The sequence below is a fragment of the Talpa occidentalis genome, unplaced genomic scaffold, assembly GCF_014898055.3.
Source record: "Talpa occidentalis isolate TD23 unplaced genomic scaffold, MPIMG_talOcc4v2.1 talOcc4.2, whole genome shotgun sequence".
In the NCBI taxonomy this organism is placed as follows: domain Eukaryota; kingdom Metazoa; phylum Chordata; class Mammalia; order Eulipotyphla; family Talpidae; genus Talpa; species Talpa occidentalis.
Window position 1 is genome coordinate 58,559,714 of NW_023602073.1, and position 129,382 is coordinate 58,689,095.

General features: G+C 44.4%; 3 protein-coding genes and 1 long non-coding RNA gene across 5 annotated transcripts; 1 reads left to right on the plus strand and 3 right to left on the minus strand.

Annotated features, from left to right (window-relative positions):
- Positions 1-4,139: 4,139 nt before the first annotated feature.
- Positions 4,140-32,679, minus strand: BNIP5 (BCL2 interacting protein 5). The gene is made up of 16 exons (XM_037518704.2): positions 32,564-32,679; positions 31,481-31,826; positions 17,381-17,919; positions 16,317-16,436; positions 14,683-14,747; positions 14,371-14,482; positions 13,902-14,033; positions 13,487-13,530; positions 13,044-13,281; positions 12,577-12,708; positions 11,836-11,900; positions 11,401-11,632; positions 10,445-10,585; positions 9,412-9,476; positions 7,753-8,019; positions 4,140-6,120 (listed from the first exon to the last, which is right to left on the minus strand). Exons 2-16 carry the CDS (start codon positions 31,528-31,530, stop codon positions 6,085-6,087), a joined length of 2,238 nt encoding a protein of 745 aa, XP_037374601.2. The 5' UTR covers positions 31,531-31,826; positions 32,564-32,679; the 3' UTR covers positions 4,140-6,084.
- Positions 24,247-33,381, plus strand: LOC129146453 (uncharacterized). The gene is made up of 3 exons (XR_008553204.1): positions 24,247-24,564; positions 31,201-31,428; positions 32,044-33,381. It is a non-coding gene; the product is annotated as an uncharacterized LOC129146453 (long non-coding RNA).
- A 32,861-nt stretch (positions 33,382-66,242) lies between these two features.
- On the minus strand, positions 66,243-89,595 carry ETV7 (ETS variant transcription factor 7). 2 transcript variants are annotated; one of them, XM_037519597.2, is made up of 8 exons: positions 89,352-89,595; positions 87,334-87,469; positions 73,313-73,477; positions 72,749-72,874; positions 70,756-70,986; positions 69,016-69,158; positions 67,357-67,457; positions 66,243-67,258 (listed from the first exon to the last, which is right to left on the minus strand). In XM_037519597.2, the coding sequence occupies exons 1-8, from the start codon at positions 89,355-89,357 to the stop codon at positions 67,141-67,143; spliced, it is 1,026 nt and encodes a 341-aa protein (XP_037375494.1). In that variant the 5' UTR covers positions 89,358-89,595; the 3' UTR covers positions 66,243-67,140. The 2 variants fall into 2 exon arrangements, with proteins under 2 accessions (XP_037375494.1, XP_037375495.1); XM_037519598.2 differs by lacking the exons at positions 73,313-73,477; positions 87,334-87,469; positions 89,352-89,595 and adding an exon at positions 73,214-73,302.
- Positions 89,596-91,552: 1,957 nt separating this feature from the next.
- PXT1 (peroxisomal testis enriched protein 1) lies at positions 91,553-116,584 on the minus strand. Its single transcript, XM_037520879.2, is given in 4 exon segments — positions 91,553-92,237; positions 99,895-100,025; positions 116,418-116,482; positions 116,484-116,584. Coding segments are annotated over 4 exon segments (402 nt in total). The 3' UTR covers positions 91,553-92,132.
- Positions 116,585-129,382: the final 12,798 nt, after the last annotated feature.

Here is a 129,382-nt window from a genome sequence, read left to right on the forward strand (position 1 = left end):
CTTATTTTGACCCCAATCCCTCCTTTCCCCACTCCCCACCCCCCACTGAGTGTCTCTGGTTCATAGTTGTTTGTTGATTTTGATATTCTCTTTCTTAAAGTTATTCTTTTTTCCTGGTCCCTTATTTAAGTGTTCTAGATTCCTGCTATGAGTGAGACCATCTGGTATTTTTTGCAAAGGTCTTGAAAGCTCCTCCCGCACTGAGTTGCGGTAGGCGCACCCTCACACGGTGCCCACTCTGTATTCCTCTTGGCACAAAATTCTCCTAACTAGTCAGGCCTGTGAACATCTGGAGAGCAGGGATTGTGACTTTTGTTTCTGTGTATTCCCCAGAGCTAGCACCAGACCTGGCACATAGTAAGTGCTCAGTAAATAAATACTGGTTGAAGTTTAACAATCTAGAGGAGATGGACAAATTCCTACAACTCTACAATCACCCAAAGCTAGATAAAGAAGAAATAGAACACCTAAACAGACCAATTACAAGCAGCGAAATTGAAATGGTAATCAAAAACCTCCCCAAAAACAAAAGCCCAGGACCTGATGGATTTACAAATGAATTCTACCAAAGATTCAGAGACGAATTAGTGCCTATGCTTCACAAACTCTTCCAAAAATTGAGAAGGAAGGGACAATACCAAACACGTTCTATGAAGCCAACATTACACTAATACCAAAACCGAACAAGGACAACACAAAAAAGGAAAACTACAGGCCAATCTCCCTAATGAACACTGATGCAAAAATCCTCAATAAAATTTTAGCTATCAGAATCCAACAATGTATCCATAAGATAATTCACCACGACCAAGTAGGATTCATTCCAGGGACACAAGGATGGTTTAACATCCGAAAATCAATCAACGTTATCCAACACATCAACAAAAAGATATATAAAAACCATATGATAATACCAATAGATGCTGAGAAAGCTTTCGACAAAGTGCAACACCCATTCATGATAAAAGCCCTTGAAATTCTTGGGATACAAGGAACATACCTCAACATCATAAAGGCCATCTATGACAAGCCAACAGCCAGTATCATTCTCAATGGTGAAAAGCTGAAAGCAATTCCATTAAGATCTGGAACAAGACAAGGATGTCCACTCTCACCACTGCTTTTCAATATAATACTGGAAGTCCTAGCCAGAGCAATAAGACAAGAGAAAGACATCCAAGGAATCCAAATAGGAAAAGAAGAAGTCAAACTATCACTATTTGCAGATGATATGATAATATACATAGAGAACCCCAAAAAGTCCACAGAAAAACTAATTCAACTCATCAATCAGTTCAGTAAAGTGGCAGGATACAAAATCAACACGCAAAAGTCAGTAGCCTTCCTATACACAAACAATAAATCTGAAGAAGAAGAAATCAAAAAAACCATCCCTTTTTTTATTGAAACAAAAAAAAATCAAATATTTGGGAATAAATCTAACAAAAGAGGTAAAGGACCTATACAAAGAAAACTATAAAACACTGTTAAAAGAAATAGAAGAAGACACAAAGAAATGGAAAGACATCCCCTGCTCATGGATTGGAAGAATAAACATTATTAAAATGGCCATCCTCCCAAAAGCAATATACAGATTCAATGCTATTCCAATCAAAATTTCAATGTCATTCTTCAAAGTAATAGAACAATTATTGATGAAATTCATATGGAATCACAAAAAACCCCGAACAGCCAAAGCTCTCCTGAAAAAAAAAGAAGGGAATGGAGGCATCACACTCCCAGACTTCAAAATCTACTACAAAGCCATAATCATCAAAACTGCATGGTATTGGAACAAGAACAGACATACAGACCAATGGAATCGAATAGAAAATCCAGAAATAAACCCACAGATTTATGGTCAACTAATCTTTGACAAAGGAGCAAAGACTATGCATTGGAGCAAAGAAAGTTTGTTCAATAAATGGTGCTGGGAAAACTGGGTCGCTACATGCAAAAGAATGAAGCTTGACCACTACCTCACACCATACACAAAAATCAACTCAAAATGGATTAAAGAACTAGACATAAGACCTGAAGCCATAAAATATATAGAAGGAAATATAGGCGAAACACTACGTGATTTGCACATCAAAGACATCTTTACAGACACATCACCCAAAGCAGTGATAGTGAAGGCAAAGATAAACAGCTGGGACTACATCAAATTAAAGAGCTTCTGCACAGCAAAAGAGACAATAACAAAAACAAAGAGAAACCCCACCAACTGGGAGAACATTTTTGCACCCAACACTAATGATAAAGGACTGATCACAAAATCTGCAAAGAGCTGACGAGACTCAACAACAACAAGAAAATAATCCAGTCAAAAAATGGGCAGAAGAGCTAAAAAGAAACTTCTCTGAAGAGGAAATGCAAATGGCCAACAGGCATATGAAAAAAATGTTCAGCATCACTTGTCATCAGGGAAATGCAAATCAAAACTACCATGAGATACCATCTTACACCAGTGAGGATGACACATATTAAAAAAACTAGCAACAACAAATGTTGGCGAGGGTGTGGAGAAAAGGAACTCTTCTGCACTGTTGGTGGGAGTGCAAACTGGTCCAACCACTGTGGAGAGTTGTGTGGAGATTTCTGGACCTACTAAATATAGAGCTTCCATATGATCCAGCAATTCCACTCCTAGGTATTTACCCAAAGGACACAGAAACATCAATTCCAAAGAACACCTGCACCCCTATGTTTATAGCAGCACTGTTTACAATAGCTAAGCTTTGGAAACAACCCAAATGCCCAAAAATAGATGACTGGATCAAGAAGATGTGGTACATATACACCATGGAATATTACTCAGCATTCAAAAAAGATAAACACATGCAATTTGCAGCAACATGGATGGCACTGGAAGGGATCATGCTCAGCGAAATAAGCCAAAAAGAAAAAGAAAAATACCGGATGGTCTCACTCATAGCAGGAATCTAGAAAACTTAAATAAGGGACCAGGAAAACGAATAACTATAAGAAAGTGAAAATCAAAATCAACAAAAAACTACGAACCAGAGACACTTTTAAGGGGGTGGGGGTGGGAGGGGAGAGATTGGGGTCAGAATGGGGGGGCTGCAATTGTATGGGGAATATAAAAATAAAATTTATTATTAAAAATAAATAAATAAATACTGGTTGAATAAATGAACTAGTGGATTAGTCATGGGAGTGTGGCCACTGAAGTAGGGGTTCTGCGAGTTGGGTCCTGGCCTGGTTCATCTCTAGTTGCAGGGAAGCATGGAAGCCCCATTGCTTCCCAGAGAGCAAATGGCCTCCTGCCTGATAGGTCTCAGAAGGAAGCCAGGCCTGCCCACAGGCCTTGGATGCATTTGTTTAATATCCTGGGATGTAAATCCCAGAAGACTGGGTGGAAGAAGAGTCTGAACTGGACTGGGGCCCCTTGGAGGGTGGGACTGTGGCAAGAAGCCTCCACTTAGCAGGACCACATCAGGGAGCACAAGTCCACATCAGCCCCCTTTAGGAGGTTCTGTCTAGAAGAATCTAAGTGTGTCTTGAGGGAGTGGGGAAGAAGCCCCGTGACCTTGAACAAGGCACCTCTGCCTCTGAGTCTAAGTTTCCTGTCTATGAGGTGAGGACAAGGCTGCTGCCCTCCTCTCAGGTGCTCAGTGCCTTAGGTGAGGGCTGGGGCACGGGCCATGTGGTTCACAAAGAAGGCAAGCTGTATAGACAAAAGGATCCCCTTACCCAAGAGGCTGCTGACAGAACTCACGAGTAATCCGAGAGAGGGAAAAGGAGATTTCCCTAGATATAAAATTAACCTGGTCAGAGTTAGAGAGTGCCCACTCTGGAAGAAAATTGTCTTATCTCCAAGGTCACTAGTCTGGGGGTAGCTGGACTAAACCCTGGTCTCCTAATGCCCAGCCCAGGGCATTTTTTGCTGACTCAGAAAGTTTGTGCCCCAAGGATGGAGAGCTTCTGATTCCCCCCTGCCCCACAGAGACAAGGAGACTCACCCTGAAGTCTTGCAGGTACCAGGCTACCCTGGGGCATGGCAGGTGGGTCCCCATCTTACCTCCATTGTGAATAATTCAAGTGAGACTTTTGTGCAAGTCAACTTCTTTATTTGTTAAATCACAATACAAAAATAAGACTCAGATGCCAGCATCGGGAACTTATACTAAATCCTCACATAACTTAAAGAATGCCACTGCAAAAAAGAAACTATGTACAGAAGCTTCCTGACCCTCTTTTCAAAACTGATTCTGATCCCTCCCATTTTGGGGCAGTGTTCCTGAACACTGCCTAGAATAAATCTATAAATAAATCACCTCTCCCCCACTTCTTAGAAGCTACAATAAAACAAAATGGCTTTTGAATATGTTTAGTTGGAGTTCCTAAAACTTGGCCTCAGAGTTGAGGTCAGTCCTCTCTCAATACCCAGGACCTCTCTCTGCCTTGGGCTTCTCCCCCTCTCTAAACTCACACCAAGGCTCTTGCCACTGAATCAATAGAGCAGTAAAAATGTCTACAGAGGATAACAAAACTGGTTTTCCATCCAGGTTTTAACACCCTCTCCCCTCTGGCCATGTGTTCCAGGCAATGTCCAAGGAGAGAGATGTCTGCTCATCACCCCATCAGGCACACAAGCTTTCAGGTTGGCCCTCTGAGCCAATCTGTTGAAACTTCAGCTTGTAGGAGGCAGAATGACAAGCAGGCCCTCATCTCACCTTTGTGCAAAAACAAAGTACCTTTCACAAGTTTACTTCCATCAGATGGAAAATTGTCGTCATAAGTCTGCAAATCCACATTGTCTTGGAAGTAAATAGCACTTCCTGGGGTGTGGCAACTTGAGCAGTGCATACCCATGCAAACAGCCATGGCCATCCAGCTTGAAGACCTCCCTTATTTTCAGAAATTTACTCAAATTACCACTATAATAATGACAACAGGCATACACATGGCACTATGTAATTTTCAGAAATCTCCACATCCATTTTCTCACTGACTCCTGGCAAATCCCCATAAGACAAGAGAGGTACAAGGCACCAATATCCTTTTGCTGGTTCCAGGATTATAGGACACAGGTTGAAAGGATTCTGAGAGACCAGGGACCCCCAATTTGTAGGTCATGCCCATCTGGGACCTCCAGATTTCCTGAGAGGCATTTACAAATCCATGTGAGCATTGAGCACTGTTGGTCAATTGAATAAATTATGTCTTACAGAGAGACGCCCATCTATTTAAATGCAGGTAGATGTTCCAATGAGATTAAATTAAACAAAAATTTATTTGAAAAGATGTCAGCAAGGCTTCTACATGATAGTAGGTATATTTTAGACCCTGTGGATCAAGAAAACACAGAATAATAAAAAATAAATATGATTGGGGATATAAAAACATTCAAGTCTCTTGAGGACACTCACCCAAGGGTACCAAAGTTGGCACTAAGGGTGACCTTACAACACAGAGACTCCAAGTTCAATGCTCTGGATCACTGCCTATAGAGGTAGCTCTCCCACTTCCTCCATAACCCCCTAACTTACAGATAGACCCACAGGGCACACAATTCCAGTTCAGGATCAAGCCTTCCTAGGAATGCCTGGCAGAACTGCCTGATCTCAGGCGTTCTCTTCATTCATGCCTTTGTTCATTCAGTAAATCTTCCAAGATTGCCTCCTGCCCAGTGGGATGTCTTTAGTCAGCGAGTGAAAGCCCTCACTACCTCCCTTTACAGAGAGCTCAGCACAACAGAACCAAACTGCTCTGATGACTCATTGATCCGGCTCATTATCCCAGGTCCAAGCAGAGAAGAGACACATAGAGGGCCTGTGGCCAGTTAGGGCAGGTCAGCAGATGGAGCCCTGGTCTCCTGACTCCCAGTCCAGCGCTTATTTCCCGCAATGAGCCTCTGCCTCCAGCTTTGTGGAAGAACGATTCTCAGTCTCAGAAGCCCACATGGGTCCCCGGACACAAGAGAGCAGTTTTCCACATGTGTCTCTGTCACGTCTGATTGCACAGCACAAAGCAACTTCAGGGTCTTCTGGCTAAAGCTCCCGATTGTGTGGCTAGTTCAGGAATTCGCCCAAAGCGTTTGAGTGAATGGCACAGTTTTCAATCTGGACTTTGGATCTCAGGACTAGTGATGTTCTAGAGGGAGAAAAACATAGAGTTTAGCCACAGTCCATTTCTTTGAGGTCCCCACTGTGATAACAGACTTCTTGTTAACCCATCAAAACACCATTCTGGCTCCCACCTCTGGGTCTTTGCCCACACAATACTTCCTGCCTATGTGTTTTCCTGGCCCTTTCGCCCCACCTGTAACTTTTCCATCCTCAATGGTCAAAACTAAATGTATGCCACCTCCAAGAAGGCTCCCAGAGCCAAATTGCTTCATGGACTTCCTGAACCATAAATTTGGCATTTAATTGATGTTCAATTTTGTCATGAGAGAATATGTTGTCTTTTCTACTAACATATGAAGTCTTTCAAGGCGAACCTTGCACAGGCCCTCACCACAACTAGACACTAGGGGAGCTTTTAATGTCCATTGGTTGAATGAATGAGTGAATAAATGAATGAGTGGTTAATAAAACCAAAATATGGAGTTAGAGCCACTGAGGATGTCAGGACAGATGTTTCTAAAATGTCTTTCACACACAGTCCAGATCATTCCACCAGCCATTATCTAACCCATCCTAGAGAGCAAATTATCTGTAACATTCCCCTTCTCCTGGAGGAGACAGGGAGCTTGAGAAAAGAGAGGTCAAGGTCACAAGGGGTGCCCACTGGGAAAACAAGGCAAGGTGGAACAGAGCATTCGGCAGACAAGGTACCAGGACCATGAAATAAGACCAGCATTCTGGAGACACTTGTCACAAGGCTTCTAGAGGAAATTCCACGAGAGGAAGAGAGTGTTTGAGTGATGGTGACATTGAGAGATCAAGGCCTGGCTTCCCAGGGGACCATTTGGATGCGTAAGTTCTGATCATGTTTGTCCAACACCAACAAACAGAAAATTCCATTCCTTCACTGTCACCTGCATTCAACGGCTTCTGGCCCATAGAGCTGTCAAAATGCTTTAAATGCAGGTGATCCTAAGTGAATTTGAAAAGGATGTGGAAAGCTGTTTATCCAGCTTCACCAGGAAACAGGAAAACTTAGATGTTCAAAAAACCAGTGATAAATTTGCTTTCTAAAGAGAACCTCTCAGAGACTTAAGGGGAGCAAACTGTTAGGAAAAGCATAAAACCAATCAGAAGAGAGAGTAATGGGAGGAGCGAGGCTGTTCTTAATCCATCAACTGAGACAAGGTCAGTGAATTATCGCCTCCTGGGAAATTTCCAGAACCAAAAAATCTGTGGCTCCTTCTCATTTACCTCAGCCATTCCTTAATTCGTACACAATCTTCCTTTGCTTTATTATTTAAATTTTATGACAGTCTAGAACTGGGACACCAAGCAGCAGAAGCCATGCAATGAGAAGAGGGCCAGCTGCAAGAGCAGCCAGTCCAACATTCCATACTGCTATCAGAAAGTATGAGAATGCACATATAATGAGAGAATAGAACTGAACAGAGAAGATGCTAATTATCAAGTCAGCGAGAGATTTGGAGAAGAAAAAGATCACTGTGGTGTAGGGTTATCTGAGAGGCTTTAGCAAGGAAGTAGGATGTGAGCTGGACCCCAGAGGCCCTGCCCTCAGCAGGGGAAGAGGGAGTACTGTGAGTAGATCTTTTTGTGCCCTGGGCTGCTGTCACTGGTTCACGCTGTCCCTTCTCACCTGCTGGGCCTCTCTGTAGGAAAACTGGCCACAACTGTGTCTTCGGCCGTAGTGCCCAGTGAAGTCCATGAGGCTGATGACATTGTGGCTATTGTTGTCAGCAAACTTGTTCGGCAAACCCAAGGACAACTGGTAGGGTCTCTCCACATGGCTTCTGTTCAGTTCTGTGGAGCAGGCCTCCTGGCTCTGCAGGCTGGTTACCAGCTTTTCCAGGGAGGCGTCTAAGATCTCTCGAAAATACTTCTTAAGGCCGGGGTTTCGCCTGATCTGAAGCAGAAATGAAGGTAGGTCATCAGTGGGCAGGGTAGTCCCCTCTTACCAGCTGCCTCCTCCCCCAGCTCTATGGGTGGGGGGGTGGCCCAGGGCTAGGCACCTCACTGTCCCTAGGATGAGCTCCCCTGGTTCGATTTCTCCACCACCCCCAGTCACTCTGAATCTGTTTCCCAGCTCCAAGCAGCAGGACAAAATGAAAAAAATGTATAGGTCTTTGGACTCAGATAACTGATGCTGGAGTCACATTTCCTAGCTGTGTGACACTTTGAAATCTCTTTCAGGTCATGCGCAAAATGGGTGTGATGTTCCCTCCACCCGTTGTTGTAGGGGAGAAGAGACTCAGTGAGACAGGTTATGCAAATGCTTCCTGCAGAGTAGATGCTGGATGAATTCTAGTTCCTACCCCAAGATGCCTCCTTTTAATGCCTAAATGTCTTTGGTTAGGATCCCCCTGTGGCCGACCCAGTGATGAGGACTGAGGGGAAGCTATTTGTGGGGTACGTGATCCTGAAAGCACTGATGGAGGAATGGAGTCCTGGGCCAAGGATGGGAAGGCAGCCCCCAAGGGAACTAACATGGCCATTCTCCTGAGGGCATGCAGGATGCTAGTGTAGAACACACTCCTCAGAGCGATCACCCCAAGAATGACGGGAGCTAGGGCCTGGACATACCAGCTGCCCTAGGCAACTGGTTGAGGGCTGCTTCCAGGGAAGTGGGGGGTGTTGACCCTGGCCTACTACATGGGTGGGAAATTGGCTCTGGGGACCACCCCACACGGGCACCCCTGAGTTGGACCAGTGTGCACCATGGTGTGCGCCAAAGCACCTACAGCATCTGATACACCGATTCCTCATCTCTCGCCAGCACCCACACTTGACACCCCTTTATATGCCACCTGTGTTTGTCTCTCCATGTAGACAGAGACTTTCAAGGTGAGGGAAACTTCTATTCCAGGCTATCTGGGAGGGGTGGAGAATCCAAGTGCTTGAAAGAATTGGAGACCATATAAACGCCATGGCCAAGACAGCAAGAAGGGCTCAGCCAGGCGGGCAGGTGGGGTGTGGGGAGCGAGGCTTCCAGGGAGGTGACACAAGAGCTGAACTTCAGAGGACTTGGATAGGGGGAGATCCTGGCTGGCAGGGTGGGGCACACGTGAGCTTTATATTATTTTAAACTAACATTTATCACATCTTGTATGTGTCTATGCTCAACTTTGTCAAAAAGGTATTTATCTCGCATGTTGTAGAAGAGGAAGCTGAGACTCAGAGAGGCCAAAAAACATGCCACAGGTGCCTAGATGCAGAGATGGGAATTTTACTCGGATCTCAATGTGGGGTGCAGAGGACCCCACCCCCATGGTCAGTTTTGAGGGGTGAGCAGTCTTACCTGATCCCTCAGCTGGTCACTCACTTCTTGGAGAATGGCCGCCAGCTTCTGGAAGATCTTCTCTTCTAAGGAAAATAAAGAAGGAACAGTTGACACCTTCTGCAATAACAAATCCACCAATCACACCCGTGGGTTAGTTATGACGAGCAAAGAAAATTCTTCCCCTAGTCAGGAGCGTGAGAGCTATTTGGTTTTGCTTAATAGAAAGAGAAGAATTTGGTCTGCCAAGTCTCAGCCGTCATTACTTTGTTCCATCTGACAGAGGGGGAAACTGAGACCTCCCAATGTCCCTTATCCTGGAATGGGACTCAGCTATTAAGCTATTCATCAGAATTCAGGGATAGCCAGGGTTGCTGAGACAGCAGCACATACACACCCAGGACCGGGGCGATAAACAAGGGCATGCAAGTGACTGCTTGACCAAGAATTAACTGTAAATAATTTGGAAACTTGTCATTACAAACTATTGGCAGCTTGACGTTCACCTTGATGGGGATATTTATAACATAGAAATCACAAATACTACAAATCGAATCAAGCATGTCTGCCAGCACACCAACGATTATGAGACCCAGGGCATGCTAGGAAATTGATTTGCGTGGGGCAAAATCACATCCCCCAGAATGGACAGGTGCTCTCTACCTGAAGAAGACTCTCCACCTGCAGCTCTGCCCCAACTGCCCCAGTTGAAGGACCAGCCCTGACTCCTCCCTGCCTTCTAGAGTCTCCTGGGTTATTGTCAGCTGACTTCCACTTCCCTACTCGGATTTCTTTTTATTTTTTTAAAGATTTATTGATTTATGCCTACAAGATCTGGGGTACAGGCCAGAGTTGCAGGGGGTGAGAGGATTCACTGAGACAGAACAGGGAGCAGAACAGAAGGATCTACTGAAATACACTGCTGAGGGGAGCAGCAGGCGAGACAGGAGAGGTCTACTGCACCACCAGGGAGGCGCCCCTTCTCGGATTTCATCTGTGAAGTCCATGCAAAGAGGCGCCCCAGGGCAGCTAGCTGAGAGTAGGGGGTACTCACTAAATTCACATGCTCCATTCTGCTGAGGGCCTGCTTCGGCCTTGTGGCTTCCGGCCTGTGGAGCTGCTTCTGAGGCTCCAATTCGCACCCCTTCTGCAGGCAAGGACTCCTGGAGCTCGACCTCTGGCTCTGGCTCTGGATCTGAGGGCAAAAGGGAGTGAAGCGTGAGTGGTTTGTGCCTGTCTCAAATGCACAGACTCACGCTGACTCTAGGTTCTGATAAGAACTGCCCAAAGGCGCTGGCACTGAGGGGTACTGGTCCCCAGGTGCCTCCCTGACTCTCCCAGAGCCCTGCTAGACTCGCCTCAGACCAGAGGATTTCATGGTGCCCTTCGCCCCCTCCAGATTTCTCATTCTTCTCTCTTCCACCAAATCCTCCTGCATCCTCACTGTCTGGGAGAATGAAGAGGCGACCAAGAGCCCACCAGTGAGCCCACTTTCCTTTAACTCTGTGAGGCCCTGCAGTCACTTCACCTGACCCAACATCACGTTCTCCACCTGTCAGCAGGGAGTCATCAACCTGACTTCCCAGGCCAGCAGGGAAGTAATGTGTATGGATGGCAGTGGCATGTGGGAGGCAATCCCAAAGTCAGGGAGATGAGTGCACCAGGAGTCCTCACAGAGTTAACCAGCAGAGGCCCAGGCCCTTTTCCCATCAAACCTCAGCCTTCCTGGATGTTCTGCTGCACTTATGTGATATGCAGATGTCTGCTCTCACACACATTTGTTCTTAAGTGGCCTCCCCTTAAGGGAAGGGCAAGTGATCAGCAGAGTAGCTGCTGCTGGGGAGCAGCCCCTCTCTTCTCCAGAGCCCTCCCACATCTCCTCACTCTCCTGAGAGCAGAGAGTAAAAGTCAGGACTGAACCTGACAACCAACAGTAGCCAATCCCACCCCCCATAGAACTTCCAGGCCAAAGGCAGCCTCTGTTACCATGGCAACACCTGTCCTGCTCACCAGATGTGCTGGAGGAGGTTCGCTGGCCCACACCACACAGAGGATGGAAGCTGGGCCTCTTGGGAGGCCGGGATTCCAAGCTGGCACCGCCTGCAGCCTCCACTTTTTTGGGCTCCTCAGATCCATATTTCTTATGAGAAAAGACTCTCTTGAAGCTTATCTTTTTCTCCTGGGATTTCTTCCTGGGGGGTGGTGCTGGGTTTTGTGGAACCACCTTTGGCTGAGGGAGTTCCTGTGGGGGAGAGGAGACACACTGAGCCAGGCCCTGATCTTGAGGAGACAGGAAAGCTCCCCAAAAGCAACAGAAGAACAACCAAGCACTTTAGGGTGACCCAGGGGAGGGCAGCCACAGAGGCCTGGAAGGACAGGTGAGGTTAGGCAGGGGCAGGGGTCAAGGCAGCCAGTCCCTGGGGATTTACGAAGTTTGCTCCTCACCTCTTTTTCATACTGGTCTCCTACTTTTTTGAGAAATTCCACTATCATCTGGATGATAGCATCCTCTAGAAGAGAGAAAATAGACCCAGTTAATCTTTCTAGATGCAGAGAATCCTTTCTAGATGCACAAAGACTCTTTGATTGTGAGACCAACCTGGCCTTGTGAATTAAATGAAGGTTCTCTGAAAACAGCTCCTTAGGCCAAGGAAAGGGGGAAAACCACCACCCTGGGTTGGTCCTTCTGAGAAGCTGGCCGACCCACCGGTGGGGAGGGGTGGGTACTAAGCCAAAACATGATATTTAAGAGAAAATATTTAAATACTCAATGTGAGCCCTATTCCCATTTAAATTTAAAGATGCAGGGCCTTCTTGGTTGCACAAGGGGTTAAGCACAGCACTGTGAAGCTATCCGCAGCCCCTGCAGCACAAGTTCTATCTCCTGTCGGCCAGGGAGCTGCCCACATGGTGCAGCAGACCTCTCCTGACTTGCCCGCTGCTCCCCTCAGCAGTGTATTTCAGTCGATCTGCCTGCTCTGTCTCCGGTGAATCCTCTCGCCCCCCACACCTCTGGCCTGTACCCCGGTTCTTGTATGCATAAATAAATAAATCTTAAAAAAACAAAAGATGCAACCATCTACTTTGGGTCTGGCAGGAAAGACACAGTCTCTCTTTGACTCAGTTTCCCTTCTGCAAGTGGATGGGTCTCCCAAGGGGGCTCTGAGAAAAGAAAGGGGTACTGACTAGATTCAGAAACTCTGTCCGGTGACAAGTCCTCTTCATGTTCCTGGCGTCCTGCTCCTGGGTGACCCTCCAAGGGGCTTAGATCCCCACCTTCTATGGTCAGAGCATCTTGGACTTTGGGTTCCTCTATGTCTGAGGAGGAAAATGAAATGGTAGGTGTGTTGCTCTGTTGCCAGGATGTTAACCCATGGACTGAAGTCAGCAGAAACACCAGTGTGCCCTCCTCAGCCACATGCTACAAAGGCCTTGCTGCTGGAGGTGAGTGCTGAGCAGACCCACCCCGGCCAAGCTTCTGTGTCTCTTTGCATTTCCATGCACCTGACTTTCCCCTTTTTTCTTTCCACATTGCTTATGGCAGTGAAACTCAGCACTTAAAATGGCCAATTCCAGTCCTGGGAAGGTTCTAGAGCTGAAATCAACTAAGTCAAACAAGTCAGTTGTGTGATGGCAACACCTGGCCTGCTCACCAGACGTGCTGACGGAGGGTCGATGGCCCTCAACACACCGAGTCAGGAAGCTGGTTCTCTTGTGGGGCCGGGATTCTGGGCTGGCAGCACCTGCAGCCCCCACTTTCCTGGGCTCCTCAGATACATATTTCTTATAAGAAAAGACTCTCTTGAGAGTTAACTTTTTCTCCTGGGATTTCTTCCTGGGGGCCGATGCTGAGTTTTGTGGAACCACCTCTGGCTGAGAGACTTGAAGTTCCTGTGGGAGAGAGGAGATGCACTGAGCCAGGCCCTGATCTTGAGGAGACAGGAAAGCTCCCCAGAAGCAACAGAAGATTAACCAAGCAGTTTAGGGTGAGCCAGGGGAGGGAGACCACAGAGGCCTGGAAGGACAGGTGAGGTTGGCTAGGGGGGCAGGGGTCAAGGCAGCAAGTCCCTGGGGATTCGTAGAGTTTGCGCCTCACCTCCTTTTTGAGAAATTCCACTATGATCTGGATGATAGTTTCCTCTGGAAGAGAGAAAATAGACCCAGTTAAGCTTTCTAGATGCACCAAAAACTCTTTCTAAAGACTGTCTTAGATTGTGAGACCAACCTGGACTCATGTATTAAATGAAGGTTCTCTGAAAACAGCTCCTTAGGCCAAGGAAAGGGGAAAACCACCACCCTAGGCTGGTCCTTCTGAGAAGCTGGCCGACCCACTGGGGGCGGGTACATGATATTTAAGAGAAAATCTGTAAGTACTCAACATGATTCCTATCCCCTTTGAACTTTTAAGATGCAAACATTTACTTCGGGTCTGGCAGGAAACTGACTCAGTTTTCCTTCTGCAAGTGGATGGGTCTCCCAAGGGAGGTCTGAGAAAAGAGAGGGGTACTGACTAGATTCAGAAACTTTGTCCAGTGGCAAGTCCTCTTCAGGTTCCTGGCATCCTGCTCCTGGGTAAGCCTCCAAGGGGCTTAGATCCCCACCTTCTGTGGTCAGAGCCACTTGGACTTTGGGTTTCTCCATGTCTGAGGAGGAAAATGAAATGGTAGGTGTATTGCTCTGTTTCCAAGATGTTAACCCATGGACTGAAGTCAGCAGAGACACCAGCGTGCCCTTCTCAAAGGCCTTGCTACCACAGATGAGGGCTGGGCAGACCCGCCCTGGCCAAGCTTCTGTGTCTCTTTGCATTTCCATGCACCTGAATTTCCGCTTTTTCCTCCCCAGGACTCCCCACACTAATCAGGGCAGAACAAAACCCAGCACTGGAATGGCAGCACTTAAAATGGCCAATTCCAGCCTTGGGGAAGTTTCCAGAGCTGAAGACAGATGCATTGTAGCTGTGACAACTGTGGGTCTGCTCACCAGAACTGCTGGAGATGGGATGCTTTTGGTTCCCATCATACGGAGGCAGGTGGCTGGGCCTCCTGGGGGGTTGGGATTCCAAATTGGAAGCATCTGCAGCTCCTGCTCCATTCTGTGGGGAGGTGAGAGAAACTGAGTCAAGGCCATGATATTGAGCAAAGAAAGCTCCCCAGAAGCAGATGAGTGAGAAAGAGCTTCAGGGTGGCTCAGGGGAGGGAGACCACAGAGGCCCCGAAGGACAGGTAAGGTAGATCAGGGAGAAGGGCAGAAGGCAGCAAGACCCTGGGATCCATGCGGACATTTGCTACTCACCTCTTTTTCACAATAATCTGCCACTTTCTTGATAAGTTCTACTATGGTCTGGATGATAGAATCCCCTAGAAGAAAGCAAATGTGCCTTGTTAATCTTCCTGAATGCAGAGAGAACTCTTTCTGATGACTGGCTTGGATTATGAGACCAACATGTATTTAATGAAAGTCCTCTAAAAACAGCTCTTTAGACAATGGAAGTGGGGAAATCACCACAAACTAGGTGTTGTTCTTTCCAAGATGTTTGGAGGATCCACATAGAAAGGGTAAGTCAAAGCATGAAATTTTATGCAAGAAATATCAGGTCAGTCCTTGCAATATTCAACTTGAGCCTCCTATTCTCTTGGGCCATTGCAGATTAAATAGCTGCTTTGGGTTTGGCAAGCTGTGTGAGCTTGGGTAAGTCTCTTACCCTTTCTGAGCCTTTGCCTCTCCCCCTGGGAAATGTGGATCAGCCTGTCCTGCTTGCCTCGGAAGGCTGTCAGGTCTTCAGATGAGAAATTGTGCTTGGAAATACTCTGCCAGATTAATGCTGACCCCAGTGGGGTCATAGAGATACCTGGCCTAATTAAGGGGAGAATGGTGGACTCCAGCAGGCATGAAGAGATAGTCTGCCACACTGACGCCTCAGCCTCATTACCCTCTTTACAGAGATGCCACAAACAACAGAAATGATTTCCTTGGGTCCTCCAGTGGACCTCTCCAAACACAGAGGCCCAAGTGGCCTCTGTGAGTTGCCAATTTATGAATTCATAGAAAAAGAGGAACAGACAAGATTCCTGCTCCCTCATTGGCTTCAGCTTTGCCTCTCACTCTCCTCCTCATTTCCCTGTCATGCATACATCCTAATTGGCGTCTATGCTTAGACTCCTTCCACTAACCCACTCCCTCTCACAGGAATAAACAATTAGCATGTAAAATAAACACCCTGAGAACTAATAAAATAAATGCCATTTACTTATGTGTTCACAGATGTGTAGCACTTCCTTTTCATATCTTTTAAATAGTTCCCATTCTTTGTAGGGAATTAGATGAATAGTACATTATTGATTTTATTCCGGGCAGCACAGTATTGGGGTGGTATATGAGACTATCCTTATTTCTTGGAGACACGTGCTTCAGTATTTAGGGAGGAAGCATGGTTTTACTTGAAAATGATTCAGCAATAAAATGACACACACAGACACAGACAGACATGCATGCAAAGTACATACGGCCAACTGTTAGCAGCTGTGAGTATATGAGTGTGCGTCTACTGTTTGATTTAAAAATATAAAAATTCTCTCTCTCTTTAGTCTATATTCCTCCTGTAAATTTAAAAGACTTTTAAAAGTCTCATTCTCATTAACACATAGGCAGGGACATTGCCAGTGACCTTTCTAATTTCTGAGACTCCTTCCTGAAACTCTAAGATAAATCAATGTGCCCAGAAGCACCAGAAGGGGCAGGACCCGGGCACATATTTTGAGAGCTACGTTCAAGGCCTAGTCTTCCATGGACAATCCATCCATTTGGTCTAGTCATTCCTGGCTAATTATTATCTATGAAAAAACTGAGGTTCAGAAGGGAAAGCTGCCAGTCCTGGGGGTGTGTGGCTAGCTGCAGGCACAGAGGACACCAAGTAGATTCTGACTCACTGTCAGACTTTCTGGGCGTCTCTTCTGACTGATGACCAGAGTCTTGGGGCGCAGCCGCCGAGACACCAGAGCCCTGACGCTTGATGAGCCCAGGATGGTAGAGATCAGAGTCTTCCCCGCCTGGAAGGAAGATAAAAGCAAGTGTGGGTGGGTGTGTCAGGGACATTTTTCTGGCTTTGTTCATCAACCCAAGAAAATGGCACAGAATTCCCAGTGGGACTGATACAGCTGTAGCCAGCTCCAGACTGTACCCCAAAAATCAGGAACCTGCCAAAGTTGCCATCTGAAAAGAGAAAAATCAGACACCTTCCCTCCCTCCCCAAACTTCCTGGATTTTCCTAGGGTCCCGCCACTCCATTAGAAACGTGGGGAGTTTGGAGTGTTACCAGCCCTGGGGGGGCATCAACTCCAGGACCCTAGAGTGGGAATAGGAAGGTGGCGTGGGGACCAGATCCCTTGTTTTATAAATGAGGGATCAAAGTTTACAGAGAAGGGCAGCAACTTGCTCAAGGTCATACAGCAAGTTTATTCCTAGAGCTAGTACCAGGTCTAGATAAGTCCAGAGCTAGCACCCCAGCGGCCAGCTCTTTCTCCTCCCAGCCACCCACCCCCAGTCAGATATAAGGGCGGGTGTGACTAGTGTGGGGGTGAGGCTTCCCTCCCCCTCCACCTTCCCATTTGTTCCCATTTGTCCCTGCTCCTTGTTCCTTGAACTAGAGCACTCAATAATAATAATAATGATTATTTATAAGACACTTTCCAGGTGCCACCCCACGAGACAGTAATAGTTATTATCTCCACTTTATCTATGAAAAAACCAAGGTTCAGAAGGGAAAGCTGCCAGTCCCGGGGCCCCAGCTTGTCAGTGGTGGAACTGGGGTCTGACCTCCGGGGCTTCAGTCACTGTGCCAGCCTGCCTCAAAGAAATTTCAGTGGTGTTGTCCCTGATGGTTGCCCCATCTTCCAGGGCCCCTCTGTTGAGAGGTTTGAGGAGCCACCATAGAGCACCCTAGCTTTTGGAGGTGGGGCAGGAGGAGTGCCATAGAAATGTTTGCTAGGCTCACCTCCGCCAGCTGGGTCCAGGTTGGCTTCCTTCTTCGAGCCCCAGGCAGCAGCCACCGTGGACAGGCCTGCCTCTTGGCCTTCAGCCTCCTGATCTTGGACCACCGTGATTTCCTCAACAATAGACTTCCTGTGACTGTGTTTCTTGCGGCTGGCCTTCTTGTCGTGGGATTTCTTCCTGACGACTGGCTGCACAGGGATTTCTGTGATCTGGGGGAGGCCTTCCTTCCCCTTTGTCCTATCGGCCTTTTCTTTGGGCTCCTCAGGACCTGACCTCAGGAAGAAGTTCAAGAAGCTCTTCACCCACCCCTGCTGGTGCCACTTCTGGGTTTTGTCCTTCTTGGCATCCGGGGGAGTACTTTGCTCGCTGGGGAGAAGCTCACTGGATGCCTCCACACTGGGAGCTGCGGCCATGCAGACCTGAGCCTCTGCAGGCTGCACAGGGCTCTCAGGACTTCTGGCCCTGCTGGCCCTGGAGGGGGTGTTATCCAGAGACCTGGCTTTCCCGGATGGAGCTGAGCCCTGGGGGTTTTCCAGCATGCTGCAACCAAAGAAAACAGTTCCCTTAGAGGCCTACCCGAAACTGGAGATGGGCTAATAATGCTCACCCCATGCCCAGCCACCCTCACCCCAACTCGGTGAGTATGAGTATAGCAACCTCTCAAAGCTGTTGTTTTTGGTTTAAATTCCCCAATAACCCTGAAAGGCAAGGGTGTCCTTGTCCTCATTTTCCAGATGACACCTTGAAGAGCCCATTGAGATTTAGTTTGGACTTCTGACCTCTAGAGCTGTAAGGCCATTAATTCGTGTTGTTCCAAAGTCACTGAGTTTGTGGTATGTTGTTACAGCAGCAACAGGGAACCAATACAGCCTGAGCCAGAAGCCACGTCCTGCCCCTGGACTTTGGGCAGTTAATGTACCTTTTCTGGCCCAGTGTCCTCATCCAAAACCTGCCTGAGACCTGCCTGTCTCGCGCAGAGCAGTTACGAATCTTTCACAGGACAGTTCAGTAAATGATAACTCTGTTCTTCCAAGAGCTGAGATTTAGGCTCAGGCCAAAAAGTTGAAACCCTCCCCGACTCCTTTCTTTCTCTTCCCACATCTGAGCCCTCGGCACCACCTGTTAGCTCCACCTCCAAAGCATCATTCTGAGAGCCTAGACCCATGCCTGGCACATCACCAGCTGTCAGGCATTAAACAAATGAGTAAATGCACAACACAAACGTCTAATAAACTGTACAATACATGAGCATCTTTGGTGTAGTTAACATCCCATGAACACACCTGAACCAAGCCTTTCGTTCTCCATCTGGAACAACAAGCTGCCCCTGGGAAAGATGGAAGAACTGCCCCATCCTGGACGGCATTTTAAGCAGGCCAGGCATGAGTAGTGCAGTCAGGGCATCTTTGATCTGAAACTCTGGGGACCATTTAATTCTTCCACAGTTGTTTAGAAACTCTTTGCACTTGGGGTAGAAGTTAAAAGGAAAACAAAATACGGTTTTTGAATTTCAAGCCTGTCCTCCCAGAGATTCCTGTGGTGTTTACATTCATGGACTTCCAATTCTCTCTCATTTGTAGTTCTAGCCTCATTGTACATTTATGGATTATTTGCGTATTATGTATTTTTGTAATATTGTTTGTGTTACGTATTTACGGCACATCTCCTGCATTACCAACTTACTCACTTACCAACTTACCCATTTACTCAGTACATGAGGGTTCCCCCACATGTACTCCATTGCTATATCCAGCTTAGAGGCCCCCCAAAAATAAAGAATCTATAACTTCAATTTCATAGGATGGGGGGCCCTGTGAATGTGAAGAAGATACATAAAGGGAGAGAAGAAAAGGTGTGAGGAAACAGATTTGAAGGTGACAGTTATATTCAGGGTGCCATTCCTTCTTCAAGCTGGGAGGGAGAACAGGGGAGGGTGGTCAGAGGCCACAGGTACCGCGGGCCCTGCTGGACATCTGCACGTGGACAATATTGGAGGAAATGAGAAAACAGACCTGGGAGGAAGCAGGCAGTTTAAAAGGCTTTATTTGTTGTTTAATGTTCCTTAAAATGAATGTCTGGGCTACGTGAAAACTTCTAGCAATACTCTTCTGCACCTTATATGGAAGAGGATTAGTGTTCTCGAAAGCCTCAGACCTACCTTACAGCTGAGCTTCCAAAATATGGTGGGAAGTAGGAATACAGACAAGCAATCATAGGAGAAAATATTTTTCTTCCTTCTTATTTATTCCTTTCAACAAACATTTACTAAGCACCTACTCTGTACCAGGAATTATGCTTGGGATATGATAGTGAACAAAATGGGGTGTGTACCCTCAAAGATTGCCTGGTCTTCCTCCAATGACCGGAATTGGGGTGAGAGTAGGTGGTGGCGCCAGGAATGATTGACTCCCTACTCGCTCTCTTCAGTCTTAAGATAAATTTAGGTTGAAGATCTAATTGATTTTAAGATCCAAGTTGAGCCAGAAATATTTCCTGAATGGTGTTGGGGTTCTCTCTGCCTTTTCTGTTTACTCCTGTGTTCAGGGGAAATTAGACGAGGCTGGCAGAGAAACTGCTCAATAACAAAACACCAAGCTAGCTGAACACACGCCTGTTCGACTCGACCCCCTTGGCTCCGGGGGTCCATTGCACAGAGGGCCAGAGTATCCTCACCCAGCTACTGGGAGAAGAAGCACAGTCATCTCTTAAACAGCTGCCGTTGCTATAGAAACAGTTTTCACCTTTGCTGATGGTCACCGCGACCTCATAACTGATTCCAAGATCATACCACTGCTTATCTAATCAGTGTCAATACAATTCCACCGAGCAATGGTTTGCCTTCTCGATGTCATTTCAGTGGGCGATATGCAGCCTCTGTGACCAGGAGCGCTTGCCCACTGAGGAGACTCCAGTCTCCCCAAGGCCTCCTAATTCCAAATCCAGGGGCCTCTTCCTGTTCCTCATCCTCCCTAAAGGAGCTGCAGTGTTTGACACCATGTCCATTTCTTTCTTCTTGTGATTCCGTCCTCTCTGGGCGGCTGTGATGGAGCTCAGCCCAGCTCTCCTAGCTCTGCCTACTCCTCCTCTATGTTCCAAAGATTCTGCCTTCCAATGCTAGGCCGGGAGTGAGAGATGTGGCCAAGCCACCCACCTCCAAGTTAACCCCATGGAAGAGCCTCTCTGTGGTCAATGTGTGCTCAGATTTTTAAAGTCTCTGAGTCCTGAGAAGATTGTGTTTTAATGTTATACCCCACACACCCCCACCAAATTCTACATGTGCTAAAAGATCATCTTTTCTGATTGTAAATGTCTGCTTTCCCAGAATTCATCACAGCAAGCCTTTCTTTTTTCCTTCCCCCTTTTTTTTAAGTCCCCTGCTTTGCTTGAGGGTTCCCCCACGTTGGGCCTGACAATTGGGATCCGCACTCTAGCCAGGATGAGCTTCCAGGTGGGGATCCCCTAGACAGCAGCAGACCCTCAGCCTGGAAACCCAGCTGCTCTTGTCAACTTGTTTATTGACTTGGCAGAAAGTGGCTTTCGGAGCAAAGTCCAAGTCTGCCCAGAAATACCCAAGTGATCTGCAAATCACAGGGCTTCTGATAAGACATGACATGCTCCAGTGACGTGTTCAAAAACAAGAAGAAAGTACCAAAGAAAGCAGCACGCAGAGCTGACCTTGAGTTACTGTGGACAAGAAAGCATGCCGATTTTTCCCAAGCATGCTGCTGTTTGGGTTAATTTTCTAAATTACACGCTGACCTCATCGAGATATCATTGTCTCGTTTATTCACCCAGCTGCGTACTCTGTAGCTGCCCTGGTGCCATTACATGAAGATATTTTGCTGCTCCCTCACTCCACCCTGCCCTTCACACAACAGACGCCTAACAGTCGGCCAGCCGCATGCCCATGCCAGCCCCTCCGAGGGACAGCGTGAGTAGAACTCGCTTGTGGGCCAGAGTGGACGCCCGCAGCTGCTCATCGCTACGGAATGAATGCTTATGTCCCCCAAATTCATATGTTGAATTCTAATGCCCAGTGTGATGGGGTTAGGAGGTGGGACTTTGGAGGGTGGTTGGGTCATAAGAGCACAGTCCTCGTGTAAGGGGTGACTGCCCGTGTAAAGGCGGCCTCAAGGAGCACCCTCATCCCTACCGCCAGGTGAGGATGCAGAAAAAAAGAGTCGACGAACCAGGCAGACCTCCCAAAACACTCAATCTAAGGCACCTCCATCTTAGGGCTCCAACCTCTAGAACTGTGAAAGACAAATTTCTGTTGTTTATAAGTCACCCAGACTAGGATGATACCAGCCACGACAGGCGGAGACACTCCTGTCACGGAAACACACTCACGGTAAAGCTACATGATTCACAACACGTATGTTTTCCCCACTCCAAGTGCAAGAGAATGACTGCAGGGATCTGTTTGCCATCTGCCCCCCCCATCTAATTCCGAGTCCCATAGGGAGGACCATGCCTGGCGATTCCTGTCATGCCCACGCTGCCTGGGGGCTCTCTGTGTGTGAGAGCAGATACGGAATGCCCAGAAATGCAGACATGGGTATGCTGGCACCGGCTTCCAGGACACCCTTTCCTGCTGCCCTGCCCCTGGGAACCAGACGAGCTGGCAGTGGGGAATGAGACCCTGAGCAGTGAAGGGACTTGTCCAAGGTCTCACAGGAATCAGAGAGCACTGGGGTGTGAGTCCACTCCTCTGGTTTCTAATTCCTTTCTTCTCGCTCCTCTACCAAGTGGCCTCCCATAAATATAGATACAGACTCACACACAGACACACACACACTTAGAAGTGAGGGAATCTACTATCTCACACCAACAGAGATAACCATATCCCACAAACACCAGCTGTGACCCGTACACACAGAATCACACATCCACACGTGCCCAAGTATAGACACCCATGCCCCAAATCCAAGCCTGTCAACATGGGGAGAGGAGGTGGTCACAGGCTGCTGGGCAGGAAGCCAAGGGTGGGTCAGAGGGTCAAGGGCTGCACCCTGAGCTCAACTTTATTTCTTATCAGCTCAGGGGACCCCATGGACACTCCGAACCCTCTGGGTGAGCTCTGTGGCCATTTGAGCTCAAAGCCTAGTGTGGCAGCCATCCGCGGCTCACATGCAGTGGAGCCAGGGGCCTCCTGGGACACCCTCACTTCTACCACAGGACTCGAGCAGAGCACAAGGCAGTCCTCTCTTCCCTCCACACTGGATCCACCCAGCTGTAAAGTAGTAACAACCCAAGGGGTACCTTCTCCTTTGAGGACCCCCTCATCTAAGTTCCTAGAGTTGGCAGAGATCTGACATGCATCACACCCAGCTCCTGGAGCAGAGGACCCTTCTGTGCCACATTCCTGGTGGGAGGACTTCACCCTCTGTGGGAACACTCCCCACAGTGGAAACTCACCACAATTCAAGGCAGAACATTCCACTCTTGTACAGCTGGATTTTAAAGAAGTCCTCCTTAGACTGAGTAGTCATCCCTCACTCCCCTAATGAGAGGCCACTTAACCCCCTCAGTGTGCTCTCTTTACTCTATCACCCCCGAATTCTCAGGCCTCCTGGTTGTTCTTCCAGTCACCCTGCTTCTAGGCTAGTCCCCGACATAGGCACCCTTCCCCAGATATTGCCCAGTTAGTCCTTGCCACTAAAAGCATGTGGCCAGAGCCTGGATGGAGGGCTCCAGGCAGGGATGGACCATGGCCTTGTTGAGTGGCCCCATGATACTCTTGGGATGTCAGCTCTCCCTGGGCCAGCCTGCATCTTTCTGTCATCATCACCACCAAACACAGTCATCACCCAGTACCTATTTTCCAGAAGAGCAGGGATTTTCATCCTTGGGTGCTCTTTCAAAACACAAAAGAATAGATTCCCTAATGGTGAGACTTCAGCATAGTGGGGCACACCTGGGTGGGGGCGGCGGGCATGGCATCCACAAAGCCAGAGAACTCCAAAATCGGTCACCCCATCTCCCCGCCTAATGCTAGAGTCTGTGCTCTGGAAATGCCCCCACTCAACCCCACTTCCCTCTGTCCCAACCGCAGGCAATGCAATGTTAGAATTCCCCATCAAATCCCCGGTAGAACAGCAGGCCCCCTGAATTCTTTTCATAAGATCGCCTAGTTCTGGGACAAACTTCCAAGGGCCTTAAAATCATAGAACTCTGATGCACCCATAGGTGGTGGTATTCCCAGTCAATGCTGTTTCCTTTTACTGGGTATAGTAGTACCCCCTTATCCAGGGGAGACATTCCAAGGTTCCCAGGGGATGCCTGAAACCACAGATAACACCTGACCCAGTATTTACTACGTTTTTTTCTATACGTTCATACCTATGATGTAAAGTTTATTTATAAATTAGACTCAGTAAGAGATAAGCAACGATAATAAATAGAATGGCCATAACAATGAGACAGGGCAAGCTAGGGTTATTAGGCAGTTTTAGGGACAGTGCAGGAGGGGACCTCTGAAGAATTTAGGGAGGCTTCAGAGATAAGGACAACCAAAGAAATATAACCAATTCCATTAGGAAAAACAAACATCTCAGGACCAAGGACAACATTGTTAATGCTGGTCCTGGTTTCCTTCAGGTGGTAAAGGGAGGCGGAGATTGGAGAAATGGAGAGTGGTTTAATTTATGGACACATTAGAAGGGCAGCTGTTTAACTTCAATGCAGGGATGCCCATCCAGAAGACTGGGCCATAAATTAAAGATGCAACAAATGGGGAAAGACAAAGCTGTTAGATAAGGAATGTGAAGATCCCGCACTCAGTAGCAAATTAAGTGAGACAGCCGAGAACTAACCAATCACAAAGAGACTGGTGAAGTTTTAGAATAATGAGGGAAAGAAGTTACATATTCCCTGAGACACGACTCCACTTTGGCTTCCTTGCCCCTCCCAGGCCTGGTTCCCTGGCCTGGGAGTCCCACTTATTTCTGTTCCTTTTCTTCTCAATAAACTTTTTCTTTCTCTAAACAAACTGCCTCTTCTCGCTTGCTTGCCTGAGCGTCTGCGAAGTTCCTGCTGCGGCTTCGTGAGACACCAACCCGTGGGGGTCTAGCGGCTGGGGCTCAGCGCTGCCCTGCAGCCTGGGATCCATTCCTGGCTGGGAGACTAGGCCTGACAATTCCGGTATCATTTTGGGGGCTCGTCCGGGATCTCACAAGATTTTGGGTAAGTCAGCCGAGAGGCACAAATTGTTTCTATCTTCAGCTTGCTAAACATTTTCTTTCTCTCGGAGCCATCAAAGAGGCCATAAAAAGGACACAGCACAGTCAGTAAATGCCAAAGGGCGACTGCCTTAAAGATTCCTGTGAAAGGATAAACTGGTGACCAGACCAGGTAAGGGGATTAGCCCATCTGCCAGTAAAGAATAAAAGTCTGGTGTCGTCGTATGAGGGACTCCGGTCTCCGAAGAGCTAGGCACATACGTCATGTAGAGGCCGTCCGGGAGCTGCACATAAGGGGCTGATCTCCCAGCAGCTCGGGCCATCCTCCCTTGCCTTCAGCAGAGGGGGAGTTGCCGAGACACAGTGGAGGATGAATGGTCCCAATGTGACAATTGGGAAAGTCATTCCTCACTAAGCACCACACAGGATCCGACACAGAACCCTACCCTGGCCTCAGATCCCTGTTAGGATTGTTAGAATGGCTCCTCTTATCTTTCCTTGCTCTCTCTCTCCCTTTCCATTCTTCCTTCTCTTGCAATGCAACTGATTTGCTTCTCTGTTACCTGTGGGCTTCAGACAGGCAGTAGATATTTCACAAACTTTTTCTCTGTCCTATATTTGATTGCAAAAAAATTAATGGGCACCCGTCGGCCCGGTAAAAGCGACTAGCGTGAGGCCGCCATTCTTAAAGTCTCGGGTGACAGGTTTCTCAGCTGGCAAGACTTCCTGATCCCCCACTTGCTGAGTGGGAATGTCGGGACTCTCTTGTCACTGATTCCTACTTTCCTCTATCATCCGTGGACTCCGAGGGTGCTCAGAACGACCAAGCTGTGACCCTTGGAACCCTGGACACCCAGGAGATCCGATGGCTCAGACAAGGCATTCTGCTAGGTCGGCACCTAGGCGAGAGTCACGGAGGCCAAACAAAAAAAAAAAGGGGGACTTTCACCTTCTTGATCCCTCCCCTATAGAATGGACTTCTTTCAGCTTCTATCAAGGCAACTTATAAACATAAGTTACAAAATGGTCTTATAAAAATCTTGGGGCACCTCTGGGAGCCTTTTCCCTGGTGTCGGTTTTAATCCTGCTGGTTGGCACAGGCAGGAGAGGCTGAGTTTCATATTATGACAGGAATGTATGTACAGTTTTGCCTCAAATCCTAGGTCCAGCTAATTAATTATACTTTTGGTATTATAAATTTGTTTCATGGCAGTTTTTCAAAAGGGAGTTTAAGACGAGTAAATATCAGGTTCTGGGCTACTGCCACTTTAAGGGCTATGGCTTAAGAAAAAAGGAATCAGTTTTGTTGTCTGACAAATGGACATCATTAAAAGTTAAGTCGTAGGACTTGGTCTGTGGCTTGTGTTAAGTCTCTACTGTTCAGGTGTTTTCAGGGTCTCTCTCATCAGATGAGGAGAATGGCTTAAACTCTCTAGAAGCTTGGAATAGGTGCCCTTTGTACAAGGACTGGATTGGGGACGCCGGTAGGATCCCACAAAGTCTGGTACCCCACGCCTGTCTGTTCGGTGGGAGACAGTGCCAAGATCAAATTGGTCACGCTGGTAAGGGAGTGATTAAGTCCAGTAGACCCTATGCGAGGAAACTGTTGATCACTCACAGTTAGAGCTCCAGATTTAAATGGAGGGACGCCTCCGGTAATTTAACCTGTCTATAGGTTTTCTCCTATAGATAGAAGGGGAAAGAAGCAGATGTTGGATTCCTGCTTTCATTCCTTTTTGCAGATGGGAGCCTCCTCCTCAGCCTTGCAAAGGAGACACGTGTCTCTCCTGCATCTTAGAATTGAGACCAATTTTCAGGAGTAATTGTCTCCTATCTCACCTGTTGCTTCTCTTAGTAAGTTACTTAGACCCAAGTCTCGACAACTCTCCTGGCCTCCTAGAGTTGAGAGCCAGTCGAGAGACCATGATATATGGTCCTGGTCGAATGGGACGACCTCTGACTTAACTGCAGGAATGTCCCTGCTTTGTCTCTGTGCTGCCATTGCGGGTACCTTTCTTTTATTGCTACAGAGACCATAAAATGCTCTATCTCAATTCCATGGGACATGCCCGTAAGCCACATTCTTAAAAACTAGCCCAATTTGGCCATAAATGACATCTTCTCCAGCTAACCCTCCTTGGTCACAGTCAAGACAAAAAGACAAAATGCTGGGGACTAATAATTAAAGGGGTCCACTACAGCTGGCTGGTAAAAAAGACTGCCTTTGCTCTCAATAAGCAGCTGCCTGGATTATTTTTTTCCAGTGTTGAGATTATTGGTGTGTCTCTGCTGCCTTCCAGTTGTGGGGGAACTACACTCTCCCTTTGTCCACCTTAAAAAAAAAAAAAAACTGTTTTGGTTCATGCTAGGGAAAAAGTTCTATGTCCCTGTGTTTTTCTGATTTTAAAGTCTAAAATATTAAAGGTAAAAACTGCTGAGTTACTTTGGACTTGCTAACGAGCCATAAAAGGTGATTTTTGGTTAAGTGACAATTTCTAAACTGCTTATTGGACCTGTAAAAGTTTAGTTTCTTATTAAGACTAATTAATTTCTGATAAGAGTTTAAAAAAAAAAAAAAACAGGCAAACTGTACAGGAAAAAATCTTATTCTTCCTCTTCTCCTGTCCTCTCCATACATGGTTCTAAAAAGAAAAATGTCTTTTGTCTTAAAAATGTGCTTGGTCTCAGTGTGACAAAACTAAAACAATGTAAAGCCAATTAATAATACTTAAAAATACAAACTTAAAAATGTTTTTCTTGTCTAAGAAAGTTAGTACAAACTGCTTAACTTTGAAATTGTTGTGGTTTTGGTTGGACCCTCGGTTTTAAGTAAGGGTTAAAATTGGGTACTTGTTCTATGTAAGAATTCTAACTTCTATGTCATTTAAAACCTGCTTAATATAAGAAGGATATTAAAAACTTGGTTAAATAAATGTGTCAAAAAAATTGTTACTAAAAAAAAAATTTACTAAATCGTAGTTTCTCAGTGTCTTTACAAATATTGGTAAAAATAACTGTTTCTTGAAATAAGTGCACATGGAAAAAAATTTTTAAATGGAAATCAAGAGATCTCTTTGTTCTTGCTGTTTGCCTCCGGAGGATTAATTTTAAATGGCGCCTATTAAAAAAAAAAAAATCCTAAATTTTGAGATCGCGATCTAAAATTGTGGTAAAAAAAAAAATCTAATTCAAAATGTAATGGTTTAAAAAGCATACATGCCTTAAGGTTTTAATGTTGGGTATTAATACTTTACGTTGTTTAAATGTGTTTACTCATGCTCTACAAAAGGAATAATAATTAACCTGGCCTATGCAAACAAACAAAACTTACTCCTAGGCTTCTATCTCTTGATAATATCTTGTTCCAGGAAGACTAATTTACTTGTCTTTTCCCCTTGGAAAAACAATATATTCTCCCAGTAAATGACTATATTTCTTTACAGAATTCAAGATAACATCTAAAACCATATGGACAAGTTACTAAAAAATGTTTATGGTATTAAGTGTCTAATTTTTTTCTTGCTTTTGTCAATCTATCTAGTGCTTGCCTAAAAAACTTGGTATATAAAATTGTTACAGTGGCAACTCTGCAGTTGACTTAAAATTCCAGTTCTAAAAAAAAACCTAAAGCTAAACTAAGGTTTTTGCTAAATTGAGTAATAAAATTTGTTAACCAATCTCTGAAATTTCAGGTTTACATTTTGCTCCTTATTGTAAGGAAACTAAAGTTTAATGTCATCTCAACAACAACAACAACAAAAAAAAAAATTGAAAAATGTGTCTGTAAGTTGTGTAGTCTGAAGAGATAATAGTGTAACGGCTATTGTGGTGTCTTGCAATGCAGAAATTGAAAACTAAGGTGTGATAATTCTGGATACAAGTAAAGTACGGTGTGCTTGTGTTTTAAAAGAAAGAAAAAAAAAGACAAAAAAAAAGTGTTAAAGGTCTGAGTGAGGAATTTTTGACAGAAAACTTTTGTGTTCTCAAGTGACTTGCCATGAAATATTTTGGTTAACTTAAGTGTCAGTTGTGCACCTGTGTGGCACCAGGCTTTAGTTATTTTGATATATAAAATTGTTTCTTGTTGTGAAAACAAACTGAGTCAATTTGGGTATATTGATACCTCATAGACAGTATTCTCATAAAATTGTTTCACCTTTTCAACATAAATGTACACAAATAAAATTATTCTGAAATACATAAGACTTCTTAAAAACCTAATAAGCCAGTCATTTCAGGCTAAATTTACTGAGGCTATAAAAAGGTATACTAATCTAGACCCAAAAAAAGACAAACAATTTAAGGGTCTCAGTCTCCTTCATTAGTCAGCCTTCCTCTAACATCAGGTGTAAACTTCAGAGACTAAGTCAAGGGTTTAAAATCCTTTTAACACTTTTAAACACGGCCTTCAAGGCCCATAGTAATATGAAAGGGACTAACTAGACTAAAAAGAAAGGGAGAAAGGCAAGAGAAGGGCCAGTAAATGGCACTTGCCATTGTTAGTACCCTGCTACCTCAGACTCACCCAAGGCCCCATGCACCCTAGGGCATTTGGGACCTCAACCTCTTAATGGGCTGCCAGCTTGCTTCCACTGCCTGCAACCAGGACACCTCAGCTGCAAGAAGCTGTCCCCAGGGCCTTGCCTTCATTGCCATCACACAGGGCACGAAAAAAAGGGACTGTCCCACTCTCCAGAGAGGGAGAGGCCAGCCCTAACCACGGGCCAGGATGGGAGGACAGACTTGACCGTCAGCTGCCTCTGACTATGAAGAACCTGGTGCAGGTGAAGATCTTCTCTGAAGAAGCCCAGAGGTGAGAGAGACTCCCCTGTTTACTGTTTATATGGACAAGCCTCGGGTGACTCTAAGGGTGGCAGACATAAAAATCACCTTTTTGGTAATTAAGGGGCCACTTACTCTGTCCTACTCCAATTCTTTAGACTGACCTACTGGTCAATTGTCCCCCTCACTAGTACAGATGGCCAGCCTGAGCCAGGATACTTTACAACACTCCTACCTTGCTGGCTACAGGGCTACTTGTTTATACATTTTTAGTTTTGTTTTCCTAACTATTAAGATGGAAAAAATTGTAACTAAATTCCAAACTAGCAGCCTCCACAGCCACTATTGGCTCTCCTAGCTGCTGCTACTAAATACAAAATGGTACTAAAGTCCTAGGTCTCACTAATTCTGTCATTTTGGCTACAACACCTCCAGGTGTTTGGGGCACTAGCCCAACATTACTCCTTAAAATCCCTAGTCTTAGTGGTAATATAAAATCACAGAACCCTAGACCTGCCGATGGCTAAAGTTAAAGGAGTTTGTGCCCTCTTAAATAAAACATGTTACTTTTAAATAAATACTTCTCATGAGGTAAAAAAAAAAAATTTTAAAAATACTAAAAAAAATATACAAATTGTAAATAATGTCAAAAAACAGACAGGGCAAGGGCTTAGCTGAACACAAGCAATCTTTGCTTCTATAAAAGGACAACTTCTGTCCTGGCTACTGCCTTTTCTCCTTCCCTTACTAAATAATTCTCTTTATTGTTCTTTTGTTTGGGCCCTGCATCCTTAATACTCTCCTCGGAATCATCTCCGCTCGCCTGGAGGCCATCAAGCTCCAAATGGTCCTGCAAATGAAACCCAAAAAGACGTCTCCACGGTCCATCTTCCGGGGTCCCTTAAATCGTCATCCTACTGTGGAACCCTAACTGTATCCCCACGTCGCCCACTCTCAGCAGGAAGCAGTCATTGATCAGACCTACGTCCCTTTTCCCTAACTGCAGTTAGGGCTCCATTTGTAAAAGGGGGGAATGAGACAGGGCAAGCTAGGGTTATAGGCAGTTTTAGGGACAGTGCAGGAGGGGACCTCTGAAGAATTTAGGGAGGCTTCAGAGATAAGGACAACCAAAGAAATATAACCAATTCCATTAGGAAAAACAAACATGCCAGGACCAAGGACAACATTGTTAATGCTGGTCCTGGTTTCCTTCAGGTGGTAAAGGGAGGCGGAGATTGGAGAAATGGAGAGTGGTTTAATTTATGGTCACATTAGAAGGGCAGCTGTTTAACTTCAATGCAGGGATGTCCATCCAGAGGACTGGGCCAAAATTTAAAGATGCAACAAATGGGGAAAGACAAAGCTGTTAGATAAGGAATGTGAAGATCCCGCACTCAGTAGCAAATTAAGTGAGACAGCCGAGAACTAACCAATCACAAAGAGACTGGTGAAGTTTTAGAATAATGAGGGAAAAAAGGTATATATTCCCTGAAACACAATTCCACTTTGGCTTCCTTGCCCCTCCCAGGCCTGGTTCCCTGGCCTGGGAGTCCCACTTTATTTCTGTTCCTTTTCTTCTCAATAAACTTTTTCTTTCTCTAAACAAACCTGCCTCTTCTCGCTTGCTTGCCTGAGCGTCTGCGAAGTTCCTGCTGCGGCTTCGTGAGACACCAACCCGTGGGGGTCTAGCGGCTGGGACTCAGCGCTGCCCTGCAGCCTGGAATCCGTTCCTGGCTGGGAGACTAGGCCTGACAATTCCGGTATCAACAATATGCTATGATAAAGGTTATGTGAACATGATTTCACTCTCTCTTTCTCTCTCTCTCTCAAAATATCTCATTGTACATAATGTTTTCAGGCCACAGTTGATCCTGAGTAACTGAAACAGCAGAAAGCAAACTCTTGGCTACAGGATGTCTACAATACCTTCACATGACGTCTACAACTTGACCTCTACAAAGCTATGGGGAAATGAGCAGGAGAGGTAGTAAACCTGCCGCCATTCTAGAGGAGGGAACAGCTAGAAGCAGAACCAGGACTAGACCCAGCAGCTGATGCAGGTCTGGCCTCCACTCAGAGGCCCAAGGTACCCACCCGCTGCTCCACCCACCCTATAGAAAGAGTATCTTTCCACCAACCTCAGACCATGAAGGTCGCTCCTGTCCCGGGACACGCTCTGCAGAGACATCCTCACGAGGGGGCTGGACGTGCCGCAGCTGGGCTCCGCTCCTCAGTGGCAGGAAGTTGTGTCTGATAAGGGGTAGCAGGTCCAAATGCACTGGCGCGGGGAGATGCTACTGGTGCTGCTCCCAAATGCTAGTATTTCAGAAGTGCTGGGTATAGTCAGATAGAAGGATATATATATACATACACACATCTCCCGGGAGCTGAGCTCACAGGACCTCAATTCAGGGACCGCCCTCAGTCCTATCCCAGTGATCAGCTTCCCGCTCCTCTGGTGATAGGAGGCTTAGGTCAGCTATACTGGGGAAAAAAAAAAAAACAGTTTCACTTGACAACTTCCTTATTACACCCAAACCCCAACAAGAAACTAACGTTTAGACAACAACCTTAGGCCTGGCTGGAAGGCGGCCAGACTGTGAAATAGAAAACAAGTCTTTATAGGAAATGCAGGTGGGGGGAGAAGGGGAGAAGGAGATAGTTTTATCACCTCCACACCCTGCCTCCATTTTCTCTACAGAACTCCAAGAGGGAAAGATCCAGAAAGAAAGGTGAATGCCGCACAGATACCCCTGGACCTCGACACAAAATATGGAGGAAGATTTGATAAGAGACATATTTTCCAAATTGTGTGTCTGGGTGGCTCCAAAGCATGAGCTTTTGTTATAGGACAGGGAGAGGGGCAGCCCAAACCCCGCAAACCTGCCTATTCTAAATGGGTTCTGCCATCCGCCGCATCAACATAAAACACTTGAGACTTTAATGGGAAGGAACTTTAATAAAACTAGGAAACAATACAGGTAAGGCAAAGAGTCTAGTTTCTAAATGAAGCACCCAAAGTTACCCGTCCCCTCGGGGGTAAAACTCCATCCATATGGGATCAGCCCAGAACAAGGCCCCGAAGCCTGCTACAAGTCTACAGCATCTTCCAGTGGGGACCCACAGAAAAGGGTCACAAACAACCGGACAAGCCCGGAAGGAAAAGAGCAAAATCAACATCAAGATAAAAGCTGCCATTGTCACCTCCCCACGGGTCTCACCCACATCTGTGTCACCCAGTCCACGACCAAAAGACAAGCACAGTTTCTTTACGTGTCTCTAGGCTCCATGCGCCTCCTCCAGGTCTCCTTCTGGCTCCATCCTGCTCCTTCCTCAGTCTCTTCTTCAGCTTCCCCTCTTCCTGCTCAGCTCCACCCTCCCTTGGGTGGGGCAGGGAACCTCCCCCTTTCCTGGGGACCACCCTGTTACACTTTCAGTAGTTGCTTTTTTAAAATTAATCTTTTTCTTAATTTAATTTAAAAATTTTCCCATATATCCCCTTTGCTGCACCTCCCCCTGCAGTGACCTTTAGGGCTAACCGTCTCTAGGTCCAGCTGGGCAACCAGCGCGCAGGGGGAGAACAGCAAAACCCTACATACCTGCTGCACCTCCCCCCGCAGTGATCTTTAGGAATGGCTTTCGCCAGGGTCCCTAGATCCGGCTGGGCAACCAGCGCACGGGGGGAGAACAGCCTGAAGCAGAGGAAGTTCAGCGGAAGTTCCCTGAAAAGGCAGAAGCTTATCAAAAGACAACGACCACCAAGAACCACTACAAGAATGCTAAAAATCTTATCCCTTCTTTCTAGAACTACAAACTTTAATCCCTTATTTGTCTTTCTAAACTTCCTTCTTTCTTCTATAATGGTCATTGCTTGTTATGTAGATCACCTCCCTGATGGTCATAGACTGAGCCCATGAGCAAGCTGATTTCATTGATATTCATTGTCCCTGTGTTTTTGGAAAACATATATATATACTGGTCACAAACTTAAAGAAAATTACACTCAGATTTTCACTCTTGAAGTGTGTCTGTTTGTCATTTCTTTCACCGACGCCCTGACCACCCTGCACGCTTCTCTCAACCCTGAGGTGGCCTCATCGTCTACTGCTGTGCTGGTCCGCGGCACCCTTGTCCCTCTCCCTCCCACCTTCTTCTTCTTTTTTTTTTTTTTTTTTTTTTATTTTTTATTTATTTACTTATACAAGAATCACGGTACAGGCCAGATGCACGGGAGGGTGAGAGAATTCACCAGAGTCAGAGCAGGGAACAGAACAGGCAGATTGATGAAGTACACTAAGGAAAAAAGCAAAATTAACATTAAAATAAAAATTGTCATTGTCACCTCCCCATGGGTCTTACCCACATTTGTGTCACCCCATCCACTACCAAAAGACAAGCACAGCTTCTTTACGTGTTTTTAGGCTTCATGTGCCTTCTCCAGGTCTCCTTCTGGCTCCTTATTCTTTTTCCTTCCTCTGTCTCTTCTGCCTCTCCTCTTCCTGCTCAGCTCCACCCTCCCTTGGGTGGGGCAGGGAACCTCCCCCTTTCCTGGGGACCACCCTGTTACAAGGGGAGCAGCGGGCACGACAGGAGAGGTCTGCTGCGCCATGTGGGATTCTCGCCGGCTGGCGGGTATCGAACACACACTGCAAAGGCTGCGGACAAGCAGCTTCACAGTGCAGTGCTCCACCACCTGCACCACCACGGAGGCTCCTTCCCACCTTCTTCTTAACCTCAGAGCCCTCACAATGTTTATTGTTGTCCCCTGGTCTTTGAAAGTGTTTCACACCATCACATTGTCTGCTACATAAATATCCAGCATTTTTATCACTCTGACTCACTTTGCTACACATAATTCTCTCAAATTCCCTCCATTGTGTTGAACATGACTACATTTCATCCTTTCTCATGACTGTATAATACTCTATGATATGTATATAGCCACCTTTTCTTGATTCAATCGTCTAGTCTGTCCGTGGGCATTTGAGCTGCTTCCATGATGTAGTTATTGTGAAAATGCTGATGTCAACAATGTGGAAGATTTGGGCTTTTGTGTTGATGATATCATATTCTGTGGACAGATGCCCAAGACTGGGATGGCTGGATCATATAGTATCTCCATTTTTAGTTTTTGAGATAAATCCAAATTGCTTTCCATAATGGTTGCCCCAGTTTACGCGTACCATGTAGCAGAGTTCATCTTTCTCCACATCCTCTCCAGCACTTGTTGAAAGTCTTTTAATATGTGCCATTCTCACCAGTGTGAGGTGGTATCTCCTTGTGGTTTTAACCTGCATCTCTTTTATTAGAAGCAACAATGAGGGCCTCCCCGGTGGCGCAGCGGTTGAGCGCTGGGTTGCGAAGCTGCCTGCAGCCTCTGCGGTGCCGGTTCGATCCCCATCTGCTCCCCGGCCTCCGGAGGAGGGTCCCACATGGCGCGCAGACCTCTCCTGCTGCCCGCTGCTCCCCTCAGCAGTGTACTTCGGTCCTTCTGCCTGCTCTGCTCCCCGCTCTGGCTCTGGTGAATTCTCTCACCCTCCCGTGCTTCTGACTGTACCCAGTGCATGTATAAACAAACAAACAAATAAATAAAATGTCCCAAGTCTAGTGTCTCTTTAAAAAAAAAAAAAAAAGAAGTAACAATGAGCCTTTTTTCATATGCCTTTGGCCTTTTGGTGAGTTGCCTGTTCACAATGGCTGCCCATTTATTAATTGGGTTGCTTGGGTTTTTTTTTTTTAATTGTTGAATTGTATGAGTTTTTATATATCTTGGATACTAATATATTTTATACATCATTTTGTATTTTCTTCCAATGTATAGAAGCTTTTTTACTTAAGTTAACCCCAATTGTTTATTTTTGTTTTTAATTCCCTTGCCATACGGGTCAAGTCACTAAAAGTATCTTTATTATTTATATCATAAAACCCAAAAAAGCCAATGTTTTCTTATCTGTATTGTATTGTTGCAGTTTGTGTATCTAACTCTTTAATCCATTTGGAGTTTATTTTTGTGTGTGGAGTTAGTGAGTGACCCACCTTCATTCTTTTATGTATAGATTCCAATTTTCCCAGCACAATTTATTAAAGAGACTGTCCTTTGCCCATTGTCCTTTGCCCACTGTCTTATCATAGCTGCTTTATCATATGTTGGGCATTTACATGGATTTATCTCTGGGCTTTCAATTATATTCCATTGATCCATGTATTTATTTTTGTGGCAATACCATATTGTTTTTTTTTTTTTAATCAACATTTTTTTTTAAAGATTTATTTATTTATTTATACAAGCACTGGGTACAGTCAGAAGCGCGGGAGGGTGAGAGAATTCACCAGAGCCAGAGCAGGGAGCAGAGCAGGCAGAAGGACCAAAGTACACTGCTGAGGGGAGCAGCAGGCGGCAGGAGAGGTCTGTGAGCCATGTGGGACCCTCCTCTGGTGGCCAGGGAGCAGCCGGGGATCGAACCGGCGCTGCAGAGGCTGTGAGCAGCTTCGCAACCCAGCGCTCAACCGCTGCGCCACCGGGGAGGCCCCATATTGTTTTTGATATTGTTGCTTTGTAGTAAAGTTTGAACTCGGGTAACATGATACCTTCATTTCTCTCCTTTTTTTCTCAGGGTTGCTTTCACTACTTCAGGTCTTTTGTAGTCCCATGTAAATTTCAGTATTCTTTGTTCAATTTATTTGAAAAATATTGCTGGTATTTTGATGGAGGTTGTATTAAATGTATTATTATTTTTTTAAAGATTTATTTATTTATGCATACAAGAGCTGGGGTACAGGCCAGAGGTGTGGGGGTTGAGAGGATTCACCAGAGACAGAGCGGGGAGCAGAACAGGCAGATCGACTGAAATACACTGCTGAGGAGAGCAACAGGCGAGTCAGGAGAAGTCTGCTGCCCCATGTGGGTAGCTCCCTGGCCGGAGATCAAACTCATGCTGCAGTGGCTGCGGACAGCTTCATAGGTTGCATCTTAACCCCTTGCACCACTAGGGAGGCCCCTTGTATTAAATGTATTATATCATTTTAGGCAGGATAGTCATTTTGATTATACTGATTCTCCCCATCCATGAACATGGGACATACTTCCATCTCCTTATGTGGCTATCTAAGCCCTGTAATAACATCTTGCAGTTCTCATTGTACAGATCCTTAGTTCAGTTGATCCTGAGATGGGATTCTTTTTTTTTTTTTTAAGATTGATTGATTGATTGATTTATACAAGAACTGGAGTATAGGCCAGAGGCATGGGAGGGTGAGAGGATTCACCAGAGACAGAGTGAGGAACAGAACAAGCAGACTGACAAAATACACTGCTGAGGGGAGCAGCGGGCACGACAGGAGAGGTCTGCTACACCATGTGGGACCCTCGCTGGCAGCTAGGATTGAGCCTGTGCTGCAGAGGTTGCGCTTCACAGAGCTGTGCTCAACCCCCTGCACCACCAGGGGAGGTCCCTGAGGTATGGGATTCTTTTGGAAGCAATTATAAATGGAGTTATTTTCTTAATCTCTTTTGCTTCTCAGTTGTTGCTTATATGTAAAAAGACTATGAATTTTTGTGTGTTGATTTGTAACCTGCCACTTTGCTGTATTCACTTACTGTTTCTAATAATTCTTTGATGGAGTTTTTAGATTTTTCCATATATATTATTATATCATTTGTGAATAGTTTCACTTTTATGCCAACTTGAATACCCTTTTTTCCCATGTCTATCTCATAGTTTTGGCCAAAACCTCTACTACTAAGTTAAACAGAAGTGTTAACAATGGGCATCCTTGTCTTGTTGCTGATCTTAATGGGAAAGCTTTCAGTTTTTCACCACTAAGTATTATATCAGCTGTTGGTTTGTGACATATATTGTTTATTATACTGAGGTAGGTTCCCTCTGTTCCTATTTTTTTGTAGTTTTTATCTTAAATGGGTGCTGAATCTTATCAAATGCTTTCTCTGCATCTATTTATATTACCATGATTTTTATCTTTACTTTTGTTAATGGGATATATTACATTGATTGATTTACATGTATAAGCCATCCTTGCATCCCTGGAATAAATTCCATTTGCCATAGTATACGACTCTTTTAATACGTTGAATTCAGTTTGCTAGTATTTTGTTGAGAATTTTTGCATCAATGTTCATCAGGGATATCAGTCTATAATTTCCTTTCTTTGTACTGTCTTTGTCTGGTTTCAGTAATAAGGTAATGTCAACATTGTAAAATATATGAGGGAACATTCCTTTTTGTTGTATTTTTAAAAACAATTTGAGGAAGATGGGCAGGCTAGATTGATTAGAAATTTTATTGAGTTTATTGGCAGATAGTTGTTCATAGTTGTCTCTTGAGATCTTTTGTATTTCTGTGCTGTAGTGATTTGTTCTTTCACTTGTGATCCTGTTTATTAATATTTTCTCTCTTTTTATCTTTTGCTAGTCTAGCCTTTTATCTTTTGCTAGCCTATCTATTTTGTTTATCTTCTCAAAGAACCAACTCTTAGTTTTATTGATTTTGTGTGCGTGTGTGTGTACGTGTGTGTGTGAAGCCTTTTTGACCTCTGTTTCATTTATTTCCACTCTTATATTTGTTATTTCCTTCCTTATACTACCTTTGGGTCTTATTTGTCCTTTTTCAAGTTACTTCAGATGTGATATTAGATTGTTTGAGATTTTTCCTCCTTCTTAATGTGAGTCTGTATTGCAATTACCTCCCCCCTTAAGACTACTTTTGCTGCATCTTATAGCTTGTATCATCATTTTAATCTCAAGGTATTTTTTAATATCTGCTTTAATTTACTCTTTTGTCCAACAGCTATTAGGCAACATATTGTTTAGTCTCCATGTAATCATAGTTTTCCAGGTTTTTCTTATAATCACTTCTAATGTTATGGCATTTGGTCAGAAAGAATACAGGTATAGTTTTGATCTCTGTAGTTTTATTGACAATTTGTCTCCCCAAGTATGGTCTATTCTCGAAAATGTTCCATGTGTGCTTGGGGAAAAATGTACATGCATTGGTTTTTGGGTGAAGTGTTCTATAGCTATCTGTTAGAACTGTTTGATCTAGCTCCCAATTTAAGACTATTGTTTTTCTTATTTATGCTTTATCTGTCCATTGTTGTAAGTGGTGTGTTAAAGTCCCCTCGTATTATTGTGCTGTTACCAATATCTCTCTTAAGTTCTGTTATTGCCTTCTGCATTTCAGTTTTCCATTATTCAATGCATATACAAGTGTTATTTCTCCTTATTGTATTAGGCCCCTAATGATAATATAGTGGCTGTCTCTTACTACTTTTCTTAATTGGAAGTCTATTTTATCAGATACAAGAATAGCTTCTCCTGATCATTTGTTTGTTTTCTTTGAATGTCATTTGTCTTTGAGCATCTGACTCTAAGACTATGCTTGTCTTTCTTGGTAAAATGAGTTCCTTATAAACACTAGGAGATTGAGCATTTCTTTGAAATCCATTTAACCACTCTACTTTTGACTGGTGAATTCAGTAGGTTTACACTTAAGGTGATTATTGAGACACAAGTGCTCATTGTCTTTCTGTTGTGTTTTCGTTTTTTGTTTTGGAGTGTTTTGTTTGTATTGTCTTTTTACTTTTTGAGAGTTTCCTGCTATGTTTTTTTTAAAGATTTATTTATTTATTTATGCATATAAGAGCTGGGGTACAGACCAGAGATGCAGGGGATGAGAGGATTCACCAGAGACAGAGTGGGGAACAGTACAGGCAGACTGATTGAAATACACTGCTGCGGGGAGCAGCAGGTGAAACAGAAGGGGTCTGCCTCGCCATGTGGGTTGCTCCTTGGCCGGCCGGGGATCGAACTCGTGCTGCAGAGGCTGCGGATTGCTTCATAGTGCAGTGCTTAACCCCTTGTGCCACCAGGGAGGCCCTCCTGTTACCTTTTGTTTAAATTCCATTTCCATTTTCTTATGTGTTACTTCTACTTTTTCTTTGACAGTTCTACTGAGGTTAGTATATGAGTTCTTTGTGTGACCTGTTTGATCGTCACTGATTCGTTCTGATTGGCCACTTTTCTCTACCTCCTTCATGTAAGTGATTTGGGCATCTGTTGCATTGATATTCATTGTTCAGTTACTTTATAATAATTCTTCTAGAATTTCTTTCATGTGCAGCTTGGTGTTGATAAATTCTTTTAGTTTTTGCTTTTCAGTGAAGCTCCTTACTCATCCTTCTGTCTTGAATGTTAATCTTTCTGGGTAAAGGATTTGAGGCTGGAAGTCTTTTTCTTTTAGTGCTTAAAATATCTTCTTCCCTTTGTGCTTGTAATGTTTCTACTGAAAAGTCTACTGACATTCTGATTCTCATGTTACCCCTTTTTCTCTTGATGCTTTTAACATTCTGTCCTTGTCATTGTTTTTCAACACCTTTATTATAGTGTGTGTTGGTGTGTGTCTGTCTGGTTTATTTTGTTGGGGTCTCTTGCATCACAGTGTCTGAGTCATTTCCCAGATTGAGATGATTTTCAGTAATCATTTCTTTGAATAAATTTCCTATGTCTTTTTCTCTCTCTTTTCTTCCCAGGATTCCCATACTGTGGATGTTGTTTCTTTACACTAATTTTCATTTTTTAAATTCTTTTTTCTCTATGTTGTTCTATTTGAGTGCTCTCTAACATTAGGTTTTCAAGCTCATAATTTTCTTCATTGCTTCTGCTTGTTTACTGTTGAGGAACTCAACTGTATTTTTTTAAAAACAGTTATAGTGTTTCTTAGCTGTGTTATTTCTATTATTGTAGCAACCTCCATAGAAATTATTCAAATTCCTCTTCAGTCTCTTTCTGTGATTCTTTTGGGTTAGGACTACTCTTAGGGTTTTTTGGTTCTACTTTGTGGTGTGTCCTTCTCTTTTCTCACTTTTAATTTTTTATGAATTATAAAAGAATAGATTTCCATTTTGCTGTCTTTGTACCTGTTGAAGTAATCTAAGGACTGGTACTGGCATGTGATAGTAGGTAGGACTAGGGTAGTAGGCACCAAAGGATAACTTCCAGTAAACTTAGTGATTCAGACTTTCTGCTGTGTTATGGGTATCATAATTGTGTGGTGGGGGTCCACAGTGACCTCCTTCTCTAGGTCAGCTCCTGGGTCTTAATGTCTCATGTACACTTGTGTCCATGTCCACTCTAGGATATATTTAAATGCCAAATGCTGTGTTGAATATGGATTATGGTTAATATGGGGTCACAGGCTGGGAGTTTTTATCTTTTCTTTTGTAACATAGAGCCCATTTATTCCTAATATTCACAGATCCTGGAACTCTAGTTTGTGCAAGCCTTTGTTTTGTTTTTAACTGTGAGGTGGGGAATATCAAGTGTTTTGAATAGGTCAGTCGGGTTTTAAATAGTAGACTCTTCTATGAGTAGACCCAGGTGTTCCACCTGCTTCCCCCTGCTAATTCTTTTCCAACTATTCCATTTTGAGAGCTTCAGGCTTAAGCTAGTAATCAGTAATCTGCACCCCACCCCTGCACCTCTTTAGCAGTGCACCCTCCATTCTGTGTGACAACTCATGCATCCCTTATCCAGCACAGTGCTGAGTCTCAGAAGCCCCCAATGTTGGCCTGTTCCTGAATCAGCAGCTGTAAGGGACTGAGTACAGTGGCCACCCCTTCTTCTTGTGAGTTAGACAGCCCCATTATCACTATAAAGAATATTCACTTAAATGTTTTCTTACAGCTTTCCATTGTCTTCAATTTTTCACTCAGGGGGAACAAGGTTTGGTTTTGCAATTTAGTTGTGAGTATCGGGAGTAGGCAAGCCCAGAGTCTTCACTCTGCTGTCATCTTGCCAGACTCTCATATTTACTTTTGATATATCTTCTAAATGAATGAATGGATGGATAGGTAAATATATATTTATACTCCAAAAGTTGTAATTTGTAATGCCACCCTGTGTTAATGAACCAAAATAGGATTTGTAAGTTTTGCTTTTGCTGCCCTGCTTGACTGCCTTTGAATGGGATTGTGTGCTGGCATAGTGGGATCAGTGGCAGCCATCTTGTGATCAGAAGGCCATGAGTGTCAGGACAAAACCGGTCCTGGTAGACATCACTGAGCTGCTGCATCAAACCTAGAATTGCCGACCTTTAGATACTCCTACTTGGATGAAATCATTACATGTCAGTATTTCAGAAGTTAGTGGTTCTCAGCTAGGGGTGATTTTGCCTGCCAGGCGACATTGAGCAATATATGGCAACATTTTGGTTTTTACTACTGGAAGGTAGGTATTAATGGCATCTCATGAGTAGAGGCCAGGGATGCTGTTTACCATCCTATAGTACACAGGATAACCCACACAACAGGCTGCTCCAAAATGTCAGTAGAGTCAAGATTGAGAAACTTGACTTGAGCCATTCATGAACAAGAGCTTTCCTTACTGTTACAAAAAGCATGAGAATCTGGCCAGAGCCACAGGTAGGTGAGAGGACCAATGCTTACCTTAGGGCACACGAAAGAGGAGTGCAGAGAATTTTCCCAGCTGGCTTCATTTGTGCAACACTCTTAAGATCAAAGTAAGTTCTGTGGGAGTGGTGGTCCCCAGACCCTCATTGCTAACTTCTCCAGACCTAAGGCTGTCACAGTCCAAGGGTGTATTATATTCTAGGTACAAATATGGGTCACCTCCTGGAAGTTTCCCAACAATCTTGCGAAGTTGCCATCATTTATTCCCATCATTCAGCTAAGAGAACTGAAGTTGAGAAGAACAATAGAGGACCATGGTTAATGACGTTATTCTGATACAGACTGACAAGTTTTAATCTGCTATTACTACCAGGGTTTTAGAACATTTTATTTTATCCTTTTGACCCTAATGTTCCAGATCTGAAAAATAACAGTATCATTGGGGTAAAAATAAATAGTGCAAGTCAGAGCTCACCACTGACACAGTGGTAAGCATTTCACAGATGCAGTTGTTGTTAGAGGTTTGAGCGCAGCCGTCATGCAGTGGAGACCTGGGAACAACAGAGGGAGGTTGCTAGGGGCCAGGGAGGGCCGGGAAAAGTTGTTGAGGCAGGTGAGTATGGGAAGGACCTGAGATTCATTGAGCGCTTTAGGCACAAGACCTAAATTCACAGCAATCAAAAGAATGTGCTGAGATTATCTTCTGGCCAATGAATTCTAGCCCTGGGTCCTTACCTGGCCTGTTGTGGAGAGGCTGGGGTCCCAATCTTTCAGGGGTCTCTCACTAAGGCGAGGGAAGACATATCTCTCCAGGTAACTTGGTCAAGGGGATGCCCAAACCCAGGATAAAAGCTGGACCTTGAGTAGATGGATTCCAGGCAAAGGGTGTGACCCTGGAAAGGAGGGTGTGTTCATGGATTGCTCTTTGCTCCTGGGAGTCACCAAAGGCACATGATCATTTCTATAATGCAAATACTACTACCATGAGGAAGACGATTTCTGGGAATTAGAGCTGTTGTTGGAGGTTTGAATGCAGTCATCATGCAGTGGAGACCTAGGAAAAACAGAGAGAGGCTGGTTTGACGCAGACAGGTTTGAATGACCCTTATGAATATTCTTCTCACAAATATGTCCCTCAGAAGCACTCCACCCCTGGCTCTGATACCAGGGCACAATCTTCTACCCACCCCCCCTTAATCTGATACCTTCATGTTCACTCATAACCAAGCCTATTTTCTGTGTTCCTGTGTGGCTTGCCCAGGCCACACAAGAGAGTAAATAGTCTTCTCTCTCTCTCTCTCTCTCTCTCTCTCTCTCTCTCTCTATCTCTCTCTCTCTTTCACTTTGCAAAGTTTAGTCTTGCTTGTTGGATGGAGGGTGGTATGAACAGAGATGGGGGAGGTTTCCGGGTGGGACTCATGCCCTACTTTTCTCTTGGCCACACAAGAAGACCCACACTGGTGCTGGTGGTCAAGGAGACCAACAAGTCTACAGCCCAATGACATTAAGTCCATTCACATTGTGGTTCAAACCTCCATCTCTAGAACATTTTCGTCCCAAAGTGATATTCCATATCCTTGAAAAAATAATACCCATTCCCTTCTACCCGCTTTTACGATACCCTATGTGTGTCTCTCCTCCGGACTACCTGTGCTGTCTATCAGAACCAGGCCTTGTGTATCTGCCTCGGAATAAGGAGTGTGCATGTCAGGCCTCTACACTATGAAGCAATCCACAGCCTCTGCAGCACAAGTTGGATCCCCGGCCAGCCAGGGAGCTACCCACATGATGTAGCAGACCTTTCCTGTCTCACCCTCTGCTCCTCTCAGCAGTGTATTTCAGTCAGTCTGCCTGTTCCGCTCCCCACTCTGTTTCTGGGTGAATCTTCTCACCCCCTGTACCCCAGTTCTTATATGCATAAATAAATAAATCTTTAAAAAAACAAAAAACAAAAACAAGTGCACATGTATTCCCCTAAAAGAAAAGTTGGGCATGTGATTGAAACTTTGAAGGCTGGATCAGCTATTTTGTTAATCAGTTCTCTGAACTCAGCACTGAGACATGTCCACCACATACACCATGTTTGTTGACAGAATGGGTGAAGCATTAATAACTGTGCCACCAATAATAACACAGTGGCCCTTTATTGCCTGGCACTCCATACACAGACAAGACATAGAAAAGTGTCTGGCCCTCCACCCATGCTCCTCTTTTCTTTGTAGGCATGACATTTTGGCTACACTCACCCTCTGAGGTGACCACTCATTTTCTGAGTAGGAAAAAAGCCCAGAGACATTTTGTGTCCTGTTGGAGGTCATACAGCTGGCAGGATGGTTCCAGGCTGGGTGACTCCAAAGTCTTCACTTTCAGTTTTTACTTTTATATAGCTTATGAATGAATAAATAAATATTTATACATTGGAAGTTGTCATTTATAATGCCTCCCCATGTCAGTGAAGCAAAACAGGATTTTTGACAGCCTTGCTTTTGCTGAAATCAGACTAGCTTGGGCCTCCCTGGTGGCACAGCGTGTTGAGCACAGCACTGTGAAGCTGTCCATAGCCTCTACAGCACAGGTTCAGTTCCCGACCGGCCAGAGAGATTCCCACATGGCACGCCTGCTGTCGCGCCCGCTGCTCCCCTCAGCAGTGTGTTTCGTCAGTCTGCCTTTTCTGTTCCACACTCTGTCTCTGGTGAATCCTCTCACCCTCCTGTGCTTCTGGCCTGTGCCCCAGCTCTTGTATAAAAATAAATCTTCAAAAAAAAAAAAATCAGACTAGTTTTTCTTTTCTGATTAGATTATAAACATCCATGCACTCTCTCTGAGGAAAAAAGAGAAATTCAGGCACTACAGAAAGTGAAAATGTGAGTTTTTAAGAGTTTTTTTTTGTTCTGTCAAGAATCATGGCGACCGTACCCAGGCTAGCAAGATTTGGAGAACGTGCTCCTTACCAAATCTTCCTCTGAGTTTTGTGTTTGTGATTTGTCTTTAATTTGCTGAGACGCTACTCAACAGTTCTCTCCTACATCTTATTGGTTAGTACTGACTGGTTATGTGTTCACCTTTAACTGCTAGGGAGGCTGAGAAAATTACTGGGTGGAAGGGAGAAGGGGGTTGCATTGCATGGGCAGCTCCCATTCCTGTAGCAATTGTTTTCTGATCTGACTTCCCTGCCTGAAGGCACCTTCAGGCAGAAGCTCGTTCCTTTTTTCCACTATACTCTCAAAACTTAGCCCAGTATCCACCACTAAGAAGATGATCATTCAGTATTCATTGGATGAATGAATGAGTGAATCAATCAATCGACTTGACCTTCCCCCTTCCTTATTCATATCACTAAGAGTTCTATAGTTATTCATACACTAGTAAATTTGGTTTTACAAATAAGCCAAAAATGCAAATTATAATGCAAACATGTCCCTGTTCCTCTAACAAGTCAGGATCCCTCTGACCGCTAGACATACTATTCTCTTTGTCCACAATGTTCTTCCTGATACCTCCGACCTGTCCTTCCCCACCCATCTTTATGTGGTCAGTTCCTTTTCAATCTTTAGGTATCAGCTTGGATGTCACTACCTCTGGAAAGCCTCATCTGATCTCCCAGTGTGGCTGAGAGGCCTCTGCTATGTCTCCCTGAGCCCCCCAGTGCTGCTCTGTCTTGACATTTGTCACCCTGGGTTGTGACTGTCTTCTTAGCAGGACAGTAAACGTCCATGAGGAGCAAGATAGCACATCTTCCACCAGCAGGCCCTACATAAAAGTCTGTTGAATCAATCTTTTGTACCAGGAAGTGGCAAAGCTTGAATGTGAAGAGACAGATGGAAAGTATTTTCAGCTCTGGGCCATATGACCTCTGTTACAACTGCTCTACTCTATGGAGTTAGAAATCTACCATAGAAAATTCATGAACAAACGAGTGAGTTCAGGTATTTTTTTAAGAATTCTTTTATATTTTCTTTTTTTTAAATGAATTTTTTAAAAAGATGCCTTTTTATTTATTTATGCATACAAGAACTGGAGTATAGGCTAGAGATGTGGGGGTGAGAGGATTCACCAGAGACAGAGTGGGGAGCAGAACAGGCATATCAACTCAAACACACTGCTGAGGGGAACAGCAGGTGAGACAGGAGAGGTCTGCTGCACCAATTGGGTCAGCTCCCTGGTTGGGGATCATACTCATGTTGCAGTGGCTGAAGACAGCTTGATAGTGCTGAGACTTAACCCCTTGGGCTGCCAAGGAAGCCCAATTAATTTATTTTTTTAACGGAGATCACATTAGGATCCCCCATCAGGTCTGGTAAAATTTTATTTATGGGCACAGAAAGTTGAGTTTCATATATCATGAAATATTACTCTTTAAGTATACTTTTTCCAACCATTTAAAAATGTAAGAATCTCAAAAACTCCCAGGTCACACAAAAACAGGTGACAAGCCATGGCTTGTTGCCCCTTATTAATACTGACAGCCACATGCTGTGAATTGGCAGGTCACTCTTGGAGATGCAGCAGGATCACTCAGAGATGTGATCCAACAGTATTTCTTAATATCAAGCAGTAAACTACACTTGGAAGCACATTAAAAGGCTTAGTCATTAATCATGCCCAGGAGATGTTATTTTAGGAAATCAAAGGTGATTTAGGATTAGGGAGCTTTACTATCAAGTCAGTAGGGTTAAACAAAACTGACAATTCCTACATGCAATCCTGATGGAATTTTTTAAGTAGGCATAGGGATCTTTCATGACAAAAATGATTTATCTTAAACAATATCCAAAATATTGTTTAGCTTATTGTAAGTAGCCACTGGGAAAAAACTAGAGGCAGACATTAGCTGAGACCAGTTGCCTCCTTGGGAGTGGAAGTCGAGGGGGGCGGGAGGGGATCCACAGTGCCAGGACTGTTGTTTGTAACCTAGTTTCATGTATCACTATATTGTCTTAATGTTAGCAAGGCTGTGGGGATATAGGACTTCCCATGTTTTTCAGGGGATGGAGGGAGCACACTGAATAACAAGCAGATTAGTCGAATCCATGCCCAGCTTCCAGGACCTAGCAAATCCACTCCTAGGAACTCTCACACAGGGGTCCATGCAGCCCAATGTGAGGTATCTGGGAGTTGAAAGATCCTGGGAGGACAGATCAAAAGCAGTAGATCCTAGGGAATAATTTACACATTGGAGGCATCTGATTAGATGAATTCATAGGAATGTGGAAGCACCCTAAAAAGGTAGTGTTTATTGAAAAAGACGAAATGTACAAAATAAAAATTTCAATTGAGTAAATTGAAAATACAAACATGCAAAACAACAATGCTAGTTTTGCAGGCCCACACACAAAAAGATACACAATCAACACAAAAGCAGAGTCACTCTGAGGAATAAACACTCACTAACACAGACTGGAGGCAGCTTGCACACGTCAGTGATGTACTATGCACTGTACCCAGTTCTGAAAAGCCCCAAAACAAACAAACAAAAAGAGAACAAATCTCTTAAACTTGCAAGTATCAAACACAACAGATATTCCTATCTGAACACGGAGTAAAAGTTCATGTTGTTCTCAGAATTTCTGACTGCAATAGATAAAAATAAAACCTTAAAAATAAAATAAGTAGATGCGTAGAAAGATATAGATGTAGATAGAGACAGAGCTTTAGTGATGTAGATATAAGCATACAGGTATAGTGTAAGTAGACAACCTATTATCACTTGTAAAAATATAATTACACAGCCAGAAAACCAGCATCAACTGAAAGCCTTTAGAATTAATACCACAGAAGAACCATGTGCAAAATAAAGACCTGTGGAAAGGTCAAGTTTTTCAGCTTACTATTATTTATTATATATTGTATTTACTTATTTCTATAAAACCAAGTAGAAGGTGTGATGGCAGACACACCTTCAAATTGATAGCAGAAAACATTCCAAACTAAATAGCTATTTAAACTATACTGGTTACCACTAAGAAGAAATGTATGAAACCCAAAACTGATATAAAAGATGTTGATTAATATCAAGACATCCATATTCTTTTTTTCCATTTTTTAAATTTATTTATATATATTTTACATAATTTTTTTTTTTTACAATGTTTGCTTTCTTTTCTCAGGAGTGGTCCCCCTAGAATGTCCATCACAGATTCACCAATGCACCATCACCATAGTCCCTTGTGCTCGTCCCTCCCGCTACCCTGCAGAATGCCTCTGATCTGTAGTTGTCTGTTTATTTTGTTATGTTCTTTGTTGTTATTATTTTTTCCCTAATTCCTTATTTGGTTCCCCTATATTCCTCCTATAAGTGAAACCATCTGATATTTTTCCTTTTCCTTCTGACTTATTTCACTGACCATGATCCTTTCCAGCTTCATCCATGTTGCTCCAAATGGCATGAGTTTATCTTTTTTGATAGCTGAATAGTTTTCCATTGTGTATATATACCACATCTTGATCCAGTCATCTATTTTTGGGCATTTGGGTTGTTTCCAAGTCTTACCTATTATAAATAGTGCTGCAATCAACATAGGGGTACAGGTATTCTTTTGAATTAGTGTTTTTGTGTCCTTTGGGTAGATCCCTAGGAGTGGAATTGCTGGGTCATATGGTACTATGACCATATGGTATTATGGTCATATGGTACTATTTTTTTTTAAAGATTTATTTATTTGTTTATACAAGCACTGGGTACAGTCAGAAGCGCAGGAGGGTGAAAGAATTCACCAGAGACAGAGCGGGGAAGAGAACAGGCAGACTGACGAAGAAATACGCTGCTGAAGGGAGCAGTGGGAGGCAGGAGAGGTCTGCGTGCCATGTGGGACCCTCTCCCTGTGGCCGGGGATCGAACCGGTGCTGCAGAGGCTGCAGGCAGCTTCGCAGCCCAGCACTCAACTGCTGTGCCACCAGGGGAGGCCCCATATGGTACTATTGCTGGGTCATATGGTACTACTCCATTTTTAGTAGCCTGAGAAACCTCCACACCACTTTCTATTGTAGTTGGACCAGTTTGCACTCCCACCAGCAATGCAGGAGAGTTCCTTTTTTTCCACATCCTCGCCAACATTTGTTGTTGCTAGTTTTTAAATATGTGCCATTCTTACTGGTGTGCGGTGGTATCTCATTGTGATTTTGATTTGCATTTCCCTGATTATGAGGGATGTTGAACATTTTTTCATACGCCTGTTGGCCATTTGAGTACATCCATATTCTTGAATAGAAAGCTCATGAACATTTTTCAATTCTCCGTTGGTTAATTTATGGTTCACCACACTTTCAGTTAAAACTAAAGATTTTGACACAATTAGAAGTTGACAAAAATTTCTCTAACTATAGTTCACCTGGAAAATTAACATGTAAGATTATTATAAAGTTTTTGGAAAAGAAAACTAATTGGAATGAGGAAGGGATATTTTCATTGCCAGATATTAAATATATTACAAAGCTAAAGAAATAAAACAAGATTATATCAACAGGAATTAGTGGGCAAATTAATGGAGAAAAAAATAGTTTGAAACTATTTCAAATAACATATGAATTTCAGGCATGAGAAGGGAAGCTCACAACCCAACAATGACAGGTGGAATATGCAGCAAATTGTACTGGAAAAGTTGGCTAGAAGGTGGGGGAAGTTTAGACCAACACTTTATACTAAAACCAAAATAGTTTCCAGGTAGATTAAAATGTTGCATGTGAAAATAACACCACTGGGCTTCCCCGGTGGCGCAGCAGTTGAGCGCTGGGTTGCGAGGCTGCCCGCAGCCTCTGCAGTACCGGTTCGATCCGTGGCTGCTCCCCGGCCACCAGATGGGGTTCCCACATGGCGTGAAGACCTCTCCTGCCGCCCGCTGCTCCCCTCAGCAGTGTACTTCGGTCCTTCTGCCTGCTCTGCTCCCTGCTCTGGCTCTGGTGGGTTCTCTCACCCTCCCGCACTTCTGACTGTACCCAGTGCTTGTATAAATAAATAAATAAATAAATAAATCTTTAAAAAAAAAAACTATTAAAAAAACTGTAAAATTAGGTAGATAATTATATTTTAAAGGACTTTGAAGGAATAAAAATAATAATGAGAGAAGTCACATAAGGAAAACTTACAGACTTGACTAAGAAGAAAGGACACACTTTTGCTTTGAAACTTAGAGTTTCAAAGACAGACTAAGAAAAAATTCTTTGCAACAAATAATACAGGCAAAGATTTATTCTTGTTTTATAAAGAATTAAAACATAAATTCAAATTTAAAAATAATTAGGAAACATAATAATGTATAACTTCCTTGCAAATGTAGGCCCATGGGCCTCCCTGGTGGTGCAAGGTGTTAAGCACAGCACTATGAAGCTATCCACAGCCTCTGCAGCACAGGTTTGATCCTGGCCAACCAGGGAATTAATCCACATGGCACAGCAGACCTCTCCTGTCTTGTCTGCTGCTCCCCTCAGCAGTGTATTTTAGTCAGTCTTCCTTTTCTGTTCCCCACTCTGTCTCTGGTGAATTCTCTCACCCCCCACACCTCTGGCCTGTACCCCAGTTCTTGTATGCATAAATAAATAAATCTTTATAAAAATGTAGGCCCATCCCTCACAAATACAGTTTACTTCCCTGTCTGTCAGCTATGACACATTAAGTAGAAAAGTCAGGACATAAAACCATATATGCAGAATAATCCAAATGCTATTATAACATACAAGTGACTTTAAAAATGGAAATATAATTGCCTAGATATTTTAAATGACTTTCCATTTGGAATTGAATTATAGGTAACTTTTTTATTTTATTCTAGGCCAAATGTTTTAAATTTTCCATAGTAAATATGTATTATTTATATATTCAGTTTTTGAAAATTAGTAAACAGCATTTCCCAGGCTTGGTCCCCAACCAGGGGAGTTATAGAAATGGTGAGCCCCATTTTGGCAAAGAGGGTTTGAAGGGGGATTCCTGGAGTATGTTCCCCAATGGCAGCTTCCAGGTACTGTACCCCATGGAAAGCTTCCTTCCTGTCCACATGGGGGTGGGGATGGGGGTGGAGGGCTGAAGCTCATCAACTTGGGTCTCTCAGCTTCACAGAGACAACTGCTGCTCCTTGCAGGGAAAAACCCCATTTCTTCTGCAAATGGCCCCCAGATGCCCATCTTACAGCCAGGCCTGAACTGAAGGATTGCAATTCAGGCTTCAGGAACATGACTCTTTCACAGATATGAGGTCATGCAGATTATTAGGTAAACAGACTTGCATTGCTGCACATGTGACCAGTAGCTATAGCTTGAAGGACAATGAGAACTGTATTTGGTCTCCGTCTTGTGGGGCCCTAGATACTAGATTGAATAATGACCCCCAAAAGGTAATATCCAAGTCCTAATCCCCCAAAACCTATGAACATGACCTTATTTGGATAAAGTCTTTGCAGATGTAATTATACAAAGGATCTCAAGATGAAATCATCCTGGATTTAGAGTGAACCCCAAATCCAAGGGCAGATGTCCTTATAAGCAAAAAGCAGAGGGAGATTTTAGACTCACAGAAACTCACACAAGGAGGGAAGACAACCTCTGAGGAGGCAGAGTGGAGTGATGCAGCTACCACCCAGGGAAAGCCAAGGATTGCCGGCAAGCCCTGGAATCTACAAGAAAGGCGCCAAATAGATTATCCCCTGAGCCTCCAGAGGACCCAGCCCTGCTGAATTGTTGATTACGGACCCTTGTGGTTGAGTTAAGTCCCCACATTTGTGGTAAAGTGTTTCTCTAGCTACTGGAAGAGGATCCACTCTTTCACAGCCAGCTCTCAACAGTCTGGGCCTCTAGGACCTGGTGCCCCACCCAGGCATGTTAACCCAGGTTCAAGGTTCACCTGCCCTTCCCTTAGGAGTCAGGGGAATGCTGGAATACTCCCCTCCCTGCTGGAGGAAGCACTCAGAAAGCAGGGTGCGTGCCAGGCATCATGTCACTGGAAGTATTCCCTCTGTGGCCTAATAAATAAGCAAATAAAATGAAATAACAGAGGAAATCATTAGTCTTGAGATAACAAAATCTAAACCAATGTCGAGGAAACTGAAGTCAAGGTTGTTCCCAAAATTGTTCCTTACAGTTCTTTCTGTCTTTCAAAGCTTTCATTTCTAACCAGACCTTCCCTTAAAGACCAGGGCTGGCCAGGTTTTCATCAGCAGAGGTTGCCCACAGGTGACACTTGAGGGGCAGGCTCTGGTGACAAGGTGGGCTCTGGGCCACTAGCCCCAACCTGGAAGGAGGCAAGTTGCAGGGAAGAGATGGCCTGGGCTGTAGCAGGCCACTGTCATCCCAGCTGATAAACAAAAATCACTCCATTCCCACCAGGGAGCCAGAAAACGAGCCCTCCAGGGACAGACTTGAAGGTGTTATCAAAACAAGAGCCTGTTGAGGGCAGGTAAGCCTGTAGGGTAAACTTTGCCAGGAGCATAGTCTGTGTGTGACTTAAACCCCCAGAGACCCCAAACACCCCTTCCTGCAGGAGAGGCCTACTATATTGAATACTCTCAGGGGTCTTTTAGAATGAAAACAGCATAACTTCCTCTATTATTGCTGTTTTTGTTGTTATTATTATGATGGTTTGCAAAGCTGGAAACACTCAATTATTCTGTCTCACAAAGGCTCTCTTGTTTGGCTCCACTATAAACACTGTCTTGAGGTTTCCTGACTACAGAGCAGCAAGGCTCCCTTCTCCCCTGCTTTGTTTTTACCTTAGTGAGCAAAAAGGGTCAGACTCCAAAAACAGCAATACCCTTCCTTGTGTTTCACACACAAGGTGACACTGAGAAATAACTGCATTTTATGCACTGAATTCTCAGGCTTGTGCTGATGACTTCCTCCTTGAAACTTTTAAAAGTTGGAGTGGAACATGGGGCCTGAGTCTCCACCCCAATTTAAACAAGCAGGGACAGGACAGGGGACCAGGTGAGCCAAAATCAGCTTGTCCATAACCAGGAACTGCCGCCCTCCCAAGTGACACTGCTGCCTGTATTAAAACCAAGGGGTTGACAATTCAAAATCAACTTCACTCAGACTTCATGATTGAAGGGAAGACTCGAAGACAAGAGAAGAGCCCCTATTATTAGTCTACTTCCTTGATGGAATTTACGTAATTTATCTCATAGGTCAAAATCAACCTAAGCCTTACGGTCCCATGTTCTCTGCATCATGATTTTACCAGCTTCACATGTTCACAGACAAGGGTGGCATCACCATTTGGCACAGGCCAACAGACCCCCACCTTGAGCTTTTGGAGGTGGCCACTTATGCACTGCTGGGTGTCACTTACAGATATGTTCCTTGACCTTTGCTGCATAGTATTCCACTGTGCTTATTTATCCAAATTGCATTGCCAGTCATTTGGATTTTCCCCAAGGTTTTGTAGCTATGACTCAGAGTTTCAAAGCAAACTCCAAAGCTCTGTGTGTGTGTGTGTGTGTGTGTGTGTGTGTGTGTGTGAAAACATTTTTGAAAGGTATAGTCTCAGAAATAGAATTGTTGGGTCACCAGAGAGTCACATTGACATATTTGGTAGGTACTGCCAAATTCCCCTCCAAAACAGTGCACCTTTTTACACTCCAGCTGTGGCCCCTGAGCATGGCTCCTTGCTGGAGCTCTTACCCACCATGGATACTTCTGAACCTGCTGATTGTTGTTTTAATTCACCTTTATTACATTAGTCATGAAGTTAAGCATTTTTTTCAAACTCGTCTGTATCTCTGAGTTTATTCTTGAGCAGCTGGTTCTTTATTAGAAAAAAATATTCAAGTTATCACATTATATTGTTTCCTTCAGGAAGTGCTTGTTAGGCTCAAGAGAATACATGGAAGTCCTTGCTTCCTATAATGCACAGAGTTTCTTGCTTCCTGCAGAGAAAGCGATTATTCACATCAACATCAGCCAAACACAAGCGCTCAAAGTGGAATAGGAGAATTCCTCAAAGGAAACCACTTCTGGTTTTGAGAGCTTCAGAGGTAAACTTACAAACATCACAGCTGAGAAAAAAGTCTTTTCACACTCAAACCCAAATTTTAAACAGAAAAACAAACAAACATGAGTTTAGTTCAAATAAGTATTGAGTCAACTGAAATGCTAATTTATTTAAATTTTATTAAATATTAAATTCTTGATGGTCCTGCTGGATTGACCCCATGTACATCTATCTCCACTGCCTCCAAGGTTCTTTTCTCAACCCACTGGCTGGAAGGTGAAAAGTGCATTTCCCAGACTCGTTTGCACTGAGTTTCAGGTGTGGATTAGAATCTGACAATTGGAGGCCCTAACCCAAGACTAGGCTGGAGCAAGAATGATGGGGGTCTCTTCTTGTGGATTCATCTGCTGCTGGAACAAACCAGGTCAAGAGAAGGGTGTGGCACCTCCTTCATGGAGCCAGGGTAGCCCCTCCCATCTGAATCACAAATGAAGGGGTGTCCCAGGTCATTCCTAGAGGTACCACTTAAAATGCACCCAAAGACTTTGTAAGCCCTGATTCTTTTCTGCTAAAATGAACTAATGCAATTTCTGTTTCTACCCTCGAGACACTGACTAATAGAGCTCACAAATACTTATCTCTATGGAGCTACGTGAGATACGAGAAAGAAAAGCAGAGAGGGCAACGCGGTCATTAATCACGCTTATTAAGTTGGCCTAATAGCCCTTGAGTCAGATACCTGATCCCTGTAGAAGAATTGCAAAGTATGAAAAAAGCACAAAGAATGAAACAAAAATCATCTGTTATTCTGCAAGAATCAAATATTAAGAAGAAAACAGCCCCACTGAGATTTTGGTCCTAACCTACCAGCTGCTGCTGTTCATTTGAATGCAGTTACTGGCTCAGTCCAGGGGAGTCTGAGTTGATTTGGATGCTCACACATAATATAATGTGAGGCTGCAGGATAGCCCCAGGCCCTTCCCAAAAGTAAGGAGAAAAGTTGTGGCAACAGAACAGAAAATTCCTTATTTGTCTTCTGGTTCTAACCCACACACCTGGTCATACCATGGGGAGGTTGAATACATGTACTCTTTCTCCAGTCACCCTCCCTAACCCACCTTGACACCTCCTATACCCGAGAGGGTCCCCCAAGTCCCTCTAACCCAAGCCAGAACCTAAAATGTATTTGTCTACTCATTTAAGCTGGGCTGTTCTTTCCACCTGTTGTCCAAATCCAAAGTTTCCTTCCAGAGACCTCTTTCCTCTATGTCCAAGAGAAAATAATAATAATAATCGCTATCATTTATTGACTACTCTAAGCTACCAAGCATTTCATCTTCATACAAACCCTACAAAGTAGGAATTATTCTAATTTTACAGATGGGAGGCTCAGGAGGTTGAGTCAATTTCCTAGTAGTCCACAACTCTTAAGAATTGGAAGCAGGATTCAAACCCACAACCATCAGGATTCAAAGTGGGTTTTAACCCTGAGGCCGCATCCCATTTGTCCAGTCCTAGGAAGGTGCTCTTGGCCAACTGCCCTCTTTGGGGAAACTGCCACCCTACCCAGAACTATTTGTTCATAAACTCTTTTTTCCTTAATAACGCCTTGTAGAAATTTAAGTCACATGTCATAAGGTTTACCCTTTTGAACAGACAATTCAATGATTTTGAGTATACTCACAGAGATGTGTCCTAGTCACCACTAATTCCAGAGCATTTTTATCCCTCTGAAAAGTAACCCCCTTCTCATTCACAGTCATTCCCATTCCCTCCCTCCAGCCCCTTAGCAACCATAATTCTACTGTCTATTTCTACGGATGGAATTATACAATATGTGGCTTTTTGTGTTTGACTTCTTCACTTAGCATTTTTTTTGCATGGAAGAACTGGGGTGTAAGCCAGAGGTGCAGTCAGTGAGAGGATTCACCAGAGATAGAGTGGGGAGCAGAACAGGTGGAATTACAGAAATACACTGCTAAGGGTAGTGGAGGGAAAGACAGGAGAGTTCTGATGTTCCATATGTGGGTTAGCTCCCTTCCAGGGATTGGTGATAGTGTTGAGACTCAACCCCCAAGCCATCAGGGAGGTCCCACTTAGCATATTTTTAAGGTTCACCCATTAATAGAATGTGTCAGAGCTTTATTCCTTTTTATGGTCAAATAATATTCCATTGTATGGACATACCACATTTTGTTTCTCCATTCATCAGTTGATGGACATTCAGATTATTTTCATTTTTTGCTATTATGAATAATGCTGCTATGAACATTTGTGTACAAACTTTTTGTGACATTTATCTTCAAATATCTTGGGAATGTACTTAGGTATGGGATTTCTGAAGCCTATGGTAAATCTTTCCTATCATTGCTAAACAATTTCTCCATAACTACTACATCATTTTACAGTTGTACCAGAATGTATGAGTTCCAATTTCCTTTTATTCTCTGCAACACTTGTTATTATCCATCTTTTTTTATTACAGCCATCCTAGTAGTTATGTGGTTTGATCTGCATTTCCCTAATGATGAATGATGTTGAGTATCTTCCTGTGCATTCTGGGCATCTGTATATCTTTTGGGGGAAAATGTCTATTCAAGCATTTTGCTATTTTTAATTAGGTTGATTTTTCATTATTGAATTGAAAGAGTTCTTTATATATGCTAGATACAAGACCACAAGACCCTTGCCAGACATGACTTGGAGAGATTTTCTCCCCATTTTTTGTATTTTATATTTCATTTTCTTGATGATGGTGTTATCCTTCAAAAATCAAAAGTTTTTAACTTTTTTTTAAAAGATTTATTTATTTATACAAGAACTGGGATACAGGCCAGAAGCGTGGGAGGGTGAGAGGATTCATCAGAGAAAGAGCAGGGAACAGAACAGGCAGACTGATGAAGTACACTGCTGAGGGGAGCAGCAGGCGAGACAGGAGAGGTCTGCTGTGCCATGTGGGATTCTCGTAGGCTGGCCGGGATCAAACCCATACTGCAGAGACTGTGGACAGCTTCACAGTATGGCGCTCAACCGCTTGCGCCACCAGGGAGGCCCAAAATTTTTAACTTTGATGAAGTCTAACTTACCTAGTTTTTCTTTTGTTGCTTGTGCTTTTGATATCAGATTTAAGAAACTATTGCCCAATTCAAGGTTATGAATATTTACTCCTATATTTTCTTCTAAGTGTTTCATAGTTTCAGGTCTTACATTGATGTTCTTTACACATTTTAATTTTTGCAAGTGGTATAAAGCAAGGCTATAACGTATTCTTTCACCTGTGGATACCCACTTGTGTCAACATCATTTGCTGAAGAGACTATTCTTTCCCCATTGAAACATCTTGGAACTTTCACTGGAAATCAGTTATAGATGTGTGGGTTTATTTCAGGACTCTCAATTCTATTCCACTGATCTGTGTGTCTGTTTCTATGCAAATACCATATTGTTTTGATTATTATCACCTCAGGAAGTTAGGAAGATTTTTATTTTCATTTTACTTCTCTTTCTTTTCCCTCAGATTTGCTTTGGCTATTTGGAACCTTTTGTTATTTCATATAAATTTTAGTATTGTTTGTCATATTTCCTTAAAAAAAATACCCTTGGAATTTTAATAGCAATTGCATTGAATCTGTATATTGTTTTGGATAAGACAGCTATTTTAACAATGTTAATTCTTCTAATACATGGGCACAGAACATCCTTCCACTTATTCTTGTCTTTTTCTTTTAACAGTGTTTTATAGTTTTCAGTGTACCGGTCTTTCCCCTCCTTTGTTAAGTTTATTCCTAGGTGCGTAATTCCTTTTTTTTTTTTTTTAATAGAGGCATGTTTTATTTATTTGTTTGTTTGTTTGGTTTGTTTTTTTGTTTATACATGCACTGGGTACAGTCAGAAGCGGGGGAGGGTGAGAGAATTCACCAGAGCCAGAGCAGGGAGCAGAGCAGGCAGAAGGACCGAAGTACACTGCTGAGGGGAGCAGCAGGCGGCAGGAGAGGTCTGCGAGCCATGTGGGACCCTCCTCCGGTGGCTGGAGAGCAGCCGGGGATTGAACCGGCGCCGCAGAGGCCGCGGGCAGCTTCCCAACCCAGCGCTCAACTGCTGCGCCACTGGGGAGGCCCCGTAATTCTTTTTTGATGCAATTATAAATAGGATTGTTTTCTTGATTTCCTTTTCTTCTAGTTTCCATTTGCATAGAGAAAAGCAACAGTTTTTATAAATTTTGTAGCTCTTGCCTACTGTGCTGATTTATTGTTTCTAACAGTTTTTTAGTGGATTTTGGGGGTTTTCTATGTATATATATTATCACGTCATCTACAAATAGTAACAGTCTTATCAGTACTTATTTTCCAATTTGAATTCATGTTATTTCTTTTTCTTGCACTGGTTAGGACAATACTATGTTGAACAATAGAGGTAAGAGTAGACAGCATCGTCTTTTTCCTGATTTTGGAGGAAGTGTTCAGCTCTTCACTGGTGAGTATACTGTTAGCAATGGGTTTGTCATAGGCCTTTATTATGTTGTAGTATGTTCTTTCTATCCTGACTTTGTTGGAATTTTTATCATAAATAAATGTTGACTCTTTCTCATGCTTTCTCTATATCTATTAACATGATTATGTGATTTTTATTCTTTCTTTTGTTGATGTGGCATATTACATTAATTGATTTGCATATGTTGATCATTCTTGCATCCCTGCAAAAATTCCACTTGGTCATGATGTATGATTCACTTAATGGATTGATGAATTTGATCTGCAAAAATTTTGTTGAGTATTTTTGCATTGATGTTCATCAGAGATACTGATTTGTGATGCCGGTGTCTACATTTGGTATCAGAGTAATGTTCACCTCATAAAATGTGTTTGGAAACATTCCCTGGTCTTTTTAGAAGAGTTTGAGCTGTGACAGGAACTGTGGACTTAGTCAAAGGACGTAGCCAACTGATGGGAATGGCAAGGAAGGACTGGGTGAAATACATACCTTGGCCACGCTCTCCCTCTGTCTCCTGTCAGTGACTTCTTTGACAAGCCAAGCCAGAGGCAGAAGACCACAAAGCCCACAAGTGCATTCATATGTGCCAGTCTCCTGGCCACAGAGCAGGAAGAAAGGTGAAGCATCATCCACAAGGAGTAAGGGAAATGTGGTAAGCCACGTGCCTGAGTTCTGCTCACATTCCATTCATATGGTTGGGGTGGCTGGACATGGTGTGCAAATCTCCAGGGAGATTCTGAAGCACCTGACAAAGGTGATTTCCTCCCCACCAGCTTTCACAAGCATTGTGATCAATGGAATGTGAGCAGAAATGATGGATGCCTCCCGCCTTGGTCTAGCCCATGAGAACACCCTCCCTAGAAGTTGGAACTGTCTTCTTTTTCTCTCCCTGCACCTGCTGACTAGAGGTCAAACCCCATGTAGAAACCACATGAAGAAGATTGTACATCCTCCCTAGGTCTGTGTCCCAAATGACTTCATGGAGACAAGCCCCTCCCTGCTCCTCCAAATGATTTTTGCATGACCAAGAAACAAGTCATGTTAAGTTACTGAGATCTGAGTGTGTATCTCCAGCTAATGTCACCTTAACTAATACAAAGGACACAGAAGAGTTGCAACCAGTCCCCTTGGAAGAGGAAGTGGATTTAGTTTGATCTAAGCATGTCTACCTCACAGTACAGTCAAATGAATGCATTTGCATAATGCATTCATCTTTCTCAAATTAAGGATGTGGCTAAGCTGCCAGGTTTCTGTTATTTCTTTGAGGACCTTCTACTGTTGCCATCAGTACAGATCTCCTGCTTCGTCATGGACTCTTTTCTCTGTGGCCAATGAAGACCCAAGTTGGTGAATTACTCACTGTCCAGCCAGGAAAACATAATAGTCTCCACTGCAAATCACGTTTGTGCTTGTAGAGGGCTAGAGTTGGCTTGGACGGTTCCAAAGTGTGCAAGCATCTTTGGAAGAAAGCAGGAGTCCCAGGCCCTCTGGCTCCCCTTGACACCTCAATCTTGTTTTCCCATCTCCCAAAACTGGGTCAGATCACAATGCTCATGAAATCTGGTGGGGAGAAAATCACCTTTGTCAGGTGCTTCAGAAGCTCCCTGGAGATTTGCACACCATGTCCAGCCACCCCCAACCATCTGTTCCCTAAAACTCTGATATGCATCCCCATTCCATGCCACAGGCTGGGAACCTGTGTGTGTCACAGCCTGGAGTGTGTGATCATATTAGCAAGGAGAAATCCCTTCCTGCTCAGAATTGCTGGGATTTCAAGAGCCATATCTTAAATTCTGGGACTTTCCAGCCAGAATACTTTCAACAGTACACAGCACTTCCTTGAGCTGGGAACTTTAGATGGACCCGACCTAAAGAGTTGTTGGTTCAGCTAACTTTATGATCTCATTGGTTGTAGCCTGTGTCTCCCCAACAGCCAAAGAAGGGAGATAGAGAGGGATAGCTCTGGGCCAAGCTGGTTTTCTCCCAGACTTTCTGCCTACATTATTCACAGCTATAGGGTTGCATTTGATGGCACATGACAGAAACTCCCAGCAGGGTCTGTCTCAGACATGACCTCATGGCAGGAACCACAGACCAAACAGAAGGGGGACAGACAGTTGGCTTTTTTTTTTTCCAGCCACTGGTTTATCAGCATTGAACAATGTTATAAAGCAATGTCTCCTCAATGAATAAACATTTTAAAAAATTGTTTCTTGGTTACATTGACTCAGGGTTTATTGATGAGGTCATCTCTATTGATATTGAAGGGGTTACCAAAAAGAAGTTTTTCTATACACTTGAGAGAAGTTCCCTGGCAAAGGAAATGTTTAGGACAGACTGCATATAGTAAAAATAGGTATTTATCATAATTCTTTTTAAATATTTTTTTCTTACTAATTAATTAATTTACTTTTAATCGAGGCAATATTAGGATACCCCCATCAGGCATTGCCACTATAGTGCACCCAGCAGCAAATCACTCATATTCCACCATTATAGACCATTTTGCTTCCTTCTTTCTTTGTTCTTACGCCTCCCACTTCCTGCACCCTCTGGATGCCTCAGTTCTATAGTCAGCTTTCAAGGGTAAGTTTTTTTGTTTTTTTTTTAAAGATTTATTTATTTTTATACAAGAGCTGTGGTACAGGCCAGAGGCGCAGAAGGTGAGAGGATTCACCAGACACAGAGCAGGGAGCAGAACAGGCAAATGACAGAAATACACTGCTGAGGGGAGCAGCAGGCGAGACAGGAGAGGTCTGCTGCGCCATGTGGGATTCTCGCTGGCCAGCTGGGATTGAACGCACACTGCTGAGGCTGCAGACAGCTTCACAGCATGGCACTCAACCCGCTGCGCCCCCGGGGAGGCCCTCAAGGGTTAGTTTTTAAGCCTGTCTTTGGTTTCTCTATATTCCACATATTAGTGATACCATCTGGTGTTTATCTTTCTCCTTCTGATTTATTTCACTTAGCACAATTCCTTGCAGCTCTATCCATGTTGCTGTAAATGATATGACTTTGTCTTTTTTGATTACTGAGTAGTATTCCATTGTGTATATATACCACATCTTCTTGATTCACTCATCTGTTTTTGGGCACTTAGGTTGTTTCCATAACTTGGCTATTATAAACAGCACTCCATAAACATGGGAGTGCAAGTTTCCTTTAAAATTAGTGGTTTTTTATTTTGGGGGAGTAGATACCTATGAGTGCAATTATTGGGCCAAATGGCAGATCCATATTTAATGTTTTGAGACACCTCTGTGCTGCTTTCCATAAGGGCTGGGCCAGTTTGCATTCCCACCAGCAGAAGGAATGTTCCCTTTTCTCCACATCGTCACCAGCACTTGCTGCTTCTGGTCCTTTCTATACAGGCCACCTCATAGGTGTGAGATGGTATTTCATTGTCATCTTGACTTGCATTTCCTGTGATAAGTGATGACAGTTGAGGGGGGAGAAATGGATGTGGGTGAATGGACTTGTTTCACATCTCTGGCAGTTCAATTTAAAATTAGCCCTGGGCCTCCCTGGTGGCGCAAGGGTTAAGACACAACCTATGAAGCCATTACCAGCCACTGCAGCACGAGTTCCATCCCCAGCCAGGGAGCTACCCACATGGTGCAGCAGACATCTCTTGGCTCACACGCTGCTCCCCTCAGCAGTGTATTTCAATCAGTCTGCCTGTTCTGTTCCCCACTCTGTCTCTGGTGAACCCTCTCACCTTCTACACCTCTGGCCTGCACCCCTGCTCTTGTATGCATAAATAAATAAATCTTTTTTAAAAAATTAAAATAAAATCAGCCCTGTCACTTGACTCTCATTTTCCTTCGTGGCACTTATCACCACTGACATCATACGCTGTATTTATTGTTCATTTATCTGTATTCCCTTGTTCTAGAACAGTGCCTAGCATATGTGAAATGCTCAACAAGCTGTTAAGTAAATGACTTCATTATTTCAAATGAAGTTTCTCAACAATTTAATGGGGCAAGAAGGGCAAAAGACTCTGTTATTCATTTCACAGATGTAGAAACTGAGGCCCAGAAAGTTGATTTCAGGAAAGCCCTGAGGGAACTAAGAGAGCCTGCCTTTTTTATTCTTAATCAGGGGCTCTGTGGGGATGGGGGGGAGTCCGAGGGGGGCCAGGGGAGAACCTTTAGACATGCCCAGGCCTGTGTTCCAGTAAAAGGACTCAACTGGACTTCTGTTCAGAAATTTGATGAACTACTTAGAGATAAGGTGATAAGAAAAAGAAAGAACTTATTACCAACAAATAACTGGGAAAACAGAAATTTCCCAATTTACCAGTAGCCTCTGGGTTGGGAGAGAAAGAAGTAGCTTTCGATAACCCTGACACCCGCCCCCCAACCACACACACCTCCCCACACCTGCTACTGTCCCCTGCCGTGATGAGCGCCACCTCACTGAAATGCTCAAGCAGAGCCGCCAAGGCTACTTCTGGAACATGCCTGAGCTGGACAGCTGTGCTCACACTCTAGTAGGAGGAGGCAGACCTGCTGCATTAGAGAGAAGGGAGCATTAGAGAGAAAGTGGGGAGGGGAGGGAGCGACACCATCAACACAGAAGAGGCTTTTGCGCCACCTGGTGGACAGAGCTTCAAACTGCAGTCTTTCCCGGGCGAGATGGCTTCACGACCCCAGAAGAGAAGTCAGAACAGAGGCTCCAGCAATTTTTCAAGGACGTGCACCCGTTTCAGACAGCTTAGCAGGACCCCTGCACTGGGCTAAGCACCAGCAGGATTCAGAGAGATCATTATTACAGGGAGGATTTGTTCATAGGATTCAGGGAGTGCTGAGGCATGTCCTAGGGCTGGAGTAGACACATCCCCCCCAAACTTTATTCCAGATTCCTGGGATAAACTGTGAAGCTGCCATGGGAGGGCAGGAGGAGACTCATTTATTTAGTCTTTGTATTTGGAAGTCAGCCTGAATTTTTGTGTTCACCCAGAGATAACTGAGTTTCCAACTAAGCTCAATTCTGCATGGACCTCCATGAAACCACCAAAAACCAAACAAAAAAACCCAACACTCCCCGCCCAACCCTTTGTGTTTATCCCATGGACATCATATTCTGAAAGATGTGTCTAACAGGGGCATATTTGCATTATATTTTATATCTTTGGTGTATGTTAATCTTATTACATCATTATTCTCATCAAAGGCCTTTGCAAGTGCCAGTTAGAAGCCTTGCTGAGTTTCACCTGTTAGCCCAGCCACACAGAGTCCATTTCATTCAAGCAAAAATGAAGGTACTGGAAAGTTCAGGTCCCACCAGGTAAATGCTGGGCTTCGCTCAGCCCTCCTAAAATACCAAAATAAACTCTGATCCCAGCCCAGACTTTCTGCTCTGGGAGGTGAAACCAGGGTTTAGCAGCCCCCAGGGAACCACACGTGGGCGCTCGCTGAGCCCTGTCCCAGGCAGCAGCTCTTCTGGCCTTTTCCCCTTCCCGTTTCACTTCATTTCTGAGAAAAGGACATGGTCTGAACCCACAGTTCATCTCACGCCTAGCCTTGGGTGCCAGAGGTCAACCAGGCTCCTGTGAAGAGAACCCACGAGCCTGGTTTGGTCGTGCTGCTTGGTCAAGTGTGTGGGGTGCATAGCTCATGGGCTAACTTCAAGTGCTTTTTTCCTTCCTCACAGCATCCCGTTAGTGCAGTTGGTGTTGTTGACCCTGCTACTCCTCATGGGTCAGACGCACGACAGACCCTCTCCCGGTAGGCGCCCTCCTCACCTTCCTGAGGGTCTGTCTGGATCTATCTACTTTCCTGACCATAGTGAGCCAGGCAGACCAGAGCGTGAGCATCGGTACTGCTTTGTCCTCCCTCTGCAGTCAGGCCTGCTCTGTATGCCCTGTCCTCTGCTTCTCCCTGACCCCTGGGATCAAAGGCGCACAGCCCCCATCCCTCCAGATCTCACGTCTCCACAAGGAGCGGAGAAAAACAGAGCAGAAGCCCTTACATCCTCCTTAGGGACACTCTCTGGTGCCTCCCAAAGGGGGATTCTTAGTGCCACTGGCCCCCCACCACTGTCCCCAATAGGCACTCCTCTCTCTGCAAGCAGGGAGGGTGGGGTGGGAGAGAGGTGAGGAGGGATTGTGACCACAGCCCAGGGCCCTGAGGACCAGCCCATGATGTGGCAGGGCCTCCAGGATTACAGAAGGTGCCAGATGTTGTAACCCTTAAACTATAGTAATGTTAGATGTCAATCATTTCTCGATACATCTGCGGGCAAAGGATGCTAAATTGGGACTTACCGTGAGAGAGGATGACTCGCCCAGCTGAGTCCATATAATGAAGAAGATGGGGAATAGCGGACCCTGCTCTCCCGGGCTAATACTGTGAATGGTGGCTGGCTGGAGACGGTGACTTGTACCCCTTATTTCATGAGTGACCTTATCGATACAATCACTTTCTTAAAAATAAGCTCTGTATTTATTGTTGACATTAATGTAATCGGAGGAAGGGCACAAATGCCTATTTTCTCAAACGATGACCATGTATTTCCTCCTTGTAAAAGTATTATTTGTGAGGAAGTCCATTTTGACATAGTTTTTAGCAACCCACCACTTTTCAGGAATAACTGTCGAGTATGGCTATAAACTCAGATCCTCACCTGGCGCCAAGGACTTGATTAATGCTTGTGGAAGGGCTGAGTGAACCCCTTTACTCCTGGCACCACAGTGCCCATCCCAACCAGGTCTGAATGTGCCCAAGGAGATGGGAATGGGTGGGGTTCACTCCAGGGCTGAGTGGAGACCCTTGACCTCGATGATCCCAGTGAGAGGCATTGACCTGGGTGAAGACACAGTCCTGAGACACCTGGCCACTGACCATCACTAACACCCCACCAGGCAAACACCAAGGTCACACCTGGAAGGAGTGATTTATGACTACACCCTCTTGTTAAAATCTCTGCATCTTGGATCCATGAACAAAGTATGAGACAAGAAAAAAAACAGACAACATTAAAGGTCAGCAGGCTGAGTTGGGCCGTGTGACCTTGGGCAAGTCACTTCCCCTATCTGGTCTCAGATTCCTTATGTATAAAAGGAAAGGCTTGACAAGTTGATTTCCTCCTTCCCAGTCCAGTTTTGTAGTTCTGGGTTGGATGAGAAACAGCTATGTAGCATGGGGCCATCGTGGAGCAAAGCCAAAGAGATGGAAAAGTCTCCACGGAGATAGAAGGAGTCAAGGATTATTCTACTGAGCCTTTTTTTCCAAGGCCACATTCCTGGCCCCTTCTGGTGTGGGATCATCAAGGGCCCTGGATGAGACTAAGCCGGAGTTTCCCTGCTCATGAGCGGTCACATTTGTGTCCCAAAGTCCAAGAACCTTTATCAGCTTCTGATAGAAAGTGACTCAAGGCCAGCTGGTTTCAGCCAAGAGGGGGTTTCCTGACCTGCTAGAGGCAAAAGGCAAAGGTGGTTTCCTCCCAAGAAAGAAGATGCGAATCCAAGAAGTTCTATTTTCAATGAAGTGAAAACACTCCCTTCCCTTTCACCCCTAACCTTACCTGGGGATTGCAAGGTCAGCAAGGGGACAGGTTCTCACTCCTCGGGAGTACTTGGGAAGCAGGCAGGAGATGCCTCTTGAGAGCAGCTTCTGGTTTGCAGGGTTTTCTTGGGTAACATGAGTTCAGTGCTCCTTACTGACCACTTTACAAACATGGACTTACAGGAGCTTCTGGCAGCCCCGTGAGGTCAGTTCAGGAGTAGCATCCCCATTCTACAGGGGAGAAGCCTGAGGCCCCCGAGAGGTGGAGCGTGTGCCTGGGCCCCAGCAGATACTGGAGAGGCGCTCAGGGGGCTGGGAGCAGCTAGGTGATCTACACGGGGTCAGTCACAGGACCACAGGATGGAGACTGAGGACAAGGCCATGGGACTAAATAAAATCAATCGTCCAGGAGGGACAGAGAGGACAGCAAGGTAGGGCCAGGGCCTCTGCTTGAGAAGTGCCCCATCCCGTTGACCCTTGAACAAGAGAGTCTGAACAGCAGAAGTCCACCTATACACAGATTTTCTGGTACGCAGCGACATAAAAGCACAGTGTGGTAAATACAGTGTGGTGTATTTTCTCTTCCTCAGCATTTTCTTAGTAATATTTTCTTTTCTGTAGCCTACTTTATTGTAAGAATACAGTACACAGTACCTAGAATATACAACCTATGCATAAATCCACTGCTCATGTGGTGGGTCAGGTGTCCACTCAACAGCAGGTTATTAGTAGTTAAGTTTGGGAGAGTCAAGTTAGGCACAGATTTCTGACTCCACAGGAGGTCAGCCCCCTCGACTCCCAAGTTGTTCAAGGGTCAACTGTACATTTCATCAAAGAAAACAGGAAACAGCACAGGGTTGTGGAGAGGCATCCGGCTCAGCAAACCTCGGTTTCCCCTTCTTTAAACCTCAGGCTCGGTGTGGGAGTTAAAGGAGATAAAATACAGGTAGGACCTTAGCACAGGCCTAGCACACAGTAAGCACCTCAGTATCAGTTAGTAGTTCTCCTTTTTTCCATTTCCTGCAGCAGCCCCCCAACTGTGAGTTTTCCTGAGTACGCCCCTTGAGGAAAGCTGAGGCTCAGTGAGGGGTCTCTGCTTCCATCTTCTGTAAGTTGAAGAGATTGGGCTGGGTGGTCTCTTAGAGTCCATGTGGGTAGATAAGGCAGGTAGGACAGGGAGAGGTGCACACTCTGTGCCCCACATAGCCTCAGGGGTGCCCAACCCAAAGCACAAGGCCCCCTACCCAGCAATATGACGTAAGGCCACCTGCTCGCAGCTCTACCCAGCCCTGGGCAGCTGTGAGGCCTGAGACAACAGCCGTGTTCCTGAGTGCAAATCCCTGCTGGCCTGGGAGGAGAAAGGAGTGCCGCGGACCAGGAGGCCACCACCCAGCTAGCTGCCTTCATGGGAGACAGTCACTGCCTCTTCGATGCCAGGAGTCCAGAGTCCACCTGCTTCTCACGGGGAGACTTCCAGCATCTCCTCCTTGAAGTCCACCCTGCCTTGCCCCTGGCTCTCCAGCTGCTCCAGGCGGCTGCCCTTGTCCTGGTTGATCTTCCCAGGGGTCTTCAGAAATCTGCAATTGAGGCCCCAGCTGCAAATCAGCCTCACCAAAGGGGCCTCCAGCTCCCCCAACCCTGCTTCCCCTTTCACCTTGACCCATAGGCTACTCACCTAAACAGGAGTTTCTGCCCAGGTTCCTTCTTAATGATGTTCAGCTTATAGTAGTGGCGCAGAGCACGTGACATCTTTTCATAAGTCATGTTCACCCGGTTCTGCAAGGCAAAGCAGCCCCATGTCACCCCCACCTGGCCTCAGTTTCCACACCTGGAAAGGAGCAAGCTGGACTGGATGGTTTCTTAAACCCCTCAGCCCAGGATTCTGTGAGGGTTTAAAGAACATTCTCTTGATTTTGGAAGTAGAAAGGCAGGGAAGGGTGGGGTATAGGGGGTTGTAAATAATGGGATGGTTCTCTCACCTCCCTGGCTGAGAACCAGGGGGCCGAGGCAATCACATGTTGCTTTTAAATAGCGAGTGTCACAAGTGGTAACAAATAAATATATATTGGGGCCTCCCCTGGTGGCAAAGGTAGTTGAGTGCCGTTCTGTGAAGCTGTCCACAGCCTCAGCAGCTCAGGTTTAATCCCCGCCAGCCGGCAAGAGTCCCAAATGGCGCTGTAGACCTCTCCTGTCGTGCCCGCTGCTCCCCTCAGCAGTGTATTTCATCAGTCTGCCTGTTCTGTTCCCCGCTCTGTCTCTGGTGAATCCTCTCACCCTCCTGCGCATCTGGCCTGTACCCCGGTTCTTGTATAAATAAATAATTAAATCTTTTAAAAAAAACATATATATATATATATATATTCGGTCTAAAACCCAACCCCAGAGATAGCTTATGGGGGTAGAGGAGGGGTGAAGGCCTTGCCACCAAATATGGGACTTTATTTCTCTGTCTGGGAGGATGGGCAGTGTAGAGTAGGGAAAAAGAGACTGGGCTTTGGTGTCCATTTAAGTCCCAGGTCCACCATTTGGCAGCTGTGTGACCTTGAATTAGTTTCTTTACCTCTCAGAACCAGTTTCCCCAGCTATATAAACATGGATAAAACACGCATCTCACAGGTTCATTGTGAGGACTAAATTAGCTAATCCTGGAGAGCTCTTAGCAAGGGTTTGGCATGCAGTATGTGCTCATTAAATGGAGTTACTGAACTGTACAGGAACTGGACCAGAACAACACTCCCAAACTAGTCACCAGCGCTACTGAAAGGCAACAAAAATAATAGAATTACAAGGTCTGGGGTCTAGATCCTGACCTGCTACCTACTGGCTTCAAATTCTTGGACAAGCTGATAAGCCATCCTTTGCATCAGTTTCCCCATCTGATAATACCTACCTCACAAGGCATTTGATAGGATAAGTGAGTGGACACAGGCAAATCCCTCAGAGTGGGGCCAGGCAACGAAATGTCCTACCACTTTAGGAAATGCTGTATATTGCAGATGATCATTATTGCTAATAGTTTTCTAATATAGACAAATTTTTGGAAGGACACTTGCTGAATATCACCATGGTAAATCATGAGATTGATAGGACAGTTACATTTTTCATCTTAATTCTTACTAAAAACAAATACTTAATTTTTAAAATTTGGAGCCAACCACCTAAGTCCCCTGGCAGACCCCCATTTAGGAAACTGCCTATCCTTGAGGATCTCCAAAATAAAACCATCCTGAGATTCTCCATCAGCAGAGGGGCTTCACCCTAGTGCTAAGGCTTCACTCTGCCCACCCGCCCCTGTCTCCTCTGCAAATGCTCCCGCCTGTTGGCTGAGCCTCACCTTGTGGTTTCCCCAGAGTCTGGCGAGCCCATTTGGGTCCACAACTCGGAAGATCTTGGCATTCTTGTCTTCCCATCTGATGTAGGGCTCGTACCGGGCATCAGAGAGCAGCTGGTACACATAATCCCACAGCAGCCTGCAGTCTGCAAGTGAGCAGAGGGGGTGCGGACGGGCGCTTTCCTGGAGCTGTGAGGACAGGAACGCAGCTCTGGGGCCCTCGAAGCCAAGCCCAGATCAGGAAGGGGAAGAGGATCCTGGTATTAAGTAAACAGCCACTCCCTGGGGTCCTCACCATTGTCTCATTTGATCATCCTAATCCTGGAGGTGGCTGAGAAATCTATCTTTATCTCCAGGAAGAGATGAGGGCTGGCTTCAAAGAAGTACACACTAGGACATAGCCCAACTTGTCCAGCTCCTAAGTGACAGGCAGCTCTGCCCAACACTGAAGCCAAACAGCGCGCTCCGCTCAGGGGCAGGCATTGGGGCAGAGGGCAGTGGCCGGAGATCCTGCCTCCAGATCCTTCTCTGGCCCTGCCCAGTCATTCAGCCCCCCTGGAGCCGTTCAGTCAGGGCTGTGACATCCATCCTCTGGAGCCAAGCAGCAGAGGAGAGCCTGGGAGCAAGTCCTTAATTCTCCTGACCTGAGTTGCTCGGCTGTTGGTTCTGGTCAGGCCACTCAGTCTCTCTCAAGCCAGTTTCCTCACACTGGGTGACATGAGGATTAAGTAGCAGAAAAGACAAAAATACCTGAGCACAGTGTCTGGTACTGACTAAACATTCAAGGATGTTAAGTATCAATATTAAAAAGATCAAATAGTTGTGTTTTATTGATTCCCAGTAGATTCTAACCCAGAAGCCAGGCTTCTGCATCCCCTGTATTGTCTTTGAATAAATTCAGTGGCCCTGTCACCGCTAGAAAACACCTTTTGGAAAGGAAGGGAGTTTATCAGCCTGTCTATCTGGTTGTCTGTCTAATAGTCAATCCTTTAACAGTGAATGCAGAGTACAAGGGGGTTCAGTGTTCAGGCCCTGAAGTCAGATTCACATCTCAACTCCACCACTTACTGCTGTGTGATCTTGCTGTGTGATTAACCTCTCTGTGCCTCATTTTCCTCATCTGTAAAATGGGAATGATCATATGCCAACCTCAGAGGGTGGCTATGGGATTAACACCTTCAAAGCAGGCTTGCTTGCACATAATAAGCATTTGACTGTGTACAAAGAGGTTTAAAGGGGCCTCCCTGGTGGCGCAGCAGTTGAGCACTGGGCTGCGAAGCTGCCCGCAGCCTCTGCAGCGCCGGTTCCATCCCCAGCCACAGGGAGAGGGTCCCACATGGCGCGCAGACCTTTCCCGCTGCCCGCTGCTCCCTTCAGCAGTGTCCTCTGTCTGTCTGCCTGCTCTGCTCCCCGCTCTGGCTCTGGTGAATTCTCTCACCCTCCTGCGCTTCTGACTGTACCCAGTGCTTATATAAATAAATAAATAAATCTTTAAAAAAAAAAAAAAGAGGTTTAAAGGAGGGGAGCTGTACAGCCATCTGACCATCTCCCTCTGTCCTCTGGAGAGGGGCTGGGTGTGGCGATCCCTTGCAGCGCTGCCCCTTGTGGCCCACACAGGTCAGTCTCCCCGGCACCTTCTCATTCTCTAGATCAAAATCACCCTCATCTTCATCACCCATGACTCCTCCAGGACCTGGCCTTAGCACACCTCCCTCCAGGGGGGCAACACAACTCCCTACTCACCTGCGATCCTGCCATCGATGGGGCTCTGTGGCACCGTAGGGAAGGAGCAGGCTCCCTCAGTCCTGCTGCCCAGCTCTGCACAGTGAGATAAGGTGAGGGAGTCCTCCTTGGCGAGGGGCCACCGGGCCAGGCCAGGGGCATCCAGGTGGCTCAAGTTGCTGGCAAGTCCCAGGTCTGGCGGCTGCTGCAGGAGGCCCCTTTGGGAGGCCACTTGAGAGGGCCCAGTCCCCTCTGCAAGCAGATGTTGATTCTGTGGACCCAGAGTCTCTGCCCACCCAGAGCCCCTCAATGACATGCCTGGGAGCCCAGGAGGGGCGGGAGCAGCGCTTCTCTAATACTCTCCCTCCATCCAGCCCCTGGTTAGAAGGTCAGGGAGGGCAGAGGGTGAGGGCCAGCAGTCCAGGTGCTAACCCCAGCTCCCAGAGAAGAAACTCAGCCTCTCAAACCTGCTCCCTCATCTATAAAATTGTTCCCAAAGCCAGGGGATGACAAAGCAGGTCCAGAAACCCAATTGCCCTGATTCTCAGTCCAACCTCCTCACCATCCACCCAATAGTTATTCACTGAGAACCTTCTATGAGCCTCATGGGGACATTTCACCGACCCTACAAAGGGTCCTGTTCTCATGGAACTTATATTCTAGTTGGGGGCAGAAAGTGAGGAAGGGAGATAGATGGCTAAAATAAACGGGGAAATAGGAGCAGCATGCAGGGGGGCAGGGAGGCTGAAGCACCATAAGTTAGACAGGGAGCACAAGGGTTGCATTTTAGGCATGCCTCACTGACGTGTTCATATCTGAACAGACACCGCAGGAAGTAGACAAGTGAGCTGTGAGGTCAGGCAGAGGGAACAGCAGGTGCAAAGGCCCTGAGACAGGAAAGTCTCTGCTTGTTCAATGAAGAAGGAAGCCATGGGGTTGGAGGGTGCAGGGCCGGGATGTCCCTGTGAGGATGGTAGTTTTGAATAAGGTGGGAGCTACTAGAAGATTTTGAGCAGAGAAGTGACATGATTTGACTTAGGAATCTCTCTTGCTGCCCTGCCGAGAAGAGATCTTAGGAGGTTACGGACAGGGCAATGAGAGTAGTGAGGAGTTTCTCCAGAAGTGATGGGGGTGGGTCCTGGGAAGCAGTGGAGGTGTGTGAAATGGTGGGATTCTGGGTGATCTGGAAGGTGGCACCAACAGGATGTGTGCAGGTGGGATGAGGGTGGGAGAGAAAGCAATCACAGAGGACCCCCAGCATTTTGGCCTGAACATTTGGAAGGATGGGGCAGCAGTTTGAGAGACAGCAAACTGGAGAGGAGCGGGGTTGGGAGAGAGGGATGGGATGGATATCAGGCAGCTGCTAATAGGGTGAAGCTAATAGGGTGAAGATGCCCATCAGTCATCTTGGTGGAGGCACGTCTGGATCCAAGAGGCCCAGGTACGTACAGGAGTTATCAGCACTAGATGGTATTTAACACCCAAGACTAGATGAAATCACTCAGGGTCTAAGTGCAGAGAAGAGGTCCCTGAGTTCTGGGTGGCCCCAACATTTAGAAGTAGGGGAGAAAAGGAGAAACTAGGAGACTGAGGAGTGATTTGGGGGGTGTTCTGGAAGCCAAGGGAAGAAGGGATTTGAGGGAGGTGATGCCCTGGCTTGAGGTCTGCAAGAGTGATGGTGAGTAAGAGGTGACCGTGGGTGTGGACACCTCTATGCTCTGGTCCCTGGAGACCCTGACAAATGCAGCAGTAGGGGAGACGGCAGGGCAGGGGGAGAGGCAACGTGACACCTGCCAGACAACTCTTTGCAGCAAGGGAGAGCAGAGCAAAGGGAGATGAGACACCTGCAGACCCAAGGCTGCCAGGAGTGTCCCAGAGGGCACAAGGTGAGGGTGAAGAGGCAGGCAGGAGTTGGGGAGCCCATACACACCTCTGCCTCCCCCATTACTTTGCCTGAGGAGACCCCGCCGAGGAAGTAGATTTGGGGGACAGTCTCTGATGCCAGCCTCCTTACCTTCCAGGGTGCAGGGGAAGTGCCCCATGGGCACCCTCTGTCTGAAGGCCCCTCCAAAAAAAGGTCCACACACCAGGGCTCGCCGCTGGGTCTTGATGTACTGGAGCAGCTCATACAGGACATCACCTAGGGGTGGAGGCAGAGGGCCGGCTGCTGAGGAGAGGTGGGGGACAAGGGGACTGGCACAGAGGTCCCCCACCTTCAGCTGTCCCCCAGGTGAGAGCAGGCATGGCCTGTCACAGCAGAGCGCGGATGGAGTGGCAATGGGTAGGGGAGACACGGGCCACCGGAGGCCAAGGCAAGCCAGAGAGGGCAGCAGGCCCGCAGCTCCAAAGCCTTGCAGACAAGCTGACCCCCTTCACTGCAGGTGGCCTGAGCTAAGAATCACCAGAGCACCCTCTATAGAGGGAGGGGTGTCGGCAGTGCCTGTGGGTGAGCACGATCCCCCCCCAAAGAGGGGCTCACCTCCATCTCCCTGAGCCTCCATCTCCCTCCCTGAGCCTCTGAGTTTCCATCCAACGTTCCATTCCAGTGTTTCAGACAAAGCCAATGAGTTTCCCAGACCTGAACTCGGGGCGCGGAGCCGGAAGTCATCCTTGGTGAGGATGCAGAGGGCGCGGCCATTCATCTCGAACCCGTGCTCCCCGGTAGGCTGCAGAGAGTACTCCTGCTCCGCCCAGCGCAGCCAGTGCACCACGTCCTCCCTGCTCCAGAGCGCCGGCTGGATGCCTGCAACACCCGGGCACCAGCTGGAGGAGGACACAGGGAGGGGACCACCCACCTCACCCTCCCCACCCACCACGTTCCCCAGGCCCGTCAATCTCTCACCCTCATACTTCAGGTCCTCGCTTCAATGTCACCTCCTCACAGAAGCCCACCCTCAACACTCCATCTCCCTACCCCCCTCCTCACCCTCCACCCCCGGTCATTTTCTCTGTCAAGGTGTCCTGTTCTTTTCCTTCCCAGCACCTTCCTTCTTTGTAATTATACCTTTTTTACATTTGATATATTTATGTTCATCATTTTCTGTGAATTACATATGAATTCACTTATTTATTTTGACACCCTCTTCACCCCCTCCCCTGCTGGCCTGTTTTCCAAATAGTCATCCAACAAATGTTTAATAAGCACCTGCTATGAGCCAGCCAGTGGGACGGACGTGCTGGAGCGCACTACTGTGTGAATTCAGCAGATGCTCCATAAACATGTGCTGAATGACCGCTCGAGTGACCAAAGAGCCCAGTGAAGGTGTGAGTGTTAGTTTTCCAAATGAGGAAATCGAGGCTCCCACAGATTGACAAGTCCAAGGTCACTGAGGTAGCATGAAGTACAGCCAGGTCTGGAACTCAGATCTCTCTGGCAGCTGTCGTTTTCCACTCTGTGGGGCCAACTCAGAACCTGATTTGCTCAGTGGGCCTGAGCAATGGAGGGAAAGGGAATCTCCCAAGCCCATCTTCATTCACGTGTCCTTATCTCTGCCAACATCCGGACAAGTGGCTGCTTTCTTTTCTTCCTCCTACACTTCTAGCCTGCCTGGGCTTGTCATGCTCCTAGGACCAATTACACTTCACTAATCCATGGTCACAGGCACATTTAGATTTTCACGGGCCTTTGCCAGTCTTGCCTTCATGGGCCCTTCCTCCACTAAAAAGATGCTTATGATTAGATTTTATGATTGCATTTGTATAAAGATGAGTGTATTGTTAGATATAAAGACATTTCTTTTTTTTAAGATTTATTTATTTATGCATACAAGAACTGGGGTATAGGCCAGAGACAGAGTGGGAAACAGAACAGGCAGACTGATTGAAACACACTGCTGAGGGGAGCAGCGGGCGCGAGAGGAGCGGTCAGGTGCGCCATGTGGGTAGCTCCCTGGCCGGCAGGAGATTGAACTCGTGCTGCAGAGACTGCGAATAGCTTCACAGTGCTGTGCTTAACCCCTTGCGCCACCAGGGAGGCCCCTAAAGACATTTCTTTCTACCTAAATGTTCTTTTTTCCTCCTGAGAAAGGAAAGTAGAAGATTTTCTTGAATCCTTAAAATTATCAGGGTCCCCAGCACTATGTCCACTGGATGGATGAACTTGCCTGGTATTCTGAACTGTGTGGTGCCTTCCCCCCCAAGAACTCCTCATCCCTCTCAGAATCCCAGCCACATGAGAGAAGGAGGTCGGGGATCCCTGGGTCTTTTGGGTAAAAAGGGTAAAAAAACTGAGGCAAAGGAGAGATGCAATTGTCCAAGGCCACACATTGGCCATGACAAAGACTATGTCAACCTCTGACCACCTTGTTCCAAAACAACACAAGAGCCAAAACTAGTTTTCATTTTTAAAAATTCTGCATTACTCATTAGCCAATAACTAATGAACCCTGACTGGCTACACACCAGGCACCATGTCCCTGCTGGGGACACAGAACAGCCCAGGCTGGCAGTGATGGGGGGGGACCCCACCAATGGCCACATAACATCCCTCATTACCATACGGGGCGAAAGTGCTACAGAGACAGAAAGCAGGGCAGTGTGGCCCAAATGAGAAGAAGGGAGAGTCCCGTGTTTTATTTTGGGACCTAAGAATGAATAAAAAGAAGAAATGTCAGAAATTGAGCCCAAAAGTTACTTAAAGAGAAAAAAATAATAAAAGTGACAAATGGCCTTTGTGGTCTACAAACCAGAAAGCAGGGGAATCAGATCTGATGGTATTAAGATGGACACGTATCACTGGGGAAAAGGAAGATTCCCAGAGTGGGGTGTGTGTGTGTGTGTGCACAAATTAATACACGACAGAGGTGGGGTTTTATTCAGCAGTAAAGGATAGTAAATTTAAAATAAAGTGAAAACCCAACTGACTTGCCACATGAAAAAAGATGTATTGGATCCTTACCTCACACCATTCATAAAAATTAATTCCAGATGGATTAAAAGTCTAATGGATAGAACAATAAAAACCTCAACAGACGCAGAAATAGAAATTCATGTGCACTAAACTGTCGACCATAACAGGAAATTCAGAGACTTTAATAAAAAGGAAACACACATTTGACCTAATTAATTTTTGCATATGTGGCAAAAATAAACCATACAAAAGGATAGATTTGGAGGGAAATATTTGCAATGCAGATAAGAGATAAAGAGCTAATATCAATTATAATTCAAGAACATCTCTAAAATAATTTTCTTTTAAAGACAAATAATCTTCCAATAATTCACAGTGCAGAGGGTCTCCCAGCTTCAGTGCTATTGATGCTTTGGGCCTGATATTATCTTGCTGTGAGGGCCTTGCCGAGCTTTGCGGGATGCTGACCCGCTTCCCTGACCTCCACCCCCGCCCACCCAAGCTCATGGTTGTGACAAGCAAAAATTTCTGCAGACGTGGCCACATGTCCCAGGGGGAGGGGAGCAGAATTGCTACCAGTGGAGAGCCTCTGCAGTGGGGCGAATCCACAAGTGGTGAAACAAGTGGCAAGACATGTGACCTCAGTGGTCAGAGATAGCCAGAGAAGAATGAGCAATCATTTACAGATAACACCTACACCTGGCAGGCACGCGCGGGGAGGGCTGCACTGCTGGACACAGGAATGTGGAGCCTCCATGGGAGATCAGTCTGCTAAACAGAGATGAGACGCCAAGCACCAAATGGTGTAAAATTCGGAGACCACGATGGTAAGATTCAGGTGTTGGGGCAAGTCTACACAAACCAGCCAGATTTGCTGGGTTCCGGGAGTCCACGCCAACTGAATTTTTTATGAGGTTCCCTCTTTCATGACATTTGAGGGTATACTCCTACAAATTCAAAACTATGATTCCTGAGTGAGAGGGGTATGTCTTCTGTGTGTGGCCAGAAGGATGGCTTCTGCAGTCATCTGGCTGTTATACATCCACAAAAACACTTAAACTACACCAACAGGGGAAAACCGTGAACTTGCAGACACTACCAACCACAGATGTGCTCCTGCTCCCAAGGAGACTTCCAACCTGCCTCTGAGGGACCCTGAGGTCCCACAGAGCCCACTTGAAACTTGAAACCTGCCATCTTCCCGGAGTATAATTTGGCCTTTCTTTCATGACCTCAAATTCACTTTTACCCTCCACCTTTTCTCCCACTGCTGCCAGCACTTCCAGTCCAGTAGAACTTAAGCCCCAGGGAAGGACCAAATTTCACACACAGGGTCAGTCACCAAGGTCTTAATCAAACCCACCAAGATTAAGACCCACCAAGGTCTTAATCAAACCGAGGGTCAAAGCCCCTCACACCAGTGAAATCACCACTCACTAAATGGGTCACCCAGCTCAGGGCCAAAGCCCTAGGTTCCAACTCAGCACCTGTTAGCCAAGTGTAGGGTAAGGTAAAAATGATATTAGGCTTTTCTGCCCTCCCGCCATTAGGACTGATGATGGATCCTTGTGGTCCTGAATGCATGCCTGATGGCGGGCACCTGTAGTGGGGTGTGGGCATGTGGAGATGGGATTCACCTGAGCTAAGACTAGGCTTATAAGGACAGCATCACGGGGACACCAGGAGAAGCAGAACCATGAGAGAAGAGAGCAGAGAAGCAGAGAAAAAGAGACCGAAAGAGAAGCAGAGACCACCAGAGAACGCTGGAGAGCCCAGACAGAGCGTAAACTTGCTGGGGGCTGGGAGGCCTGGCAGGGGATGTTCAGCACCCGTACCTGCCATGTACCTGATAAATCCCAATAAGAGCCTGAAAAGCCACTGAGGGCTCCAGGTCTTCTCCTTACCCCATCTGCTCGGATCATAGAGATTCTGCCCTGTGTCATTCCTGCCATTACACCAAGTCATCTCAGATAAGCCACTCAACACCTCTCAGCCTTTTTCCCCTTCTGTGAAATGGGATAATAGTGCTACCTCTCTGGCCTGCTGTGCCGTTTGAGCGGCAGTGTGGTACAGAGGGTAGAGTCCAGACTGGATGCTATACCACCCAGCATTTCACTCCTAAGTAAAGACCCAAGAGACATGGTGAATGGTGAACATAGGCCCTGAAAGACACATGTGTGGCCGTCCACAGTGGCTCTGTTCACAACAGAAAAGAACCAGGAACATCCCAAATATTCATCTGCCAGAGAAAGTGAAACCAGAGCCCCACAGCTTGACCAGCTTTGCCATGGCCCACCGCCTAGGCAGCAGCACCTGATGCTGAAGGCAGGGGCAGCAACAGTGTTGGTTTCCTACCCAGCTCCACCACACTCCCCACTTTCTACATCATTACACCCAGCCCCAGTGAAGGGCTACTGGGTGCAGAGTGCCTCCCTGCACTGCGGCTGGCTCTGGCAGTAGCACCTTATAGCCCACCAGCCCATGATACTGCCCTGACATCACAGCAGGTTAGGTCTGTGCAAGCAGACCTTTATACTTGGTGCCTGCATCACAGAATGGGCCATCAGGTGTGATAAATGAGCTGATTGGTATTAAATGGTCCAATCAAAGCATAGGATTGAAAAGGTCCAATCAGGCTTATAAGGTGAGGAAGCCTGAAAGAGGATACAAGGCAGAAGTGAGCTTAAGGAATTCTGTTCCTGGTTTCCAAAGAAAGAGAAAGGATCAGCAGCCAACCTCCATAAAAGAAGCCCAAAACCTTCCCAGAAACCAGGCCACTGAACCTGTCTCTGCCCCTGCTTCTGACATCACCTGAACGGAGCACCAAAGGTCCAGGCCTGGTGTCTCAAAGAGACACCAGAGTTGTTAGCGTAGGCCAACAACTCACAGAGAGCTGATAACATCTGGTGTCTCTGACACTGCCTCCTGGTGATGGGGGTGGGGTGGTGACTAGCACTACTGTCCAGTGCTGTTGACTGGTGACCAGCACTTGGCTTACTTCTGAACACTGTGGTAGAAGCCAGCGACTTGTGGCCTTAGAAGTTCTGTTTCCCCTCTTTGTAAAATATGCCCCATTGTCATTGTTCCCTGAACCTGAGAGTTCTTACAATTGTACACACGGTTGAGAACCCATACACAATGACCTGTCCAATACCTTGGTGTTGTCTTTTGTCACGCTGTCGTTGCAGCCCCTGAGATGGCTGCTTTTAGCTCTGTTTCAAAAGGACAAGGTGGGATGTTTTCATGCAATGGCCTCAAACAGAAAGTACAAAACACTACTACACACAACACATGGATAAAGCTCAATTACATTACATTAGGGGAAAGAAGGCAGACATAAAACTGCAATAAAATCTAGACCATGGTGGGGCCTCCCTTGTGGCACAGGGGTTAAAGACAGTGCTATCAAGCTATCGCCAGTCATGTAGCACAAGTTCCATCCCTGGCCAGGGAGCTACCCACATGGTACAGCAGACCTCTCCTGTCTCACCCGCCGCTCCCCTCAGCAGTGTATTTCAGTCAATCTGCCTGTTCTGTTCCCCACTCTCTCTGGTGAATCCTCTCATCCACTGCACCTCTGGCCTGTACCCCAGTTCTTGTATATATAATAAATAAATCTTTTTTTAAAAATTAGACCATGGTAATCTAGGGTGAGAAATCAGAATAATGGTCACTCAACTGGGGAGAGGCACAAGAGAGCATTCTGGCACAAGAGACCATCAAGATGGTCCAGCTCTTGATCTAGATGGTGGCTACATGTGGACACACATACATAAAAGTTTGAGGAGCTGGGCAGTTGATATTTTACACATGACTGTATGTAAATATACCTCAAAGAAAAGTGAAAATAATAAACACACTACAACAAAAACCAAAAGAACCAATGACAGTGCCAGGCCAGTTGTAAATGATATGAAATAGACGATGACATCTCAGTTTTCTCATCTATAAAACAAAACAATGACAAGAATAGCACTGGCCACGCAGAGCTGGTGTCTCAAGAATTCTATGAGATAATCAATTTAAAGACCAGTGTCTGACAGGAGGTAGGTGCTGAAATTGATGTTCAATGAGGTCACACATGTAAAATGTTTGGTGTAGAGCCCAGAACACCTAGAGCTCAACAAATGCCTGTAAGTGTTATCTAAGGCATCCAATCTCCCTAGAAATCCCCCTGCTCTGGTTACCAGGATAAGCGTCATGGGATCTCCCCTTACCAATCCACCCAAACCTCTGGGGCTTCACCTGTAGCCCAGCCCACAGCATCGCCCTTTCTCGGCCATGAGCCACAGTATTTTCAGTTCCTTCACACCAACCATCTCCAGACTACAGCCTGCTATCACCTTCCTCTCCCTGCCTGGAGGACTTGCTCACCGGGGATTTCCAGCTTAGCTGCTCCTAGGCTCTAGGACAAATATGGATAGTCTCCCCTCCCCCAGTGGAGGCAGCCAGAAGAATAGTCTGTCCAGGACACAGTGGGAAGTCTTGGGTGTCTCCCTGAAGACTCAACACTCCATTTCTACCCAAGACCAGGCTCCCCTCATCCTGTCCTCATCGCAGGGCCTGGTGCTTCCTTATGCAGTCACTGCATCTCCCACTAGAAGGCCAGCTCCCTGAGGCACAGACTTTGCTGCCTCTTCAGCAATTAGAGTAATGCTGAGCACATAGTCATTGCTTAATAAACTAAAAAACCCAATTGAGTGAGCTGAGTAATGTGGGGCCTGAAAGGCCTCTAGGTGTCCTGACCAACCCCCTTTCCAGCCCCACCTGGACCAAGAAACTAACATGAAATTGAAAACAGAACTATCCCAAGACCCAGCAATTCCACTTCTGGAATTTATCCAAAGAATACAAAAACAGGTTGCACAAGGGGTTAAGCACCACACTATGAAGCAATCTGCAGCCTCTGCAGCACGAGTTCGATCCCCGGCTGGCCAGGGAGCAACCCACATGGCGAAGCAGACCTCTCCTGTCTCGCCCGCTGCTTTCCTCAGCAGTGTACTTCGGTCAAGGTCAATCTGCCTGTTCTTTTTCCCGCTCTGTCTCTTGTGGATCCTCTTACCCTCCTGCATCTCTGGCCTATACCCAGCTCTTGTACGCATAAATAAATAAAATTTTTTTAAAAAGAATACAAAAACACCAATCCAAAATGATATCTGCACCCCTATGTTCACTGCAGCATTAATCACAATAGCCAAGATATACAAACAACCAAAGTACCCATCGACAGGTGAATGGAAGATGTAGACACACACACACACATACACACACACAATGGGAAAAAGATGAAATCTTGTCATTTGCAACAACATGGGCAGACCTTGAGGAGACTCTGCTAAGTGAAATAAGTCAGACAGAGAAGGACAATTAATTATCATTTCACTCAAATGTGGAAGATACTCGAAGCAAGTAAACAAAACAAAACAAAACAGAAACAAACTTAGATTCTGACAACAGAATGGTGGTTACAAGAAGGGGAGGGGTTGGGGGGGTAGATGGAGTAAACAGGGGATCAACTGGATGGCAGTAAATGGTAACTATACCTTTGGTGGGGCTGGGGGTGGGATGTGCAGATGTGAAAGTGTGAAACTGTATTCCTGAAACACACACTATTATAAACCAAAAAAGAAAGAAAGAAATGAACATAGCTCCCCCAATTATTAACCCATCAAGTCAAAACCTCTCTGCCCTGGTTTCAAGAACCCCTTGAGCTGGCTTCCCCCACTGATCAAACTGGTTCCCAAAACTCCTCACCAAGTGTGCAGTTCACCAGGTCAAGTGACCAAGAGGAGCAACCGAGCAGGCCCAACCCTTAGCAACCAAATCAGAACTAACAGTTGACTTCTACCTGCCCCAGGAAGAGCACCAGAGACAGTGTAAAGTGCCTGGCCAATTCCTTAAAAAGGGGAACAGTCAACCCCTGGAGCTAGAGGCTGTGACTGAGTGAGTGACAGCTGCGGCATCTGAGGGAGGCAGGTTCGAGCCTCAACTCCATTTGGGTTGACCCACTCCAGTGGGTGACTATGGACAAGATAATTCGCCTCATTCTAAGGCCAGCTTTCACATCTTTAAGATATATATAATGAAAGAACCAGCTTCCTTCCTAGGCTTACTGAGGGTCTCTAATCAGACAGTGTACACAGTATACCCAGCACGATGCCCAGTCAAGCGAACGCCCTTTGTTACAGTTATCAGTGTCCTTTGGTGGAGCCTGCCTGAAAACAGAGACACTGCTTGCTTCTCTGCCCTGAAGGCTGGTTTATCAGTTACTATTGTCCTTACTTTATTGCATGTCACTGTCCAGAGTCCCCTCAAACCCGTCACTCTGTAGCTTGTCCTGGGATCTGGGCTGCTTTCCTTGATAAACACACTTAATCTATGTCATCACCAGGCGGAGAGGGTGGGGCTACTGGGCCGTTGTATTGAGTCCTGCACAAAGGCCATGTGAAGAAAGGACTGGGAGAGAGGGGTGAAGCAGTCAGGCCTTGGCTTGGCTTCGTCCCAAACGAGGGGTCTTTCCATGCACAAGAAGATGTGTGCAGTCCAGACCCTGAGTTATTGTTAGATTTTGGATTTTCCCTTCTGTGTATTATTTACAATGTTCCCTTTCATTGTCAGGAGGTGGTATCACTGTCAATACAGTTTCCAGAATATTCACTTCTAACCTTCATCCTTGCCTCTCCACCCCCCCTTCTGTTTTACACCTGCACCCACCTAATTAACTGCTTCTAATAGGCCACCAGCTAGACAGCGCTTCTCAAAGCCATCCTCACCACCAGTCAATGAAAACCTGCATTTTTATATCACCACCCACACTCACATGAATACAGAAATAGCCAGAACAAAGCTATTCATGAAATCACAGCTACTTTTACTATTTATGATGGACTCTGGTAGATTCTAGGGATTTTTTTTAAATACTTATCTTGACCCACTAACTGGATTTCACCCCCTTCATGAATCCTGACCGGTCACTTTGAAAATCAGTGTTGGAATTTCGCTGCATAAAATCAGGTCCTCAAATGCATTCCCACCAGCAGCAGCAGCCCCCAGGAGTTCATGAGCCATGCAAAATTGAAGGCTCTACTCCAGGCTAGGAATGAGAGTCTGCCTTTCTGCAAGGTTCCCGAGTGATTGGTGTGCAAGTAAAAATTTAAGAAGCGCTTGTTAGCTCCTAGGATGCCAAGAGGCCACCTTTGTTTGAAATGGATCTATTCAATGGGCCTCCCTGGTGGTGCAGGCAGTTGAGCACAGCACTGTGAAGCTGTCCACAGCCTCTGCAGTGCAGGTTCAATCCCGGCTGGCGGCGAGAATCCCACATGGCGAAGCAGACCTCTCCTGTCTCACCCGCTGCTCCCCTCAGCAGTGTATTTCCTCAGTCTGCCTGCTCTGTTCCCCACTCTGTCTCCGGTGAATCCTCTCACCCTCCCGCACATCTGGCCTATACCCCGGTTCTTGTATAAAAATAAATAAAGCTTTTTTAAAAAGAAAAGAAAAGAAATGGATCTATTCAAATAAGTCCCCTGGAGATTTTCCTGTAAGTGAAGGATATGAACTTGAGCAGGAGCCCAAAAAATTCTGCTGGAGTGCCCCCTTATCTTACACAGCCAAGAGGTTGCAGACAGGTATCATCCATCAGCCCAAGATACCTGAAAACTAGAGGTGGCTCTGTATGTCTTCCCCTGTGGCTTAGTTGCAACTTAGGAGCTTTGAAAAGCAATTTTGAAACGCAACATTATCTCAATTCCCCTGCACCCAACAGAGGCAAGTTCACAGAGTCTCTTTCTAGAGAAGAAGATATGTTGTGCACACATTTCTAGGGAATAAGCTCCTGGAAGATGAAGCGCCTCAGGACCAAGCACTAGGACCTGGGCTTGAGGCCCATCTGGTCAGCAGCTTTGTAGATGACTCTTGCCTCACTGGACTTGTTTCTCTGCCATTGAATGAGACCATGAAGGTGGCTCCCTCTAAACTGCCATCTCTCAGAATCCTGAGTCGTTCCTTGAGGTGACATCACCTCTGCCCACACTCACTCCCCTGTGGTCCCAGGGCCTGCACTGCCCTGAAAGCTCCTGGCACTCCCGTCCCCCAACCTCGGCAGATCCTCGTGGAGTTGAGGGGTGGGGAAAGAGGACTATGAGTCCTCTTTCATCTACTTCATCTACTTCCACAGAGGGAAGCATAGTGGGAAGATCCTCTCATGGATGAGAGCCAGGTGCCCCCACTACCGCCCCAGTTGCTGGACATGGCAGGCACCCGAAGGGCGGACTTTCCCCTGCTCTGCTACATGTCTTTGTCAGACAAATAAACACAGAAAGGTGAGCTGTACAGGGAAATGGCTCCTGTGCTCCACTCAGTGCCAAATCACAAAGCTAGGCAAGGTTTGTGTTGTTTGTCCACCAGTCTGCTGAGGCAAGCCAGCCCTGAGGATTAGACTGAAGCTGAAGGTGGAGGGGGCATGACTGGGAATAAATGTCAGAGAGAAGCCAAGCAAGAGAAACCCAATTTCCAAAAATGTCAGCAATGGGGATGACCTCACCCCAGCCATCTGGAAGGTAAGGCCCTCACTGGTGTCAGAAGTTTTGCTTATTTGGGACACTGTTGACAGGAAAATGAATCACAGAGCATGCCTTATCTTTCAACACTCAGATATTTACTGCAGGCCAGAACTGTGTTATCTGAATATTTTCAGAAGTTTCTTTATATGCGAGACATGGGGATCTGAGATGAAACATATGGACGTGTAGAAGATACTGTGCTGCCTGCCTGTGGCCCTCGGCTCTCACCTCTGCACTCTGAAGGCCTCCCAAGGCCAGTGCCTGACTCGGCCAGTGTACAGGGCAACTTGGAGGCAGCCCTCTCCCCACGTGGATAAAGACCCAACTTCCTTCTCCTGGTTTGGGGTTACTCAGAGTGTGCTCTCACTCTCCCTCCTCCCACCCACCCCCCATATCCCAAGGCTCTTCAGTTGCCCAGAGCACTAGCCGGCCTGATGGAACAATCTTTTGGATTTCCTTCTCTCCTCTCTCTCCCCCCTACTCAACAGTAGGGAGGTATTTCGGGGTCTGCTTCTGGGGAAACCTAATAGGACTAGTACCTCAGGAACTCTAACTAGGTCACAATGATCCTGCACCCTAAGCTGAGTAACCAGGAAACAGGCTGACTCAAGAGCAGAGGAAATTCCTGTCACTAGAAGTGAGCAGGAAGACTTGGGAACCACCTCAGGAGCCCCACCAAAGGGCCTCCAAAAATTAAAAGACTTGCATAATTGTATTTACCCAGGTGATGAGTAATCTCTCTAAATCCCTGTTCTCCTCCCGCACCCTCTCACCTAGTGACCTCAAACTGGACACTCAGTAGCAGGGAGAAGGCTGAACATTATATGATCTTGGGCAGAACACAGCTCCCTGAACCTCAGGTTCCTTATTTGGAATATGAGGAAGTTACCTGAGGGGATACCTAGGGTCCCTACCAGCATCCACATTCTAGGATTCGAGGAGATGATTGTGTGGTCTCTGAATGTAGGGGAGGAAATGAGGGACATTCCAGGCCTATGGAACCTGCAGTGTAGCCCTTTCTTCTCTGAAACTCAGTGTCCTCAGCTGTCATGAGGAAACCAGCTTAGATTACCCCCAGATCCTTAGCAGCAACACCCACGGTCTCCAAGTCTGTCCCCAAGTCCTGTTTCTCTTCTTCACCCTAACTTGGGCAGGGAATGGAGACCCAGTCCTACCCTCGATAGAACTATTGCCAAGTATCTCCTTGGATCCAAACTAATGGTCAGAGTTGGCATTTGGACAAAATGAAGACAACAGAGTTTCCTGACAGAGTTTTCTGCCCCTCTCCCCAAATCATGCTGTTGCTGCCCTCCACTGCTGCCCTGAGGCACCAGGCCCCCTCCACACGCCAGAGTTCTCCTGCCTGTGAGAGACAAAACCTGTCCCAAAACCACGTCTCAGTGCCTCTCCTTCCCCATAGAAAGAGGGGCGCTGTATCCCTTAAAGAATGCCAGGCAGTGGACAGCAGAGACATTTGGAAACAACAGGCTCCAAAGGCCTGTAAAATCACACCCCACATTCTATTCAGTTCTTTTAGCAGCTCAAAAAACAGGTTGTGGCCAGGAAATCAGAAGGGTGTGAAATCCAGAAAGCAGCATTCCAGCCACCGGACTAGCCAGGGAGGAAGTGACCTGGATGCCTTATACCCCAGCTCCGAGGTGCCTCCCCACTGCTGCCCCAAAACCACCACCCAGACCAAAGATCCCGCAGCAGTCAAGGCTGCTTAGCCTTGGTTTCCAGGACTTAGGAGATGCATTTAAAAATCTCTTAGAGGATTAGCAGCAAGACCAAGGTTTTGCCTTAAGAGGGAGAGCCTGTGTGATCCTGAGCTTGCTACCTAGCTTTTCTACCACCCAGTTTTGCTTTTGAAACATTGGCCTAAATACATTCATCTACAGCTTGATCTGTGGTTAGGAGATTTCGGGCAAGAGATTACTTGGGAAAATTAAATGATTGAATTTGACCAATATATTTCTCATGGTTATCTTTGGATTTGATTGTTCTATATATTTTTCTTATGCTTCTCTATGATTTCCCAATTTTTTGACAATAAGCACACGCTGCTTTTGTAACAATAAAAATTAAATATAATTATTTAAAAGAGGATTTGACATATATAAAATTGTTCACTGCTTAACCCCATCTGCTTTCCTCTTTGTCAAGGTCCCCAATTCATTGTCTTTAGATTGTAAGGGACCCAACAGCTCACCTGATTCCACCTCTTATCTCATCAATGTGGTTACTTGTCCCCCTCACACTTGGCTGCAACAGCTGTATTCTCTGCAAGGAGAATTCACATTTCCCTCCTCTGACTACCTCACCAAGGAAAAGTTAAAGAAAACCCAGCCAAGAAATAGCAAGAGGAAGAGTTCTATATCACCTTTTTGTCCTTTTAGAAAAAAACTCCCCTCAAATGCAAATCTAAACCGCAATGACATATTACCTCACACCAGCAAAAATGGCCCACATTAGAAAATACTAACAACAACAAATGCTTACAAGAAATTGGAGAAAAAGGAACATTTTTACATTGCTGGTGGAAATGCAAACTGGTCCAACCATTCCGGAAAGCTGTGTGGAGGACCATCAAACTACTAAAAATGGATTTACCATATGACCCAGCAATTCCACTCCTAGGAATCCTCCCAAAGGACACAAAAACATTAATTCGAAAGGAAACCTACATTCCTATGCTTATGGCAGCTCTATTTACAAAAGGTAAGATATGGAAACAACCTAAATGTCCAAAAATAGATGACTGGATCAAGAAGATGTGGTACATATACACAATGGAATACTATTCAGCTATCAAAAAAGATAAACTCATGCCATTTGCAGTAGCATAGATGCAGCTGGAAGGGATTTTGCTCATTAAAATAAGTCAGAAGGAAAAAGAAAAATATCGGATGGTTTCACTTACAGGAGAGACATAGGGAAGTCATACAAGGGATCAGGGGGCAAAAAAAGACAAAACTAGCAGGCAGACTACAAACTGGAGACATTCATCAGGGAAGGGCAAGGGATAGGGATCAAATTGGGAGGGAAGAGAATAAGAGTCTATGCTGATGGTTCACAGGTATGTTAGTGGTAGTAATTTTGTGGGGACAACACCTAAGAGAAGAAATCAAACTGTACAAAAATGAAGAACAATGTAAAAATACACAAATTAAAAAAAATCTCCCCTCTACTCACGGAGTCTTCCTGGCAGCTTGCAGATCTCCCCCTCACCCAGCAGGTTCACTTGAGGTTCACATCTGGCTTGGGCCCGGGAGCTGCAGGGTGGCAGAGCTGCGGCTGGGCTCATAGGAGAACCAGTCACCGCTCCCTCCTAGAGAGGAAACACAAGGGCAGTGAGAGACTAACGTCCTGCTGAAGGCTCAGTCATCTTTAAATGTCTTAAGAATTTTTTCCTAAGGGAAAGTGCATTCATCTCTGGCGATAGACTGTACCTACCTTATAGGACCACTATGTCTTCAACTTGGTATGGCCAGTGTCTTGTACACAGTGGACACTAGATCAATTTCCTCATTCAGGATATATGCACCCCTATGTTCATTAAAGCACATTTTGCAACATCCAAGATATGGAAACAACCCAAATGCCTGACAACAGATGAATGGATAAAGAAGATGTGGTATATGGACACAATGGAATACTACACAGCTTTTTAAAAAAATGATGAAATCTTGCTAAGGGGTTATGCTAGATGAAATAAGTCAGAGGAGAAAGACAAATGCCACGCGATTTCACTCATTTGTGGAATATAAACAAACAAAAACAAAGCCTTGGACTGACAACAAGAGGAGAAGGAGGGGACAGGTAGAAGGGACAATTAAAGCTACACCTGAAGCTTATACAGTGTCATAAACTGATCTTACCTTAAAAAAAATAATAGTAAAGATAAAAACTTCATCTCTCTCATTCAAGTTTTTCAAGAATGAGCCTAACCCCATGAAAAGGGTCTGCCGCAAGACTTAATTTGTAAGGTGGGGGCCTAGGCATACTCACTGGAAGCTGAGTGAGAGGACAAAGGGCACCTGAGGAGTCAGGATAAAAGGATTTAAATTAGAAATTAAGAAGTGAACAGTAAATACTTTTTTCAAAAGAGAACAAGAAAGAAAAAATTTCTGAACCTCAAGGTCCCACCAAGGGAGGCTGATCTCTTTACAATTTTATGATCAGTTGCTCTTTGGGAAGGATTTGGCTCATCCACCAGGAGGAGAAGATGATAAAAAGTGACAAGGTTTTTGTAGAACAAGAGGATGCTGGGGTTCATGACCAGTTGCGGGCTGCCACATTGTAAAAAGTAAAAGTGAAACCAATCCCAGGACGTCATTTTCTTATTCTAGGATCCTCAAGAGTGCTACATTCATCTCTTGGTGTCTGAGGAGGCAATCTGCAGTGAAAGACTGTGGCTCTGGACCCAACAAAGCAAATTCCAGAAGGTTTGGCTGCTCAAAAGAGGATTCAAGGCCTTCTGGGATAGTCCCCTCTTCATTTCTAGCCAGCCCCCAGCTCCCCTGTCCCCAGTTAGTGTTACTTCCCAAGTACTCCAACCTCAAAAGCTGCCATCTGGCAGTGGGGACTTGTCAGGCCAGAGAAAGGGACTCAAGGCCTAGGACTTATCTAGGACTTGGAGGAAGCTCCTTGACTTCTCCACCATCTTCCAAACATGAGGAATGGGGAATTCCAGGGATGTGACCGCCTGCGAAATGTCCGCCCAGGAGCTGCTGAGAGTTAGCACGCTGGGTTCACCATGAAGAGCGTGGAGGGCTCTGAAAACATGGATATGGGTCTTGGACAGAGGGGGATGAAGAAAGGCCTTGGAGGTGAGAAGGGAGTGGGTCTGAGGCTCCTAGGGAAATATGCTAAAAGGGTGGCTTGCAAGGTTGAGCTGCCAGGTGCTAGGACCTGACTCATGCAGGCTCTCCAGGGATCTCAGATCAGATTGATGAAGGGTGATGAGGAGGTAAGAGGGAGCAGTATATCCCAGGAGGGCTTGGGGGTGGGGGGTGGGGAAGAGAAAGTGAGGAGCCGGAGTGGAAGGGCAGTGCCGGATAGATGATGAGGTTTGGGAATGCATTAGAAAGTGAGACTCCAGAGAGGAAAAGGGTACGATAAAATGGGTATGAAAATTGAGGTGGTGGAGAAGGAATGGGGGGCAGATGGCTCCGCATGCTCCCCGCGAGGGGCAGTGGGCAGGCTCTTACCTGCATTACAGGTGGAGGTGAAGGAGCCACCTGGCTGGCTGCCGGGAGTGCCTCACGGGCTGCGGCTGCCGGGCCTTAGGCCCGCGCTCGAGCTCGCCCTTCTTCCCCAAACCCTTAATGGCCGGGTAAAGGGGAAGGTCCCGTGGGAGGAAATGGCTTTGAGAAGCTCTGGTAGCGTGCGCTCGGTCCCTGGCGAGCAGGCGCGGCGCGCTCGGGTAATCGCTATCCTTCCGGGAAACGAAAACGAAAGAGCGGGATCCGGCTTCCACTCCCGCCGCGGCGGGCTCTCGGGAGGGCCGGGGCCGGGCCCCCGGGGAGCGGAGACGCGGGACGCTGCCCGCTAGCCCCCCGGGAGGCCTGCAGCCCCGCGCGCATCCTCCAGCGCGCATCCTCCAGCGCGCACCTGGCCCCCCGGGCGGCCCGGCCCTGAGCCCAAGTGGGTGCAGGTGGGATTCTGCGGGATCTGGGGAGCCGGGGGAAGCCCTGGTGCCGGCTGCCCACAGAGACAGCCCGACTACACGCCGCCCTGTGAGTTCCACAGATGGAGGGGAGGGGGCTGCCCACGCTGACTTCTGCACCAGGCCCTTCCCTTAGGAGTGAGTGGCCTCCCTGGCTCCGCTGACCTGCCTCTTGCCCTGGTGGAGGCCCCGCGGTCCCTGACCCTAGCGCCCCCATCAGAGCGGCAGGGGTGTACTTCCTGACCTAGGAGAACACTACGGGTCCTTTCCCAGGCCAATGGCTGCTCCAGGTGTGGCGCCACTTGCCCTCCTGGGTGTACCTGCCTCAGCTTCCCCGCCTGGAGGGGGAGCCCAGGGAGATTGTAGGCTGCCTTAATAACCTTCTGCAGAACATCTTAGTGCGCAGGTGCTGTTATAAGCAGTGCTTAGCACGATGTAGCATATGCTCCTAGAAATCGATAAGAACAAACCAGAAAGCCAGTAGGAAAAAAGCGAAGGATAAGAATAGACCGTTCCATAAACAAAAAGCTGAATGCCCCCCCCCACACACATAGACAAAGATGCTCAACGCACTCATTTTAAAACATATGCAATTTTTAAAGTCCGTCAATGTGATACACATCGAATTAAAAGATATTTTGAATAAAAACTTTTTCTGAGATACCATTTATTTTTTTACCCATTCATTTGGCCAACATTTAAAAATTTAAAAATACAATCTGCTGGTGAGGCTGAGAGCAACAGGCAGTCCACAGGAGGGTGCAGGGGTGCCAGCACTGGAGGGCAGAAGGCGAGCATCTGGCAAATGACAAATGCGTTCACCCTTCACTTGCCAGCAATCCTACTGCCGGAAAGTTATTCAACAAATATTCCTGCACATATCAAAAATGTACGTGGTTATTTGTTTCAGCGTGACTTATAACATCAAATGATTTTAAACAACCCAGGCATCCTTTAAAAGGGAGCTGATAAAAGAAATTATGGTACATCCACATAACAGAGGAAGTGCGGCATCTGATGGCACTCCCTGTGGGTCCAGCAGGCTGCCTGGGAGGGATACAGCATAGCAGCTATGTCCTGCACGCTGAGGACAGTCTGCCTGGCTTGGGATCCCAGCTCTGTTGCACTGTCTGCGTGCCCATGGGCAACCTCTCTACAGCCTCTATTAACTACTATCTCAGTATCCCAAAGAGTAAAATGGAGCTAGTAATAATACCTGTCTCATAAAGTCAATATGAATAGTAAATGAGTGAACATTTGTTAAGACACCTAGAACACTGCCTGACAATTACAATTATCTAAGCAAAAACCTCAAGGTACACTTTGTATTACATGCAAGCTTTTGTGTGTGTGAAGGAGAGGGTGGGGGGTAATTTGTGCAAAGAAACTCTGGAAAAATATATAAGAGATTCAGAATAGAGATTAAGAGCAAGGGTTCTCATTGTAAACCATTTTACATCTTGTTTTTTATTTTTGAACCACATAAAAAAAACCCATTCAAAAGAGGAATAAAAAAATAAATAAGGAAGTTTTGGAACTGTTCCAGCCAGCAAGTCAAAACCTATGTAAGGGTGGAAATAAACAGGTATGTCTGAGATAAACTAAAAAATGGGGACACTTCTCTTTGGAAGGACAAAGACATGTAGCAGCATACAATTGAAGTCTGCAAAATAATGAACCAATATAAGCAGGAATAAGTGGAATCCCCCCTTCACAAAAGAAATATGCACAGGTGTTTCATGCTCAATAAAATAACAATATTTATTTCATTTTTTAAATTATTAGTTTTTAAGTGACATTTTCCTACAAAGAACTCAAAATGCATATATACAACTTATAATTTAATTTATAACAACAAACTTTCTCAATATTTGTAATACTTATAAATGTGGGGAGAGGGCATATGAGGTAGAGAGAAAGGTAAAAGGAGAACAGGGCCCTGAATATCGGGACACAGAACAAGAGGGGGGCCAACAGTTGGGAGGGTCTAACAACCAGGAGAGGTCCAGGAAAAAGCACCCATTTCTTGACCTCTGGTTTGAGGACAAGGTTCCTTTTCACTCATGGAAGTAAATGCTCAAAGTTTCCTTACAAGAAGCACTGGGCCAGCCACGGTGCTGGTGTTCTCTACCTGGCAAGGCCTCCCGGGTTCCCAAAACCCCTTGGGCACCCCAGAGCCAATGAGGCCATAGCACTCCAACACACCAGCCGCAAGCCATCAGTGATGGGTAAGAAGAGGGGTGTGGGGAAGGGCCTTCTTCCCATCTATTCCCATGGGATTCATGTTTCTCAGAGGGAAAACAATTCCATGTTTGCCTTCCATTTACATCAAATGGTTATTCCAGAGAAAGTGCAGCAATGCATCAATTCCTCCAAAGAAAAGTAAGACAAAATGAGCCAGTGCATCTCTGGCTTCCTGTTGGAGATCCTGTTTGAGAGGAGAGAGAGAAAATTTTTTAAGCAATAGAGTAACCCAAAGTCAGAAATTCACTATTAATATTAATTCAACCAAGGCCAGAAACAGCTTCGAGGGCTGCTTTATGAATTGTGAGAGCTGAAGGAGATCATCTTGGTCTGTTCCATATGTCCATCTCCTGCACACTGCCTTGTGAACTTCTCCACCAGGCCTTTTCCCATCTTACCCATCAGCAATGAGGGTGTTCCTCAAGGGCACACCTCAATGATACCCTCCTCCTCTGGCTTCCCAGAGCACTTTCTTGGTCTTTTCAAAAGCAAGGAAGTTGACTTTAGTGTTGGCAGTAGGACAGACTTGGGTGGGGAAGAAGAGAGAGGATATGAGCATGACAGCGGATTCGTGCAGCAGTAAGTTAACACCACTGCTGACAAGGGGAGCATGGGGAGGAGGCAGCAGTCAGATACAAGTGGCTCTCCCAGTCCCTGCCCCTCCTCCTGCAAGCTATTTCCAAGACAGCTGCCTCAGTGGCCTGATTAAAAAGTCCCTCCTCTGCTCAGCACGCGGCCTTGGGCTCGACTCAGGAGAATAGAGATCTCAGGGATCTACCTAACCTGTCCCTGGCCCACCTCTCTGATCAAATCTTTTACTGTTTTTTGTTTTTTGTTTTTTAAAGATTTATTTATTTATTTATACAAGCACTGGGTACAGTCAGAAGCACGGGAGAGTGAGAGAATTCACCAGAGCCAGAGCAGGGAAGAGAACAGGCAGACTGAAGAAGTACACTGCTGAGGGGAGCAGCGGGCGGCAGGAAAGGCCTGCGTGCCATGTGGGACCCTCGCCTGTGGCCGGGGATCGAACCAGCACTGCAGAGGCTGCGGGAAGCTTTGCAGCCCAACGCTCAACCACTGAGCCACTAGGGGAGGCCCAAATCTTTTACTGTTTTCTCCCTCACTCAGTTTCAGGCTTCTTAGCATTTTTCAGACATGCAGACATGCCCGTACCTCAGAGTCTCTCTCCAGTGTTGTCCCTCGGATCACAGCTCCCCGCCACAGCCCTGTGGGTCACCGGCTCAGTGAGGCCATCCCGAACCCCTCTACTTAAAATGACAAGTTCCCCAACACATCTTGCCCCTTTCTTAGCTTTATGTTTCTCCAAAATAGTTATCGTTATCTGATTAGCTATATACTTTTACTTGTTCTTTTCGTATCTGTCTCTCTCCCTTCTAGAATATAAACTCCAAGAGATCAGAGAGTTTTGTCTGTTTGATAATGGCTACCCAAGTGGAGCCTTCTATCTGGAGCCACCAGATACAATGTGCTCAATGAATATTAGTGCAGTGAATGCATGACAAAGCATTAACAGCAGGCAAAAGAATTTAGACTTGATCAGTAAGTAGGAGTCATTCAAGGATTTCCCCCCTTTTATAGTTAATATCATTTAGGAAAATTGAATGAATCTCCTTCCAGCAAGACAGGTGAGAAAATACACAGAGCACGGAGAGTCAGAGGCTCACAGATTTAAATTCCAGTTTTGCCACTTATTTGCTGTGTGACCTTAAATAGTTACCTAATCCCTCTGAACCGCAACTGCTTCTTCTGAAACACCTATGAAAACAAGTCACAGGGTTATTGGGAGAATTAAATGGAACATCTAACAGTGTCTCAAAGAGTACCTGGAAGATTAATAACGTTAGCTTCCCTCCCTCTTCTCAGAACTCACAAATTCCCTGTGCATTACTATATCAGTGAGGATCCCAGGGGAAAAAAGACGGCCACTCAAATTAGGATAATTCAAGGAAAATTAAATTTTAAAAAACTATCTACAAAATGGAGAAGGGACTCCAGGGGTGGTACAATACCCAGGGCTGCTAACAGTGGAGCTGTCACTCCTCAGTCTGTAGGGACAGGGAGAGAACAGTTTCTAGTATCTAGAAGGAGAGATTCCTATGGAGAAAATTTCAAAGACACAGTGAAGACCCTGAAAGTGATATGAAGAGTATTTTATCTTTTTTTTCTTGTTTTTGTAAAAGACTATTTTAAAACATACCTTATATTTAGGAAATTATATGCCTGGATTAAAATAAAATTTGAGAAAGAGACCAGGTCCTTGAAACAAAACCCCATATAACTAAATAGAAAAATAGACAATAATAAAGCAAGATATGTGCAACTCAAGGACAATCAATTCAGTGCACAAAAATATAAATTGGTGAGCTCCTTACGAGGGTGTTCCAAGAGCAAGAATCAAAGTTCTTTAAGTAAGGCAGGAAGATATCTGGAGAATCAATGTGACCACTTGGTTACAGAGAGTACAAAAAGTGATTAGATGAAGGTGATTAGATAAGCACACTTTTTAAATGTGCTATGTTCTATTTAAAAGTGTTCTACAATGCAATTTTGTGGTATAGAATAAGGTATCGTTCAAAGTCTAGGTCAAAGCCAGCTTTGTAAAATGTGGCATAAGGATAGACATATAGATCATGGAAATGTCCTGAGAGTCCAGAAATAAGTCCCCAAATATATATAGTCAATTGATTTTCAACAAAGGTGCCAAGATAATTCAATGGTGAAAGAATAGTCTTTCCAACAAATGGTGCTGAAACAACGGCATACCACAAACAAAAAAATAAAAATGGACTTCTAATTCATACCATATATAAAAATTAATTCCAAATGGCTCAAAGACCTAAATTTAAAAGCTAAAACTATGCATATCTTTTAATAAAACAGTTATAAATTTTTATGTTGGATCAAATATGACACCAAAAATGTAAAAAACAAAAGAAAAAATAAGTAAACTGAACTTCAGCAAAAGTAAAAACTTTTGTGCCTCAAAGAACATCACAAAAGTGAAAAAACCTACAGAATGGAAGAAAAGCTTTGCAAATACTGAATATGATAAGGAACTCAATCTAGAATATATCCAGAACTATAACTCAATAATAAAAAGACAATAACCCAGTTTTTTTAAATGGGTGAAAGATCTGGACAGACATTTCTCCAAAGAGATATACAAATGACGGATGAGCACAAAAAAGATGCCCAACATCAGCCACCAGGGAAATGTAAATTAAAACCACAATGAAACACTTTCACACCCACTAAGTTGGCTATAATTAAAAAGACCCGTCAACAAATACTGACAAGCATGTGGAGAAACCAGTACCTGGTATACTGCAGGTGAGCCACATGTACATGCTGCAGCTACTGTGGAAAACAGCCTGGAAGTTCCTCAAGATGGTAAATATAGAATTGTCATGTGACCCAGCACTTCCCCTCCTAGGCATATACCCAAAAGAACTGAAAACATATGTCTACACAAAAACTTGTACACAAATGTTCATAGCATCATTATTCATAATAGCCAAAAAGTGAAAACAACCCAAATGTCCATCAACTGATGAATATAACATGTGATTGTGGTTGATACACACACACACACACACACACACACACACACACACACACACAGAGGAATATTATTCAGCAATAAAAAGGAAGTATTGATATGTGCTGCAATGTGGATAAATCTTGAAAAAACTTTAAGCTAAGTAAAAGGAGCTAGACACAAAAGGTGTAATTCCCCTTATAGGAAATGTTCAGAATAGGCAGATCTAGAGGCAGAAAGTAAGTTGGTGAGGCTAGATGGAAAAGTGGGAGGAAATAAAAAGTCACTACAATTCCCTTCAGGGTTTCTTTCTGGGGTGATGAAAATGTCCTAAAGGTTCGGTGATATTTGTACCACTCTATTAATATACTAAACACTTTAAATGGGTGCACTATATACTACAGAGTTATGTGAATTTTATTTCTCAGTAAAGTTATTTTTTTAAATGAAAGAAAAATGACACAGTTCAGAGTCGATTTACTAGGCAGCAGAAGTAAGGTTTAAGAATTACAACTTAAAAGGTAATGGAAAGGGGAAAAAAGGAGGCAAAATGGAAAAGGCAGTTACATAGAGCAATAACCTCTTGACAGGTTAAGTCAAAAGTAGAAAATAAGTGGTTGTGATTTCCTAGCCCAGTATCTACTCTGCAGAGGGAAAAAAAAAAAAAAGAGTTTGCTGATCAAGAAGCAGGAAAGCCAAACTTAGGATTTTCCTAGAATTCAAAAGTAGAATCACTAGTGAAAACTTTTCTACAGAAAAAACTGTACTATGAAGGCAGATGATAAATACCATGAGTATGCTATGAAAAGTGATACACAGCGAATATTCAAAAGGTAGAGGCAAAAACCTTCTTTTTTTTTTTTTATTTAGAAAACATTTATTCATCATTTTCCGTGGGTCCAGCTCTGTTTTAAGTGATCTACACAGATGATCTTGTTTAATTTACACAACAGCCTTCTAAGGCAGGCACTATTATTATCTCCATGTTAATAATAAGTAAACAAGATAAATTCCTCCAGATGAGACACAGGGAGGTTTAGTAACTTATGTGAGGTCACATAGTAAATAAGTGGCTTTGTACCTGGCACATTTCTAACCTCATACACCATGAGTGTCGAATCCATATGTAAGTATGTCTTCCATGGATGTTCAACTCCTAATGTCATATTCTGATATGGTTTCCATTCTGACCAGAGGGTTAGGCTTTCAAGTAAAGTCTTCTCTGCATAGGACCCAATAAAGACAACTTACAGATGCAAAAAAAAAAAAACCACACACACCCCCCCACCTCTCTCTGGGCCGCATGCTCTTGGGTCCAGATGTCAGAGAGAGCAGAAAGCTGGCAGTGGTTCCTGGGAGATAGCCATCAAATACTGAGCAGTATGGTGGAATGATGTGTGGATTTTGGAACCAGTGAACATGGGCTCAATTCCTAACTCTACCACTTACCAGATGTGCAACCTAGGACACTGTCAGGACATTAAGTTACTTAACTTCTCTAAACATCAACCTTCTCATTTAGAAAGTGAGAACAGCAATAGTCTCAGCTTCACTGGCAGTTGTAAGAATGAATAAACACAAGTGAAATACTTGGGTTGGCCCCAGCAAATAGCCAGCCCTCAGTAAGTACTAATTATTGTTGCCTAACTGTAGTTTGTCCTTCAGGTGGATGAGATGGGGAGCTAGGGTGTGATGAAACCTGTGAGCCCACAGAGAAAATGATACTTTATAATCCAAATCCTTACCTGAGCCTCAATGTCTCCCCTGAGCTCCAGCCTGGTTCATAAAATTACATCGCTTCACAATCTCTATGGCTCATCTCTGTGTCACAGTCTCTACGCCTAACATAAAATTTAAATAATCTCCACAGAAATCTACATTGTCCCCCAAACCTGTGCTTCCCAGTCCTCCCCGTCTCAGTATATGGCACTACCATCCATTTGGAGGCTCAGGACAAAATCGGTCAAGTTAGCCATTCTTTTCCTCTCACTTCCCATATCCAGTCCATCAGTCAACCCTACGGGCTCTAATTTCAATATTGAAATTGAAATGAATTCATTACATGCTAGCTCCCCATCTAATCCACCTGAAGGATAACTGCAGTTATGTAACAATGGAGGCATCACCTCCATTGCCTCCAGCCTCTGAGGGTCCCCTCTGGATTGCTGTCCCTCATGCCCCCATAGCCAGCCTACTCTGCATCGCAGGAATCTCCATTCTAAATGCAAATCAGCTCATAGCATTCTCCTGCCCTCCCTCTCCAAAGCTTCCCTATGCTTCAGGTGAAACCCAAACACCTACTTTACACCCAAGATAGAGACCAACTCCCAGATCCCACTCATTTCACTCCAGCTGTTCTGGCCTCCTAGTTGTACCTTAAGCCTGTTCCTGTCACAAGGGCCCATACATGCTGTTCCCTCAATCCAGGTGACTAGCTCCCTCACTTCCATTTTCTCAAATATCACTTCCCCAGAAAGGTCTTCCCTGATCACCCATCCAAAGTCAACCTCCAGCACTCAATGTCCCCTCATCCTGCTATAAGCCTGCATTTCTGACATGATGGCTTATTGGTCCTCTGCTTTACTGTCTGTCTCCCCCCTACTATGAGTTCCGTGTGAGCTGGCCCATCTTCTGTCCTGCTCTCTGCTCTGGAGCTTGCCTACCGAGTAGGCACTCGGTATTTGAGTGAAACTGGCTTATGAAATATTTGTGTTTGTTTTCTTTGACTTTTTTTTTAAAGATTTATTTTTTATTTATATAAGAACTGGGGTACAGGCCAGAGGTAGGGGAGGGTGAGAGAATTCACCAGAGACAGAGTGGGGAACAGAACAGACAGATGGACCGAAAACACTGCTGAGGGGAGCAGCGAGCCAGGCAGGAGATGTCTGCCGCGCCATGTGGGTATCTCCCTGCCTGGCCAAGAATCGAGCCTGCACTGCAGAGGCTGCAAACAGCTTCACAGCACTGTGCTTAACCCACTGTGCCACCAGGGAGGCACTCTTTGACTTTTAGTAGCTTTGCTATTGGGTCTTTCCATTCATGTTTTGTCTTGGGGAATATTTTATTTGAAGGAAAACTTGTATTGTCCACATTTGGGCCAGAGCATAAAGGAGGACATGGCCCTCCCTGAAGCCAGCATGGCAGCAGCAGCAGCAACTACCAAGAAATCATCACAGCTGGGGCCTGACAGGCAGCCACCCCTCCCACAATGGAGCCCCTCAAGTCACCATTCACTGCTGCCAACTACAGGTTGTTCTGGAGGAAAACTAAAGTGGCTGTGGATTTCATCACCCTAAGGTTTCAGTGATCATGTTTGTTTCTGTTTTTCTTTATCATCTCTTAAATAATAATCAGGAGAAACTAATAAATCAGCAAGAATGGGGCTTAGACCATAACCTCTGGGTTGGTTCCAGGAGGATAACCACAATCTAAGACAGAAGTTCTCTTCTCTGATTGAGCATTAGATTTACCTGGGAAGCTGTTAAAGTGACTGATGCCCAGGCCATACTTCATGTAAGTTAAATCAGAATTTTTTGAGATGGGGCCCCGGGCATCTATATTCTCAAAACTCCACTGCTGATTCTAACAAGCTTCCTAGTTTGAAGACATGGAGAAAAGTTTCTCACATTTTTTTTTTTATAGAGGCATGTTTTTATTTATTTATTTGTTTATTTGTTTGTTTATTTGTTTGTTTGTTTATACATGCACTGGGTACAGTCAGAAGCGCGGGAGGGTGAGAGAATTCACCAGAGCCAGAGCGGGGAGCAGAGCAGGCAGAAGGACCGAAGTACACTGCTGAGGGGAGCAGCGGGCGGCAGGAGAGGTCTGCGCGCCATGTGGGACCCTTCTCTGGTGGCCGGGGAGCAGCCGGGGATCGAACCGGCGCCGCAGAGGCCGCGGGCAGCTTCGCAACCCAGCGCTCAACCGCTGCGCCACTGGGGAGGCCCAAGTTTCTCACATTTTAATGTGCATACAAATTTCCTGAGGTGTGTGTAAAAAGACAGATTCTGATTCCAGCCTTGTGAAATGATTCCAGCCTGAGCTTTTGAACATTTGACCAGCTGCCAAGCGATGCCACACTAGTCCACGGACCACAGTTTGAGTAGCAAGCATGAAAGCAAATACTGACTTTGACTGAGGTTCACAATTTTTAGATCTAATGCTTAGAAATCTAGACATTATTAAAATTGCTAATTCCTAGGCATCCCGACCACCCAGCAGTCCATTCTGTTTGCTCTTTCTTCTACCTGACAGGTTTTTCCCAGGGAAAATGAAATCTCACCTCTTGTACCAGCCTGTGATTGATGCTATCTCCAATGCTTCTCAGCTGCATGGCTAACCTGTGGATTATTTCCTCCTGGTGATGGTTCTGGCCAATATTATTCTCCTTGGGCTGAGAAGGTGGATTGTGATCTGCATTGACAGAAAAGAGTTCAGAAAGTTAACTCCATTAACTATCTATAAATCATTCATCACTAGTCACTGATAATTTAGACACGGGGAGGGATGGCATTCCACCAAATAATGATTATTAAATATGGGTCTGCTAGACTTGAGTGGCCTGTTCAGCCACCATTCTTTGTTTCCTGAAGTTCTGCATTCCTATACAAGGTCAGAATTGTCCCATCAATCAGTCATAGCCAAACCTTACAAGATGCCTTTCAAATCAATCAGGAGCAGAAAGCTTGATCACACTGGGAAGGTACACATCATGAGGTATGACTGTGAATGCCCGGGGTGGAGGAGGGGTGGCATTGATTGATGTATGACAAGGGATCCAGAAGCTGATCAGTGAAATGCCTTGTTGATAAGATTAGAACCATGGCTGAGGGTCGGGAGTATGGTTTTGGTTACAACACTTGGTCATCAAATACATAAGAATTATCTGGTCAGTAGACTCATGTCCCCCCAAAGCCCTAAATGACAAAGACATTCTTTAGTTTCACCCATCTTTTTCTCCTTGTCCTCCTACCCCATGTAACTGATGCTATATGATTAGTCTATCAATAAAAAGGCCAGGATCTTGCTTGTTCGGCAGCATTGCATTGTGCAGCCTGCTCCATGACTCCGATTTATCAGTGTGGTGTTGCCAATGCAACAATTAAAAAGTAAAGCCTTGCATTGGAGTATATCAGCTCTGCCCAACAGAAATATAATTTGAGTTACATGTTCTTTTTAAATTTCCTAGTGGTGACATAAGATAAAATTAATTTTAGTAATATATAGTGTCATTATAATATATAATCAATGTAAAATTTTTAACGATATGTTTTGTATTCTTTTTATTACCCACATCTTTGAAATCTAGTTTTTATTTTATACTTATAACACATTCAATTCAGGTGCTAACTTTTCACTGGAAAATGTTGATCTGGAATTAGATTTCATGAAGTTTACAGTAAAAAACGATTGATATATATGTAGAAAACATATTCATAATTGTTTTCCAATGATTGAATTATTTTTTTTAAACTTTAATTAACATTAAATGAAACTTAACCTCAGTTCCTCAGCTGCAGTAGCCATATTTGAAGTGCTCAGTAACCAAATGTATAGTAGTTATTGCATTAGTGCAGGTCTAGATCTTGATAGTTTTTTAAATTTATTTTATTGATTTACCATTGATTCACAAAACTATATAAATTCCAGGGGTACATCTTCACGAACCCACCATCAGAGCTCTAGTGAACTGCTATTAGGCTAATGCCCTCTACCCTCACACCTCTCCCACTGCTACCCCTCTGGTAACCACTATATATTTTTTTAAAGATTTATTTATTTATGCATACAAGAGCTGGGATGCAGGCCAGAGGTGTGGAGGGTAAGAGGATTCACCAGAGACATAGTGGGGAGCAAAACAGGCAAACTGACTAAAATACAGTGCTGAGGGGAGCAGTGGGTGAGTCAGGAAGGGTCTGCTGCGCCATGTGGGTAGCTCCCTGGCTGGGGATGGAACTCATGCTACAGTGGCTGTGGATAACTTCATAGGTTGCATCTTAACCCCTTGTACCACCAGGGAGGCCCTGGTAACCACTATATTTTTAATAGATTCTAACAATTGTTTTTATTGTGATTTATTAGTCATTTGCTTTGATTATTTATATCCACATCTAAGAGAAACCATTCAGTGACTGTCTTTCAGTGTCTGACTCAGCATAATCATCCCAAGTGCACCAATGTTGTCACAAAAGGCAAGATTTCATCTGTTTCAATGTCTATTAAGTACGTATACCACAACTTCTTTATCCAGTCATCCATTGATGACAGTTTAGGTTGATTCCACATCTTGGCTATTGTGAATAATGCTATGAGGATAGGTGTGCATAAATCTTGGAATTAGATCTTTCATATTCTTCAGATAAATACATAGGAGACGTACTGCTGGATCATATGGTATTTCCGTGTGTAGTGTTTGAAGGAATATCCAAATCATTTTTCATAGGAGTTGCTCTAATTTAACCTTCCCACCAAGAGTGAGCAAGAGTTCCTTTTTTGGGATACCTTTGCCAACCCATACTGCTACCGGACTCTTTGATATCGACCATTCTCACAGGTGGGAGGTGATGTTTCATTGTGGTTTTGATGTGTATTTTCCTAATAAGTGAAGCTGCATACCTAATAAGTGTCTGCATATCTTCTTTGGAGAAGTGTCTATTCAAAGCTTCTGCCCATTTTTTTTTTTTTGATTGGGTTGTTTTTTGTTATATTGTATGAGTTCTTTTTATATTTTGGTTATTTAGCTCTGGCCAAATAGATGGTGAGCAAATATCTTCTCCCAGTCAGTAAGTTTTCTATTTCTGTTTGTTTCTGTGGTGGTTTCTTTCACTGTACTAAAGTATTTTAGTTTGATGTAGTCCCATTTATTTATTTTTGTTTCTATTTCTCTTGCCATTGAGATAACTCTGTGGTTGATGTCCAGGAGTATATTACCTGTAATTTCTTCTATATATTTTATGATTTCAGGACTTATATAAAGTCTTTAGTCCAATTTGAGTTAATGTTTGTGTGCAGTGTTAGATAATGGTCTAGATTCATTTATTTTTTCATGTGGCTGCCCAGATTTCCCAGCACCATTTGTTGAAAAGGCTTTTCTTTTTCCATTGTATAGCTTGGCCCCTTTGTCAAAAATTAACTGCCCATATATGTAATGGGTTATTTTGGGCTCTCAATTCAATTTCACTGTTCTGTGTGACTGCTTTTGTCCCAATACCATGCTGTTTTGTAGACCTTTATAGTTTTTTAAAATAGATTTTTCCATTTAGGGTTTTTACCCATGATCTTCTAATGAGTTCCTCCAAGCCTTTTTCCTTTCAGCAACGAATGAGTGTTTTTTGTGTTTTTTTTCATGTGAGAGATCTTTCATTAGTATGCAGAGAGAGAAAGGGCTTGCGAGAGCGAGAGTGAGAGCGAGGGGGGGAGAGAGAGAGAGAGGGAGAAAGAGAGAGAGGAGAATGAATGAGTGTTTTTAAGCAATGTTATTAGGGGACATTTATTGGGGTGCTTTGAGGAACTATTAAAGAATAAGGACAAGGTTTCTGTTCTTAAGTTGCTTTCACTCCACTGGTAGGTGATGAAACAATTCCCAAGTACTTCAAGAATGTAGGGGAGGAAAAAATAAATTTGGGTTAAAATAGATAGAAGTATGGGGCCTCCCTGGTGGTACAAGGGGTTAAGCATCAGCACTATGAGGCAATTCGCAGCCACTGCAGCAGGAGTTCGATCCCTGGCCAGGGAGGTTGCTGCACCTCCCCCTGCAGTGACCCTTAGGGCTAATGGCTTGCGCCACGGACCCACATGGCACAGCAGACTTCTTCTGACTCTCCTGCTGTATTTCGGTAGATCTGCCTGTTCTGCTCCCCACTCTGTCTCTGGTGAATCCTCTAACCCCCTCCCCCCTCGCACTTTTGGCCTGTACCCGGTTCTTATATGCATAAATAAATAAATCTTAAAAATAATAAAAAATAGAAGTATGTCTTCACAGACACAGTTTCACGTGTCTTAAACCTGCTTTATCCAATAAAATTTAAGAATTTTGATTTTTCAGACTTTGTCCCAAGAGAATAAGCCCTTCCTCAAAAGTGTAGTGGGAGAAAGACACAAATTACAATTCTACATGTTACAGTAAGGGCAAGGTCTGTGCAGAGAAGTCAGGGGAAGTACCCGGAAGAGATCTAAGCTGAGTCTTGGAGGATATAAGATGAATAAGAATAAGCCAGGGGGCGGGGAAGGGCAGGAGGAAGAGAAGTGAGGAAAGAAACCAAGAGCGGGTAGCAAGTAATATTCCAGACAAAGGATCATGCAAAGGCCTGGGGGGTGACAGACAGAGAGGTTTTGTGCAAAAACTCTTAAGTAGCTATTGCTGAAAGACAGGGAGTAATGAGAGACAGAGCTAATAGAGTAGGCAAGAGCAAAATCAGAAGGTACAGTAAAAGGTTTGCATGCCATCAAGTAGAGCAGGGGACCAGCTAAAGAGTTTTAAGCAGGAAGTAACATGATCAGTTTGCTTTCTAGCTAGTTCTCTCAGATCAAGTGGAGTTTGGTAAGACTCAGGGTGGGAAATGTGTTTAGTGGCTACCATGAAGTGCTGTGGAGGGATGATAAGGAGTTGCCTAACAGTAGCTTACCACATGCCACAACATACCTGCATTTTCTCACTGACTACACCTCACCACCGACCCCAAGAGGTCACTGCCTTGCATTGCAAATGAGAAAGCTGTGGCTTAGAGCAGTGTTTCTCAATTAAGGCTCCACCTGGAGTCTCCTGGGGAGGCTTTTAAAACTGCTAATCAGGTCCCACTCGATGTTGAGTGAATATTTGCGTATGGTGTTAAATAATGGTCTAGTCTCATTTTCTCATGTGACTATTGAGGTTTCCCAGCACCATGTGTTGAAGAGGCTTTCCTTTTTCCATTTTATGGTCTTGGCTTCTGGCAGTTGGACCAAGTATCAGTATTTGTTAAGCTCCCCAAATGGTTCCATGTGTAGCCAAGTGTGAGGACTGGTGGTTCAGAGGAGCCAAATAACTTGCCTCGGATTTGAAAGTCAGTTAATATGAATGCCAGGATTTAAAAAACAGATCTGCCTGGCTTAGCAAATAGTAAAGCAGTAACAACAGGAGTGGTGTGGTAAGAAAATGGAAATTCCTACTCTTCCAGCTCAGGAGACTGGACCAGTAATGGTACCATCTGTCTGTACAGAGAGTGGGTGTTGGAGAGGACAGGAATAGAAGGCAGAAGAGGTGAGTAGTAAGAGAAAGAAGAAAATTTGAGTTCACCACTAAAATTACCGAGAAAGATCAGTCAGGTCAAGGAGGAACCAGGAAAAATGGTGTTTCCTATCTTTCACTCTTGTTGAAAATTTCCCTCTAAAATGTACTAATGGAGGGCCTCCCTGGTGGCGCAAGGGCTTAAGCACCGCACTATGAAGCAATCCACAGCCTCTGCAGCACGAGTTCGATCCCTGGCCAGGGAGCTACCCACACGGTGCAGCAGACCTCTCCTGACTCGCCCGCTGCTCCCCTCAGCAGTTATTTCAGTCAATCTGCCTATTCTGTTCCCCGCTCTGTCTCTGGTGAATCCTCTCACCCCCCACACCTCTGGCCTGTACCCCAGTTCTTGTATGCATAAATAAATAAATCTTTTTAAAAAATAAAATGTACTAATGGGCATTGTACTCAGTTAACTATGGTATATGGAACATAACACATTGTGTGGGGGGAGAGGGGACAATGGTGATGATTCAGAATCCTAAAACATACCACAGGATCCTTATATTAATGTTGTGAATCATTATCTCACTTGCCCACACCCCTGCCAAGAGAATCTTCCCAGTTGCCTAAACAATCATATTCTTTCCTACATGTCCCTGCCCCAACCCCAGACCACAGTTGATTGTATCAGAGATGGACAGCCCACCCAAGAACAAAAAAATCCACTCGCTAATCAAGAACACAGAATCTGGTCCCAAGAAGGAAAAAGGCTCTTCTTCTGTTGACTATTGACTCAGCAGACTAAGGTAAGAGTTGGAACCAGGAATTGCACAGAATTATTTTGAGCCCAAGATAATAAGTCAAGGTCATTTGCAAACAAAATTTTTTAAGGGGAAGGAAACATTTAATGGAGAGGTGGAGGAGCCAACTGAGAGAGATAAACTGAGCAAACATAAGAAGCCAAGACTCAAAAAAAAAAAAAAAAAAAATTACTGAACGCCAGTTCTGAGATCCTGAACCTTGCAAGTTCAATTCCTTTTCATAACCACCCTCACCAAATTCCACAGCTCTAGAGATGAATGGAGTAAGTTTTTCTTCCTTGAAATCCAACAAATAATTATCTTTTGATATATCAAATACCATTGTCCAGAGCAGACAATGTGGATAAGATTGTATTGGCTATAAATTGACCTCAGGACATACTCGAAAGTGAAATTTAAAAATTAAGTTCCTCATACTAGTGGTTTGTGTTTTTGATTTTGATCATTTACCTGTTCCTTATAAAAGTTGACTGCGAAATGATTGGAGTTCTGATACTTGACCTATAGATGACATTATTTGTTGGTTAAGGAAAGTCAGTCTGCTGTCCCATGACATTTATACAATTAGCTCTCCCATCATTTATAAGAAACATGAGAAGATCATAAGGAAGAAACAATTAAATCAAAGTTTTAAAGTGGCCATGTAAGAAAGAAATGAGAAGTCTTTTGACAAGATCATTAAAATGAATGAAATAAAAAGGCGTAACTGTATTCTTTTCCAAGTACTGACTTTTTAATAGCTAGAGGGAAAAAGTATCTCTCCTTATACTGAAAAGGTGGGTGAATATTAATATGTCCACACACAGTTCTAAAAATATAAAGTTTAAATAGCCTGATAAGAAATTTGGAAAAAGTTTCAAGGTTATACTTTTGCAAAATAATTCTTTTATAAAGCAATTATTAAGCCCCTGTGTACTAGAAATTTAAAAATTATTCCTGTATGTTGAGAATCCTGTGAGAGATTTTGACTGGCTGTCATTTCTGTTGGATTTAGAACTTTTAAGCAAACATGCTTGTAAGGTTTTATAAGGGGCCTCCCTGGTGGCCTAGGGGTTAAGCCTCAGCGCTATCACCCACACCACCCTCCACTGTGGCCTGAGTTTGATTCAAGCTAGAGCGCAAACTACATGTGGCCCACTCCAGTTCTTCTTTGCAAAAAAATTTTTTTAAAGTTTTATAAGTGCTTCTCCACTAACAGTTATAATGTGAATATTTCACTTCATTATGTGGTGGTCATCCTTGTAATAATCTTTATTTTGTTCACTAAATAATAGAAGTCTAGGAACTTCTAGTTCAAGATAAAGCACAATCATTGGCATCTCCATTTCTCCCAAAACCCCACCAAAATGAACTTCAGAAAAAGAATAAAACCAAAAAAGTGAGGAAAATGGGAGGCAAGCTCAAGAACAGGTGAGAGAGCTGCACAGGTTTCTAGGAGGCAGCAAGCAGATGATACAAGATAAAGACAAGTCAGTGAGCCAGGTAGAAAAAAAACACCACAAACCCCTCACAGGGATTCTTGAGATCTGGAATCCTGCTAACCCACCAAGAACCCAAGGCTGGGAGAGGGAGACATGCCATTGACTGGAGGTGCCACTTGTACTTCTGACATCTTAGCCCACTACACACACACACACACACACACACACACACACACACAATACATCATATTTCTTCTGGAAGAGAACAAATCTTATGGGGAAAACCAAAGTTTCTTCATGAATGTTGGTGCCTTAGATTAAAGGTCTCTCCTGACATTTGAGGGATTTGCAGCCAGAAAACCAGCTTCATACCTATCTCCCAAAATTCCCCCAATTCAGAGCCTTCTATATCTCATTTCAGTTCCCTCTGAAATGTGGAGCTCTGGAGAGGCAGTTCAGCGCAGTGGTAAAATTCTGAAGCCAGATCGGTTGGATTCAAATATAAAATTCACTACAGATAAAACTATGTGACTTAGAGCAAGTTATTTAATCACTCTATGCCTCAGTTTCTTCAAATGTAAGAGGGGAATGGTAATGTATTATTTCAACATTCTAAGATTTTTTTAAATTTTTTTAAGTTTTTTACATCACTGTTCATTTTTAAACAATATTTGCTTCCCCCCACCTCCCCAGGTGTAGTCCCCATAGAATTTCCTTCACCAACGCACCCCCGCACCATCACCTCAGTCCCCTGTGCTCCTCCCTCCCTCCCTCTCATCCCTCTCCCTCCTCCTCCCCTGCAGGATGTCTCTGATTTAAAATGGTCTGTTTTTGCTTTGCTGTGTTTCGTACTGTTATTATTTTTTTTACACTGCTGTCTTATTTGGTTCCCCTATATTCCTGTTATAAGTGAAACCATCTGATATTTTCCTTTTTCCTTCTGGCTTATTTCACTGAGCCTAAGATATTTTTAAAATCTCCAAAATCATATTGTGTTTTATAGTCCATGGCCATGTGATAGTCCAACAGCATCATTTACCTTCTTAGTAGTAAACAAAGTAATGGTGCACCTTATGATTAATTGAATATTAAACTTAATGAAAATACCATAAGTAGCTACCTCATACTGGGGTTTTTGAGATGATTAAATGAGCTAATATATTAAAGTGCACACAGGATGGTGTTTGGAAGTGGATAAACACTTTATAACTGTTCGCTACTGCCACCACCTGGAAAAATAATTCTACTCACATGACATCAGACAAAACCCACACTAGCTACCCATTCCACAGTTCTTTAAAAGAACAGGAAATCGGAACCACAGCATGAAAGATAAACAAAACAGTAACCCTGAAGAAAGCATATGTAATCCAGGAAATGGAAAAGAATGTTTGCAATTCTAAGGTATATGTTTAGGGAAACTTAAGAAAATAGTACATTCATGAAACAAAAGACAATGCTATGAAAAAAGAAAAATCCTAAAAGTCTTTCAGATTTTAAAGATATGATTGCCAAAATTAATATGGTCTGAAAAATAAAGTCAAGAAAATAATTCAGAGAAAAATCAGAATTTGAAATATAAGAGAGAAAAAATAAGTAACCTGGAGGGCTAATTTGGAAAGAAGCATCTGATCAATAGGAGTCCCAGAAAAAGGGAATGGGATGGGCGGGGTTGGGGGGTGCCCAATAAAAAAACAAACAGGACAAGACAACTTCACAAAACTGAAAGACACCCAACTTCAGATTAGAAAGTCCCATCCCCACCTAAAAAAATGCCCCACCAAGTCCTCAGGACCACAAATGGGGAAATAAAAACCTCACCTCTAGATCACAATGAAATTTCAAGAGGGGCAGGGCAAGATGGCAGCAGTGTGAAGATGTGGGGCTCACCTCTTCCAAATACTCACAGCTAGACTACAGCAGAAAAAAGCTAGTAACTCCTGAAGGAAAAACAAGATTACAGCACCCACTAGAAGTAACATCTGGAAGATAGGGACTTCAGCAACCAGTGGAAATAGCCAAGCACATCACCCACCCAGGCAAGCAAGGTGAGTCCGAGTGACCCTCCAGGCCCTGCAAACAGCAGAGTGAAACTAACAAGGCCCGTGTAGAGTACCTGTGGCAGACCTCTGCAGGTCCTGAGCCCTCAGATGAGACCTGGAAGCAGATCCACCACAGTAGGCCTCCAAAGACATCAGTGCAGACCTCGGCAAACTCTAGGCTAGATTCTGAAAGCAGCCCTACCAGCAGTTGCCCTTGGCATACTTCAGGGAGTCTCAGGGTGAGTCCTGGAAGCAGCACAGACCCAGTAAGGTCCAGACAAGCAGTGGAGCAGTACCTGCCAAGGGGAGCAGATGTGACAGCCCCCAACAGGGGCAATTGCTGGGACAGGTCCCCACAGTCTGTGGCCCTTGAAGCAATGAGCCAGAGGGACACCGATTGGACAGTCTCTTGAATAAGAATGTGATTAATTTCACCTTGGTCAGTGCAGACCAGTATAAATCTCAACAGGATTGACACTGAGGAGATTCATGCTACATTGAACAGGAGGTGGGTAGAGAAAGGAACATGTACATTGTGGTTTGGAGTAGAGGACACCAGTGGAAGGGCAGTCAGCTCAGCTAGAGACCCTGGAGAGAGGTAAGGAGAGGTTATATGGAGACAAACTCACAAAAAAAGAGGGAAAAACCCAGTTCAGGGGCTGGGCCGCGCCACAAACTGGGTCCCCGGTAAAGATTATACTAGAACAGTTATCTCCTTGGGACTGATACTTATTTTGTGAAGTGTACTGAGAGCACAGGGACTGCCTAGTCTCTAATCCCAAGCCCCAGAAAGGAGGGTGATTAGGGGTACCACAAACACAAGCCAATCCCACCCTAACTCAAGCACACAACATCTGGATCTCTCAAAGTCCCTTCTCACCCTAATCAGCAACTACAAAACAGGTCTGGGTACATACAGAAGCCAGTTAAGATAAAAGTAAATAAATTGCTAAAAATATTAAAAATAATAATAATATAGGGAGCCCTCACGCAGCAAAATGGGCAGACAAAAATATAATACATGGAAATGTGAGACTTCAGGAGAGTATGAGATCACAAGGTGAGATCAACTCTTCAGAATCCAAACACAAAAGGATTGAAGATTATATCTTCCTATCTGAGGAAGAGTTCAGAACTGCTATAATAAACTCAAAGACATTAAAGAAAACTCAAAAAGGCAAGTCAAAGGAATACAAGAGGGTTCAGAAAAGCTAATCAGGAAAGAAGGTTCCAGAGAGACAAAAGAGGAACCAAGTGGGGAGATGCTCCAGATAAATGTCACCTACTTCAAAATGGGTTTAGGGCCAGTCCTGCCTGTGCCAACCAAAAGTATAATGTTACAACTCTTGGTTTAACTGACAAACTAGTTGTTACTTAGGAAACAAAAAATCTAGTATTTGCTTTAGGAGGATGCAGGTGAGGATGAACAGAGCCAGGTGGAACATGCCCAAGCAAGGAAGAACCAGTGAGGGTGGAGGCTCTGATAGGGAATATAAGGACGTGCAGAAGCAGCCCCCGGAGTCAGCCATTCCAGACCCCACCATGCCCAAAACTTCTCAACTTTTCTCTTCCAAGGTCAGCTGCTGTTGCTGGCCTCCAAAGGACCTGGAGAAGCTTCCAGCAGCCGACCTTGGAGGAGAAAAGTTGAGACGTTTTGCAGGTATCCATTGGCAGCATTGCTGCCATTACAGCCTGGAGGGGACGGTGAGGGCCTGGATCCGGGCTCCTTGCTGAGCCGTATGAAGGTGGGCTGTTTGTCGGGTTGTTTGGCTGCTGCTGCTGCTGCTTCCAGTGTTGTCTATCTGATAGTGTCTGCTGTTGCCTCTGGCGCATCTCAGAGGCTCTGGTGTCCTGCTAGTGGCATCTCCTGCTCTCACGGAGAGGTGGGTCTCTGCCCATTGTCTCTGGCTGCCATGTGTTTCAGGTTCTCAGTGGCAGGAGGACACCATTTTGGTAGTGAGGGCTTTTGTTCAGAGTATGTATTCCAGATCTTCTGCAGCGGTAAGATACCATCTTGGACGCCATTTTGTTTAGAACTTTTGAACACTGGACACTAGCTGGGGTGAGATAGTCAGCCACTTGTGGCCTTAGTGACTCTTTATTTCCCCATTTGTTAAATAAATCCCATTATTATTATTCCCTGAACCTGTGTGGTCTTGCAATTGTGCATGCAGGTGAAGAACTCAGACAGTGGCTGGTAAACTATTTGGGCACTGTCCTTGGCCAGTTTTAGTGCCCCTTATTGCCTGGTAACATAAGGAAACCAACAAGCCTTGGTGGATAGCTGAATAAGATAGGCAAAGGAGTATAGAAGAAAGGCTCTGAAGAAAGGATGCAACAAAAGATTAAGTGTGCCAAAAGCAAGAGGTGTGTTTGCGTTCTGAACTCAACATAATAATATAATTATTATATATTGTAATAATATATAATATATAATATTTATTAAAATAATATATAATATATAATAAATAATATATAAAATTGTGCATGCTTACCAACTAAAAGGTGAAATCCTTGAGGACATGTATCTATTTCATATACATAGGTGGTACTCAACGGATATTGTTAATTATGATTATAAAGATGTAGTCCCCAAAGGGGATGGACAGAATATGTATTGGGATTGTTTCCAGTCATGTAATATTGAAACCAATGCTACAACCAAAACCTTGAACATATTAGCATTTGCAAATAAATTAGGATGTACCCACACAATAGAATATTCTGCCACTGTAAATAAGAATGAGGAAGCTCTCTATGCAGAAAGAGAGCTTTAATGCATAAAGATCTCCAAACAGAGTGTTTAGCGGGCTATTTTTGTCGAAAAAGACAAGGGGCATTAAAAAAATCCATATTCATAATTGTTCACATTTGCATAAAGAAACTCTAGAAGATACCCAAGAATCTAAGAACAATGGATGCTTATAATGAGAGCAATTAGAGTAGGAACTGAATAGATGGGCAACAGGAATAGAGAAGAGGTTTTTCACCAGATGCCTTTTCATATTCTTTAGCTTTCTAACCATGAAAATCTATTTTTTTTAAAATACTTATATAGCACTCATAATGTACCAGCCACTATTGCAAGCCATTTAAAATTAGTAACACATTATTTATTAGCAGAAATTCTTATTCAAAATTCAATTTTAAAAGTATTTCAGTAGTGTCATAATTGTATTGTGGTAATGCAGAAAAATATCTTTGTTCTTAGGAGACAATATGAGGATTTAGAGATAGAGATGTCCGGGGAAAGGAGGTCCTGAACAAACTCCACATAAACAGGTTTTATGGACTCCACCCCCACCCCAGATCAGAGATATCCAAGACACCAAGGACTACAAATCCCATAATGTTGTTATCACCAAATGGAGGATTGCTGGGAAATAAGGGTGGAGTTAAGCAGCTGGCTTGGTATATAACTAGACATGTGGGGCTTGGGTTCCTTATTTTTTGGGGGACTTTCAGCATGCTATTGGGGTCCCAGCTCAGCGAATTGATAGGACACATTCACCAATTTATCTCTTTCTCCCTGAGTTATTCTTTCCTTCATTTCCCCTTTTTGTAAATAAACCCTTTATTAGCCTTTTTGTGTGTGCTTGCAGTTGAGTCTCATAATGAGTCCCTTTTAAGCACACAGGTGAGGACCCACAGTCAGGCAACCTATTTCACATTGGGGTTGCCCTGTAACAGAGTTAGTATGTCTGCAACTGTATCTCAAATGGTGAAGCAAAGAAAAATATCTGTACCTGCATTAGTGTGAGTGTGCGCATGTGTGCGTGTGCACGCACGCAGGAAGAGAGATAAAAAGATAAAGCAAATGTGGCTAAAAAAGGCAAATTCATGTGAAAGGTGTACGCGCTGCCATTCATTCATGCAAAAATTTTGCAAATTTTAAATTTTCCAAGGTAAACACGGGCAGGGGGAGGGGGAAGTATCTCAGGAAACTCCTTAAAACATTTCTATTTAATTTCTATAAACTCTGGACTGATTTTCAAGGCTCTTGGAATCTATCTCAACTTATCTTGTCCAGTTTTCTTACTCTTCTTGAACCTTATACTCTAAACTTTATCATCATTTGACCAAATCTTACTTTTAAAGCATATCTCAAAAATTACTTTCTCTAAGATGCCTTTTGGAGCCTTCCAAAATAATGTGATTTCTCACCACCTGGAACATCTATATAGCTCTTTTAGCTCTAATAATATACATCATATTCTACATTTTGTTTTAATCATTGCATATTTTTATTTTGTGAAACATCAGAGATAATATATATAAAGTATGTTAATATACTTGCCTATTGGATACATACTGTCTACAACAATTATGCGTTACAATGAGGTAATTCCTAAGAACTTGAAATTAAAAGAAATGTCTTCCAAGAACTAAGAAGCAAGATTAATGTATGTGTAGTGGAAGTAGGTGGGATGGCCAGTCCCTGAAAGGGAGGCGACTAGCAGCTCTACTTTGCATATGATGTTCCCTCTGCCTGCAATTCCCACCCCAACACACATCCCCCACACCCCACAACGCGCCCTCTTTGCCCACTCAGGTCTCAGTTCAGGGTTACATCTGAGGAAAATCTTCTGTAACCTCCCTGCGAGGACAAAGCCAACTTTATAACTATTGGATCTCTTCTCGGTATTTATCACATTCTATTTAACATATATGTGTGATTGACCACTATCAGCCTCCTTTACCAGATGAAATACTCCAAGAGGGGAGGGGTTGTTACCATTTTTGTTTCCTGTTGTCACTCCAGTATTTAGAACAGTGCCTAGAATACATCAAAAGTAGGCCCTAGTTTTTGTTTTTTGGGTGTTTGGGTTTTTTTTAACGAATGAATGAAAAAAAAAAAAGAATGTGTCCAACTAGAGGAGACAAGGAGAACTGGTCTTAGAATTAAAAACAAAAAAAAAAGGAAAGAAAAGGGGAAAAAAGGCAAAAAATGAAGCCCTCTCAAAGGGAGAGTAACTGGATTCTACTGACTTCTACAATTACATATCCCATTTATACCACTTACACACATACATATGCACATTTAATTCTGCCCTTCTCTATCAATTATTACATTTTAGAGGTGCACAGGTGTCCTTTTTACTTTTACTGCTGTTTTCCCAAAAGTTTCTAATTTCCCCCAAAGCCTTATCCAGACGACAACTTTGGACTTCCCAAAGTCCCACCCACCCCCTCAACTTTTCTAAGAAAAAGTAGCTCTAAGTTCCCCGTATAAAAACTTATGGGTTTTCCCCTGCCAGAGTTATGCTCCATCTGCAGATTTCCCCAGTGTCACTGATAAATTTTGGTTTCAGCGGGTCACTTTCCAGCCAATAACGTTGTGGTTTCCATTTTCAGTTTGTGTCGCACCCTGAAACAAAACCACTGAGGGACACCTCTCCCTCATTACAGTTCTACTTTGCGCAGCTATCTTTTTCCTGTTAGTTTGTCCCCAGCGATCGCAGGTACCTTAGGCCCACCAGCGCGACGAGCAGCCCAGCCCTCCGAGGCTAGAAAAGAGCGCGCTGCGCGGGTCGTTATGGCAACGGAGGTCACGTGGACAGGCGCTGGCCAATGGGGAGTGCACACGGCGCGCCGGGAAGAGGCGGGCCTCGGGCGCTGGCGGGGGCGCGCGACATCTAGAGGCGGGGAGGCGGGATAGGGGGTGCTCCCCTTAAGGTGCCTGGCACCTCCTGTTACCCTAACTTTGGCGTCCTTGACGCCCTAATGACAGCTCCAAATCCCTCTCACACCCCCTCTCAGTCTGCGCTCCCCTACTTCTTAGAGGAGAAACACGCTGCTGCCCCCTGGGTGGGAAGGAAATGGGAGGCTGTTTGGGCTACCACCTCCAAATTTGGGCGGGGGGCGGGGGGCCGGCGGAGATTGGGGGAGAAATGTCCGTTTTTCTAACAGCTTGGAAGTCATCGATGCCAACGGCTAAAATACCAACAACTTATACAACTTACATACATAGTAAGACGAGATTCTAGACATGAAAACAAACATGTAGGTCAGTTGTTTGGCTGTTAACACTAATCAAAGGTATAGCTCCATAATTCTCCCCCCTGCTTTTGAGGTGACACTCTCTCAGACGATAACCCATCAACTTCACAAGGAATCTGTGAGGACCAAGTAGTATAGTGAATGAGACAACATTGGGAAGTTTACTATAAAATGTTAAGTTCTAGAATACTGGTGATGATTGCACAACTTTGTGGCTATATAAAAACCACTGAATTATAGGGCCTCCCTGGTGACCTAGGGGTTGAGTGTCAGCACTCTCACTGCTGGGGTCTGAGTTCAATCCACATACAGAGCAGCAGACCTCTCCTGTCTCGCCCCCTGGTCCCTTCAGCCGTGTATTTCAGTAGATCCGCCTGCTCTGCTCCCCACTCTGTCTCTGGTGAATCCCCAACCCCCACCTCTGGCCTACAACCCGGTTGGTCTATGCATAAATAAATAAATCTTAAAAACAAAATACTGAATTGTGTACTTTGAAAGGTTGGGCTTTATGTTGTATGAGTTGCATTGTAATTTTAAAAAACAATATATATATTTTCTAGAAGGTATTCAATAACAGAATTTCAGGATTTCAGAAATAACTGACACCTGCACATGTGAAAATTCACACTTTTAGTCAACTGAATTATTTTTAAATATGGATACCATGTATTTGGTATAGTGGCAAGAGACTATCAGGTTGCTTGATTTTCTGCTTTCTCAGGTAATTCTTGTAAAGTTGGAATGTACTTTGAGACTAGTTTTAGTAATTTCTTTCAAGTGTCTAGCATGCTTTCAATCTAAAAGTCCAAAACCCCATAAATTTTAACCTGATTCTAATGCTCTTCAGAACACAAGATTTTAAGTTTCCAACATTTTGGGAAATCTAGGAATCATACATTTTTGCAAAGCAAAATTTCAAGTTTCTCTTTTCTTCATACTCTTTTCTATATTAGCAAAACCACAGAGGAACCTAAACTGAATTTTCCCTACCTTAATAATTGGGACATTATCAGGGCAAGTAAAGATACATTTTTATTAAAAGATAAATTTAATCTGTTTAAATCAGTTTGGGATCATCTTGAATAGTTGTCACATCAGTGATTCAAGGATAAAAGGGACTAAGAGATTTAATACCACGAAGCAGAGTCAGTTTTAGATATTTACCACCTATAAACTTTGATGAACAGCTTTACCACTATCTTCCTGCAGTTAATATTTAATCTATTTAATGCACAACTTTTATGTCCTCAATGCCAAGAAAAATACCTGCTAAGCAGAACATTTATCTTAGTTTAATATAAATAATTTCTTACCTGGATCTGTTGACATGGCTGAAACCTGCTGGGAGCTCACAAGTCGGGTCATGTATGCCTTCTGAAGAGTACGGTTTCACCCACAGTGATTTGCAACAATTTGTTACTTTGAGAAGATTCAGAACTTCTTTAAGTTCATAAACAATAGCATCATGCTTTTTCTTCATGGTTTTTCCCTGTTGAAAAAAATTTTTTCAGTGGAACCACTCCCATTTCTTAGTATTTATTTGGTTTATTGGCTGAATATTGAAGCTATCATATAAGCTGCCTTTATTCCATATATCAAAAGATTGTGGATTTGGGTGGAAGATGGAACAGGCTAATCTCTAAGGTCTTCACTAATTTATTTTTTTTTAAAGATTTATTTATTTATTTATGCAAGCACTGGGGTACAGTCAGAAGCACGGGAGGGTGAGAGAATTCGCCAGAGCCAGAGCAGGGAGCAGAACTGGCAAACTGACGAAATGCACTGCTGAGGGGAGCAGCAGGTGGCAGGAGAGGTCTGTGCGCCATGTGGGACCCTCGCCAGTGGCCAGGGATCTAACCTGCGCTGCAGAGGCTGCAGGCAGCTTCGCGCCCAGCGCTCAACCGCTGCGCCACCAGGGGAGGCCCAGATCTTTACCAATTTAGACAAACATTTATCTGTGTTACTTGGTCTTTGTAGATCTCCTACATCACCCTCTATCTTCATCTCCAACATATTTTCTTCATCTTTTCAATAGTCACATTCCATCAAGGGAATGGTCTAAATCGGTACGCATAGAAAAAGAGGTACAAGTTAGTATAGCCAAAAGAAAAATAGAGCAAAAATTTAGAGAGTGAGGAGGATTTGAGATGGAGTATCTTCTTTGTTCCACTTTCTGGTGTTTGTGTGTGTTTCTTCCCCAGAATGACTCAATATTCTCTTTAATCCTCCACATACAGTCGATTTCTACTGACTCCAAAAAAGACTATTCTCCTGCTCCCCCTTTATTCTAATATAGTAGCATCAAACCAATAAGCTGAAAAAAATCAAACAAAGAATTTCTATCTATCTGTGCACTTGATTCTCCTGACTTAAAGGCTGGCCACAGGGATTGACTTTCTTTTTTATCTTATAGGTCTAAGTAGTTAGTAAAAAGGGAATAAATCAATGTAAGAGGTCACACCGTAAAGGACAATTGAAAAAGGTAACAGGGACTTCAGGAGCCTTAGATCAGTGTTGTCCAATAATAATACATGAGCCATAAATGTAATTTTAAGGTTTCTAGTAGCTACACTAAAAAAGAAAAAAAAAACAATTAAAATTAATTTTAATGATATATTTTATTTAACCCACTGCATCTCAAAATAAATTCAAATGTTATTTCAACAGGTAATCGATGTAAACAATTATTAATGAATGATCTCACAGTCTCATTAATAGTAGGCTTCAAAATTTAGGGTGTATTTACACTTACGTGCATCTCCAGCTAGCCTCATGCTGGGTGCTCAGTCATTCCATGAGGCTAATAGCTACTCCATTGAGCCATAAGTACAGTAAAGCTGTATTGCAGCTTAGAAAAAGAAACAAGACCTGGAAGGAAATTGCTTGCTTTGACTTGCTTGACTTGCTTTGAGAGCAAGTCAATAAGTAGCTACATCAACTATATGAACTGAGGGGGGTAAATGAATACCATATTTGGTAGAAGAGCACAAACCTATCAAGAAGCTTGAAATTTCCACTTCTCAGTGACATGTAATTCTCTTTAATCAAACAGATTGACTAGTAATTCTATCTAAGGAAATAGAATTCTAACTCATCATTTTTTCCAAAGGCACCACATTTTCCAGTGTAGCATGCTACTTCAACCTTTCAAGTACTGTAATTTGGGCCAGATAAGGGGAGAGGGAGCTGTGGGATAAAAGGTTGTGAGTTCCTGAGCATTTTTGGTGCCTTGGGCAGCCTGACATTTTAATTAGAATCCTCGGTCATAATCTTAATTTGATTTCTCAAGTAAATGTTCCATTGTGAAAAGGACCTGCTCTCCAGCTAATGCAGGAGAACCATATCAGCCCTGGATATAATTATTAAACTAACAAACGGGTAAAGTTGATAATCAATATGCAGTTGCCTGGTGAGGTTCTTATTTGCAAGAGCCAGTTGACAGTCTTACCATCAGTCCAATGTAAAACTGTCATTTTGTTCTAGTTATTCACATGGCATTGAGGAGGATTTGAGATGGAGTATCTTCTTTTTTCTGCTTCCTGGTATGTGTGTGTGTGTATTTCCTCCCCAGAATGACTGGGGAGGCATTGCTGGATAACTGAGAATGAAACATCTTAAAATAAATGTTAGGGCCTCCCCGGTGGCACAGCGGTTGAGCGCTGGGCTGCAAAGCTGCCCGCAGCCTCTGCAGCGCCGGTTCAATCCCCAGCCACCGGCGAGGGTCCCACATGGCGCACAGACCTCTCCTGCCGCGCCCGCTGCTCCTCTCAGCAGTGTACTTCGTCAGTTTGCCTGTTCTGTTCCCTGCTCTGGCTCTGGTGAATTCTCTCACCCTCCCGTGCTTCTGACTGTACCCAGTGCTTGTATAAATAAAAAAATAAATCTTTAAAAAAAAAAAAAAAATTAAATAAATAAATAAATGATAAAGAATGTCGGATTTGATTTTCCCCAAATAGATTTTTATTATCATTTTCCTCCAACTTATTCTGCATGCTTACTTTTTATCTAAAATTTATTTTTACATATGCACAAGAAAAACACTTATGCTCATCTATATAGTTAACATAATTGGATAATTGGCTTTAAGAAATGGATTTCCCCAGTCAAAAAATGGGCAGAAGAGCTTAAAAGAAACTTCTCTGAAGAGGAAATGCAAATGGCCAACATGCATATGAAAAAATGTTCAACATCACTTGTAATCAGGGAAATGCAAATCAAAACTACCATGAGATACCATCTTACACCAGTGAGAATGGCACATATTAAAAAAACTAGCAACAACAAATGTTGGCCAGGGTGTGGAGAAAAAGGAACTCTCCTGCACTGTTGGTGGGAGTGCAAACTGGTCCAACCACTATGGAGAGCTGTGTGGAGATTTCTTGACCTACTATAAACATAGAGCTTCTATGTGATCCAGCAATTCCACTCCTAGGTATTTACCCAAAGGACACAGAAACATCGATTCCAAAGAGCACCTGCACCCCTATGTTTATAGCAGCACTGTTTATAATAGCTAAGCTATGGAAACAATCCAAATGCCCAAAAATAGATGACTGGATCAAGAAGATGTGGTACATATACACCATGGAATATTACTCAGCATTCAAAAAAGATAAACACATGCAATTTGCAGCAACATGGATGGCGCTGGAAGGGATCATGCTCAGCGAAATAAGCCAGAAAGAAAAAGAAAAATACCAGATGGTCTCACTCATAGCAGGAATCCAGAAAACTTAAATAAGGGACCAGGAAAAAGAATAACTATAAGAAAGTAAAAATCAAAATCAACAAACAACTATGAACCAGAGACACTCTATGGGGGGTGGGAGGTGGGAAGGGGAGGGATTGGGGTCAAAATAAGGGGGTTGTAATTGCATGGGGAATATAAAAATAAAATTTATAATTAAAAAAAAAATGGATTTCCTACCTGAAAATGCCAGGAAGTCCCAGGATTCACAAAAGCATGATAATGGATTAGCACATGGAAGTCTACCTAAGCAACTATTGAACTGATATGTATTATCTATTTAATAATCACTGGTTTACTGGTATCTTATTTCAATATATAGAGAGAGACATATTATTTTTTATCTACTTTGGCAGTTGTTCTAATTTAAAAGTTTAAATGTATTACAGATGTTTTTATCATTTCTTGCAACAATTAATCCCTCTATGGGTTCATATTTTGCTATCTACACATGGTAGACGATATAATGGTATTCACATCCTAATCCTTAGAACTCATGAATATTTCACTTTATGTGGGAAAATGGATTTTTGTAGGTATGGTTAAATAAGCTTGTTGAGAAGCGGAGAGTACCCTGAGTTATCTGACCTGGCCTAATAAAATGGCCACTTATAAGCCATAAACAGGAGGACCAGAGCCATAGACAGCAATGTCACAATGGAAGCAGAGATTGGAGTGATGTGAGAAAAGGTCTGTGAACCAAGAGATACAGGCAACTTCTAAAAGCTGAAAAAGAGGAAAAAACCCTAGTCTCCAGAAGGAATGTGGTCCCGCCCGTCCATTTTAGACTTCTGACCCCCAGAGCTGTCAAATAATAAATGTGTGTTGTTTTAGGCCATATTTGTTATAGCACAATAGAAAACATATACATTATATTCATTTGAGTGTATATTATGTTTTGTCAGTATAATTTTGAAAGTGTTCTCGTAAAATAAGTTTGAAGATAGAAAAGAATCCATATTATGGTACAGTGTCTCCATAATAATAACTAATAATCATAATAAGTAGTATTGTTGAATTTTAAGTAACTACTTATCTTTATAGTAAGTAATATATGTTTGATCAACAATGAAAAAAAAAATTGATTCCCTGCTGAATGCCAGGCATTGCACTAGATCCTGGAAATACTGCAGTCAACAAGAAATGGTGGCTTCCCTTTGGAGGTGACAACCTATCAGGGGAATCAAGCACATGGACTTAGAGTCACGATATGTGACATGAGAACATATCATGGGGAGTGAAATTAACCTTGTTTGGGTGGTCTGGAAGGACTCATTTATGAATGACGTATAAGCTGAGAACTAAAAGCTGACTTGGAATTAGCCAGAAAGGAAGATGGAGGAGGAAAAAATGAATGTCTCAGACAGCTGAAATACTAAGTGCAAAAACCTCAAAGGCAGTAAGGAATTGAAGGCATTTGAAGAACTAAAAATAAAAATTGAAGACTTTCTGATTCAAGATAGCTGATATCGTTCCTCCCTTCTCCCTGTAGCCTGCACATCTCTCAAAATAACAAGGAAGGGAAGAAAGACCAGAAACACAGGTTTTACCTTTTTGAACTGGGAGTCACCCAAACCACAGGTTATAAAAATGGATGGTGGACAGTTGAGGACATTGCCAGTCCAAGGAAGGTCAGATCTTATTGCTGACAGAAGGAGAAGCAAGGCAGGTCACTTGAGGAGTTCTGAAAAGACTCAGGAATCAGAAGCTGGTCAAACACAGAAGGAAGTTAAAGAAGGAGGCAGATTTGTTTGAAAGTCTGTTTAATAGGTGGTCAGATTCCCAGGTCGCTATACTGATCAGGGTTTTGGAAGAAGTCCTGGCTTCTGAGGACCCCAGGCAAGCTCTTTCTCAGTTCTTATCTTCAGTGAGGAAAAATTTCAACATTGAGACCGAAGTCACAGAAAAGCAAGAGATTGATAGATAAGAGGAAGGACAGGAAAGCTCTTTTAGCAAAGAGGGATCCTGAGTGAGTAGCCAGGGAGCTGGCAAAAAATAGGTGCTTATCGGGAACAATGAGCAAGGAATAGGGGTTTGGTTTTTGGGAGTCTCTGCATTGTGTCTCTTGCTGATTGGCTGGGCCCACAGGGGTCTCCAAGGCTACCTAGGTTCTCTGAATTTGGGGGTTCTCCTAGGCTACTGAGTTTGCAGGGTTCTACACTACCCAGGCCCACTGAATTTGTCCTCATTACCTACCTTCCCCACACTAGCTGTAGTCCATTGCTCTAGCTCTAGCATTGTGTTACTGTGTTGGTGTTCTAAACTCGCCAATCAGGCTGACAAATGGACTTGGGGCTTGAGGCACCCTATTCCTAACTGGCCTCCTATACCCATTTCCTAGCTTCCTCCTTCAATATCATTAGAGAAATAATATTTATTTTATTTATGCATACAAGAGCTGGCGTGTAGGCCAGAGGCGTGGGGGGTGAGAGGATTCACCAGAGACAGAGTGGGGAGCAGAACAGGCAAATTGACTGAAATACACTACTGAGGGGAGCAGCAGGAGAGACAGGAGAGTCTGCTGTTCCATGTGGGTCACCTCCCTGGCCGGGGATCAAACTTGTGCTATGGTGGCTGTAGAGAGCCTCATAGTGTTGAGACTTAATCCCTTGCGCCACCAGGGAAGCCCTTAGTCCTTTTCTTGCTAGTGCCCAGTTTTTCTTGCCCTCTCTTATTCTTCTTCCTTCTCCCCTAAGCTCTTCTGGATAACTCTCTTTCCCTACTTCCCAACTCTTTTTTCTTGTTTCTCACCATTTTTCTTCCCCCACCCTTTTCTCCTTAAGTTAGTATTGCCCCCGCTCCGTTTCTTCTCTCTGCCATGGGGTTTCTCCCCCTCACTTAGTTATAATAAAACAATCTTTATTATGTTTACTGAGAGTTTATTCTTCACAGAAATTTATCCTGTCTTTAGAGTTTAAATTAATTTGAAATGTAAAATATTTCTATGGGTGTGCTTCATTTTAAGTAATTATTTTAATAATACATTAATGTATTATTAAATGACAGTTTTTTAATTATGTGTGACTCTTCCTTGACTTTCAATGGCTCAATGGTTCTGGGTAGAAAAGTTTCTCCACCCTTATTTTCTGCCTTTCCAAAAAATGCATAAAAAGGAAGAATGTCAAATCTTTGCAATTTTGCTTATTTGGACAGATAATATTTACACACATAACAAGCATCATCTTTAGGAAACTGTTGAAACCCAGGTCAAATTCCACTTCCTGACTCGTCTTCCCACGTCTTTTTCTATCCAGATAGAATCAGGTTACAATGAATATTGTGGAAAAATTTGGAAGAGAAAATAAATCACGACTTGATCCTCTTTGGACCTTAGATTCCTCCTTAGGTGGTGAAAAACTTGATAGTGTGATTTTTAAGACCCTTTCCACACTTGGCATTTAATGACTGACTCTCAAAGAATGAATCCCAAACCATTTCGAACAGGAAAATGAAGCTCGAAGTGTGGATTTTCTCTTTAAGGAAGCCTAGAATTTCAAAGCTGAAATGGTTCCATGAAGTTCACCCAAGGTGACCTGAAATGATACCTTCATCAGGCCTCCCTGGTGGCGTGGGGGTTTAAGCACAGCACTGTGAAGCTATCTGAAGCCTCTGCAGCAAGATCCAGGCCAGTCAGGGAGCTGTCCACATGGTGCAGCAGACCTCTCCTGCTGCGCCCGCTGCTCCCCTCAGCAGTGTATTTCAGTCAGTCTACCTGTTCTGCTCCCCACTCTGTTTCTGGTGAATCCTCTCACCCCCCACCCCTGCACCTCTGGCCTGTACCCCAGTTCTTCTACACAAAAATAAATAAATCTTTAAAAAAAAATGATACCTTCATCTTTTGTAACAGGGCAGGGTGAGGGGGCACCCCAGGGCCCCCAAACCTCCCTGCTCTAAATAGGTTCTGCCATATGCTGCATCAAGAAAACACACACTCTAGTCCACAAGACTTTAATAGAAAATAACGAATACAATTAGTATGCAATAAAAAGAAGAGAAAGAATATAGTTAAAATAGTTTCCACATCAAACACCCAAAGTTAACTATCCCTTTGTGGGTAAATGCCCAAACAGCATTGGCCCTAAACAGGACCACTGAGACTCAAAACCTGCCACAAGTCTAAGGCAACTTCTGGTCCGGGGAACCACTGGAAAGGGGCCAGACAAGTCTGGAATGAAAGGAGCAAAATCAAAATCCAAGTCAAAATAAGGCTGCCATCATCAGCCTCCCACAGGTCTCTCGCCCACATCTCTTTCAAGTGTTTCCTTCCATGTCCCAAGTCCCTGGTACAAGCCCAAGGTCGAGAAGCAAGTGCAACTTCTTCATAGTTCTCTCTGCTCCATGTGGCTCTTCCAGGTCTTCTTGATGCCCTTCCTTCCTTCTCCCCATCTTCTATCCCCTGCCCAGCACCACCCATCCATAGGGTGGGGCAGGGAACCTGAAACCTCCCTTTTCCCTGGGGTTTACCCTGTTCTACTTCTAGCCTGAATTTCTCTAGCTATAACTTGGGACTGAAAAGGCCTGTTCCTGCCGGGCTGATAGAATTAGAACTAGAACCTGCCTACTATAAGGAAGGCACTCAACAATTGGCAGTCATCTCTTGGCCCGAATGTCCTCATTTTTAGACAAAAACAAATGAGACAAAGACCGTAACTGACCTACAGGTGACCAGGCTGATTCCAGGTGCCAGATTCCCTTGATCCCAGCTTGGCTTTCTCTCACCTGACTCCTTCTCAAAGACATTATATAAGTACATGATTTCCATCCCAAGACATAACATCTACTAATTTTTAGAATCTTTATGGTCTACTTCCACTCACAGAAAATAAAAAACAAGCGCGAATAATCCAAATTACTAGCTAAACTTTAGTTTTAACGGTTAGAGAGAATCAGAGCAAGTAGAAAATGCTGTCTTCAACCTTATTCATAATCTGCTATCATGCGAACATTAAAAATCAAAGAGCAGCAAAGAAAGAATTGAGTAACTCCCTCCAGATATAGCCTAAGGATTGTGTGTGTCCACATACACGTACGTATGTGTGTGTGAATCTAAGAGGACAATTACTTATTGTACTATTTAAAAAAATAGAATAAAAAGTACTCATTTGTTAAAGACGTTTGCATCAATATTCATCAGGGGATGGTCTGTAGTTGCTTTTTTTCCCCTTGTGCTGTTTTTGTCTGGTTTTTAGTATTAGGGTGATATTAGCATCATAAAAATGCATTGGGGAGTATGCCCTCTTCTTGGATTTTTAGATATAATTTGAGAAAATGGTCATAAGTTCTTCTTTAAAGGCTGATAGATTTTGCTTATAAAGCCTTCTGGCCCCAGCCTTTTGTTTTTGGGGAAAGTTTTTATTACTGTTTCAGTTTCCACGATTATGATCCATTACAAATAGGCATTTGATAGAAAAGCAAGCATCCTCTTACAATGTTAAATTCTCTTTAAAATAGTAACTATTGTTATCAATGATAATGTAGAAAAGGAGAAAATATTGGAAATATTTTGTCGCTGTAACAAGTTTTTATTTTCATTCAAACTGTATAATAAAAGTTAAGGAGGGGCCTTCCCGGTGGTGCAGCGGTTGAGCGCTGGGTTGCGAAACTGCCCACGGCCTCTGCGGTGCCGGTTCGATCCCCAGCTGCTCCCCGGCCACAGGAGGAGGGTCCCACATGGCGCGCAGACCTCTCCTGCCGCCCGCTGCTCCCCTCAGCAGTGTACTTCGGTCCTTCTGCCTGCTCTGCTCCCTGCTCTGGCTCTGGTGAATTCTCTCACCCTCCCGCGCTTCTGACTGTACCCAGTGCATGTATAAACAACAAACAAACAAATAAATAAATAAATAACATGCCTCTATTTAAAAAAAAAAAAGTTAAGGAAACAAGTATATGTTGATGGACAAGCAATTTAAGGTTGACAGTAAGGAGATCAATTAAAAAAATTTTATTGCAGTATAATTGACATATAACACTGCATTATTGTTAGAAGTACATCATAATAATTTGATATATGCATAAATATATAATGACATGATTACAAGCTTGGTTAACATCTATCACCACAAAGTTACGAGTTTTTTTTCTTGTGATGAGAACTTTTACGATTTACTCTTAGCATTTTTCAAATATATAATATGATATTATTAACTCTAGTCACCATGCTGTACATTACAATCCCTGGAAGTTTGTGCCTTTTGTCTACCGGCACCCATTTCACCCCACCCCCACCTCTGGCAATCACCAATCTCTTCTATGTATCTGTAAGGTTGGGTGGGGTTTTTTGTTTGTTTATTGTTTTCTTTTTTTGATTCCACATAGAAGTGAGATACAATATTTGCCTTTCTGTCTCTGACTTATTTCATTTAACGTAATGTAACTCATGTTACAGCAAATGTCACAATTTCCTTCTTTTTATGGCTGAATAATATTCTGTTGTGTGTATACACACACACATGCACATACGATCTCTATACACGTATATATATGTTACATTTCTTTATCAATTCATGTCAGTGGGCACTTAGGTTGTTTCTATACCTTGGCTTTATTTTTTTTTTAATTTATTTATTTATACAAGCACTGGGTACAGTCAGAAGCGCAGGAGGGTGAGAGAATTCACCAGAGCCAGAGCGGGGAACAGAACAGGCAGACTGACAAAGAAATACACTGCTGAGGCGAGCAGGAGAGGTCTGTCGCGCCATGTGGGACCCTCGCTGGTGCTGGGTGATCTAACCGGTGCTGCAGAGGCTTCGGGCAGCTTCGCAGCTCAGCGCTCATCCGTTGCGCCACCAAGGGATGCCCTCTATACCTTGGCTTTAATAAAATTGCAGGGCCTTCCTGGTGGCACAAGGGGTTAGGATGCAACCTATGAAGCTGTCCACAGCCTCTGCAGCACGAGTTCGATCCCCGGCCAGGGAGCTACCCACATAGCGCAGCAGACCTCTCCTGACTAGCTCCCCTCGGCAATGTATTGCAGTAGATCTGCCTGTTCTGTTCCTCACTCTGTCTCTGGTGAATCTTCTCACTCCGGCATCTCTGGCCTATGCCCCAGTTCTTGTATGTGTGGATAGCTAGGTCTTAAAAAAAAAATAAATAAATAAATAAATCTGCAATGAACGTGGGAGTGCAGATATCTTTCCAATATAATTTAATTTCCTTTGGATAGATTCCCAGAAGTGGAACTGCTGGATGGATTATGTAGTAATTCTATTTTTAACTTTTTGAGAAAACTTCATACTGTTTTCCATAGTGGTTTCACCAATTTACATTCCCACTAACTGTGCACAGGGTTTCCTTTTCTCCATATTCTCATACTTATTTCTTTTTTATAATAGTTCTTTCAGTTGTATTTTTTTATTTTTAAAAATCTTTTTTATTTTATATATTTTTTTACATCATTCTTCATTTTTATACAATGTATCTTTTATCATCTCAGGTATAGTCCCTCTGGAATTCCCACCACCAATTCACCAGTGTATCATCACCACAGTCCCTTGTGCTCTTCCCACCCATTTTGATTCAACTCCCTCCTCTCATCCACCCCCCACAGAATGTCCCTTGTTTATATTTGCCTGTTGATCTTTAATTATTTTTTTTTCCCTGATCCTTTATTTGGATCCCCTACATTCCTCCTATAAGTGAAACCATCCAGTATTTTTCTTTTTCTTTCTGGCTTATTTCACTGAGCATGATCCCTTCCAGCTCCATCTATGTTGCTGTGAATGGCATGAGTTTGTCTTTTTTGATTGCTGAGTAATATTCCATCATGTATCTATACCACATCTTCTTGATCCAATCATCTATTTTTGGGCATTTGGGTTGTTTCCATATTGTAAGTAGTGCTGCAGTAAACATAGGGGTGCAATACTTATTTCTTATTTCTCTGATAATATCCATTCTAACAGGTGTGAGTGGTATTGCATTGTGGTTTGATTTGCATTTCCCTGATGATTAGTGATGCTGAACACCTTTTCATGTACTGGTTGGCCATCTGTTATGTCTTCTTTAGAAACATGACTATTCATTTTGAAGTCAGATTTTTTTTTTCTTTTTGCTATTGAGTTGTATGAATGTAAGGGTCAGAAATGGACACAGTGCAGGTTTTCTAGGATCCAGCAGACCGGGTAAAGGAGTCAGAGTCCTCAGTGGTTTTCGGCAGGTTTTTTATTGGGATTACCAGGTATATGGCAGGCAGGGGTGCTGGGGGGCTGGGAGGCTGGCAGACTTCCCAGCCCCCAGCAAATCTTCACTCTATCTGGGTTCTCTGGCCTTCTCTCTCAGCTTCTCTTTCAGCTTCTGCTGCTGCTGGCAACCCTGTGACGCCACCCTTAAAAAGCACAGTCTTAGCCCAGCTGAATCCCATCTACCTATGCTCACACCCTATTCCAGGTGCCCGCCATCAGACATGCATTCAGGACTGCAAGGATCCATCATCTATCCTGATGGCAGGAGGGCAGAAAAGCCTGACATTTTTCCTTATCCTACAGTCCACCCTCTCCGGTTTTTCTGCCATATAATCTACATATATATACAATTTTCTTAGCAAACATAAACAATGCAGCCATGGCCCACAAAAGCAAATACATCACAATATAACAAAATACAACAGAACACAAATAAGTCCAGGCAGGGCCCCAACCTAGTGCAAAAGACAATTTATTGGTAGCAACAGATGATCCACCACTTCTGCTGCCAAAGGCACTGCTCATACGAGGGAGGGGAAATCACTCAGACATCTCTGTCACATGCCAGGAGCCATCAGGCTTCCTGACCTTCTCTGCCTGTAGTCTCGGCTACAAGTCACACACAGTATCCACCCCCCAGGAAGCACTCACTGTGGGATTGGCGATTCTATTCTGTTGGGGGTAATCACCAACCCTCAGGGTTTCTGTCTGCAGTTGCTCCAACACTCGGCCTTCATAGCCATCAATGCGACTCGCAGACCCCTGCACTCAGGCCAACCCACTGCACAAGCACATGGGTCGGAGATCCAAACTCTACATGCGGCTTGGGCTCCACCCCAAGCCACGTTCCCCACTCGTCCTCCAAGGACGGGTTCCTCAGCAACTTACCCTCACCCGACAATGAGCAGGGCATCACCCACAGGTGATTTTACGAGACTCACAGGTCTTCAGCATACTCAGGCTGCTTAACAGCCGCTCAGGGCTTCCCAAACTTAGCATCAGCACCAGCTTTTGCCTTCTCAATTGGCTTTTCTCCTCTGCCTGGCTGCTGGGCATACACAGGCTGCTTTTGGCCACCAAGGCCTACTGGCCACCCCCAGATTCCTCTCTCCTGGGGTTTACAAACGAAACTGTTTGTAAGGGCAGAACTGGACACTGTGCAGGTTTTCTGATCCCATGCAGACCGGGTAAAGGAGGAGCCAGTAGTTTCGCAGGTCTTTTATTGGGGTTCACCAGGCATATGGCAGGCAGGGGTGCTGGCTGGGGGGCTGGGAGGCCTCCCAGCCCCCAGCAAGTCTTCACTCTATCTGGACTCTCTGGCGTTCGTTCTGCTGCTTCTCGGCTTCGGCTGCTG

Coding starts and splice junctions, on each gene's coding strand:
- BNIP5 (XM_037518704.2), bottom strand. CDS start 31,530: ATGTCTCTGCAGAGCGTGTCCCGGGACAGGAGCGACCTTCATGGTCTG. Junction 14,483..14,682: donor CAGATTATTGTGAAAAAGAG/GTGAGTAGCAAA, acceptor ACCTCCCCACAG/AATGGAGCAGGAGCTGCAGA. Junction 14,034..14,370: donor TCCCATCTCCAGCAGTTCTG/GTGAGCAGACCC, acceptor TTTCCTCCTCAG/ACATGGAGAAACCCAAAGTC.
- ETV7 (XM_037519597.2), bottom strand. Junction 67,458..69,015: donor GACTCTGGGGAAACCACAAG/GTGAGGCTCAGC, acceptor TTTGCCTTGCAG/AACCGGGTGAACATGACTTA. Junction 67,259..67,356: donor GGGCAGAAACTCCTGTTTAG/GTGAGTAGCCTA, acceptor CCTCAATTGCAG/ATTTCTGAAGACCCCTGGGA.